This window comes from Ambystoma mexicanum, chromosome 10 (assembly GCF_040938575.1).
Source record: "Ambystoma mexicanum isolate Mex_15411 chromosome 10, UKY_AmexF1_1, whole genome shotgun sequence".
Classification (NCBI taxonomy): Eukaryota; Metazoa; Chordata; class Amphibia; order Caudata; family Ambystomatidae; genus Ambystoma; species Ambystoma mexicanum.
In genome coordinates this window covers 997,115,037-997,259,215 of record NC_090932.1, presented here as the reverse complement: position 1 = coordinate 997,259,215, position 144,179 = coordinate 997,115,037, and positions in this window count along the sequence as shown.

Here is a 144,179-nt window from a genome sequence, read left to right as displayed (position 1 = left end):
ATACAATCTGCCCTATTGAACAAAATCAAACTCCTACAAGCAAAATTCAAGGAGCACCACAAAAACCTATCACAGCTCATCAAATCAACCACCAGTACTGACCACCAGCCCACCTCCAGCCCAGTGCCCCTTCCGCCAAAGCCCGCATAACCCTTTTCAAATTCAGGGAAGTAACAGAACAGGAAGTCATTGAGATAATGAACAAGATTAAACCATCCAACTGCAAAGGAGACCCTTGTCCAGCCAGTCTGATTAAAGACTGCACTGAAACACTCGCCCCTTTCTCAAACCTTTCATTAACGCCTCCTTCAACGCCAACACAGTTCCAGACAGTCTAAAAGAAGCCTGGGTATGCCCCCTTCTAAAAAAACCTACTCTTGACCCAGAATTTGCTAATAACTATAGGCCCATCACCACCGTGCCTTTCCTGCTTAAGATCCTGGATAAAGTTGCCTACACGCAAATCCAGGAATATCTTGAAACCAACAATATCCTAGGTAAAAGACAGTCAGGCTTCTGACCAGGTCATGGGACAGAGTCAGCCCTACTCGACTTAAAAATACAACTTGGGGACATCATGGACAAAGGCAAACCGGCACTCCTTCTCCTACTGGATCTGTCCGCCGCCTTTGACCTTGTCAACCATGATATCTTAGGCATGCACCTAAAAAATGAAGCTATCGCTTGGGTGGCATGGTTTCTAAATGGAAGACTCATGAAGGTCTTTTCAGACACAGCCTCAGCATCCCCTACTATCATCCACTGCGGCGTCCCTCAGGGCTCCTGCACCGCCCCTGCACTCTACAATATATTTACCCTTCCACTCTTCAATGATCTCGACTGTCGCAACATGGCGTACACCAACTACGCGGACAACACGCAGGTACTACTCCCACTGACTGGGACCTATGAAGAAGATGTGACAGCCCTAACCAAAATTTACACAGCTATCCAAACCTGAATGGCTGCCAACGACCTTTGCTTAAACGGGGATAAAACTGAGAACCTCCTAGTAGGGACCAGCAAAACTCTCAACAAACTCCCCCCACAATATACATCCTTCAACATCGATAACTCCATCATCACAGTCTCCAAGACTGTCAAAACCCTGGGTGTTCACCTAGATGCCTCACTATCCATGTCCCGCTAGGTCAACGCCATAGCCTCCTCCTCAGCTCTCACCTCCAAGGTGATCAATGCAGTCAAGCCTTTTCTCTCTACAAAAAACTGTCTATCCATCACCAGAGCCACAATAGGTACCAAACTGGACTACTGTAATGCCTTCTTCCTAGGCACCTCTGTCAAGAATCTAAAAAAACTCTAAATTACGCAAAACAACACGCTCCGGGCAGCGCTGACCATTCCCAAAAGGGAACACATCTCTCAAGCAAGGAAAGATGCCCATTGACTACCGGTAAAGAAATGTATACTCTTTAAAGCCGTGGCCATCACACACAGATGCCTTAAATCAGATTCCCCACCCCATCTCTTGGAAAGAATCACCCTCAACTCCTCTAACAGACCCAGTAGAGCCCACCGTGCCAACCAGATCTATGTTCCTACGTTCAAAAGATCCAGAGCTGGAGGGTCTAGCTTCCAACATCTCGCACCCAAAAACTGGAATGCCCTGCCAACCTCACTAAGGAATGAAAAATCATACAGCACCTTTCGCAAAAACCTATAAACCTTTCTATTGCGCTAATGTTTAAACCAACATGCATAGTTATGCTTGCACTGTAACCATAGCAAAGCATAACATTTTGACCCACTCGGTCTCTTACCACCTGTCATTGTCATCACTGCACTCAAAGCATTTTATCTTGTTTTACTACTGCAACCGACTGTTACATCATCCATATGTTAAACTCAAGCCCGCTGTTACAACGCCACGATGCCTCAGGGCAGCTCTGTGTGCTTTATAAATGCAAATAAATAAATAAATAAATAAATAAATAAATAAATAAATAAATAAAATACAAGTTGTGACCGTACCGGCAAACTACGAGTTCTGCTCGCGGGTGCTTTTTCGCCTGCCAGGTCTGACCTGGCGAGAGGACCGGCACCCGCAAGCTGACCATGCCGGATGCACCAGCACCATTCTGAATGAAGCCCAATTGGGCTCAATGGGAATGGGGAGCATTTTTTACCGGTGCACGGGAATGGACAATTACCAGGTCCGGGAGGGCCGTAATGACCCGGTAATTGCCCATTCCTGGTTGCCAGTAAAAAAATGACTCTGGTGACAGCCGTGCCAGTTTTACCGGCGCGGCTACCGCCAAAGTCATAATGAGGTCCCATATCCTCAGGGACATGGATCAGGATGATTTCAGCACGTTAGTCATGCTAGATCTTTCTGTGGCATTTGACAAAGTTGATTTTGAGATTATTATATCCAGATTGTTCCAAGTGGCCCATTGTTGAGATGGTTTGCGTCCTTCCTATCTAACAGAACTCAACAAGTCAATCTAGGTACTTATTGCTCCGATTCACTACCTGTTCTTTGCAAGGTACCACAGGCATCCTCTCGTTTCCCTTTGCCATTTAATGGTTATATTTGGCTTTTTTGAATATCTGTTCTGAGTTTAATCTTAGAACCACTCATGTGCAGATGTTACGCATATTTATTTTAGACTCAAAAACCCTGTAGAAGCCATTCGCCGGGTTTTAGTTTGTGCACAAAAAATGCAAAATTGGATGGCCGAGAACAAACTTCATCTCAATCCTTCTAAAACCAAGGTTATTGTATTAGACCCTAAAAAACAACTAACTTGTTTTCTTCTGGATATCTCATGGCCAGCTCTTTTCAATGTTCCGACCATCTTTTCCATCAGGGTCAATAACCTTGGTTGTACTTGGCAGGCGACTCTACGTTGTGACTCCCATGTCAGCAAATTTGTGGAATCTATTTATTATCAACTTAAATTGCTAAAAGCAGTGTTGCCTTTCCTTGCAGGAACAGATTGCCCCATAGTCGTAGGGACTCTGATTTACTCCAGAATGGATTACTGTTGTGCCCTTCTTCTGGGCATTCCAACTGGACAGATTATCTGCCTTCAAATCGCCTAAAACACCACATTCAGACTCTTGTTCAGTCTGTCCAGGTCTTCTACGATCTCCACATTTCACAGCACCTTACACTGACTGCCTGTGTGCAAGAGTATTTTATTTAATCCCCTCCCTTTGATCTTTAAATACATTCATGGCAACGCACCGATTTGCCTTCCCTCTAAAGTTTTGCCTTACTGTCTGCAGCGTAAGCTTAGGTCTACCAGCCAAAATCTCCTCAGCATTCCTTTTTCCAGATTTGTTCATCGTGGAGATAGATGTTTCTCCATTTGCGGATCTCATATTTGGAATTTGCTGCCTTCTGATCTCTGCAATATTGACCCTTTCACCCTTATAAGTTTTCCGGTCTGGAAATAAGGTGCCGATAACAACGTGTACTGGCACCTTTCCGGAGTAGCAAACTACAAGTCTACCGGTAGGGGCTGTGATCTACCAGCAGGCCTGACCTGCCGTTAGATCAGGCCCCTACCGGCAGCTAATTGACACAATCGCCATTATCACAGGTGCCTGTGATTGCAGCAGCGCATTCTTGTAGCGTCCTATGTGACAGCACGAGAATGGGAATTAACTGACGTCTCTGCCAGCCCTAATGTCCCAGCGTAACACCAGGATATCAGGCAGCTGAGATGATAGTCCGTTGGTATCCCACTGGAATTAGTGACGTGATACCGGGGGGTTTATAATGAGACTATTTCAGAAGAAATTGAAAACCTATCTGTTTCAATGACTTATCTCTTGCACTTTTTCCTTTGTTCCTATTGTCATTAAAAATCAGATCAAATCAACTAGACTACTCTTGGGTAGCACCCGATCACCACATAGTTTGTGTCCTAGATCATCGATTTCAGGCAATCGAAATGTAATCTAAATGTACACTTGCTCTTCTGCAGAGTCAATCCTGCTCTGCGAAACACATCCAAAACCAGAAATAACTTTTTATCATGATCCTCAAGAGGTTTTCCCTAATTAAGATGTCATCTTGATAGAACACCACACCCCTTATTTTGCCTAACACCAAATGTTTGACACACTGGAAAAATTCCACTGCTGAAACTAACCCAAAAGGCATGCGCTTAAATCTGAAAGTACCTACATGAGTAATAAAGGTGGTGTAATCTCTCGCATTGGGGGGTAAAACAACTTGGTGATAGGCGGAGGCCAGATCCAAGGTGCAAAATACCTTTGCACCTGCTGTCAAACTGATGATTTCACCAATGTTGGGCAAGGGGAACCTATCTGCCACTATTCATTTGTTAAGTCCTCGTAAGTACACACACATCCTAGTGCTCCTATTGCTTTTATCTACAACAACAACAGGAGACAATAACTCTGGAACTTTCACCAGCTCTATGATTCCCTCTCTCTCCAATCTCCGTATTTCTTCTGCTACTTTCTCCCTGAGTGCCACGAGTACAAACCGGGCTTTATTCGCCACTGGCTCAACCCCATCTTTAAGCCTAATATTATGACAAAATCCTTTCAGACATCCCAATTACTCTTTGAATACATCATCAAACTTGCCCTTAGGGACAGCGACACATTTGTTCACAGTGGCAATCAGGCTAGGCACTTTGGTGTCAATGGCAATATCTAAATCACTTTGCCCGTACCAGCTGAGACGACAGCCTCCCTTCTCTGAATCATAAACTCTCGCACTGGTACTCTTGCCCAAGCACTCCAAAGTGGCAACAAAGTATCCCAGCATGCCAATGTTTACTATGCCATAAGCATTTGCTCTAACTTGGGGTTTTAGTAGTTGTATCTTGCGAAACATTTTATACCAGGCACCCTTGTCAATAATGGTATAAACTGACCAAGAGTCAACTAAAATAAAAAATAACTTGACCAGTCACCAACATCTCGGCATGAGGTTTGTCACCCCAAGGGGCCTGGGCTCCCACTTCACTCACCACCAACCAACTCCCTTAAATTCTTCATCAACAATCGCTTCAGAACTATCATACTCCTGCTCAATCTCTTTCACAACCTTGCAAGAGAGGTTGCATCAACAAAGAGTAAAGTGACCTGTCTTGCAGCATTTCAAACACAACGCATTGTGTCCAGGACATGAAGGAGCATTTGCAAAGTGAGAAAAGCCCCCACAACGGAAGCACCCCTTCACCTACTAACCAGGATCAAACCTGGCATCAGATCTCTTCTCTGGACCATCTTTGCTGTTCTTCTTTTTATTGAAGGGTTTGGATAGGCAGGAACTACTTTTGTGCTGAATAGTACCTTTGTAATATACTGGTCTTCTTTTCAAAGTGCTTACCAAGCTTTTTCAAAATGGTTTGGCAAGGGGGCCCACTCCCTTTCCTGAGCCATCTCTTACAGGAGTTAATTCCAGAAGACTTTTCAAAATCTTTCTTTCTTCCAAACCCAAACTGTGCATGAGCAACGCTCTGTGGTATTCCATGCTGAAGGACTGGCTATGTATGGCCAGGACACAATAGTCTTCCTTCCATGTTTCCCACTTGACAAGAGGTTCACTGGGGTCGAGTGAAACTGAATAGGAAGAGCTGCCATGATTTGAAAGTTGTGAGTTGTGGGTTGGCACATAGTATAGGTTAAAAATCCTCACCCAGAAATAACCATTAACTATTATTTCAGTATAATTTGCTGGACTCCTCTGCCAACATTTGTACACAGCTAGAACCTTCCATTTCAGTGCATGATAATGAGAGAGTTATTGTGGCCACACTTACAGAGTTAAAAGTCCAATTTAATTTGGAAATTTTGGGTCTTGCAGTTATTACGTTTCTCTTCTCAAGAAAATTAACACCACAAACATGAATAATAAAAAGCAATATAGGGAGCCAAACTCACTGAAGGGATATGCAGACAAAATTATCCCAAATGCACAGTGCAGGCCACTAAAACCAATGCAATAAGTAGCCCCAGCATGGGCCATCGTCGGTGCTGCAGCATGTTACAGTGAAACCTCACGTCAGAGTGAGGTAAAGCAGGGCAACATTCTAGGTTTTTTCTTTTATCTCCCATAGCTGCCTAAAAGCTCCTGCAGTTCTCTCGCACTGATTGTGGGAGCCATCGGAAAATGGGACCTCCACAATGTCAAGCAGTGGCGTTGGCTGCACTCCAGCAAGTAGAGATGAAATTCTTGACAGTGGGAGGAAACACGGTCTGATGGCAGCCGCCCCACACAGAGCACCACAAACGGCAAATAAGGCCACAACACAGGTATGGTCCAGTCTGCTCACGGGACTGCCTGAACAGCAAATAAGGCTCCAAATTTGGCCTGGCCGGGCAAGGTCACAGTAGCACCAACTCCAGGAGGAAACACAGGACCACTGGAGACTGGGACTGGAGGACCCTAAAAAGATAGGAACCCCTCAAGTTTGTCGCCAGAATTGTTAGGTAAACCACTAGTGACCACAAGTGACACCCAGGGTCCTTGGAAATTCATTTAATAAGCAAGTAAGTTGCATAGGTGAAAGGCCCTACTTCCAGCTACAATGAACAGCACAACTGGGAGAGAACTCACAAAGCACAGAACTATAAATAGAAGCCACAGGAATGTGGAACACAGAACATCAGAACAAGCATAAACATGCCAACAGCCTGGCAGGGCCCAGGCAAATGCATAACTAGAATGTAAATAACAACACATTTAAAAGGCAACACGGATCCAGCAATGATAAGTGACCGAAACCACATAATGCGTATCCTTCAAAACCTATTGAAACAGTACAGTTTTGGCACATGTAGTTTCCATAAAATTCTTGGTACCAACTCAGGATGGATTGTGAGCTCCACATCCCCCAGTAGTATCAAGTGTATAATTGTCAAAGGTTATTGCCAGAGCAGAAAGTACCTTCCGGAGAGGATTCACTTCACAAACAGACCATTGTCCATGTTTTGGACTTGACAATTTGCCATGCATTTTTACGCAAAATGTCTGGCCTTACAAGAGTACAAGCACCAATTTAACTTATCTTTTCCCCCTTTTTCCCTACTCAGTAGACATCAAAGTCCCCCTTATCTGCATTTACTCCTAGACATTGGGGGTCATTCCGAGGTTGGAGGTAAGTAATGGTCCTTACCGGCATGGCGCAAATAGCATGTCCATGTAGTCAATAGGCCACTAATAGAGGGCTATTACGACTTCGCGGACACAAGCTTTGCGCCATGCGGGTAAGGGCATTACCACCATGCCGTTAAAGGCACAAAAAATGCCCTTAGCGGCATCATGCATAGAGCAGATTGCACTACCGGCATGAACCAATGCGGTATTAGCGGTGACCGCTAATAGCGGTCACCGTAAATGAGCGGAACCGGAAGTAGCGTCACCGCACAGGAATGGGAAGGAACACGGTGGCCAGCTTTAAAAATAGAATCCATTGCCAACCTCAGCACACAGGACCTGTGGGACTTTGCTGTTTGTTTGAAAACCTTCATCTAACACACCACAATGCCCAAAGCCCTTGAGAAGGGAGCCGCCCGCCAGCACAAGGAGTGCTTCAATGAAGACGAGTTGGAGATGCTAGCCGGGACCCTGCAGGAACATGCTGAGATTGTGTTCACCAACACCATGAAGAGGGAGGCCATCATTAAAAAAAGAGATCTGGGCACTTGTGGCGCAGAAAGTGAGTGCAGTCGGGAACACCCCACGCACCATAAAAGACTGCAGGAAGAGCTGGGATGACTTCCGGATGCGGGTACGGAACATTCTCTCTGTCAACAGGAGCCAGGCAATGGCAACAGGCGGAGGTTCCAGCTCCCGCATCAAGCTGACCCCATGGGAGGACATCTGCGCCTGCATGATTGGCATTGAGGGGATAGAAGGTGTCGGTGACATGGAGTGTGGCGCCACAACATCGGCGGTTGGAGGTGAGTGTCCTAAGAAAACACTGCAATCCAGAGTCTGATGAAAGTCAACTAATATGTCCGTCCAAAGAGGCAAGCCATGGCCCAGCACACACACACTCCCAGCAAAGTTGCCGGACGCATCACAGACACACGCAGATGCCTGCAGCAAGGCAATGCCGTACCTGACACAAACCACACAAAATGCAATAGCCATAAGTCACACAGCATGCAGGCCCCAACTAATATGCATGTCACATAGCATAGGTCTTGGCCAACATGAGTGACCCCGACGTATGCCTGCATAACCCACCCATGTATCAAACAACGTGATCATCCAAACTCAAATGCCTATTACCATCGATTGTGTGGATGATCAATTGTCCAAATGTATGTATGTTGCCTATCAAAACATCACTCATGCCGTCCCTCTCTTCGACCCCCATAGGCTCTGACCATGACAGCGATGCCCAGGGCTCAACCACCATGAAAACCACACCCCGTAAGAGGTCCCTGGATGAGGCCAACCGGCCTTCCACCTCAAAGGGTCAACCGAAGGACCGCGGTGCACCACCAGTGAAGACACCCCAGGTTGCCAGTGCACCGGTGCTGCCGAGGGCCGTAGAGGCGGAAGCGGCAAAGCCTATTGCACAGCCAGAGGAAACAGCCAAGGCACCACACTCGGAGGAGGCGGCAGCCACAGCACCCCAGGCTGTGGAGGAGGCACAGAATGACGTATGAGTGCCCGTGGAGGATGATTCCTCAGAACTGCCCCGCACACCCAGTCCACAGGCATCCCCCAAATCTCATCCCTTGAGACAGACCACGCCACCACCCCGGAGCAGTTTAGCCGGGAGTTAATTGAAGGGCCCTTTATTCTGATAGTGGCGAGTAGTGAGGCTGAACAAGATACCCAGGAACCGCCCACCTCCACAGGTGCACCCGCAGGGCCGCAGTGTGCTGAGCAGCTGACTGCCCTTGTGAGGCAGTTCGTGGAGGATAACGCACAGGCAAGGCAGGAGTGGCGGGGAACAACCCCTCTCTAGGCAGGACCATCTCAGACAACACTGCCTCCATGGGCAAGATATTTGGGGAGAACACTAGCCACCTCTGCGAGGAGGAATCCAACCTGCGGCAGGTACTAAGCCGCATAGCCGATGCTATGGAGTCTGGGCGTCCGGCAACCCAATTTGAGCAGGCGGCTACACCATCCTCATCTAGCTCTACCCAGACGAGCCCGCTCCGCAGGTCATCACGCACCCTGCGCCGACCAGACATGCCGCCACCAGGTCCAGGGAGTGCTAATTAATAGTCTGGGCAGCCTGATGTAGGCATTAGAGACTTGATGGGACATGTGTGGGGGAGTTGTGTCGGGAGGGGGGTGTGGGTGTGTGGAGGGTTATTGCTCGTTTTCTTCGTTAAATTCAATATACCCGTTGTGTCAAAAGCAAGACCTGAGTGGACATTTCTCATTGTGCATGTGTCATTTATTCATATACAGTGCATAGTGTGCATGTACCCACACACCCAGTGGCCTCTGTCAAAATATCATGTCATCCTCTGCCGCCAAGTGTGTCAGTAATATTGTGAATTCACGGACTGATGCACAGCACGTCCCTCCTGTGCATCAGCACTGCAGTGATGTGCAGCCAATTCTTCTTCATCCCCTTCATTGTCACCAGGTGGTTGCAGTTATTGCCCCGAGTGTAGTGAGGGCCTTAATAAAGGCCTGGGCATTACCTAACTAGGTAATGCCCCCGCCGTGAGGGGCATACTGCTATTAGTACCCCAGCCCGCAAAATTAGTGTGACCGGGGCACTAAAAGCATATTTTCTTGTCCTGAAACCCTGCAGCATTTTCGGACAGAAAAAAAAATGACAAAGAAAATGGCTGCCGGGAAAGGGAAAACGAAGTCCGTTTTCCCTTTCAATGACGGCCTTCGGGAGCGGACGCGCCGGGAACAGAAGTGTTCAAGGCGCAACCGCACTGGAAAAAAAAAAAGAGAAGAAGGTAAGTGGTGTTGGGAGGGCTAAAATGTTTTTTAAGGACGAAGGAACCCTCCAGCCATGTGGAGGCTCAGAGTGGGGATGACCGCGCTCCAAGTCTCCACACGGCTGGATGCTGCCATCGCCCCCCACCGGGGACAAAGCAAGCTGAAGGTAATTGGGGTTGGGAGGGTGGGGAGGGGGAAGGGAGGACAAAAAAAAAAAACTAAATCCCAAGCAGGGGATGAAGGCGGCCTCGAGCCATGTGGAGGCTCAGAGCGGGGATGGCCCCGCTTCGATCCTCCTCATTGGCTGAGGGGCTGCCACGCCCCCGCCGGGGACAAAGGCGTGGAATCCGAGGGATTTCCGGCTGGGTAATGCCCCGGCGAGGGCCAAGCAGAATGGTTCTTTCATTCTGATTCTCCCTCGCTGGGTACTATGTAAAATAAGCTGCCAAATGTGCCTCAAGACCTGCTTTTAAAGGAATTGGAGGCATCCATTTTGATCTGTTTCTGTTTCTATGAATGCCAATCCTATTACAGCAAACACTTTTCAGCAAAATCAGAAAAGCGTTTGTTTTCTTTATTAGGGATTATTCCGGTTTAGAGAGGATATACAAAAACAACATTAATTGTTAAGTAGATATACCTGGAGTCATACAAATTAAATTAGAGGGACAATGCATATGTGCCTATTGCGTAATCACCATAATAGCTTAACGCTATCAATATGGCAGTTACAATATGGCCGCCAGCTTTTCATCATGTCGAGGACAAGATGGGTCTCCACTACGAGAAACGTGACACATTTGTTTTTAGAGCCAGCAATTATGTTGCAACTTTGATTTGCAGCTTACAATCCAGCATTCCAACTGAGCGAACAGAAATGAACACAGTGCATACATGAAAACGTTGATAGTAGTAAGCAATATATAAAGGCACGCCGTGTACCCTATGAAGAGCAACAGAAACTTAGCTATAAAGTCCTCCTCCCCCTTATAGATAGGCTTTCTATTTTTTGAAAAATCAAGATTGGCACTGACCAGCTTTTCTACTATCTCTGTTTCACTCCTTTCCATGTAACAGGGACAAGGAGTATTTTAAGACACCCGGTGCAGAAATTAAAAAACCAGAGTAAAAGAAATTAAAAAACGAGAGTAATAGGCTTTCACAAACCTCCTGCTACTCCACCTTAAAGACATAATAATATTTGTTTATTAGGAACTTTGTACAGATTTGCAATGAGACACTGGCTTTATATAATAATGTTACATCCCTATCCATTTTTCACCCCTTTCTACCCCCTTCTTATGTTTTTTTCTGTTTCATTCAATCTACAGAAACACAGCTGAAAAAAAAGAGCTTTTTATACATCACAACTTCATTTTTAACACAATTAGAGTCTGAAGAGCTGTGAGACCTGCTCTACATCTCAAGAAAGCAATATTTAACAAATTCACTTTACTTCCATTTTCCTTATTCCTCGCCCTTTGTTTTTAGTAACAAAGTTTTTTTTCTTTGAAACAAGCAACTTAGTAGTACCATATCAGTGACATTATGCACATTTTTTTAAGGTACATGTCCACTTATCAGACGCTTGACATATGACTATATGTACAATCAAGTTTTCTAATGGTAAGCATAACTTAAATTATATACTTTTTTGAGCTATGCTATAATAAATTAATAAAACAGCACTACTAATAGCTGTTTTTGCACTGCGTTTTAGGTGACGGCATAAACTTGATGTTGCGACTCCGTCTTCGTTGAGTATAATTAAGAAAAATTATGACTTCAAAGAAAGTGTTTTAATGAATGCTATCCTATGATAAAATATTTTATGTCACCTGAAGAAGTTCTACAATTGTTATACAAACATAAGGAAGAACGAAACATGTTGGTTTTTTAGTAGTGTTTTTGAAACAGACGCGACACTAATACACTGAATGTTTTAACAAGATATATATTAATAGCTTCTAATATTATGTATTATATCAACCTTTAACAACTAGATGCGATAAGTAAACTGAAACGTGTCTTGATTATTTATATCTTGTATGCTGGATAACAGAAATAAGTGAGCAATTTGCTCTCATTTTATTTAAATACATTGTTCCTATTACAATTTGTATTAAATAAAGACACAATTCACATGTCACTTTGGTGGTAGCACAAGTCAATTTAGATCAAATGTATTATAATTACTCTAAATATTGTTATAACTAGTAGATATATGCATATTTTCTATCTGGTGTTATTATAGTGTATACTAATAAAAATGGTTAAAAGATGTTAGCTCTCCTGAGTATGTCAACATAACTGTTCAATGATTACACATTAAGGGGTTATGGTAATCCCCAGAGAGCTTGAAATATAAATCCAATCTCCTAAAACAGTGCAGTTTTGCCTAGGGACTCTTTTTCCGAAAATAAGTTGTACTCATTCAGGCCGACTCTACATAACTTCAAAGTCCTCCTGTCTTTCGTATGCAGGAGTAGGGTAAGCTCTTCCAACCATGCAGCCTGGGCTTGATTCCCTGCTTTACCGTTTTTTCTGGATTCATTAAATGTCTTAAAAACAATATTTGAAGTACCAGAAAAAAAGGCAGTGACTCCAATCAAGGCTGTGTCATTGAGAGGGTTAGCCCTACATCACCAGACCACAGAGGTCCCTGCTAATCACAGTGCCCTTTGCTGTGTTGTTGTACAGCCTGGCAAAGAGTACTGCAATTGCCATTTAACCTCTAAGGATTTAGACTACACAAGTCCCCGTTGAGGTACAACTAACTAACCATCAGGGTACGTGCATGAAAACAACATACAGACCCAAAACAGGCACCATGTAATCTTGCCATAACAATCATAGACCCTGAAAAAGGGAACTGCTGTCAGTGAGCTGGGTGCATGGGGTAACACAATAATGTGAATACTGCCAGATTGCAAATGCCTACTGTAATAGCAAGACATATGGTGCGATGAGACTCATAATGCATGAACAGAATGTCCATCAACATGCTGTAGTAAATGCACTGTTACTGACACCTTTGACCTTTCAAGTCTGTTGCTCATGAAACCTGTGCGGGACGTGTAGATGACACAGGAGGTAGCCTATAATGATGCACACAGCAGGACCACGCTCTGATTGAGCGGACCTTCTGGCTTCTGAAAGCCTGCTTCTGCTGCCTGGACTGTACCATAGGGGCACTCATGTATAGGCCTGAAAAAGAGGGCAACATTGTGCTGATCTGTGCCATGCTGCACAATATGTGCCTCAGGTGAAATGTCCCTCTACCCCCTGAATTGGACATGCTATCCTCTGAGGAGCTGAGGAGGCGGTTACACTGCCTTTGCTGAAGCAGTTGTACACAGTGGCCGGGATAAGGTCAGAGCTGGACGAATGGTTCATCAGGAAGTCATGGACAATTTTGTCTGAGCACATTTCTTTCAACATGCCATGCACCACGGTACATATTGTCACGTTAAGGAGTAAACACATGTACATAAAAAAGGAATGTCCTGGCATTGCTTCAGTTGAACTAATGTTTAATTTGAAATTGTGCAGACACACAACACACCCTCCTCCCCTCCTCCCCACAACACCGTTCCCAACACACCCACCCCGCTCCCTACCCACAACACCATCCCAAACACACCCTTCAACCCTCCTGCCTCCTCTTCCCACAACACCATCCCCAAGACACCCTTGTGCCTGACAGCAAATGTTCAATCACTTCCATGGCCTCTTCCCCTTAATGGTGTCCCCGAGTACCTGTGGTGCTTACACACGAGTTGAGAGGCACCTAGGGGTGCTGGTCAATGAGTCATCTGTGGGAGTGATGGAGCTGGATTCCCCAGATGCTGGTCCCCGGATGTGCTGCAAGGTCAGCTGCATTTTGGCCTCCATGACCTAGTCGAAGGCTGAGATGCATTTGATGAGCTCTCGCACCCTTTCACTATGGACAGTCAGGGCGGCAGATGTCACAAGCGCCTGATGTCAGTCGTAGTCCATGGCTCTGACAATCCTGAACGTGGCATCCTAGACACAATCCTGGATGGCCTGGAGGTGGAGGACCTGTGCATCTGAAAGCGCCTCCAGGCGCACATTGCACTCCTCCATCGCGTCGTCTCCTCACAATTGCCTCATAATGTGTGGCTTGGGGAATGGGTTGATGGCTGTGGAGATGGCTGGAGCTGAAGCATAGTGACACATAGGACCTGCTGTCTGAGTCACCATGTAAATCCTGCCCATGATGCTGGCTGCCCCGCTAAAATGACAAATTCCTCTCATGGGACTGTTTGGCGGTGGGATGCACCGTGCCTCCTGCACACATGCCAGCAGCTAGTTCCCCCACCACATCCACATTGGACGGATGTTGGGGGGCATTCACAGGTGCCAGGAGTACAGTCCCAGTGGCCGTATACCCATCACCGCCAATGGGTGCAGTTCTTGCGCTGGCACTGGCAGGTGTGGTGCAGATGGACCCTGGTGTTGCTTGCCATCCCCTTCGCCTGCGCTTCCCTTTGCTGGCTGATGCTGGGGTGATGACCAATGGTGTGGACCTGGAGGCCCGGCCATGGGGGCTGATGATCCTTCCCCTCCCTCCTCCTCTTTCTGAGTTGCCTGCAACAATAACATGCTGTCAGTCAACATGCATACTGGTACGCTGGCTTGCTAGTCACGCATGCTATATGGTTGAGGGACATCCTACAAATGTGAATTGTAGTGCACAGTTATTTGCAGGTCTTTGCCTATAACCACAGCAAGCGGGGTGTAGTGGATTCTGAGAGTGTACACACCATTGACGGGTGCATATTTCCCCCTCATGAAACCAAGATGGCCTTCCATGAGGTGGGCTGGGGGGTCCAATATGGCACTATGGAACTTGGCCTTTCTCAGCACACATGGTTGCTGCACAGGCCTGGCCATAGCTGCAATGCTGGTCCGGACAATGTAACAGTGTGCACACCCTACCCCTCTGTCAAGGTGAGGGAGGAGGACTGTGTGCATGGCATCCATGCTCCATTTCAGTATTTGACTCCCAGTTCCTGTGCTGGAGCAGGGAGTACAATCATTCAATAGGGTGCTGTTGTTACACCAGCATGGGGCAGTTGCTCCATGCTGGTCTGGCATTAGCACCCTACTGTAACGACATGCACCCGGCTCCTGTGATGGAACGCCCAGTGCCAGCATGAGAACGAGGCACATTTCCTTTGAATAGGCCGCATTCACCCACCACACTTGCTTGCAGGAGCCTTTGAAAGATTCCCCGAGCTGCCTGGGCAGAGTGGCCTTTGGGTAGCTGTCACGCCCTGGCTTGGAAGCCAGTCCTCGTGGTGCACATGGTTGCAAGAGCACCCATGGACATTCATACTGCTGAGCATGATTACATGCCCAGTTGCCCACCTACCCCAGCATGCAGTGATGGCACTGGCGCTGGCCAAACACAGGGAATATTGATTTACTGCGCTCCCCCTCACCCAGTGTATTGTCAGGGGAAGGGGGTTGTTTATTCACACCAGATTAGTCCTGGCTGCTGGCAACGACTTCAGCTCCACCAACTCCCTTTATTGCCTCCATGTCCACCATGGAGATGGTCTTCTCCTCCCATGGGGTGAGTACAAGGCGTTCTGTAGTGCCGCCTCCAATGGCCAGTGACTCCTGCCAGTGTGCTCACAGGAGGCTGTGCACCCTGACCTTGAGGTTGTTTCACCTCTTTCGACAGTCCTCCTCATCTCAGGGGACTGTGCCCACAGCTGACAGTTTCTGTTAGGTGGATGCCCAGATGGCTGAGGTGCGCTGGACAGAGGTTTTCCTGTGTTGGCTGCCATACAGTTCATCTGCATGTGCCACCATTTCATCATCTCCTCCTCACTGAACTTGGGCTTTCTGAGAACTTGAAGGGCTTTTGATCCCCCTCTCTCATCAGGTTTTGCCTCACAATTGTCACTTCAGCAGCAGCGTTGTAGCCAAAACCTACTGTTATGAGTTGGTAATGACATTGACAGAGGATTACATCAATGCAAGCAAAGTTACTAGCAACGTCTCTGCTATCTACATTCTGTAATATTAAGGTGTCTTATAACAATTTCTACCAGCAAGCATAGCTTTAAAAGAAGTAATGTATTCATAATTTGTAGTAAAACTTCTTGTCCAAGGTTGCCTTTTGTGGTCACTTGTGGCCTCATTGAGAGGCTGGTGGTGCGTTAAATTGGTGCTGGTGAAAACATGTCCAGCACTGTTACCAGACCGCAATGTTCAGAGTTACAGTACTGAAACCATTAAAGCATGTGGTAATACTACCTGCAGTAACAGCGCATTTCCCCAACAGAGTTCTACAGGACTTCAAAATAGGGAAAAATCGAAAGGGTTCCGTGGCTATGAGGCTCAATTTGACAGAAACAACGTGTGCACGCCCATTTCCAGACTGGCAAACTCCAAGTCTGCCGGTAGGGGCTGTGCTCTACCAGCAGGCCTGACCTGCTGGTAGTACGGGCCCCTACCGGCAGTCAATGGTATCAGGTAATAATATCGCCACATATATGGTCGCCGTAAATAATATCGCTGGGAAAATGTCGTGGCGATATTATTTGGGTGACCATATATATGGCGACAGGGGCAAAAAAAAAAAACATTTAAAAAAAAAAAAAAAAAAAAATTAAAAAATTGGGGGTTGCGGGGGTGTCCCCTGCATGTTTCATGCAATAATGTTGCCACAAAAAACGACCATTTTTCGGCGATATTTTTGTATGGCGATATTTTTGTGGCGACATTATTACATGGAACACAGTCAATTGCCGCAATCACAGGCCCCGGTATAACCGGAGCCTGTGATTGCGGCATCCCCATCCCATGCAGTCCTATTTGACTCCATGGGAATGGGGAGTTACTGGAGTTACTGGAGACGGTACAGTAGTTTCCTGGTATCCCGCCAGAATTACCGTCAGGATACCAGGAAACTTATAATGAGCCCATGACTCAAGTGGACCCTTCAAGTTAAAGCACGCTTTCTGCATGTGGTAACACCAGATCTGTTTTGTGGCATTAACAGAAGCATCACATCACCGTGGCCTGCATTAAAATACTGAATCTGTACTCATTTTCATTTAAAATAATTGCAAAATCTGGTCAACGGTTACACATGTTTTATATGCAACTGTTAGAATGAAGTTAAGTTAGAAAAATACATTGGCTTGTTTTGCCTTGAGCTGCACTAGAGGCATGTTATCCCTATGTATTTCCTCAAGCTCAGAAGGTGTAGTGAAATACATTTCGTGAAATAATGAATCCTAAATAATCTGATTTACTCCAGTAGACTTCAAAGGAATCTGAAATAGTGTGAAGTATTATGGAATAATGTAAAGGTAATATTTAGCATACCAAAGGAATATGAAATAAAGCCAAATAATTCTAAAGTAATCTTAGCACTAACATAAACTGTCTGATCGTCCTGTAATAACCCACATGTCAGCAATTGGATTGCATAAAGAACAATTACAAATGGTTTAGTCTGGATGCAGCTTCTTGCACATAGGAATGCTGTGAAGAAATATTCAGTGGCAATTTCATAATGTACACTATATGCCAAGTTGTTTAGTAACAGGTCTAGCAGGGCCCTTTTGTAGATTATTATGCATGGTCAAGTGTGCTCTGTGGGAGGTAAGTTAGCATCTGATGATCACTGTCTGACTTGCAAAATACTAAAATATACATATTCAATGGACTTTCACAGAACACCCTCTGACCTTAAGGGTCATGGTTTTAAGTATCAGGTGAGACCTGTATGATTCTGCTCTGCCTATCATGGGATACAGACAACTACCTTTAGCAGATCCTTCCATTATAAATAGTAAGACCTGATCTGGCGACTAGTGCTCAGGTGATCAATGTTCAAGTTCTCAGGCAGTAAAACACGCCTTCATTGCTGACATTTCACTGGGTACACATGCACTCCCAGCAGAGGCTTTAGTCATGGACACACAGCCTTATGGGCTTCCATGTGTGTGCCAAACAATCAGAATTCTCATTGCACAACATTTCTAAACCTGACTGCAGTTGCCACAATACCTTTCCCAGTTAATGCTGTGGTTTTGATCAGCCCGGGGCTCATGTAGGTCCAGGGTGTTAAGGCTTCTTTAGCATGAGGACCCCCGGTATGCAGGCCTAGCCTACACGTCCCCTGAACAGAACACACAGACACAGGTCTTGCTTCTCGGGTTCCTCGCGTGCACTGCCTTCTGCGCGGGACCACCCGCTTTATTCAAACTGCATGCGACGGCTCAACGTTGCCGTCGCATGCCCACGTGACAACATCACATTCCTCTTCTTTCATTAGGGACAATTAAATCTCTTCATCATAAAACAGCTGAACATGAATAGTATAAAATATTTAAACTGATTTTAACACTAGTCCAGCCCAACTTGGGAAACATGTTCTGCCCTGGCCTCAACCATGGTGTCCGATCGCAGAGTTGTACTACATTGTTACTCTCTCATTAGGTAGTCCTTAAATCTTGCTGGGTGCCTCAAATATTCGAGGCTGAGATATCGGCTCTCTGCTCCCCTTCCTGTTGCATAGTGACTTACCCGGGTTGGGTCTGGCAACTCCCACTCCCAATTGTCCGGAGGCACCTCAACGCCTTCTGGGCCTCTGCTTGGGAATGTCCCATTGTCCACGTCTCATGTTTCCTCGTGCTGTCCCACTTTTTGGAAGAAGATGGAGTTTCAGTAACCGTCCCTCTTTGAACACGTGCAGTCACCAACAATCCCTTGACCTGGATGACATCCATGAGGCAGGGATCATAGGTAAGGTCAAACTTCCCGTCGGGATGTCTATTTTTGACTAGTACGGTATCACCTACCACCTCCGGAATCAGTACCCTGGGGAATCTCCGGAACAGTGCCTCTTTTGGTGCCACTCCCGTGGAGTGGTGGGGCGTGGATCGATAATAGCGCAGAAACTGATACAGTGTCCTCGTGAGTGTGTTACCCTGGCCTTGGGGGATACGGAACACCTTTTTCAATGTTCGCATAAAGCGTTCAGCTACTCCATTTGCATGTGGCCAGACTGGTGTGACCTTCCTGTGAGTGATTCCACATTCCTCCATGAATTATGCAAAGCATTCTCCCTTAAACAGGGGCCCATTGTCAGAGCATATGAGACTGGGGAAGCCGTGAGTGGCAAACATGTTTTCCATTGTTTGTGCAACTTTTTCAAAGGCCGTGGACTCCACTAGTTCGACCGCCGGGTCCCGTGACCATTGGTCTATCATCACCAGAAAATGCATCCCATGGCGAGTGGACCCAAAGTTGGCATGGAAAACATCCCAGGGTGGTTCATTCCGAGGCATTGGGCCACATTACGAGTTTGGCAGTAGCCGTGCCCTTAATAAGGGCACGGCTACCGCCAAACTCGCTACCGGCACCGCCTCCCGCGATTGGGCAATAACTGGCCCATTATGAGAAGAAGGGGCTGGTAATTGCCGATCCATGGGAGGCGGTAATGCCAGGCTCCCGATCCCCATTCTGCCCCATAGTGCACAATGGGGGAGGGAGCATGGACGCGAGCAGAAGGTGACTGCCGACACAGGAGTGGAGAGCCGCGGGCGGGAGAGCCACGGGTGTGGAGCCAGTCACAGAGTGCAGGTTAGTAAGCTATTTACCAGGGTCAGGAAACGATCGTAAACGGAATGTGAACTCTCACACTGTCTCTTTAATTCCAGGTCCTTGGAAGCAGCGGGCGGGGCAGAATTCAGATGAAATCTGGTGAAAGCAAAGCTGAGGCCAATGAGGAGCCAATGTCCAGGATGAGCAACAGTACTTGCTGGACTCCAGGTGAGGTTCATGGATGACAGAAGCAGCGACTATGAAGGCACACAGGTCCTTGCTTCAGTGAGTGCCCAATATGTTCCACTCGCATGAAAGTCCTTTGCACGTGCAAAGAGAACACGAGTGGTAAGCGAGACACTGCTCTTGCTGAGAGCAAAGAAACGCTAAGCACCAGGTGCAGTCCTGAACATGGTTTTATACCTTTGGGCCATGCCCTGTCAGCACTAGACTGCCAGGGGTGTGTACTTTTTTCCCGTGCTCGTTGCCTCTTTGCACGTACCCAGTGTTTTTCCTGGGTTCTATACTGGTCTCTCCCTTGGCGAGCACCTTGGTGCGGATTGAGGCCTTGCTCCCTCCTACACGCTTACGCCAGCCAGCTACCAAACCTGTCCACCACCTCCCTACTCTATCATGAGGGGAAACGCCCCTTGATATGGCCTGACTGCCCAGTGCCCATGGTGGAATCGTGACAGCGGGTTCACATTGTAGCTTGCCCATCACCTCGTTTATATCTTAATATATACCCCATAGGCAAAATGAATAATTCCTACAGATTCTGCCACTGCACAATTCAGTAACGCATGACTGCTAATGTCAGTGATAAAGATCTGAGCTTTGATTCCTCTATCTTCATGAGCTACCTTGGTGATGAAAACACCTTTGAGAGGTATGGGTTGGGTGCCCCAAACGTGAAGATCTTCACCAAAGCTTTGGACAGTGGCGGGGACTCTGGGAGACCTTCATAGTGATGCATTGCCATCACACATACTGAGGCCCCCATGTCCATCACCACTGGTGTCTCTGTCCCACACACTGTCACAGTGCACATGGTTTGTCTTCTTTTTTTTTGAGTGACTCTATGCTGGAAATGAAAAATATTTCCTCCTCATCTTCTTCTTCCTCTGCCAGCTCCTTGTCCACTTTTTTCTGTTCCACCAGTGCCACCTGTCGCTGTCGCATCAAGGTATCACTCGGCATCCTGCTCGGTCCTCGGGAAATGGTCCCTGGGTTGGAAGCCTTGCACATCCTCGCAAAGTGACCCACCACCCCACAGCGGCCACATATCCTCCCTTGTGCTGGGAACTCCGCCACGTGTGGGAGGTCATATCCACATTTTGGACATGGTATCAGGCATTCCCCTCTCCTGGCATTCCATTGAGGCTTGCCTGACAGAGGGGATTGTTGTCATCCCACCGCACAGACATCCTCTAGCATGAGCAATCAAACTGTATCATCCATTTCGGTGGTGTGAGTTTCTGCCAGTTCATATGACCTGCCCATCTCCAGTATGCAGGCCAGCGTGAGCTCTGGCTCCCGTAATACCTGGCGTTGCAGTTTCCCAGAGGTACTTCCTTGAATCAGCTAATTTCTAACCATGCACTCTTCATTTTCCCAGGCGCATGTGGCTGCGCTGCCAAATGCCTGAGCTGGCCATAGAAGTTGTCCAGAGATTCTTGCTCCTTATGTTTGGCAGCCCACATGAGAAATCTCTCATAGTCCTGGTTTGCCAGCGGCAGGAAATATTCTTTAAGGCAATTTTTGGCTGCCTGATATGAATTGGCCACTGGAGTTAGTTACTTGAAAATAGTGTGTACCTCGGATCCTGCAGAATAGATGAGTGTCACCACTTTGGCTTTGTCATCAGCTTCTCTGGTGGCTTTAAAGTACATGTCCAGTTTTTCTATCCATAGAATCCATTTAGGCCTCAAACTGGATGGGTTCCCTTATGTATCGAACTCTGGCATTGAGGCTAGGGAACCTTGTTGATACAGGGTTATCCTCCCCCTAGAGATTCTTGCCGCAGTATTCTGTCCTCCTACCTGATGATCTCCTCGTCACTCATGGTTGGGAATGCAGAACCTTTGTGTAGCTGAGCGCACAGGCCCTTTCCGTGGACCTGGAGGCTACTACTCACACTTGACTACATCCTCAGTGCCTTGCAAATCTTGACAGGCTACACACTTTCCCCAGCACCCCCACTGCACTGTGTGAGAGGAGCATCAGTGAATGTTGAAGAGAAGGAGAAAATAATCTTGTTCTTTATTACTGTTAGTCAATTATTTTTTAAATGAGCTTCTGGGGGCTTTAAAGAGGTGCCTTGCCTTGTAGCGTAAGGTATAGTGCGTCCATAAATTGTCCACACGGCGCAGAAGCACTTCATGTGTGAAACCGCTGCAGTTGAATCACTCAAAAGGGCGGTTTACCTCTTACCACAAGTGTGTGTTGCATCTGTCAGGCGTCGAAATGAATCACTGCTGCTGCCCGTTTGCACAGCATGCATTGAGATCCTTTCCACAGCCCAGATGCCTCCCTCATCACCAGTGTTAATGCTTATTTAGCATGAGGTTCACCGGAATGCAGGCCTAGCCTACATATGCCCTGAACAGAATACGCAGACTCAGGTCTTGCTCCATCAGGTTCCTCGCATTATCCATCCCAGAGCAACAAGCAGCAACGGAGCACCATGTCTGGAGACGACACACTCACAGTTCCTCTCACTCCAGCCCCAACACTACCATCCAGGATCCAAGATAGCCTCATTGCCCAATTGCCCACACACTTCGGCCTCACTGAACCAAGCAGCCTGGGACCACGCTGGAAAAGAAGGGTCAGAGATTTTGAGGTATGCATCAAGGCAATTGGCAGTGTGGACGAAGAAAAGAAACACAGCCTTCTCATACTGGCCATTGGCCCAAATGTCAGGGACATGGTAGATGGACTCCACACTGACTCAAATGATACCTACACAAACCTTAAAGCCGTGTTAACGGACTATTTCACCTCTCACACAAATGTGGATTATGAGAGACACATATTCCACACGACGAAGCAGATTAAAGGGGAATCCATGGACAATTTTGTTGTGCGACTAAGTTTGAAAATGAAACATTGCAATTTCAACAACTACTCCAATGAAGAAGCCCTACGATCTCAAATCATTGCAGGCTGTGAATGCGCAGAATTTAGAAAGAGACTACTGCAAAAATCACACTCACTAGAAGAAATACTGCACATTCAGATGCAGACTTAGCATCCCAAGTTGTGAAGCTAGGAGACACCAAAATTACTCATAGCAAATGTGACAGCATCAACAAACTGGAATCGACGACTAAAGGCAATGTTGACCCATTCTGTTACAGATGCGGCAACTAATTCCTGCACAAAGGCCCGTAACCCAAAATAGGCCAACAGTGCCCAGCCTGCGGAGGGAAAAATTACTTTAAAGCGGTGTGTCACATCTACAGGAGTCAAATGATAGGGGAAGAAGCAGGTGGGAGACCACCACCCATCAAAGAGTGACAAGCACAGAGCCTGGCTAGATCGGCGAACCACCAATATGAGCCACCTCAGTGAGGGGAAAGAGAAGAAAGGGGAGACACAAGACCTCCAGAGAGGAAGATCGGAGAATGGCGAGACAACAGGCCAGCATCATCAAGTTCATGGAGAAGAAACGGGAGGTATGTACGCTTCTCCTCACATTTCTGACGTTTCTACGAAGTCACACTACCAGCTGCACCTCCTCAGAGGTATCCTTCCTTTCCTCTCCTTCCCCCAGAAGCTCACTGTCTCCAGAGCCCTGGTTCTCTCGAAGCTGGACTACTGTAACAGCCTCTATCTAAATCTGCCTACCTCTACTCTCCACCCGCTGCAACTCATCCAGAACAGGACTGCGAGACTTGTCCTTGGCCTCAAGCCCAGGGACCGTATCTATCCAGGACTGAAATCGCTACACTGGCTCCCTGTGGCTGCGAGGATTAAGTTCAAAACCCTCTGCATTGTCCACAAGGCCTTCTGGGGCCTTGGGCCAAAATACCTTCAACTCTCTCTTCCTAAATATCTTCCTTCTCGAGCTCTTCGCTCATCCGCCTCCAACTCCCTCAGGGTCAGCCGCTTCTCCAAGCAACGAGTTGGGGGGAGATCTCTCTCCGCAGCAGGGGCCTCCCTCTGGAACAGCCTTCCTGCCTCCCTGAAACTTGAGGAGAACCATCTCCAGTTCCGGAAGCACCTCAAAACCTTCCTCTTTGCTTCTGCTTTCTCTCCCCCTCTCCCCTGCTAAATCACTGAAACTGTACTGAATCAGCAACTGGGCCACTCGCCAATCTCGGTCCGTGGACCAGCCACTCTCCCCTGCACTGCCTCCCTGGCAACCCCTGCACTACGGGACTGTCTCTGTTTCCCTACAGCCCCCCTCCCCAGCACTTGTCTGCACTTATCCTGCACTTGCCACCAGCTGGCCCTTATTATTTATCTTGTATTTTACTAATCACTTTGTACTGCACTTTCCCCTCTCCCTTTCCCCCTTGACTTTTCCCGTTCCCCCTACCCATGCACTTGCGCGATCTGAATGACACCTGGCCTAGTAGGATCGTTTGTCTGTCTCCCCTTGTTCCCCCCTCCCTGCCTCGTCGCGCCTTGAAACACTTGTGTATCGGCGCATTACAAATGCCATATCATATCATATATCTGGTTGAACACTCTGAGACAGACAGCAGGTCAAGCGCATCCTCTGAGGAGGACAGTCGGAGGAAGGAAAAACATTGCGATGAACCCAGAAAAAGGGCATACCTATATGCAGTTGGAAATTCAACAGCGAAAGAACACAGTTCAATTCTCTTAATTCAAGTGAACAACATGGCGGCAGAATTTCTAGTGGACACCGGAGCAACCGTCAATGTGATAAGCGAGGAAGTATATGACAGTCTACCGCAGACTCCCCGCCTTCGACCAGCAGAAGTCCACATATACCCATACGGGTCCAAAACACCCCTACCATGAAAAGGGTACTTTATGGCGTTGTGCTCCTACAAAGGACAAACAAAAAGGATCCCAATGCATGTACTGAAGGCAGCCACGAAAAGCAGGTGCATCCTGAGATCCAAAGCCGCCATCGACATGGATCTCATCCATGTGTTATACAGGCTCATGGCCCACAAGTACATTGACCGCGCTGCTAAAAGTGAACAACTATTCCCGGCGCCATTAAAGGGCCTCAGAAAACTGAGAGGGAGACAAATTGAACTTCACATTGATCCCCAAGTACCACCTGTTGTACAACATTACCGGGGAATCCCCATAAATATACAAAAACAAGTTGAAGAAGAACTCCACACATTTCTTGAAGCAGACATTATTGAGCCAGCCGAAGGACCCACACCCTGGGTATCCCCCATTGTACCATACCAAAAAGGGACTCTACCAACATACGCATATGTGTGGACATGAGGTGACTAAATGAGGCCATCCTACGGAACAAAACCAAGCACTACACATCAGCGACATGGTGCATCTATTAAATGGTGCCACTGTCTTCTCCAAGATGGACCTTAACAAGGGGTAGCACCAGCTAGAACTAAACAAAAAACTCTAGATACATCACCACATTTGTCAGACATTTAGGCCTATTTAGATACAAGCGCCTCAGTTTTGGAGTCTCATCCATGGCAGAAATATTTAAATCCAAAATCCACAATGTCATAAAACACATACTAAACTGCCTAAATTACTGTGATGATATCTTAGTGTTTGGACAAGATTAGGAACAGCATGATAACGCGCTAACTCGAGTCTGCATAGCCCTCGAAGAGGCCCATCTCACCTTGAACAAAGAAAAGTGTGAATTCAAAAAGCAAACACTCTGATTCTTTGCACACCTCTTTTCATCAAATGGCATGACACCAGACCCTGAAAAAGTAACGGCACAGAAACACCAAAAAATGCATTGGATGTTCGCTCTTTTCTGGGGCTAGCCAGTTATTGCACTCGCTACATACAAGACTTTGCCTCAGTTAGCGAGCCGCTAAGAGCACTAACGAAGCAACAAAGAAGGACAGGAATGGAATTAAAACACCAATAAAACAACAGATAAACTGTTGCTCAAAATATGTTGTATATGCAATTATATGCACTTGTCAATCAATATACATCGGAAGTACGATACGAGAACTAAGAGTGCATATAAGGGAACATATTTCAGCCTTCAGCATCCAGGACAATAACTTACATTATCACAACACTGGCAAACCCAGCATCAAATGGAAAATAAAAAAGACATCAAGTTTATTGGTTTGCAAAAAATCAAGATGAGTAGAATAGGTGGTAATCATGAACTACAATTGAGACAGGCAGAAGCCAGATTGATATGCCTTTCAGTACTGTAGAATTTGACCTTAACTCGGATAATGAAATTCTCCACTTTTTGTAACATGACGTGGATGTTTTTTCTTTTCCCATTGTAATCAGGTTATGATAATATGTTAATATGAATGTTTTCATTTCCAAGATGATAATGAAGACACAATTGTTTTCTATATAATCAAGTGCTATTCTGGTGTGCATCATGTAAGAAAATAGCCAATTTTGGAATATTAGAGTTGGGGGATTAAAGTAACAACCACAATAACCACAATGCACTAATAACATTGGGTTACACTATGGCATCCGATCTTTTCTATCTAAATTGGCTCCACCCATCTCTTAACTCGCTCATTCGCCCCCACAAAAACACCAGCCGGGGTCACATGGTATTGATGTAAAGCTAATGCTCACATGTCGTAAATCTCACCACGGCATATAACATACTGATTTTAAATTGAAATATGACGTTTTTCCCACTCATTTTCAAGCACAATATCTTTTCTTTTAATTTTTTTCATTGTAATTCAAAAAATGGGACAATACAGTATACTATTTAAGTTTTAGGATGAGGCAAGTGATGGGGTTTCTCTATAAACACTTGCGTTCCTATTGGTAACACAACATTAGTAGGGAAAGATCATTGCAGCAACAATGACAGATATGGCCTCTGACCCCAAAATATGGCCGCCACAGTAGAAACTGAGGTAGGACCTTTCTATTCAAACCAGGCTCTTTAAGACTCTGTGTGCGGATGCAAACACACATGACGCTTGAAGCGGGAGACAGATTATTATGAGGTAAGCCCCGATATGCAAGCCCACCCAGAAACGTGGGTGTAATGTTTTTCTGTCCCACTCTTATATCAAACATGCTGCAAAGCGTGCTTGTGGGGAATTTGGTGTCAGAACTTCAAAGGATTTTCTATAATGATACATTGTACACAATGTGGAGCGGCACTCAATCCAAGTTGGTGTCACGTGGGAAATGTATACCAAACATACATGTGTTTTGAAAATAAGATATATCTTTTGGAACAGCGATTACGTGACATTCTATAACACAAATAATTGTCTTGATACCGTTAAACCAGATTAACCGGCCAGTTTGATTAAAAGCAATAATCATTGCATTCACCAATCTGTTAAGCAAATTACATATTAGAATATGTTTACTCTGCATACAGGTGGCATTCAGCCCAATGAATGAAAGAATGAAAAACTGCATTATGCATTTATCCACGCATGTGGGATGCAATTACGTAATGGGTAAGAAAACACAGTCATGGTGTTTCAAAGTGATGTTTTTTTCTTTTTCTTTGACAATACCTGGATACATTTGAATCTGCATGACCAGTTGGTTTTGTTCTTCATGCACATCCCGTTTTAGATATTTTCCTCAGACTCACACCCTCAGACTCTGTACAGATATGATAAAGAATGTATGCACTGTTTAACACACACTTGGACACATCGCAACATTCTAATAATTTGATTTCTCGCATTCTTTTTATTGTTTTCATTTGCTTTTGAGATCACAATAATAGTCACCAATCACTTATGTGGTTTTTGAAGGGCTTATGTGTACCAACCAACCATGTTTCTTAACATATTGTTTTGGTGCTTCTCCCTCTCTCCTTTTTTGTTAAAAATTAGCCCGGATTTGAGAGAGGCAAAGCTTGGTTGCCGAAACACGTGTCATTCACTAAAGGGCTGCAAAAGCACAAAATAAAGAATCTTGCGCAACAAAGAAATACTGGAGTTTTTTCTTGAGGATTCCTTGAGCTCTTACCAATGACATTGATATAAACTGGCGCATTTGAAGGTGCAAACTCACCCAAAATTCTTTGTGATTTAACAACGGAGTGGGGGGTCTCTTAGTCGCCGTAGATGCTCACACCCATGCGACAAAAGCCAATACGCACTCACCTTAATCAAGGATAACAGAACTCTAAACTCAAAACTAATTAAGGTCGCGAGGTACAACAAAAGGGTATCAACCAAAAAGTCCCTCAACAGCAGTTCACTAACGAAGCAAGACACAGAGTTTGAGTGGAGCAGCGAGTGTCAACAAGCATACCAAACAATAACCCAACGCATATCATATGCAAAGAACATGGCATACTTCAACCCGAAGAGAGAGACAGAACTCATGATGCCAGCCCAGTAGGACCCCAGTAGGACTAGGTGCCATCCTAACCCAGCTAGACTCCAAGGGCAACCACACAAGACACATTGTGTCATATGCCAGCAGGAGCCGGTCAAAAACGGAACAGGACTATTCACAGGCAGAAAAGGAGGGTCTGGTGGTGGTCTAGGTCTGTGAACTCTTCCACCTTTTTCTTTACGGTAAACCCTTCACAGTAGTCACTGACCACCAGGCATTGTTATTCATGTATGGCAACCATCAAGCAAGAAATGCGGCAGAGAATTGCCCGATGGACCCTCAGATTATAGCACTACAGCTTTCAAATAACACATCGACTGGGGAAAGATCATAATCCGGCCAATTTCCCATCACATCATCCCCGCAAAAGGTTACTGTCCGCCGCTTCCATCGTGGATCAATATATACATTACATTGTGCTGGTCAGCACACCAAAAGGTTTCAATCTGCACCAAATAGCGCAGGAGACAGAAAATGATCAAGCCCTGCCGGTGATACTCAGGTGCCTTGAAAAGGGGCACTGGAAACAAGCTAAACAAGCAGGGGAGTGCACAGACGAAGAAACAAAACAAGACATCGGCTGCCTGGTAGCTGTCAAGGAGGAACTCACCAAATCAGAGGGAGGAGTACTACTCATAGCAACAAAAATAGTGATCCCACACACATTACATTGAAAAAGTACTCAAACTAGCAAATGAAGGTCATAGAGGAATCGTATCCATGAAGAGAATTCTCAGACAAAAGGTATAGTTTCCTCACTTGGTCTCCCAGGTCGGAAGTTTACTCAAACAATGCCCCCACACTGTACTAAAATCCCTACACTCAACCTGAACCCCTTCGCTTGAAAGATCTCCCAGAAAATGTCTGGGACAAAATCGCAGTAGATTTTGTTGGACCACTGGAAGGGGGTGAACACATTCTGGTAGCAGTGGACAAAAACTCACGATTCCCAGACTTATAGCATGTACCATCCACTTCTGCATTCCACACCATACCTGCCCTCGACAGGATGTTTGCCATTTATGGCATACCCAAAGTCCTAAAATCTGACAACGGACCTCTCTTCACAGGACAGGACTGCAAAGTATTGGCCGTATACATGGGCTTCACACATCGTTGTATCGCACCTTTATGACCACAGGCCAATGGTACAGTTTAACGTTTCTGAGCAACGTAAAAAGGTATGTGCAAGTGGCCCAGCTGACTGGAGAACCAGTAGAGAAGGCATTGCGCCAATTGCTGCGAGACTACCGTAATACCCCACACAGCACGAACGGAAAGACGCCATCTGAGATAATGTTTGGCCAAAACAGAAGAACGAGACTGCCACATGCAACCAGTCGAGACAAGAGGTATCAAGGAGATGCTGAAATGAGGAGGCAGGATAACAGACGAAAGGAGGACATGAAAGAACAAGCTGACGAAAGCAGGAGAGCTCGAGACCATGACCTGGAGCCAGGAGATGTCATCATAGTGAGACAACCTCAGAACAGAAAGAGCGTGGCTGCTTTTGATGAGGAGCCCCTAACAGTAACTCATGTGAAAGTCTCTCTCGTGTTAGCTGAAGCAGAACGGCGAAGTGTCACCCGAAACACCTCTCATTTCAGAAAAATGCCAGGTGTCATTGTGTCGCGATCACGCATAGCAGGCCCCATGCCCCAAGGCTGGGACCAATCATATGAAGGTGATGGAGAAGACGTTTGTGAAGAGAGAGTCGTGACAAGCCGTGAGGGTCCTGAGGACAGCTCCAATCAGTGAACAATTGTTCGACCTCAGAGAGCTCAAATTCGACCTCAAAGACTGATTGATGAGATGGACTAAGGTACATGATTGTGTTTAGTGCCGGGCGGTGTGAGGTTGTTGTTTTAAGACCAATCCCCTCATCACGTGGTGAGGGACCAGTAGCAATGGGAAGCGGAGGAGAGGGCGGTGGGAAGGGCAGTTCACTGTTTATGCGTTGAGAGTAAAGACGTGCTTTAAATCTCCTCCTGCCTCCGCCTCTTGTCTGTGCAGTATGCATGCCTGTGGCCGTGTGGATAAGAGTCCAGAGAGGTCCCCTGGACACGACAGAGAATACCATTTTTTGTTGTCATGTGATCAATGGCTTGGTTATCAGTACATGTGCACAAGTCCCTACTTTTCTAGCAGCCACAGCATAAGTGAAGAAATGGGTGACTATGAATGATGCATACAACATTTTATAAATGAATGATTAATGTATTTTTCCAGATATTAGTTTTTTCTCTGTTAATGCACAGATCAAACCACAATGCTTCCTCTGAATCTAAGTCTGGCAGTCAAATCACAATGAGCTGATCAGATGCCTGCTTCCTTTTCATTAACATTGTCCTGACTGTAGAAAACTGATTGGTTTTGGCGACTTCTAGTTGGGTGACTAATGGGGCTGGGTTGCTCCCCAACCAGACAATGCTCAGCCTGACCAAGGTATATGGGGAGTCCCCATGTCACTGTGTCCTCGCCCCCGCCATGAGGCAAAGGACAGTCACAGAAATTAACACCTGATGGACAAGAATGACAATGGCCACATAAAGAACACAGCTTATGGGTTGTGGGCTGTGGTATACACTTTAAGTGAAAATGCATTGTTCCCGCAGACCTCCCAACTAACATTCCACTCCATCAAGTAAATAGCACTGTTGGATGTAAAGTCTCTTTAAGCGAACAGGGCTCATTCGGATAGCCTGCACACAATCTCTCTGACATGGTTTGCTGAGGCGTCCTATGTATTGGCGATTTCCTCTTGTTTTCTGTGCAAGTGCTGCAAAAAACACCCATTTAGAGATACAACAGAAGTTGAGCCTTCCCATGTGACCATTCCAGAGAGCTTGCAAACATAACACAAAGTGACAAACTGAATACCTGTATATGACCTGCTTGAAAAGCATGTTTCGAATGAAAAACCAAGGTGGAATTTAGAGTGTAACCCACCTCAAAAGTCCATTCTCTGATACAAAGCAGTTTGGGAATTGGCTTAGTGAAAAGCAATACAAGAACACTGCAAAAACTTCTTTGCCAGGTACCTGACATGCATGCCAGCAGAAAAGCTAAAGCAATTATAAACCTTTCCCTTCACGCTTAACCCTCATATAAATGTTTCCCTTAAATACATGCCTGTTCAAATGCATAGATATTGTGAAATCAAATGGGGAGAGACCAAATACAGCTTGTGAAATCCAAGATGGCAGAAATAACTTTTTAAAGATGTACCCATCGTCCCAACCATTCTGCAATTTCAGGTAAACAAATTATAGACAACCAACGCCAAGGCAACTCTAATTCCAAGACACAATTGCAGACCCTCACAGGACGCACACAATCGGGGGAGGATCTACAGAACAATGAAAGCCCTTTGTCTCCCAGTGTGGGTGTTTGGAACAGGTTGTGGTTGGTGACTGGAGTCAATTGGAGAGTATTGAGGAAGGAGTTTGGAGGAGGTAGGCAGATAGTTTGAGAAAGAAGTTGGCGACTAGAAGGGCACAAGGAATTAGCAAAAGAGCATTGGCAGAGGAGGTACAAGTGGATTGACAAGAGAAGGTGGCAAGAGAACATCAGGGGAAGGAGGTAGAAATGAAGTTTCAGGAGGTGTTGGCAAGAGAATAGTAGGTGCAGGAGGTGAAGTGTTAGGAGGAGGTGGTCATAGAACATCATCTGGAAGAGGAAGGCATGAAGTATCAGGAGGAGGCATTAAGAGAACATTGTATGCAAGAGGGTGCTGCTGAAAAGAGTGAAGTAGATGCCCAGAAGGGTGAATAAGGAAAATGTTGAAAGACTTGGGGGTGATGACAAATGGGAGGGTGGTACTCAAAGCCTTTAAAGAGGAGCTCAGAGGGGGAAAGAAGGTGACCGGGATGGGGAGTATGTGTGTAAGGGAGGAGTTGGGTCTCAAAGTAGTGAAAAAGGCACCCAAAGGATTGAACAAGGTACAACTAGAGTGGGGAAACTGAAGGCGCATCGGTCTACACCATGATTGAGGTAAGGACAAGGCCATGTCTTACACTCTGGGAAATTCTAAAGAGGGACCCATTCCCTGGCAGAGTTTAAGCCTAACAGAGACCCTTGGTGGCCTTTGAAAAGGGCAACAGAAGAAGAGCTAAACACAACAAGAGACACAGAGGGCCTCATTACGACCCTGGCGGTAATCGCCCGTCATTACCGCCATGGCGTAATGAGCGTTTACGCCGTGGGACGATGGCATAAAGAGCGCCACATCACGACCCATCGCGCACGAGCATTACGCCATGGCGGTAATGCAATTAACGCCATGGCGGAAAAGGCCCCTACCGGCATCGCTAAGCGAGCAAGGTGCCCTTCCGCCAGCGTAAGTAGCGGCCACCGTAATTTACGGCCACCGTAATTAGCGGCGGCCGTAAAAGGCCAAACCGGAAATAGCGTCATCGCGCCGGAACGGGAAGCAGCCCGTCGGCCATCTTTAAAAACACAATCCATCGCCATCCTACCAAACAACACCAGACCCAACCCTGACACCTGTCCCAACCAAACACCCACCCATCCAAGTTCCCGAAAATGCCAAAATCCGTGAAAAAGGCATGTGACCGCCAGCGCCAGGAGCGATTCAGCCGGGAGGAACTCTGCATGCTAGCGGAGACCCTGCAGGACAACGCAGGTGTTGTTTTCTCCCCTGAAATGACCAGGACAGCAATCGGGAAGAAGAAGGCCATCTGGGCCCTGGTGGCTGAGCGCGTCAGCGCGGTGGGGACCGTACCCCGCACCCCACAGCAGTGCCGGAAGCGCTGGGATGACCTGCGCATACGGGTCAGAGCCGTCATCTCGGCAAACCGCAACCTTGCCCAGGGAACCGGTGGAGGGTCGGAATCCCCCCTGAAACTCCAACCGTGGGAGGAGATCTGTGCTACCACCATCGGCATGGAATCCATCGAAGGCGTTGGAGGGATGGAAAGGGGAGCCCCGACATCAGGCGATGAAGGTAGGTGCCTCATACAAGACATGCCATAGTCACAGCAGTCCAATCATGTGTAGCACAAGGTTGCCCTAGAGTGTAAATGCAACACAAATCAATACTGCCCATAGCCACATGCGAGCACCACCCTGCATACACTGCTGGCACCCGCATACCTGCATCCACATACCACACTAAAAGGAGACAACCTGCATGGCACTGCCTGAAATCTGCCTCATCCACTGGCCAAAATAATGTCAACCATTGTCATTCAAAAGTCCGTAGACCCATCAATAACGCCCTCCCACCTTTGCTCCACCACAGGCACAGAATCACACCCAGAGGACCAGGACACCCCTGCGCCGAAGAGAGCGAAGTCCAACAACAACCTCCCTGCACCCTCAACCTCAGCTGCAGTGAGGCAGACCCCACGACAAGCAGGTCCCACTGCAGGCATACCGGAGGTCCCACCGGCAAGCACCCCTGTTGGCAGCAGGCCAGCAGCAGCTGCTCCACCTCCACCGACATTGCCTGCCACAGAAGGCAGGGGGTCAGCGGCCAGCAGCAACATCGGGGAGACAGCTGCAACAGCTGCATGTTCTGACTCGGACATGGAGCAGGAGGTCAGAAGCCCCACTGACCAACTACATTCCCCCTGTTTCTCAGACGCCAGCCCCCATGAGGGCGACACACAGGGGCACACTGAGGCAGAGGAGTGGCCTTCCACCCCATGCCCTGTCCACACTCCACAGGAGGGGACCAGCCCCTCCATCACTCCACCTGCACTGGCCATGGGCCAGCACGGCCAGCCGTCCCTCGAGGACATCACTCAACGGCAGCATCAACTGTCCGCAATGCTGGATGAGCATGCCGCGGAATGTGTGGGGGCTAGGTTTAGCATTGAACAGGCCACGGAGACACTAAAGGCGGAAGTGGCGCAGAGCACTGCCACCCTGAGGGATGCCATGCAGGCCATGTCCAGGGACATCTGTGCCGAACTTGCGGGCTTGCGTCGTGCGGTCACTGACCTCACCCACACAGTACAGGAGCTGCATGCACAGGGGCAGCCAGGGACATCCTCCACTGCCAGTTCTGCGCAGAGCAGCCCCGTGCGCCGTTCCGGACGCAACCTGCGCTCCACAGCCAGGGGTGCCCCGGGGGCCGGGAGAGGGGGCTTGTGACGGCCTGTGGACACTGTCACAGGCATCTGTTGACAGCTACATGGGGTGTGTTGGGGTGTGCAGGGGGGAGGTGGGAGGTGGGAGGGGGTGTGTTGGGGTGTGCAGGGGGGAGGTGGGAGGTGGGAGGGGGTGTGTTGGGGTGTGCAGGGGGGAGGTGGGAGGGGGTGTGTTGGGGTGTGCAGGGGGGAGGTGGGAGGTGGGAGGGGGTGTGTTGGGGTGTGCAGGGGGGAGGTGGGAGGTGGGAGGGGGTGTGTTGGGGTGTGCAGGGGGGAGGTGGGAGGTGGGAGGGGGTGTGTTGGGGTGTGCAGGGGGGAGGTGGGAGGTGGGAGGGGGTGTGTTGGGGTGTGCAGGGGGGAGGTGGGAGGGGGTGTGTTGGGGTGTGCAGGGGGGAGGTGGGAGGTGGGAGGGGGTGTGTTGGGGTGTGCAGGGGGGAGGTGGGAGGTGGGAGGGGGTGTGTTGGGGTGTGCAGGGGGGAGGTGGGAGGTGGGAGGGGGTGTGTTGGGGTGTGCAGGGGGGAGGTGGGAGGTGGGAGGGGGTGTGTTGGGGTGTGCAGGGGGGAGGTGGGAGGTGGGAGGGGGTGTGTTGGGGTGTGCAGGGGGGAGGTGGGAGGGGGTGTGACACGACAGTTCATAGTTCCAATACACTTTTTTCTTTCAAAAAAAGAAATGTGTGGACATTTTCATTGCGTATGTGTGCTTTATTGGTGTACAGTCCACAGTGTGCATGTCCCAGAGACACACAGTGCCCCAAGTGCAGTCTCCATGCGATAAACACCAGCCGTGTGTGCTAGAAGCAGTGGTCGATGATACTTTGGCGCATGGCACGCCCCTCCTGTGCATCGCCTCCTCCATGTGGTGGCGCCCCATCTGCACCCTCCTCATCCTCATCGTCAGGTGGTTGCAGTTCTGCGTCAGGGGGCAGGGGCACATTCCGTCTGACGCACATATTGTGCAGCATGACACATGCCATGACGATCTTTGCCACCTTCTCATGGCCATACAGGAGTGCCCCACCAGACCTACTGAGGCTTCGGAACCGTGCCTTCAGGAGGCCGAATGTCTGCTCTATGACCACACGAGTACGTGTATGTGCACGGTTGAAGTCCTCCTCGTGCTGGTTCTGCGGGTTCCGGACTTGCGTGAGGAGCCACCTCTTCAGGGGATAGGCTGCATCACCTGTATGTAGGCGAGAATGTATGTGTCAGTCATGTTGTCTGATCAGGAACATGATGTTCCACCATGGCTGGCATGGAACTGTTACCTTGGCTCACTTCTACATGCACTAATTGATTCACACTATGCAACCAGTATATGCTCATTGCTGCCATGGCCTGTTTTGCATGCCATCACCCTATGTATGCAGAGGGGTTTTGTGCATTGTGAGTGCCCTTCCTCTGTATCCGTTCTCTGTGTTACTCACAGCCAGGTGGAGTATGCATCACCCCCCCCCATTTCTGCCAGGTGGAGTATGCATCATCCCCCCCCCCTTTCTGCCAGGTGGAGTATGCACTGGTACGTCATTCCCATGCCCACTTCCATGACATTGCACTCACCGAGTAGCCAGGATCTTGGGCCTGCATGTCGCTCCATGTAGCGTGGTATTGTGGAGTTCCTCAGGACCAGTGAATCATGGGTTGATCCGGGGAATCGGGCACAACAATGTGTGATGATCTTGTTGGAGTCACAGACCATTTGCACGTTGATAGAGTGGAACTGTTTCCGGTTGCGGTACGGTACCTCCATGGCACGTGGAACCACCAATTCCACATGGGTGCAGTCGATGGCACCAATGCAACCGGGTATGCTGGCTAGTGCATGGAAACCCACTTTGGTGTTTGCAATCTCCTGGGCAGTCCGTGGTAATGAGATGTGGTCGTCTGTGTGCTTGAGGAGGGCATCGAGCACTTGGATGAGTGTTCGTGAGAATAATGGTTGTGAAATGCCATGCAGGTGCCCCACTGTGTGCTGGTAGGTGCCTGTGGCCAGGAAGTGGAGTACAGCCACTACCTTCAGTAGGGGGGGGATGGCGGTTGGACTTTCTATCATGCTGACGATGTCGTCGTGTGTCATGTCTACGATGGCGGTGATGGTGTCCCGGTCCAAACGGTACAGGGTGTGGATCTGCTCAGCAGTGAGGTTGTTTGGATTGGCTCTGATGCGTGGGATTGGGGGCTGCCTGCGTGGTGGCACTGGCTGTGCTGGTGGGGCTTGCTGGGCCTGCCTTGCCCTCCTTCTCCTCCTGCGTCTCCTCTGTGCTGCCTGTTGTTGTTGTTGTTGCTGTTGTAGTAGCACATGCATTGCTATCAGGTCCTCCAGCCCCAACATTGCTAGTCGTATTGGCATCATTGTGGAGTGTGACTGGGTGTGGGTAGGGGTGGGGTGTGCTCTTTTTGTACTCCCCTGAGTCTGTATTGCCTTCACCTGTGCTGTTTCTGTGCACCTGTGGCAGCTGCATTCACTTGAATTGGCCCTTTACGGTTGGTTCGCGATGGCGTTATTTGCACCATGGCGGTAAGGTACTTAGCGGCCTCGGTGATGGCGTTAGGTGCATGTCCGCTTGGGTCGGCATTTGCGTACCTTTCCGCCATGGCGCTAAGTACGGTGTGGGCGGTCGCGTGCGCGCACCCTTAGCGCAGTTAGCGGCAGCGTTAACTACGATGCCGCTATTGGCATCGTAGTTTACGGTCAGGAGTCATGATCGGACCTGGCGGAAAACGATGGCGGTAACCATTTACCGCCATCGTTTTTCACTTACCGCCAGGGTCGTAATGAGGCCCAGAGAATCTGTGTATGGGAAATCCCCCAATACAAAACAGGTAGGGAAACATGATCTGGGAATGACTGTCATATATTATGGGTGAAAGTACTGGTTCCCAAGCAGAAACATCTGGTCTTGATCTCTGTTGGTAAAATGTATGCTTGTTAACCCCACTTTCTGTGTACAGTTTCTGTGTCCCATTCAGCTATATAGCAGTACTAGGTTTGTATTGTTCCTGGCTCATTAGAGTTGGCCTATTATTAGGCAATTACTATTGACCAGAAGTGATCTCCAGTGTTCTCGCAAGTTCCTTTCTTAAGCAAGTAAATTACATAGGAGAAAGGCCCAACAAAAAGCACAACTGGGGTAGAACTCACAGGGCCCATAACGACATATATACGCCACAGGAATGTGCAACACAAAAAATTAGATCAAGGATAAACATGGTCACAGCCTCATAGGGCCCAGACACATGAAATGCATAACTAGAATGTAAACAACAACACATGTTTAAGTCAACACAGATTCAGCAATGATAAGTGAACTAATCAACATGACAAACCTCTCCTCCTCACACAATCACACCCACATATTGCGATACTTCCCTTGTTCAAAACGTTTCCATCATCCGGAACCACAGCATTATTCATCACCTTTGTTACCCTCATGGGACCCGAAAATGTGCTTTGACCTTTCAGCCTCAATCCTGGTTTACGCACCCAAACAGTGTCACCCTTCTATACCCTGGTAAGTCTGTCTCTCTTTTTGGAGATTAAATCGTGCTTTCCCGTAATCATTAATTTACCAAATACGCTCTTTGAGAGCCCTCTCATCCCATTCCGCAACCCTCATTCTACCCAACCAAGCCAGTCAAATAAGATCAAACCAGTAGTGGCATGTGGTGCAAACCTGTAAGTACACACACTTCTTTCTACATCTGTTTTCCACTCTTGACATTTTTAATGGGCATCCAATTTCCTTCCATGAGAGTCCTATTGAACCACGACATGGCTCCATTGGTGGAGGGATGAAACAGGGATGTTCTTGGATGCACTACTCCTGTGCCAGCAAGAAATTCCTTTGTGACCCTGGAAGTAAATTACACCTCATTATCAGTAAGAATCTTGCTCGGGAAACCTTCCCCCAATTGGCCACACAAGCATTGCTATTGGAAAATGGGACCTCCACAATGTCAAGTCATGGGGTTGGCTGCACTCCAGCAAGTAGAGAAGAAATGCTGGACAGTGGCAGGAAACACGGTCTGGCAGGCTCCCCACACAGAGCACCACAAACGGCAAATAAGGCCACAACATGGTTATGGTCCAGGCTGTTCAAGTATCCTCACAGGACTGCCTCAACAGTAAATAAGGCTCCAAATTTGGCCAGGCCAGTTCACAGTAGCACCAACACCAGGAGGAAACACACGACCACTGGAGACTGGGTCTGAAGGGCCCTAAAAAGAAAGGAACCCCTCAAGTTTGTCACCAAAATTGTTAGGTAAGCCACTAGTTACGGAAAGTGACACCCAGAGTTCTTGGAAATTCATTTAATAAGCAAGTAAGTTGCATAGGTGAAAGGCCCTCCTTCCAGCTCCAACGAACAGTACAACTGGGACAGAACTCACAAAGTACAGAACTATACATAGAAGCCAGAGGAATGTGGAACACAGAACATCAGATCGAGCATAAACATGCCAACAGCCTGGCAGGGCCCAGGCAAATGCATAACTAGAATGTAAAGAACAACATATTTAAAAGGCAACACAGATCCAGCAATGATAAGTGAACTAAACCACATAACATGTATCCTTCAGAACCTATTGAAACAGTACATTTTTGGCATATTGTTAAATACTTGTGTATAGGTGCGTTATAAATGCCATATCATATAATATCATATCATATGAATTTTCCATAAAATTCTTGGTATCAACTCAGGATGCATTGTGAGCTCCACATCTGCCAGTAGTATCAAATCTGTAAATGGATTGTGAGCTCCACATCTCCCAGTAGTATCAAATGTGTAATTGTCAAATGAAGACTATTGCCAGTGCAAAAAGTACCTTCCAGAGAGGATTCACTTTATAAACAGACCACACCATTTACTGGCTGTTTTGGACTTGGCAATTTGCCATGCATTTTTTCACAAAATGCCTGACCTTACAGGAGTACAAGCGCCAACTTAAAGGCATGGTTCGCACAAAATGTTTTATTGCCCTAAAAGATGGGCAATAATAAAACAAATATATTCACACTTTTTTTTGTTAAGTTCCTATGTAAAATTTTGAGAAATTCAAGCTCAAAAATTGGAAAAGCAAGCACATGGGCGCATCCATTTTGTGAAATGGATGCCCGCCTGTGCTGGCTTTTGCGGCACTAATGAAGGAAAAGCCAGCCAGCTGTAGTAAACAAAAGCTACCACTGGGTGGCTTTTCCTTCATTGGTGCCGGGACTCGGAGGACGTGGACCGGAGACTACAGGCAGAAAAGCTGCAGCTGAATCTCGGTAAGTGCTATTTATTTAAAAAACAAAATAAGCACTAGCTGCATTTTCTTTTCTAAGTTTTCCGGGCCGGAGGAGCCCGGAAAACTTAGAAATAAAACCGCAGCTTTAAAAACGTTGTATTTATGTTTGCGGTAGCTTATGAAGCTACCGCAAACATAAATACAACATTATTGTGTTTGAAAACGCTGCGGTTTTTCTTTCTAAGTTTCTCAGGCTCCTCCGAGCCTGAGAAACTTAGAAAGAAAAACCGCAGCATTTTCAAACACAACCGCGTTGTGTTTCTGCCTAAATCTGCTTTCCCATTTGGGGCTCTCGGGCTCCCCACAGGGAGCCCGAGAGCCCGAAATGGGAAAGCAGATTTTGGCAGAAACACTGCAGCATTTAGCATTACAGAAAACAACCGCGTAGTGTTTCTGCCTAAATCTGCTTTCCCATTTGGGGCTCTCGGGCTCCCCACGGGGAGCCCTAGTGCCCCAAATGGGAAAGCAGATTTAGGCAGAAACACTGCAGCATTTAGCATTGCAGAAACCAACCGCGTAGTGTTTCTGCCTAAATCTGCTTTCCCATTTGGGGCTCTTGGGCTCCCCGAGAGCCCCAAATGGGAAAGCAGATTTAGGCAGAAACACTGCAGCATTTAGCATTTCCCATTTCGGCTCTCGGGCCCCCCGTGGGGAGCCCGAGAGCCCCAAATGGGAAATCAGCTGTAGGCAGAAACACCGCGGCATGTAAACACATCCGTGTTGTGTTTCTGCCTGCCTTGGCTTTCACTTTGGGTCTCCTCTGAGTCTGAGAAACTTAGAAAGAAAAACTGCAGCGTTTTCAAACACAACCACGTTGTGTTTCTGCCTTAATCTGCTTTCCCGTTTGGGGCTCTCAGACTCCCCACGGGGAGCCCTAGAGTCCCAAATGGAAAAGCAGATTTAGGCAGAAACACTGCAGCATTTAGCATTGCAGAAAACAACCGCGTAGTGTTTCTGCCTAAATCTGCTTTCCCATTTGGGGCTCTCGGGCTCCCCACGGGGAGCCCTAGTGCCCCAAATGGGAAAGCAGATTTAGGCAGAAACACTGCAGCATTTAGCATTTCCCATTTCGGCTCTCGGGCCCCCCGTGGGGAGCCCGACAGCCCCAAATGAGAAATCAGCTGTAGGCAGAAACACTGCGGCATGTAAACACATCCGTGTTGTGTTTCTGCCTGCCTTGGCTTTCACTTTGGGTCTCCTCTGAGTCTGAGAAACTTAGAAAGAAAAACCGCAGCGTTTTCAAACACAACCACGTTGTGTTTCTGCCTTCATCTGCTTTCCCATTTGGGGCTTTCATACTCCCCACGGGGAGCCCTAGAGCCCCAAATGGAAAAGCAGATTTAGGCAGAAACACTGCAGCATTTAGCATTGCAGAAAACAACCGCGTTGTGTTTCTGCCTAAATCTGCTTTCCCATTTGGGGCTCTCGGGCTACCGACGGGAGCCCGAGAGCCCCAAATGGGAAAGCAGATTTAGGCAGAAACACTGCAGCATTTAGCATTTCCCATTTGGGGCTCTCGGGCCCCCCGTGGGGAGCCTGAGAGCCCCAAATGGGAAATCAGCTGTAGGCAGAAACACTGCGGCATGCAAACATAACCACGTTGTGTTTCTGCCTGCCTTGGCTTTCACTTTGGGTCTCCGGGAGCACCGGAGACCCAAAGTGATAGCCACGGCAGGCAGAAACAGAACGTGGTTGTGTTTGAAACGCTGCGGTTTTTCTTTCTAAATTTCTCAGACTCCTCCGGCTCAGAGGAGCCTGAGAAACTTAGAAAGAAAAACTGCAGCGTTTTCAAACACATAAACGTTGTATTTATGTTTGCGGTCGCTTCAAAAGCTACTGCAAACATAAATACATTTTTAAAGCTGTGGTTTTATTTCTAAGTTTTCCGGGCTCCTCCAGCCCGGAAACCTTAGAAACAAAAAATGCAGCTAGTGCTTATTTAAAAAAATAAATAAATAGCACTTACTGAGACGCAGCTGCAGCTTTTCTGCCTGTAGTCTCCGGTCTGCGTCCTCCAAGTCCCTACACCAATAAAGGAAAAGCCACCCAGTGGTAGCTTTTGTTTACTACAGCTGGCTAGCTTTTCCTTCATTAGTGCCGCAAAAGCAAAAGCCAGAACAGGCGGGCGTCCATTTCACAAAATGGATGCGCCCATGTGCTTGCTTTTTCAATTTTTGAGCTTGAATTGCTCAAAATTTTACATAGGAACTTAAAAAAAAAAAGTGTGAGTGTATTTGTTTTATTATTGCCCATCTTTTTGGGCAATAACATTTTTTGGCCGAACCATTCCTTTAACTTATCTTCTCCCCCTTTTTCCCTATTCAGTAGACATCAAAGTCCCCCTTAGCTGCATTTACTCATGGACATTATCTTTGCCTGTCAGAGAAACAATTTATTGCCAAAGACTTTGTCAACCTTGTCTCTCCTCCAAACTACCAACCCTTTGTCCCCTTCCAGCCCATCTTTATAACCAAGTCTATGAGCTCTATACCAGTGGGTGGGAAGTCAGGACCATGAGCAAGCACGTTAATTAAATCATCTCAAAATCCTAAGTAGAAAAAAGAGACCCTCTTCTGTTCAGGTCATCCCACAACTACCACTAAGCGACTGAAGTTAGTTTGAAAGGCTACCAGATTGTGCTTAAGGGGGACGTTCTCTAAAAAATGTTATGGTTTAAAAATATTGGGCATAATTAAGCAATATGCCCCGAGTGGTGGGGGCATTACCTGACTCGGTAATGCCCCTGCCGATAGGGGCATAATGCTATTAGTAACCCGGCCCGCAAATTCTGCGTGACCGGGGCACTAAAAGCATTTTTACAACAACTCCCATCTTGTTATCTGCAGTCACTTTACATTTAAAGCTGCCTGCAATCCGGGAGCAAAGACGTATGCAAACAATTTTGCAGTCTTAGTGAACAATTTATGCTAATCTTGTATGCCAGTATAGTCCTCTCCTGACTTGGCCAAAAGATAACTTTCCCTTTTACTGCGTTTTAGGGTAAGGGGTCTTTTATTTTTTTAAACGTGCACCCATCTGGCGAAAATCAACAATCTCTACTTCACTCTGGGGTATTACCAGAGCTGGGGTACTTATTAGCACCAGAGAGCACAATCCTCCCCAACTTGGAGGGAGCTGCACATATTCTCTTGAACCACAGGCCCAATAGCGGTCCATTAATACAGCAGCTCCTACTCTCATGCCTGGCACGTCAAAAATACATTTACAACCTTTATTTTCTCCTACTTTAACTGGGCCTGCATTCTTGAAACATAGGATATCATTCTTTATGCGTTTTAAAGGAACGACGGGGCCTGATTCTTTCTCTACCCAAGTAATTCAGAATATTCATTCCATTGTTTGACACACTATTGGTGCTGACAGGAGTTCTTGTGCTTTGCACCCCATCATTCATTTGAGCCAATCTTATGAGGTAAACACCTGTCAATATATTAGTAACTGGGGTGTTTTCCCAGCATCCATGTCTCCCATAGAAATCTTTCCTTGTGCTATTGGTACAATGTAATAACTTATGATCCACTATTTTAACTTCTCTATTTGGGCCTCATAATGTATGCTACATCATCTTATCTTTCTTGCTTGGATCATCCATCATAGCTTTTGTTTTTATACAGCTATCTTCATATCGGAACATCCTTTTTGACATCCATCGCACAGTAGCAAATTTTCCTCCGAATTGCCCCCTGTTTGTACAAAGTGCTAAGTGCGTTAGGCAATGTGCTTCATGTGCGATACTTCTATGGCTACAAATGTTCTGGAAACACTCATGGTGTAGGGAATGAAGGAACACATGTAAAAGCTCCCATCAGATATTTCTCTCCTCACCATGCGCATGTGTTGATACCACAAATTATTAGTAACATGTGCTGAATCAGCCAGATATTTATTTAGGTACCTGGAGTCATCTATCACAATTCTCTATGGTCTCTCAATACGTGTGCTTTTCATGGAGAGCTATTTTGTTACCATTTCACTTGCCCTTGTAACAGTATTCATATTTTGGTATACTGGTTTAGCTATATTATAAAGCATCACTCTTGTAGGCTCATGAGAATAATAAAATAAAGGCTACAAAATGTAAACAATTTTGCAATAAGCATTATAGCCAGCGTGTCCACTTTCTGCAAATAACTACAGGTATTATTCCTGCTAGGAGCAAATATCTAACATGATTGAATAATCCCATTCTTTCCACCGTACAGAAGGGCCTTGTGTGTCTCTCAGGAGTAAATATGCAAAAAAAGAACCGTGTTAATATTGTAAGAATGCTCAAAAAAATAAGATATGCTTTGATATTCTACAGTGATACAGTGAGACTGATGTTTCAGACTCTTAGAAGGATAACTGCACTTAAGACAAGACATAACAATGAAAAATATAACTTTTATAGGCAACATTTGATATTCTTCTTTTACGTTCTGCAAGTCATGCTTCACTTCTGAGGCAAATGCTGTTGAAAGAATATTTAGCTAAATAGTCTACATGTTTGTGATGTGAAACAGTAGGCCTCATTATGACTATGCTGGTCTGGAAACACTGGTGCCGGTAAGGTCAGACCTGGCAGACGGAACGGCACCTGCCCACAGAGTTTCATGGAAGCACTGGCACCGTTGTTAACGATGCTGGTGCTTCCGTGGTCCCCATGGGGACTAAAAAAATTACCAGCACCTGACTACCCGGCCGCCGGGGTCAGAATGCTCTGGTGTTACCGGGAAGTCAGGTGCCAGTAATTCATTATGAGTCTGACGGCAACCTGTCAGTTTTACCAGCACGGTTAGCGCCAGACCCGTAATGAGGACCAGTATACCTTATTCCCTTTGCTGTTGATTGTTCCGCGCCATGGACCTCGTCTCGTTTGTAGAGTTTGACGTCACTGAGGTGAAACCACACCTTTCTCCCTTGCACCTTCACAGCTTTTGGTGTAACTGCTTCAACAATAAAGGGTCCTTTAAATCTGGGTTTGCGCCATTGGTGGGATTTATTTTTTACATAGCACTTTGTTCTCGGGGAACAGGGCCAAAGGCTTTAGTATTGATGCAGGATCAACTTGTTTGTTTTCTTCCATCCCCCTGCCACGCTCAGATCTGTCGAGACATACATTTAAAAAACTCCATCATAGCAGTCAAATAATCATGCATTTCGGCTCCCAACACAGGGGCAACATTATCTGCATTAGTGTGAGCTCAAGTGGGAGTAGAAATGGGTACTTTCATGCAGCATCTGGTCAGCAGCTCACGTGGAGGCAGGTGATTGTCTGATTGGTTGCATAATGCAAATAGGGCTAAAGGAAGGCAATGGAGCCAACCTTTAGTCCGGGTTACTTTTAGCTTGGCAATTCTCTATTTGTAGAGGCCGTTGAGGTGCTCACAAACGCTGTTTGCTTTTGGGTGGCAAGTGGACATAAATGTGGGCTAATACCCAACAAGAGAGATATGTGCTTCAAAACTTCATTTACAAAATGTGGTTCATTGTTGACCGGAGCACTTTGCACACTCCCACCTTGGAAATACCTTACGTACAAGCATCTTTGCTGCACATGTGGCATCTGGATGTCTATATGGACCTGCTTCAATCCATAGGGAAAAAAGGCAAACGACTCCTAGCAAATATCTATAGCCATTACAAATGTGGAGCATATCTACATCGTCAATATGCAAATGATGAGATGGTCCAGTAGGATAGGGTATTGATCTTCCCGCTGTTCACAAAATGTACCCAGCAGTGAACTGCTGGCACATCAGATAATTTACAATAAAATCTGCAACATTCTCTGCCAAGTCTGGGACAAACCAGTCTTCCGAAATCAACACTTCAAGGTACTCTTGTGATATGTGTGCTTTGTGATGTAATTTGTCTAATGCTACTTTGAGTAGCCCTAAAGGCAAACTGGTTACCTGGTGCTCTCTTGCCACCACATTGTATCTGTGGGGGACAATGAGCACCCCATTTGTTTCTATAATTCTTGTTAATCTGGTGCCACCCTTCTTTGTAATTCTGTAATTTGTGTTATGGGAAATGTGTTGATTCTTTCTTCATTATCATACTGCATGCATGTTTGTACTCATTCAGTGCAGTCATTCAGTGCAGTCTCAAATTCATACATTTTGAGAAAATATGATGCTCTTTTTGCCTCCAATTCAGTGGATTCATTGCCATGAGAAATTAAATCTGTACCTTAGGTGTGTGGTGTGTGCTGCACACGTCACCACGGCAATGGCCAATGGGAGTTGGAGTATGTCTATGAGCCTGTCCAATATTATTGCATGCTGCACCATTGTGTTGTCTGCACGCAAGAAGCCACGCCTCTTCCAACATGACAGTTCTGTGTGTACTGTTGACATCACATAGGCGGAGTCGGAATTTACCATTACCACCTTGTCTTCATACATTTCGAGTGCCAAAATCAGCACTACCAATTCTGCTGTTTGTGCTGAGAAATGCACTGAAAATCTTGCACTGATCACTGTTTCAAAGCTGCCATTTTCTTTTGGTTTTACTACTGCTGTCCAACTATTTCTCTCGCCCATCTCCTGGTCTATTGATGAAGAGCCATCAAAAAAGAAAATAATCTCCCCTCCAAGGGCATTTCCCATATTTTATGGTATCTCGTCATACTATTCAGTGTATTTAGAACAGTCAAGCACATTGTCTCCCTCTTTTACTGGTTTTCCTATACATTTTGCTGGGTTTACTATTCTGCATTTCACAATATTGATGGATGGGTTTGATATAATTACCTCATAACCAGAGGATCTCTGTGTGGTCAATGTGCTTTTATTTTGTTGTTGAGAATAGCAAACATGGCATGTTTAAAATATAATGTGGCTATGCAGCCCATCGTAATGAGGGACGATTTCTCGATTGTGAAGGCTGCTGCCACCAACACTTGTTCACATTGTTATGCAGAATCATATGCAGTACCCTTTGCGAATACCACACACAATTAAGACTACAAGTGCAAGTACAATTTCACCTTTGGTACAATCCCATTCTACACAGTAAGGTGGTAGCGATGACTGAGCAGCCAGACTTATCTCAAGAGTAAAACGAGCAGTATCAGAAGTTCCACAAAGGACAGCAATGACTATGGTTCAAGCAAACACTGATTCAAGGTTTCTGAGTAAAAGAATATACATTTATTTACACCATCAGTTATAAAACAGTTCACTAATATAAAGCAACAGAAAAAAAACACAAATCTTAATACACTACACCACCACCCCCAATCAATTCTGGACAAGTTAAGCTCACAATGAAGTGTGAGCAAAATGGCACTCCAGTAATTTAAAAAGGGAGGGAAAGAACAAGGTTGTCACAAATCAACAACAGCAACAAGTGATAGGCAGGGCAATCTAGAAAAGGCTTACTACAACTAGGATTCAAATCAATGGGCCTGGGCCAATGTTAATGGTTCAGAGTCTTTGCAGAGGATCACACAGTTCAGAGTAGTTTGCGGTTAAGTCTTTGCCAAGAGTTCAAAACAAAGTTGTTTGGAGGAAAAGTTATTCAAAAGAGTAGAGAAGGACAAGCCTTCGGATAGGCAAAAGATTTCAAACACTTTCACCGCGGTTGGACGGAACGAACAACCAGATTTGAACAGTACCTTAGATGAAAAAGAATGCTGTAGATGAGATGGTAGTTCCTGGCAGTTCCTGTAGGCTCACGGTTCCTGAAGCGACTGTCAGACTGTCTAGAAGGAGGAAAACTGGAGGGTCCTGCGCTGCACAGGGAGGAAGCCAGCAGCAGAGCAAAGCTTTGAATAAAAGGTGTGCTCCTTAAAAGCACAAATTGGCTCTCTCTCACTGGCTATCCAGTTTCCTGTAGCACAGGAAATTCGACCAGGCTGAAGAGGAGGTCTATGGGCTTTGTGAGCTGGTTGGTACCACCAGGCTCAAGTGGCGAAGACTCCTTGTGGATCTTCACTATCGTCAGAGTTTCAGGCAATTCGGACCTGCAGCAGGGCTTCACCGGGATGTCCAGTAGTTGCAGCAGTCATCTTCCTTCAGCTCCTCATAGGTTCTCTCATTCCAGTGGTGACTCTGCCTTCCAAGTCCAAGAGACCTGCTTTTAAGCAGTTTTCCCCCATTCGCGCAGCCTGGCTGTCAATTACACAGCAGGGTGTCTGTCCTGGCAGGACAGCCACCTAGCCAATCAAGCTAGAGCGCGACTGCGGTCTCCAAGGAGACCCTGTGCAGGGGGCCTCAAACCCCACAAGACACTCAGGCCGCTAAGGAGGACTTCTGTGCAGAAGCCCACCAAAGGACGGCGAGCAAAGGAAACAAACCTGGTTTGGTGCGCAGAGTAAAACACGAGAAAGACCTTTATAAAAAGAAATGGTGAATAAACCCAACCGGAACCAAATAAAATTAAAAGGGTTCCAGCGGATTAAAGTTTGAGGCTACCACCATAGCCTCTAACAGTACTGAGGCTATTTTCATAGCTTGCGGTAAAATTAAAATGGTAGATACCACTGCCACCAGCCAATTCTTGGAGAAAGGGGAACAAAATAATGTTCCATGAGAAACAGACAAAAAGGGATAACTATTAACCCTTCCAGTATTCTATGGAAGATAGTTTGCACTGGGTCTGTACATTTAAAAAGACTAGTAAAGTCAATGGCAACTTTACATGTTCTGGGAGATAGGAGTCAGTCCCAGAAAATGGAGTTTTAACAGTGGGAAGTCTAAAAGACAACCCTGTGTCACTGCACTAAAGATGCTGTGTGACACACAGTAAACAGATGATTCCTATGCAGTAGCTGAGACACCATAGTCCATGAGAACAAAATGTACAACAAATGTAAGAGTGGGAAAAAAGGATCACACTCTTACCAGGTGAAAAGTTTAAATCCTAGAAATCCAGCAAAGTTGCTGAGGGACTCAATAGGTAAGGACAATTAGCCATTCTGGAGAATTCTCCCTAACACACATGGATAATGTTCTCTCATTACTGGGTCTAGAATTCTGCTGTAAATTGCAGGTTGCTAGTCCCCACTGGTAGTCTTTTGTGCAAGGACAGCAGTCATTACTAATCCATTTGAAAGGGAGAATAAAAAGAATTCTTCATTGTGATCAGTGATTCCTGACTCGGGTGATTTGCTGATTGCTAGCTTCAGTTTGTCAAAGGCATCTCCTGTCCAAGCTATATCACTGTTTTCTTTTGTGCCTCTTTCAGTCCTTTTAAGAGTGGCCATACATATGTACTATAGTAGTAATCCATGCCCTGCAATAATTACAAAGTCCCACTAATTGCTGTAACCCTTTTAATGTTTCCGGTTTCAATGTCTACATGATTGCCTCTGCTCTTTCCTTTCTCACTTTCCTTCCTTCATGTATGTTAACTGACCTATGTATATGGCTTCTTCCTGACAGTATTTAATTTTCTCTTTGTCAACTTGTACCCTTTCTCTGCCAATACTGTCATCATCTTTACTGAGTCTCTCCTGCAGTCTCTCTCTGTCACGCTGCACACCAAAATTATGTCTGCATATTGTATCACTGTGCTGTAAAGTTGTATGTTTCCCAAGTCCATCTGCAACACTCAGTTGAAGACCGAGGGTGACTCACAATACCCCTGGGGTAAATGAGTATGTTTTAGTTTTGTCCCGCAGTAGGTAAACAAGGTAAAATCTTGAAACTCTTTGTGTAAAGGTATAGAAAATAAAGCATTTTCTAAACCAATCACTGTAAAATATTTAGCCCTGGATGGCATATTACACAATGTTATAGCTGGGTTCAGAACCAATGGGAACTCGGCCTCAACTATATTGTTCCGGGGGTGTAATTTCTGAATACGTCCCCCCTTCTCCCTATTTTCACTTGGTACACAGCCATGTTACATGGGAATTCTGATGGTACTACTATTCTTTGTTGCATTAAGGCAGTAATGGTGACATAAATGCTCTTGTAAGCTTCTTTTTACATGGGGTATTGTCTCATTCGAGACAAAATAGCTCCTTGCTTCAATTACATTTTGACTGCCCCTATTCCTTTCAATAGACCAACGTCATATAAAACTGCTGGTCCACAATGTGCTTAGTACATATGCCAACTCTTCCTGGAAAAAGGACTGTGCCTTTTTCACTATTGACATTCCCTGGGGTATTTCTCTGTTTTCAATTTTAGCAGATGTGTAAGACATATATTAAACATGACTTCTTCATCTGAGTCCTCGTCGGTAAATAAGTCTTTATCTGTTAAGTCAGTCAGTCTGCATCCTTCATCAAGGGCAATCACTGTTCTCCAGTTAATTCCTTCCTCATCAACTCCATGTAAAATGACTCTGTCTTCCCTCACTATTGCTGCTTCTCGCAATGTTGTAATTACCTAGCCTTCCTCCTCATCCATGACTACTTCTGGTCGAACTAAAATTCTGTGGGTAATCTCAATAGTCTGTCCTGCGTTCTTGGAAGCCATGCTAATAGTATGTGTTCCCCATAAAGGAATACTTCCAGGTCTATTGGCACACCCCTTTGCACTTTCTGACCATAGAATGCTGTTATAGATTCTTGTGCATTTACATAGTGAATCCCTGGTGTGGAACATATTATCCCCTGGTCAGTAAATGATATTGTCATTTTTAATTTGGTCATCAAGGGTCTCCTCACAAGTTCGGCGGTAAATCAGCGCAATTACTGCTGGGTGCAAATAACATTACCACCCGGTCATGCTCCAAAATAAGCGTCATATCACAATCTGGCGTATACGTTCCCCAATTTTGACGGTAATGCTAATAGTGCCCGGAGGAAATTGTGCCAAAATAAGGGCTAGCGCCTGAAAACCAGTGCTAATAGCGCTACCGCCCACAAACCCAGCCTATTAGCACCAGCGGAAATTGTGCCATTGCCGAACCAGGAAGCATCACAGCGGCCGGTCATTTTGAAAAACGCAATCCATTAAATATCAAATGTCTCAGTAGAGAACCCGAGGCAAGGTGGCCGAAATCATCTTGGTAAGCCTAAGTTAAGATGAGGGAGAATTGGTGGCCCTCACCAATGAGGTTGTGGCACACTGTGAGGAACTGTACGGCAGCAAGCAGAGGAAGACACCGGCCAAGCGCAGAGCAGCCGCCTGGAACACCATTAGCCAGAAGGTGACAGCGGTGTCAGCATTCCCTTTGATGGCGAGGATTGCAGGAAACGCTGGAATGATCAGAAGGGTCAGTGTGCGAGGACTCCTTTTACCAAAACTGGCAGTGTTTCACAGTCCATGGCAACTGGTGGTGGGACTGTGGTACGACTTGCCCTGGCTGCCTGGAAGGAGTAGTGCAGCACAGTCCTGGACATGGAGGCCATTGAAGGAGTCTGAGGTGTGAAAGTGGGTGCCAGAAGCCAGGAGGCAGGAGGTGAGTCAAACCACCCCAGCACACGTCCTTGCACAAATGTAAGCCTAGCACAAGATGCCCCAGTGGACAGGGACACATGTCATCTGACCCAGCAGCTGTGCAGGCCAATCAGGGCGAAGTGATGGGGTGCCACATAAGCCCACCTCCACAGTAGCCATGGGCAGTACAATAAAGGCACCCCTGAGGGGCACAGCAGTGTGAAAGTGTGGCAAGTGACCAATCCAACTGCCATGCACACCACACCCCAGCATGTGCACCGTCTGCCAGAGCAAATGTGATGGGTGAGTAACCACCATACTGTGCCTCAGTCACACCAACATGTTGCGGGCCCAGTTGCCTTGCCCCATGTTGGTATGGCAGATGACCCACATGGAAGTACATGTCCCCCTACACCAACATGGGTGCAGCTAGCCAATCACAGTAACCCACAGCACAACACTTGTGGCTGTACAGCAGCACCACGTAGAGTTGTGGCAGTGCCATGGACGAAGCCACCACACCCATTCCCTCAAGGGGTGTGCCACCCGGGGAGGGTATGAGGGGCCATGAATGCCCACTACATGCATGGGACACATCATCAGCCCCAGCATGGACACCCTGCCATCCCAAACACATGCAATAGGCCACCCGTCCATATGTCACACTCACATTGTTGCAACCATCCCCTCAATGCTGTGCACACATGAAATGTACCCAGACCAGCCATGCCCATCATTCACAATGTGTGAGGACCCACTCTGTTACATAACAAATGTGTCTTGCATGCCAAAACATGTCACTGAACTATACCTGATGTAATTTCCTATGTCCTCTACAGGCACTCACGCATCACCAGTGAAATCAGAGGAGGAGGAGGACAGGGCTTGCTCATCTAGAAGTGGTCCCTCCGGGTGCTCAAGGGCAACCACCACCACCACCCTACAGAGGTGCACACAGGCTATGCCTAGGTGTATGAACCTCTGAGAAACACAACTGTCCAGCAAGGCCAATCCTGCAGGTACCACTGCAGGTCCCACTGCAACATCACATGCCACCAAGAGCAGCTCCCTGCTCACTGCATCCACTCCCGCAGATTCAGTGTCCCGGACAGAGGCCACACCTGCCAGCAGCACCACAATGCAGTCATTGGGGGCATCAGCCCAGTGTCAAGCACAGAGAAGGGACTCAAACCCCCAAGAGGCTTCACAGCCATCAGCATGCTACCATCCTATGGCTCTCTGGACTTCCACCCAGAGCCACTGTACAGCCCCACTACCATCCAGCTCACACCACCCAGCAACACCATCCTCCAGAGGCTGGATGAGATGGAGAGGTGACAAAGGGAAATGGAGGCCATTCAGCACACCCATTCGGAGCCCCTCCAAAAAATCTGTGATTGTCTGCACGGGTCCACCCGTAGGATTGTGAGAGCCATTGTCAGAAGAAATGATCTATCAGTCCCTGGCGTACCAATCTCCCTTCCCTCACGTCATCACCGGCAATGCATGCATCTGCCTCAGCAAAAGGTACTACTTCCGTACCTCTGGGGGAAGCATGGACATATCTCCTCAGGCAGATATTGTGCAGCATGACATACAAAAGCAATATTTAACCCACTTCCTCTGGTGCATATATCAGGGCTCCACCAGAATGGTCAAGGCAGCGGAACCTTCAGGAGTCCAAAGGTCCACTCGATGCACACATGGGTCCTGCTGTGAGCGTGGTTGTAGGCAATATCCTGCAGTGTTTGTGGATCACGCACAGGGGTCATCAGCCAAGGCAGCTGTGAGTCTCCGGAGTCATCTGCATGGGGAGACACAGGCATTAGATATGGAGATGCATTCTAATTGTGGCGGTCTGGAAATAAAAATGCTAGTCGCACTGTCCCGGCACCCTTGCTGGATTGCCACACTTCAACATTGCCTGTCTGGGCTTTTGCATCTGGGAAGATCTGTCCTGCCCAGTGCAACAGTCCTGGATGGCAGAGTTTTCATGGAAGCACCAGCATTGTTAACAAAGGATGCGGCTGCTTCCGTGAATCCATTCCCATGGAGTCCTATGAGAATCCACGGGAATGGGAACTTCCGGGATCTGCCGCCTGATATCCCAGGCTGTCGGGACTTGGCAGCGGATTCGGTGTTACAAGGACAGTAGCAACCCAGGTTACTGCCGTCCTCGTAATGAGGCCCATGGTGTAAGATGTGGTGGTGGACTTACACAATATCTGTTTGAAAGTACTACTTGTGCATGCACATGGGCCTTCATTCCACGGCATGGGTCATTTCCGTATCTGTGCATGCAGTGTGGCTTGTGTCATGCATTCTTGGTGCTTCACATGCACCATGTCACCTTGAAGCATATGCTGCATTGTGGGTATATCAGTGACATATGATATTATATGATATGGCATTTATAATGCGCCTATTCGCAAGTGTTTCAAGGCGTGATGAGGCAAGGGAGAGGGAACAGAGTGAAGACAGAGACAACGATCTGATATTGAGATTGCGCAAGTGCAGGGGAGAGGGGAAGGGAAAGTGCGGGGGATGAGGAGGGGCAGTACAGTACATAGTATCAACAGTACAAAATAAATAGAATAAATAAAAACAATGGTAAAATCGTGTGGCAAGTGCAGGGGTGAGTACAGACATCAAGTGTCAGGAGCTGGTGGGGACTGTAGGGAAACAGAAACAGCCCCAAAGTGCATGGGTTGCCTGGGGGCAGTGCAGGTGTGCAGGTGCTGTGGGAGGGGACCTCGGCACGTGATCAGAGGGTAGCCAGGTGACCAGTGCAGTTTCAGTCAGGAGTTCAGCAGGGGAGAGGAGGAGAGAAAGCAGAAGTAAAGAGAAAGATCTTGAGGTGCTTCCGGAACCGGAGATGGTCATCCTCAAGTTTCAAGGACGCAGGGAGGTTGTTCCAGAGGGAGGCCCCAGCCAAAGAAAGAGATCTACCACCAACTCATTGTTTGGAGAAACGACTGACCCTGAGGGAGCGAGGCAGAAGAGCGAAGAGCTCGAGAAGGAAGATATTTAGTAAGAGAGAGTTGAAGATATTGAGGCCCCAGGCCCCAGAAGGCCATGTGGGCAATTAAGAGGGTTTTAAACTTAATCCTCACAGCCACTTGGAGCAAGTGCAAAGATTTTAGTCCTGGAGATACGATCCCTGGGCTTGAGGCCAAGGACAAGTCTTACAGTCCTGTTCTGGATGATTTGCAGAGGGCGGAGAGTAGAAGCAGGAAGATTTAGAAAGAGGCTTTTGCAGTAGTCCATCCTAGAGAGAAGCAGACCTCTGGAGACAGTGAGCTTCTGTGGGAAGGAGAGGAAAGGAAGAATACCTCTGAGGAGGTGCAGCTGGTAGTGCGACTTCTTAGAGACGTCAGAGATGTGAGGAGAGAAGGAGAAGGTGGAGTCAAAGATGACCGCAATGTTTTTAGCCTCTCAGGCGGGAGAAGGAAGAGGGCCAAGAGAGGCCGGTCAAAGAGCGATAGGAAAGGAGGGAGCAGGTGTGTTGATGAGGAGAATATCAGTCTTACTGGCATTAAGGCAGATTATTGGTGGCAAACCACTCTAGGATAGCAGACAGACAGTCATAAATGAGAGAAGGAGAAGAGGTGGTGGAAGGCAGCCTGAAAATAAGCTGAGTGTCATCCGCATAACACTGAAAGTTTGGGCAGAAAGCAGCAATGTGGTGGGCAAGAAGTGCCAGGTATTGGTTGAATAGCCAGGGGGAGAGGTTAAACCCCTGGGGAACACCACAGGTAGAGATAGAGGAGAGGAAGGACACAAGTTGCGCCTGGTAGTGTTGATCAGAGAGGAAAGAGGTCAGCCAAGCCAGGGCCTGATCGATGATACCCAGGTTATCACGGAGCAGGATGGCATAGTTGACGGTGTCAAAGGCAGAAGAGAGATCAAGTAAGAGGAGGACACAGGGGGTGTTGGAATCAAGCTTGGAGAGCAGGTGTTCACTGATGCTCAAAAGAACAGTTTCCATGCTTCTGGCAGCTCTGAAGCCAGACTGAAGGTTATGGAGTCAACCAACCGATTCAGTGTGAAAACTAAGCTGGAAGATGGCCAGCTTTTCCAGGAGTTTGCCTAGGAAAGAAGTGATGGAGATTGGGCGGTAGTTAGCAGAGCAGGAGGGGTCGGCTGAGGGTTTCTTGAGAAGAGAGTGCACAAGGGAGTGCTTCAGGGTGGAAGGAAGACAGCAGTGGCGAAGGAGTGGTTGCAGAAATCAGCCAACACAGGAGCCAGGGTGTCAATATGGCCCTTGATGGTGTTAGAAGAACAGGGGGAACCTGTTTTGACAAAACTTTTATAGTTCAGAAAACAGGAAAAAGGCAGAGAAGGAAGGGGGAGAGGTGGCCATAGACGGGCCACAGGAGGAGAGGGAGAAGAGGGAGGAGGAGAGAAGGAGTGGAGGAGAGGAACAGAGAGAGGACAGGATGTCCTGAGTTTTAAAGATGAAATGAGAAGGCAGGGCGCGCAGATGGCCTGGGAGGGGACAGGAGAGCTAGGCACTGCAGCAGGATTGGCCAGCTCCTTGCAGATTTTATAGAGTTTGGCTGAGTTGTTTGGTGCTGCAGGGTCACAGGCTTGGATTAGGGCTCTCTTCTTAGTGCAGACAGAGAGCCGGTATTGCCTTTGGAGCAGGTGGCAGGACAGTTTGTCAGAGGATGTAGAGAAAGCACGCCATTTCCTCTCAGCCACCCTGCACGCGTTTAAGGGTGACGCAGTCTGAGTCATACCAGGTATTGCACTTGGCTTTGGGCTTCAAGAGGATCCTCATGACAGGTACAAGAACATCAAGAACATCAAGAGTATCAGAATTGAAGAGTGAATCATAGAAATGGCTGTGTCAGTGTATGTGTCAGCTGAAGGGGGAGGGGAATGAGAAAGGGGCAGCAAAATCCTCAACTGACACATACTTCATGGGTCAGAAAACCAAGAAGGTAGGTGGCAGTGCTGGCGTTGGCTTGGCCTGAGGGGTGGAGAGAGTGAGCTGGGAATAAAGGAGAAAGTGATCGCTCCAGGAGAGAGGAGTGGTGCGAGGGATAGAAAGAGGAAGGTCTGAAGAGATCAGAACATCCAGAGTGTGCCCTGCAGTGTGAGTCGGGCCGGTGAGGACAATAGGAAGAGAGAGTCACAAAGGTCGCAAAAGAGTCCAGAGGAAGGACAGTAAGCATCCAGGTTGATGTTAAAGTCTCAAAGAAGTAGGAGTTGAGTGGTTGAGTTCAGTAGGGAGGAGGATTGATCCGCCCACTCAGAGAGGAAGGAGGAGATCTGACCAGGTGGCTGATAGATGGTAGCCACAGGAAGGGATTGTCTAGGATAGAGAGAGAGAGCCTGTAGACGAGGCATTCGAAAGAGGAGTAGGCCTGCGTAGGAATGACAGAGGCAGGAATCCACTCAGGGAAGATCAGGGCTACACCCCCTCTGGAATGATTGGAACTGGGCGCGGAGAGGATCTTGTAGCCATAAGGAAGGAGAGTGTCAAAGCTCGTGACAGATCTGGACATGAACCATGTCTCGGTGAGACCGGGGACATCGAGGTCAAGTTCTTCAAGGAGGCGGCAGATGTCAGAGGAGTGTTTGACAGCTGAGCGAGAGTTTAGGTGGCAATATGGAGAAGGTTGCCAACCTTGAAAGACTTCAAGGGAGGGGTAGAAATCAGATGTATGCCCTGCAGAGCTGTAGAAGGAGCCCGAGGGGAGCAAAAGAGGAAGGTGGAGAGGGCTAGGTAGCCAAGGAGGAGAAAGCAGTGGGAGGCAATGAAGCTGTGGTGGAGGGAAGAGAATGGACAGCAGGAGAAGAAAGGTAATTTATGAGGCACAGGGAGTGTCTATCAAAAAGGAGAAGGTTGGCCTGAGGGCCTTGGACCAAGATCGTACCATTGAGGTAAACATTAATGATGACCTTAGAGGAGTGGAAGGAGATCAGGAGGGCCTCCCACCGGGTGCCACCATTATTGGGAGAAGAAGTAAAAGTAGAAAGCACAGAGACCATATGAAGAGTCGATAGATCTGGTGAGGGAATGACAAGGAGGATGCCGGTCAGGGTTTGCCTGGAGGAAGCACTAATATAGGTGTCAGCGATTGGGAGGGCTGGGTTAGAGACCAGGATGTCCTATTTAAATTTCGTCTTACCAGATTTAGTGAGGAGAGCAGGATAGTCGATAGAGAAACAGTTACAAAAGATTGGTGAGACAGAGCACCATAGAGTAGGTAGGGAGAGGAGAGAAGAGAAAGGTGCGGAGGGAGGGAGTGAGGTAGGGTACAGGAGGACACTAGGAAAGGACACAGGGAGGGGGCAAGCAGGCGAGACAAGGAGAGACTAGACAGTAGTAAACAGTATAACAGAATGACAAGGGCTCAGACAATTGTAGAACAGTTTGCTACATGAACACTTTGCTAAGAAGGCAAAACCAAAGACAACACTGCTTTCACAATGCAGTTTAGGTACGGGGGAGAAAAACACACCCAGGTCCGAGAGTCCCGTATAGTGGGAGAAAGGCCCAGGCTCCACAATGCATTTTAAATACTTTCACAATGCAATTTAAATACTTTCACATGCAATTTAAATACAGGAGAAACACATATGTAGGTCTGAGCATCCTGTATAGTGGGAGACAGGCCTAGGTTTTACATTGCAGTTAAATCTCAGAATGCAACAAGCTAGTAATCACAGTATTATACAAGTGTAGGTAAAGGTTGCTATGTGGCATGGTTATCAGGGTAGAGTGATTAGTTTATTTCTGACCCACGCCACTCCTATCTTACTGGTTGCTGCTGGTTGATGGCTGGCCACTGGCTTCTCCTGCTGACACCTGCAGACATGATAAAGGGGCCGCCTCTGTGGGAGCTACCCTTTGCCTTGGGGCCCTTAGCCTTGGGGCTGCCGGGCAGAGGGCTTCCCTGAGAAGGTCCGTTAAGCGAAACAAGGGGCCAGTGGGTGATGAGGTCGGTGGGCTGGGAGGCGGAGGAGGAAGGGGAAGGGAGAAGGAAGCGTGGTGGGTCAGGGAAGGAGAGTGGACGCAGAGGGGCAGGGTCTCAAAGTATTTCTTTTCTCCGAGTTGGGAATCAAGGCCCAGGAGAAACTAGGGCAGCACACTCACCTTGGAATGCCTCAGCAAAGTTGCATGCACACAGTGGTGCCGGTGGCAAATCCCGCACAGATGAAACAAGTGGCCAATGGGTGGTGAGGTGGGCGGGCTGGGAGGCGGAAGGAGGGAGGGAAAGGGAGAAGGAAGAGAGGAGGGTCAGGGAAGGAGCATAGATGCCTGGGGGCTCAAAGTATTTATTTTCCCCGAGTTGGGCATCAAGGCCCAGGAGAAACTAGGGCAGCACACTCACCTTGGAACACCTCAGCGAAGTGTGCTGTGGACATGGTGGCTGACATGTGTCAGTGTATTTCCTCTGTGCCTGTGACATGCTGGGTTCCCCATGAGCCCTCCGTATGCATCAGATGCCAACGGGTGGGCATTTTGTGCTGGCCGCACATCGGTACATGGCTGTGGTACTGGCAGGGTTGTTGTTGTGCGTGGCAATATGGCCCTTTCCAGTATCGATTTGGTAAGTGCATGTTGCATTGTGGTACCTGTAGTCATGTCAGTGTAGATGGTGTAGATAGTTGCTACTTTATGTGTATTACTGATTCTGCATGCAGGTAAGTCTGACATGTTCATGCTCAATGGCCTGCAATGTGATGTTGATATGGGAGGAGGTGAAGTACAGATTTTTGCATGCAATCGTCATACCATTCTTTGTGGAGTTATTTGCATCCCCCCAATTTGGGCCTGTGCTTAGCAACTCACCCACTGTCCAGGTCCGTTGTCATCTGTACCTCTCCATGTATCCTAGCAGTGTGCTGTTCTGTAGAACCATGGCATTGTGTGTGGAACCACGGTAGCGGACAAAGCAGTGGGGATGTACATGTTGGGGTCGCAGGACACCTGCACATTCATGTAGTGATAGTGCTTGTGGTTTTGGTACACTTCTTTGTGTGTCTGCGGTGAAACCAGCTCAACATGGGTGCATTCCAGGGCAGAGATCACATTTGGCATTTGGGTAATGGCATAGAACTGTGCCTTCATGGCAGTTAGCTGGGCTGGGGTGGGAGGCAGAGAGATGTGGCATTGCAATTGACGCAGGAGGGCTTCAAGCACCTGGCCCAACACTGGGCAAAATGTGGGCTGTGCCATGAAGTGCATTATGTCCACAGAGTGCTGGAAGGTGCCAGTTCCAAGGAATTGTAGGATGGACACTAGCTTCATCAGTGGGGGCACAGCTGTCTGGATATTGACCCTGCTCCCTATGTCCTCCTGTATTGTGGTGGGCAGCTCTGTTATGGTCTCCCTGTTGGGGTGGTAGACAGTGACCAACTGGCTGTCGGTGAGGGTCCAGGGTGAGGACCTAACCCTGGAGATCAGTGCATGCCTTGCAGGGCACTCTTGCCCCCTCCTCTTTCTCCTCCCTCACCCCCCACCTGAACTTCCTCTGCCCTGGCCTGGTTGTCCTGCCTCTCGATTTCAGGTGGAGGATGAGCAGCTGCCTGTCCCAGCTCACAGTGGCTAGTGGCAGCATAGTGTTGGAAATAGTGTTTGGGGTAGGGGTATGCCTTATGTAGCCCTCTGGGGTGGATTGGGATCACCTGTGGCTTCATTTCAAGCACCTGTGTTCATTTACCCCCAGCTGGATGCTGGAGGTTTGCTGCGTTGTGTTTTCTGACAGTATTTGCACCGGTTTTTGGTGCTAATACCACAGACGATGGACTTGTGATGTGGCTGCGTTTGCACCTTGTGTGGGTGGCTGTATTAGCGCTGGTGGTAATAGCACCAGCTTTAATAGCTCCCGGCTGCTTTTACAGTCAGCAGTATCTGTGCTGGCTCATGATCCGGGCAGAGCGGTATTGACAATGCTATTACTGTTACCGCCACTTGTGATGAGGCCCCATGTCTCACCCTAATATATTAACTGGCGTCTTACGAGAACACAATCGAGGCATGGCAATATGTTTGTGTTCCATGGTGCCACTGCATTCTGTTGTGTCACTGCTTTTGTCTGCATCATTATCTACAGTGTCTGCTTTGGGGCTTGTTGTGCTTGCATTGGTGCTTGTTACATTTGGGTCAGCATTCCTTGCTGCAAGGGGTTGCATTTGTGGCACTTATTTTTGATACTGCATTTGATCGTTGGCATAATTTTAATGTGGCGCTGTACTATATGGTGGGGGATATTTTGTCCCCCCTCTTGGATAAGCTACTGTCCAGGTTTGTTGTACCACTCTCTTGCTTCTGCCTATGCGTGAAACGTGTCCCATCTTGCCACATGTCCAACATTGCTGTATCTGGCCTCCAAATCTAGGTTGTCCTCCATTAAACTCTCCTATTTGTGGGGCCTGAAATCTGACCCCTCTACCACTGGGCGTAAACCCTCGCTGTACATAATTAGACTTTCCCCTACCTGAAAAATTACCCATTAGGCATTGGTTGCACCTGCTGTGCTCCTTGCGTTGCAAACCCTTGCCCTCCACTTCTTAATACTGCCCCTTTCACTGAAAACTTTGATAGTTCTTTCTGGACTAATTTTGCTTTGTCCATCTTCTGGTCTTCAATTTATTTCTGTCTTTCTCTTGTTTTAACCGACAAAAGAGAGCAATTGTCAATTGAATCTCTGCCTAAGACTTTGCTTCCATTCCCACAATCTTTTTCGATTTTCTTTGCACTGCCACAGGCAGCCCCATGAATAATATTTGATACAAAATAGTTATGGTTTGTCCCACGCTGCTCTCGTCTCTAACCACAACTTCTCCTGAATATTTTGAATCTAAGCAGTCACTCATAGTCACTTATTTTACGAGTCATAATTGCACTCATGTCCGGGTACTGGACCCTACATGCTCTCCATACATTAGCTCAACAAGTATTAAAGGGCCTGTTGCCATGATTGGTGTTCTGTGCTGTCACTCTAAGATAGCCTGCAGCTTCCAAATGTCATCTGTCCCCTCCCCTAATAAGGAAGCAACCATGCTTTTTACATCACCCACCGCTAACGTAATTCGCCAACAAGCACATATCTCAGTTAAATTATCTTTGACACACCCAGAAGTAAAGATCCCCAGCTCAATTAAAATTACCCAAAGTACTTTTCACCAGTGGCACCACATTAGCGCTGGACCACACAGGGTACTGTATCTTAATTTCAAGGGGATAGTCATGATTGTGCAAGGGTCGAAGTTCAATCGTGCAGTTTTGTGATCAGCAATGTCTCATATCAATGTCCAATATACCATTGACCAATATCTGATCCCTGAATTAAATCCATAGAAAATCAAAGGCACTCTCCCCATGAGATTACGGTCTGGTGCAGTTTAGAATGTCTTCACAGATTACAGACAGGCAGCCACGTACTGCAAGGAATCAATGGGTGCATTTATTTGTTAGTGCTTCCCTGATTTCTAGGTAACTAGGGTCTAGTTTAGGAAACTTGTGTAAGAATACTGTCTCCCTGTACATCCCCCTCTCACCCCTCTGCTTTTCATACCCTGCCCTAGCTTTGGTCTACGGCTCCTGTTAGGGGCAGGGTTTGGTGATCTGCCCACTGAGCTGTGATCAGGTGGAATGGTTGTGCTGCATAGTTTGATAGTCTTGGTGTGAGCGCAGAGGGGCGTAGATGATGTGGAGCCTAATGCCCCATGTCGGCCAAAGCAATATTAGTGTCAGTGCTCTCTCTTGTTGCTAAAATGGGCTTCCGCCCAGCCATGCTGGAGCTAGTCGTGAATGTAGGGACATCATGGTTCTGGTGATCTGTCTCTGATGGTTTAAGAGCATCCAGGGCATTCTTCCATCTGGTTAATGGCCCTCCCATGGCTCCCCATCTTCCGTGGGCATCGGGGAGGGCCAAGAGCAGCCTCTTTCAGTCTACTAACTCAGAAAGAACAAGGCTACATTTACAACCACTATCCACAGATGCCCCCTTGGCAGCTGGGTCAAGGTGTTCTGGAATGGGTGAGCCGGGTGAACGAGGTGAGCAGTGGGGTCTGGTGCACAAGTGGGGGCCACACTCAGCACTCATGATGGCCCCTTCTTGTTTAGGTCTAAACGTGTAGGAGATGAGCGAACATCTTTGACAGCACACAGTTTATCTTCTGCGCCCTCGTTATCCATGTTTTACGTAGATGTGGTGAGTCTAGTGGGGGCTGAGGGTGATGTCAATATTGTAGGAAATACAATTATGTTTGTCCATTTGTGGGCACCAGATATATTGTGGCAATCCTCACCCTTTCTCCAGTAAGGGGAACTGTGTGACCCCCGCTCCTTGCCCGAGAGTTTCTGCACCCTTTGTCTTTGGGACCGCATCGATCCTACTCATTTTCTTTCATGCTGGTAAATTTCTCAACCTATTCACGCACAAGGATCTTTCCTATAAACTACTTGATCACATTTTTGGGCATCTGGGATATTCAATGGGCTCTGGCCTTCTCCTTTCTAGTTCATCCAAATCTAACCACACAGTCTTTTTACCTAAACCTCATGCTAGTGGGAGGTGCTTGTGTGGCCTCCTCCTCTCCATCTTCCTCCCTCTCTTCATCTTCAAACATCGTATCGTCACTTTCATCACTTTCATTGTCTTTCCTGTCCTCAAAGTCTAGTATCCTAAGTGGAATTGCCCTATATTGTCCACTCATCACCTCCTCCAATATGTTCCTTTCCCCATCTTGCTCCATCCCTCCAGCTTCTGCGTAAATTGTCAATTCTCCTTCTTATGGCCCCTTCCTCTCCTTCATCTGGAATAGTATGCTCTTTAAGTATCTCATACACTTCCTTGTGGTGTTTTTCTAAACTTCTTTCTCGTTCTCTCAATTCTTGTCTCCTGCCTCTCTCTGTCTGCGAGCATATTCTCAAGTTCCTCATCTGATGAGTTTTCTTCATTCTGTGAGGTCTTGCCCTTCTCCTTCTTCATGGTCTTTGCCTTATCACGCCGGCGCGTCTTCAAGAGGTAGGGCCTGTCCTCTCCAGCTGCCAACATGACTTCCTGTGAGGAAAAACAGGCAGAGGGCTGTGGCGGTCTGGAAGAATAGGTCCTGTTGTTTGAGGGAAAAGCCCAAAGGCACAAAAACCCTCTCGGAATTATAGTCTTGACTGGTGTGGTGTTGTTTCCCACCGGAGTCCGGTATGCTCAAGGAAGCCTTTGCTGGTAGTAGTGGTATGTGAGTGAGCGGAATGACCAAGCCAGAAAGGACAGAATGCAGAGCAGAGGAGTATAGCAGCATGGTAAGTGGGATTGTGTCTGCAAGAGCTGTGGAACTGCAGGAAGCCACTAGGAAGCGGAAATGGTGCATAAAGACGACTTCCGAAGCTGCAGGGTAATGTGAGCACTGGAGAAGGGGCAGACTACTGAACAGAGCACGCTCCGGAGGATGCTGCGCCAAATCAGTTCTTCCTGCTGGAAAGAGAAGCAGAGAACCGCAGAGTTGGGAAGCAGTCTGGGGGCGACAGGTAGTGAGAAGAATCATGCTAGCGGAGGAGCCGGCGAGTACGGGGTACCTGCAGCAGGGAGGCAATGAACGAGAATTAAGTCCCAGAAAACGCCAAGAGCTAGCAGAGAAAGTAGCAATCAGGGGATGCCTGAGAAACAGCAAGATAAGGCTTAAGCGTCTTACCCGTGGCGAGTAGCTGTGTGGGTTGCAATGCACACATCTCCGGGTACCAGCCATCTATGTGCCTTCCTCTGCTGCAGGCGGCAGCCATCTTGGGCAACACTAGACCGCTACCTAGAGATGCATAGCGGCACAGTCTTGCGTCTACAGATGTAAGCAGTCCCGAACACCCTTGGACTACGACGCCAGTGCTGCCACAGGGACTATCTCTGGGTTGTGACACGTACATCCCCCACATAATCTCATCTATTTCTTTTTGTTGCCTTTCTTTTCTTCTTTCCATTTTGAGTTGTGTCTCTCTGTACCTCTCTTCTTTTCAATTCTCTTTCCCTTCTTGCATCCCTCTGTCTTTCCTTTTCTTTTTCTTCTTCTCATTTTCTCTGCCTCTCATTTCTTTTCTCTTTCCTTTTCTGCTTCCTTCCTTCATTCCCTCTCTCTTGCTTCTCTTTCCCGTTCTCTTTATGTCTTTTCCTGTGCCCTTTTGTATTCTTCTTTTTCTTGACTTTCTCTGACACCCCGTTCCTTTTCTCTAATATTGTCCATGCCCTTTCCATCTAATTTGAGCATTATCTGTCTTCCTACCAATTCATTCAGGGCAATCGCTCTTTCCTCCCTATTGCCCTGCCTCTCTCTCTGACTCCGGATCGCATCCTCTGCCTCTGTAAATTGTGCCTGTAACTCACACCGTTCCACATATTCTTCATGTGTGGGGTGTTCTACGGGAACCGGACAGGAATTTTCTCCAAGGGGGCTTTTGTTGACCTCTCTCTGTTCATTCATGACACCACTATCCACAGGTCACCTCGTATCTTTCATGCTAGGCAGGGAGTCCTCGCAATCTGACTATCCCCAGTCAACCATCCTCTGCTACCATCTGTTACGATAGCCTGGAAACCCCCAACATTACGCAGATGACGAGGAGCCAGGCAAATCCCAGACTCAGTAACAGAACTAGACAAAGTCAAAGGCAAAACACAGCTTTAATAACATCTAAATAAAGCAGAGGCAGTGTACAAGCATAGAAGCTCACGGCACTCAGAGCTTACATACAAAACAATGCTTTTTATATCAAAAACATGTCATAATTGACATCATACTGTACCAAAGACTATGGAGTGAGGGGATTGGTTAATAGGGATAACTACACATATATTCCATAAGGGTTAATTTTATGATTGGGCTATGCTTATCTAATAGTTCCTTCTAGGACAACCTCTAAATTGATAACAGTAAAAATACATCATCAGTACAACCAACTATTGGTTACTTAATACGTAATGGGCAGCCTGTCATCATGAGTTCTGATTGGTTGGCTTCGCACTGACCAACCTTAGTCAACTAAGATGTAGTCAAGACACAAGCTAGATGTGAGTAGGAGGAGAGAGGTCTATGTACTGATTTCCTTCAGTTCAAGAAAATACCATCCCCTATTTCCTAGGCCATGTGCCAGAGTGATCATCTTTGTAGTTGGCCTTGTGTAGTGTATTGTGTTTGGGAATATGTGTGGGGGTGAAGCAGGTATCCTATCAGTGTTTGTTGCTAATTAATAGAAAGTGTTCTTGAATTATGGGTCATGTGTGAGAGGACCATGTTTGGAAATATTTCACACTGCATTGAAGAGTATGTAAGCTAATATTAATGTGAGTGGTATGGTCTCTTCTACCACTAGGGAAACTATTGAGCTTATTCTTTCAGGAGTCTTCTGTCTTATAAGTATACTGCATTGGCTCAAAAAGGTCAGTTTTGTTCTTCCAGACTTAATTAATTTGGGAGTATGTTTTTTGAATCTTGGGAATCCTTATCTTGTGCCTTTTCAGTAAAGTTCAGACCCTCCATAGGTTATCAGTAACCTTGGCTTGGATTTTGGGTTTACTGTCTGGGCTCTGCACAAGTCTGTATTTTATTAATTCAGCAATTTGAGTTCTTATGGAGCCTTGAGCCCTTTCATTAATTCAGAAGCGTGTTATGGCTTCCATTTTGGAGAAGATGGCTGCCTATTACTGTCACTTTTCTATGTTAGTGAGCTCTACTTGCGTATCGTTCATGTTGTATTCAGCTTATACATTGATTTATGTTAGTATTCTTCATGTCTTGTAGTTGCTATTTTAGTATTTTTCATGCAAAGATATATATTGGACCTAGTGTGTTTTCTTCATGTTAAGTGCATGTGATTCATGTCTAATGGATGCATATGTATGGTTCCATTGTCAGTTTGGTTATTCTCACCATCTTCAGTTTACATCGTGATCATCCCTTGCTCTAGCTGCCAGGGATGGGGTAGTATGGGTGTCATAGCGAGTAACGTTTCTCACCTGTACGGTATTGGGCCGGGGCAGGGGCAGTAACTATGGGTGACATAGTCACCTGTCCACACCAGGTGGAATTCAACTGCTTTTTTTCAATATGTCTACAGTGTGATATTTTGAGTATAACCTCTGTATTGAATTTAACTGTGCTTTGAACTTTGCCTCTGAGTTGATCCTAGCTGCACTCTTAGTATAGACACTGAGTTGAATTTAACTGCACTTTGAGTATAGGCATCGTGTGGAACAGAGCCGTGCTTTGAATTCACCACTCTGCAATCTATTTCCATTGTGCATAGCCACTGTGTTAATTTTAACTACATTTGAGCATTGCCACGGTATAGAATTTAGCTGCCCTTTGAATGTTGTGACCCTGCTAAATTTTGCTGCATTTTGAATATAGACACTATGTTCAATTATGCAGCCCTTTGAATTTGCCACTGTGTTCATTTTAGCACTCCCTACCCCCATACCTCCTCTTTCTTCTCATCTACCCTAGTCAACACCCCCTCTTTGGCCACCCCACCAACCCTCACACACATGCTCCAGGTACCCAAGAAAGCCCTTAAACACAGAATCTGAAACACCTGGTCCTTCTAATCCCCACAACCTCATCCTATCCCCCCCAGACATCTGCCTGCACTGTTAGGGAGATTTCTCACACAAGTGCAAAATTCCCTTTACCATAGAGCCCTCCAGCTCTTTTGCTATATTTTGGGGCTTTGAACTTTTCATTTTCAATGTGTTTTACTTTTGTGTTTTTTGGTTAAGGAGTTTTAAGACAACTCCATAAGCATCATCTTTGTCTGTGTGTCACACAGCACCATCAGTGCAGTGGCACAGGGATGTCTATCAGACTTCCCAAGGTTTAAATACCTTCTCTGGGACTGACTACTGTCTCCCAGAGCATGTAAAGTTAAATTGAGTTTACTAGTCTCTTTAAATCTACAGACCCAGCACACACTGTCTTCCTATAGAGTGCTGGAGTGGTTGCCTAGCTTCCCCTGAGTCAAAACACTCATGTACCAGTCAAATGTTACCCTTTCCTACTTCAAATAGCTGGTGGCAGTGGTTTAGATCAAACTACCATGATTTTTCCCGACTGCGAACAACGGTAGCTAAAAATCAGGTCGGCCACGTTTTTCAATATGGCACCCAAGACCTATCTGTAAAAACAGACTCTGGTCATTTTTTTTTTCGCCATTTCTTTTAGGAAAGGTCCTTCTTGTCTTTGTCTCTGCACTCCAAACCAGGTTTGGTCCCTATGTTCATTGGCCTTTGGCTGGCTTCAGTGCTGAAGCCCTCCTCTGGCGCCTGAGTGTCTGCGGTGGACAGGATGTGAGGGAGGTGCCCAAAGCTCCCTGTGCTTAGTCTCCTAGGAGACCTGAATGCACTCTGGCATGATTGGCCAGCTGGCTGTCCAGCAAGGACAGCCACCCTGCTGTGTTAGTGGCAGCCAGGCTGGAATGAATAGGGGAAAACTGTTTAAAAGCAGGTCTCTTGGACTTGGAAAGCAGAGTCGGCAACTGGAACGGAAGAACCGAAGACGAGCTGAAGGAAGAGGACTGCTGCAACTCCTGGACGCCCAGTGAAGCCCTGCTGCAGGTCTGAATTGCCTGAAACTCCATCAACAGAGAAGCCTTCCCTTGAGTTTGGTGGGAACAACCAACTCGTAAGCCGCCTGGACACCGTCCCCTCCTGGTCGAATTTTCTGTAGAGTGCTGTGGAAAACTGGATAGCCAGTCGGAAGGATAACCGTTTGTGAACTTTAAGGCACTCACACCTTAAATCGACGTTTTGCTAAGCTTGTGGCCTCATCCCTAGGCAGTGCAGGAGCCTCCTGACGTCCTCCTTCTTGTCCCCAAGACTTACGCTCAGGAACAGCGAAATCTGCCCGAACTGCCAGCAACAACTGCCTCAGCTACAGGTCTTCTTCAATACAAAGGTACTGTACAAACGCGGTCTGGAAATCTTTTCGGCCACGGCGAAAGTTCGTGGAACTTTCCCAACTTCGAAGGCTTGTCCTTCCCTAAACATTCATCAAACTTTTCGCCTAGCCTAATTCTTCTAAACTCTGTGGCAAAGACTTAACCGTTTACTACCAGAACTGTGCTATCCTATACAAAGACTCTGAACCATTGACTTTGGCCCAGGCCTATGAACTGAATTGCTGGTTGTAGTTTACTGGAACCCTTTGCCCTGCCTATGAAAGTAATTGGGCTCTCTATTCTTATAACCTTGTCTTTTTACCCCTTTTTAAAGTGTCTGAAGTGCCACTTTGTTCCCACTTCAGGGTAACTGAACTTGTCCAGTAACTTATTGGTTGTGTATTTGTAGTATATTAGTGTCTGATATTGAGCTGCTCTTGCTAGTGTAAAGTTTTCAAACTGACTGTGTAAATAAATGTATATTCTTTTACCAAGGAACCTTGAGTAAGTGTATGTTTGAATAACTGTATTTGTTGGTCCTATGTGTAATTTGTTCTACTGCTCACTCAACTCTTGAGATACGTCTGGCTGCTCAGCCACTGCTACCACATAACTGTGTAGTACGGGCTTGTAGCAAAGGTGAAATTGTACTGACACTTGTAGTCTTAATTGCTTGTAGTGTTCCCAAAGGGTACTGCATGTGATTCTGCCTAACATGCACCCCTCACTTGCACCATCATGACATCCCCTAATTCACCCAACCCAGTGAAATCTCTCTTCAACACTGCCTTCAACACCTCTGACACTAAACCCCTTCAGCCCTCTGGACACTCCCCTGTAAATGAGCATCTCGGCTTCATCTCTGAACTTACCCCCTCTCATTCTCTCCACCTTCTTTCATCAACTACCCCTCATGGTGACCTCAGTCACTGCTGTGCACCTTCCCCAGCCCCTTCCCATCCCTGACTCCACACCTGCAATTCCCTCTCACACTCTCCCTCCATACCCCCCTTCATCCCCCTCCACCACACCAGACGACCCCCTAGGATCCGTACATCACAAACGCTCTTTTCATACCCTCAAAGAATTCTCAGAGCCTCCCCCTCCGCATCAACAGAAACACCATGACTTCCCCTAATATCCTGACCTCTACTATCTCCCCCTTCGCAGAACTCCTCCCCACCCTCCCTAGCCTCCCCCTTATTCACACTACAACCCCTCGCTGGGCACTCCACTAGGGAAACCCCTCTTCTGCCCTCCAACACTACGCCTAGCGGCACCGCACCACTCATCTCCCTGGGTGGCCAACAAACCCCCCTTCCATCCAACTCTCATGCATTGTCGTTAACGCCAGATCTGTTGCCAAAAACCTACACAACCTATACAACCTTATTTCCTAAGAAAGCCCAGACACCCTTTTCAGAACAGAAAGCTGGTTCTCTGATGATTTTCGACCCATCACAGACGAGGCATTCCCCCAGGCTACACATTTATCACACACAACAGAACTAGCAGAGCAGGAAGTATCGCCATCCTCCGCAAATCGCACATCACCATCTCATATTCCGAGGAACAAGGCTACAACGCAGACTGCAAATCCCTCCTAGTGAAAATGTGCATCAGCCCCCCTCTTACCAACAGCTTCCTAACTATATACAGACCCCCTGGATACAACAAAAGATTTGTTAATTCTCTAAGTGACTCCCTAGCAGCCATCCTGGTCACCCTCCTCTCCCTCACCATGCTAGGAGAACTCAACATATGGTTTGATGCCCCTCACAACCCCAAGATATAACCATTCCTAGACGATCTGGACGCTTCAACATGACTCAACTGGTATCAGGTACCACACACTGCAGGACATACACTAGATGCAACATTCTGCTTATCCAAGCTTCTCTCCACGCTCCCACCCCGGACCACTCATATGGACTAACCATATAGCCATCTTCTTCTGGCTTTTGTTTCCCATCTCTCCTCCCCACTTCACTCACAGCGGACCATTCACCCACTTCCTGCTGTGGAACAAGGTCATACTAACTCCGTACTTGGTTGACTCCCTGCTTTCCTCGCTTCCAAATGTGCCAGTACAGGAAGTTCTGCCCTCTATCAGGCCATTTCAACCTATGGCTCTCCAACACCTTCAAGCCTCTCACTCCCTCCAGATTGGCTTCCCACAGACAAGGACCTTCTCCTAGATTGTTCACCGGTTCCCTCAAAACACTCAACCACACGCTGGAACACATATGGTGGGCCGACCCTTCTCCACATAATAGAGCTGCACATGCCATCCATATCCATGTCTACAAGACAGAAATCCGCGATGCCATGTAATCCTACTGCAGCAGAATATCTTACACACGTAACAGCAGCAAGGATCTCCAGAAGATCAGCTCAGAAATCAAAGCTCCTCTGTGATGTCAACTCAGACCATTTCTACAACATTTCTGTAGAAAGAAACCACTCCATCAGTCCAAAACTAGCAGTACACCCGCCCCAATCTCCTGTACCCTTGTCAGACCTCTCTAACCCTCATAACTTCCTCCCTATCTTCTCCTCTTTCTCTTCCATCCCTCAATCGGATCTCCTGAAGTTACTTGCTAGCAGCCACCTGTCCAGATCCCCAGGAGCTCCATGCCGTCCCCCACTCCTCAAAGAAATCTTTTCTTCAACCTATACAGTTGGCATTACCAGATCTATCATTAACTCCTCCCTCACCTCCAGCATATTTTCAGCAGCCTTCAAGATATCACACATCAAACCCATCCTAAAAAAACACCTTTGAACCCCTGCTTCCAGTCATGTACAGACCTATTTTGGACAACTGCTTCCTTGCCAAACTTATTGACCAAACAGCCTTATCCCAGCTGTGCCTCTTCATCGAATCCAACCTCCTCCTCGACCCTGCCCAATCTGGCTTCAGACCCCTCTGAAACTAAATCACCTCTAGTCTCCATTTGGGAAGATCTCAAAAGCACTGCAGGCTCAGAAGGCTGTGCTGCACTTATCCTCACTGCACTTATCCTTACAAATGCCATATCATATCATATCCTCCTCAACCTCTCTTCAGCCTTTAACACCATCAACCACAGCATCCTCACTGACAGACTCCACTCGCTCAGCATAAGGGATACAGCACAAAGGTGGAGTTCCTCTTTCCTTGCTAATAAGACACAAGTCACCCTCCTTCCTCCTTTTACCTCGGCCCCCTGCCCTGTCACCAATGGTGTCCCACAGGTCACCTCCTCTCCTAATCTTGCCTACTCTTCACCATTTATATGAGCCCCCTCCCAGAACGTATTCGCTCATCCAACCTTACCTGCTACAACTATACAAAAGACTCCCAGATCATCTTCAAGATCCCTAAAACCTCTTCCTTCCCCCATCCCAACCTTGCATCGTGCCTCTCAGACATCGAGCAGTGGATGACAGCAAGCCACCTCCACCTCAACCCCCCAAAATAATAATCATGATCTGTGGGACGATTGACCTCTTCCCCAACCCACTCTATGGCCATCCTCCCTAGGCCCTCCCCAAGCCGCATCCAACGCATTAAAGAACTTGGGATGCACCAAGGACAATGGTCTGACACTTGCACACCAAATTAACTCTCTGTCTAAATCTTGCTATCTATACCTCTGCATTCTGAAACTCATCTTCCCTTACCTCTCAAACCCTGAAAGAGTCATTGCAGTCATGGCCAGTATCCTCTCCTGCCTAGAATACGCCAATTCCCTCTACCTTGGCACACCTGCATATCAACTCAGAAAGCTTGAACGGGTCCAAAAGACCTCAGCTAGGCTCCAGAGAGTACACAACACCTGCGCTCTGCATCCTCCTTTGGCTCCCTGTCAAACGGCGAGCCACTTTCAAAGCCATGCGCATCACCCACTGTGCCCTCGACAAATCAGGCCCACAATAACTTCAACAGAAACTCATCCATTACCAACCCAACAGAAACCTGCGATCAGGCACCACACTCCTCCTTCTGATTCTTCCTAAATTGACAAGAATAATGGGATCCTACTTCTCCATCCATGGGATCCTAAGAGGAATCACCATTCCTCTTAGCGTCTGACGCATAGAGGATCACCTGGCATTCCAAGGGGCACTCAAAACCTGGCTTTTCCCCCCTGCATTCTGACGATCCCATGCCACACCTCGGGTGATTTTAACCACATTGCAGGTAGGCCGGGACAGCAATTAACGCAACATGAAATTTACCGAGCAACAGAGAGAATAAACTGCAGCAGACCACTTATGTAAGATAGCCAATGGCAAGGCCATAACACAGTATTTTGAAGACACATCACACAACACCCCTGCCAATAAAATGCAGCTATCCCCCATGCCAAAATATGTGGTCTAGCTGGACACATAATGAGTCTCCTGCACTTGCATAATATCCAGACTACCTTGCAGCATCCATCCACATGCCAGCTCTACATTGGTAGCTTGCAGGCACTTGGCCACCTCTAGCCTGCTTCATATTGGCTAAAATGCACACATGCATTCTAAAAGTCTGCTGACGTATTTCCCATACCTTGGACTTCAGTCCCCTGAGGGTGTTCACCTTTGAGCGCTTTGAGACCATACTAATGGGAAGAGGCGCCATACAAATGATGAATGACATTACATTACGAAGCCTGAGATGGGATCTAATCGGGCAAGAAGGTAGTAAACCAATCCAAAAATAACTTAAAAACATACACAAAAATCTTTAAAGGGGTTATAATAAGAACTTTCAAACTCATGTTGGAGCCTCTGCCTTATACTGTCCTGGGATGGGAACAGGAGGTGACATTTTCTAATTTGATAGAGCTACGGGTTCACCTGTACCAGCCGCATCAACCGTTAACAAGGAAGGTGTGGGTGTTTCTTTTCTTACTGGTCCAGCAGGGAGGGCTGCTGAAATTCCAAGCAACAAGAGAACCACCCTAATGTCACAAAGAGCGTCCGAGGACATGAGCAAGTTATAAAACTAGGACACAGCTACACCCACATGGGTGGATAGGTGGAAGGCAGGAGGTATGCGTGCAACATCATCATCATCATCATCGCCAAACCCAGCCACAATTACAGTCTTAATGTGCACCTGCAGGACTATGAAACTATAATAAATGGGTTTGGAGAGGCCTGTCTATCCTTTCGAAACGAAGGGAAACAATCTACGGTGCCCATTTTCTATTTCTATTTATGGAATGTATTTAGTATTCACAGCCATCAAGAATTTCAGTGCACCACCTGTGTTACTCTTTCTGAGTGATGTGTCTTTGATCTTTGTGAGAAATATGGTGCAATGTCTTAGCCAGGCAACTGCTTAAAATAAACATACACAATTGCTACATATACGCCAACACAGAAACAACCACTGACGCACACAATTCTGTGCAGAAGCTTTAATGTTGGAAGAAATCTGCTCAATAGATTCTCTGGAGTAGGTCTAAGCACTTCTTAATCTCTTTACTCAATCGTGCACCAGAGTGGAAATACAACAGATACGATAGTTTATTTTTATAGCGCTTATGCACAATGTGTTTCAAAGCCTTCAAGGCAAGAAACTAACTATCGTACTCGGCCTGTACTCGGCCTGACAACATTTCAGATAGTGCAAGTGCTAAGACATAGATAAGGAAGGGAGGGGGAGAGTGGGAAGGAAATGGAAATAGACAGGCGACTACCGTACTAGGCCTGACGACATTTCTGGTAGAGCCGGAGGAAAACAAAAGGTGAGGGAGAGGGGTGCAGAAAGGGAGGGGAGGAACAAAACAAGTGACTATCGTACTAGGCCTGACAACGTTTCAGATAGAGCTGGAGGGAGGGGGGGCAAAAGTAAGGGGATAGGGGAGCGACAGACAAGGTTGCTATCATAGTAGGTCAAGGGATAATTCTGATAGAGTAAGTTCATAGAAAAAAGTAAGGGGATGAGGGGAGGAGATGGGAAAAGGGAAAGGGGAGGGGAGGAGAGAACAGAGAGTAAGCAGTCAAAAAGAGTGTAGAAGCAAGAGAGGAGTGTGAATACAATTGCAGAAGTCAGTAGCAACACATAATGTTGCCAGGATACAAGATGAAGATGGAACAGCATGATTCATGGCCACCATGAGTACAAGATGCGAAGGAAGTCCAGCATGAGAGTTGAGAAAGGGTGACGCACTGTGAATCAATGAAGTCCATAAAAGTACAATCCAGCATTGGCCACAAGATGGTGATGGTGAAACCAGAATGTATCAGGACAGACTCTTGTGTGCAGGAAAGGGGGGTGCACAAGAGAACAACACGGGGGGAGCAGAGAGGGTGGGGATGTTCTGTTGGGACAGAGGGCTGAGGGACAGAGAGACTGTGAATGTCACTCTCTAAATTTAGTCAAAAAGTGCATCTCCAAGAAGCCAAAGGAACACATGGAAAAAGTCATTCGACACATTCAAATCGCCCAAACCACTACCATTGTGCGGAAAAGATGAAACACGTGGCTAGATGGGTGCTTAATTAGCCAGTGACCCAAACCGCTCCAATTCGCCAAATCTTACATCACTAACATCAACAACTCAAACAAGAACTGATATGAAGAGGAAGCCATATATTGCTTAAATGTACCCACAACTACTAAAAGATAGGAAAGCAGCAACAGAGGGAAAAGGGGATTAAAAGCTTGAATGAGAAATCTTTACCATGTTAAACAAATGCTGTAACTAGCACTCAATAGGAATTGTATCAACATATTTCAAATTAAAGTTCATAAATGTGTCTCTCGATGTTGGTGGTGAAAATAAAAAGAATACTACTTGGGAAAGATGGGTACAAGTTTCAAGAGATGTTCTTGATAAGTGTTTTTAAAAGTATTTTAAACATTTTTGCCATCAAACAAAATATGACCTGCACATGTCAAGTGGCTATTTTGAAACCAGAAGGTTGGTGATAGGTGCACTTTTGTTTCCGATGATTTCCAACTGGTCTATTGGTGAGGAGGGATCCTGTGGGCATCGGGTGGAGAGCTTCAGGATCAACACCAGTTTCACCTTCAGAAAAGAAGCAAGGAGACCGTTAAACAGATGTCAGCCAGAAGGGACACCTAAACTACTGAAAAGCAATGATATTGTGATTCTATTCAATGAGGTGATCACCGACCCTACCAGTAATGCCTTGCTGTTCAAGTCAAGGGCTCGAGTGAAGTAAAGGACCTTTAAAACAGGCGGGGGTGCCATTACCAGCAGGGCCAGCTCATCACCTCGTAAATATTGCCATTACTGCCGCAAATTTTTAAAACAGGTATAAAAGGATTTTTTACACCAAAAGAAATACGAAAACATAAACTTACCTGAGATATCAGCATCAGACATTACACGTCCAGTCTCTTTTGTGTTGGTTAACAAAACAGAAAGCAGACTAGGTCCAAGAACGGCAGCATTGCTAAATTAAGTTGAAATAAGATTATTTTTCCATATGTCACGTAGTAAAAAGACATCGGGCCACATTCCGAGTTCGGAGGTAACCACGCCGCTATTTGCGGCATGGCTGCCTCGGAACTCATCCAAACTCCGGCCTGGTGAATGGAGTAATTACCGGTCCATTCTAAGGTGTGCGGGGGCGGTAATTCCCCATTCACCATGGCACTTCCCCATTCCCATTTGAGCCCCCATAGGGCTCAATGGGAAGGGGGAAGGCGGCAATAACGGTACCGTAAATTACGGTACCGTTATTGACCCCGCAGTCCCTTTGCGGGTCCCGTCCTTAACGCCTAAGGAAGGACCCGCAAAGGGAACTCGTAGTAGGGTGGTAAGGGTTTAACAGCACTGGTCTCGTTACCGGTGACCGTTAACCCTTACTGCCCTACTCGGAATGAGGCCCATAAAAACATGTTTTAAAATCTTTGTTTCTGAGAGAGGTGGAGGGATACAGGATGTTGTGTGTATCTCACAACCAGCCACAAACACGGGCCTGCACTTGTGAATAGCGTCCATGTTCGGACCAGACTGATTGATTGAGCACCCCATCCAGGGTGCCAATAGGTATCAGTGAATGTCAAACTGGTCAGGTCTAAACCAGTAGTTTAAAACCTAAGTAAGCCTAAACCTTGTGTCTTTTGATGATTTTATCTCCCATAACCTAGCTTGACACTTGCTAACCAAAACATCTGTTTAATAGGAAAGTGCTCATAGTGCTGGGATTCTTTTAATTTCCAAACATTTCGGAGGGCTCGAGAACAAAGGCCATGTCTGCCTAAACCTGTGACCAAAAATGCTGCATGAAGAGGTCAACCTTCAAAGTCAAATTCAGTCTAAGGAATTTGCAATCGCCAGGAAGGAGGTATGCCTGAGGACTTTAGTGCACTTTCCCAAAACAGAGAATCAAAGTCTCTGGTTCAGTTATCATGCATGGAAAGCATTGTATAATTAACATAGTTTGCATGTATGGTTTGTATTCTTCAATGATACATGAATTTCCATCTCGTTCTTCGCATATAAATGCAACCATATGCAAATCTTCAAGGTGCACTTGAGAAATGTGGGGGATAAGAAGAAGGAAGCGGACACTCTGAGGTCATTTTTATGTTTTCTTCATTAAAGAAAAAAGATTAAGGCCAATCTTTCCCTATCTCTATGGGCTGTTCCCTACCTACTTTACTAATTAAGGTGCTCGTCAGTCATGATTCAATGTTCAAAGGAATAAATCCACTGTCCAAAACTAACCTATCTGTCCCTACCACTAGTTGAATAAACGAAGGCCAGAAGAATGACTCCCTTCTCCTGGTGGTTTTGTTTTTACACCTTCACTTCTTTTAGAGTCCTGGTTATCATACCATTTTCAAATAGCATTGTATCATTCTTTATATCACCTCCTGTAGTTGCCTCATGGGACTAATAGACTTTCTCTCCTCTTTGATAGGGTTTTTCTTTCCCTTGTTTGTATTCTTCGTATAGGGTTCAGAATATTCTGTTCTAATGCCTTCTCTGTTGGGGCTTTTGTTTTTCAGATAATTATCATTCAGCTTTTCCTCATATAGACTTTCTTGTACAACAGTTATCCTAGGAACTTCTCTGGTCTTTAGTACATAGTTGTCTCTCTCTGTGCTTCTACATCTACACTCTTTGGGTTTTGGAAAAGGGTTTACTTTCCCCCTTTCTCAAGGTAATAATATCCTTTTTCTATTTCACTCACTCTTTGAGATTTTTAGGTTTCTCTTATCACATGGACATAGTTCAACTTCATCACCTTGGTTTTCCCAATTTCTCCATAGACACAGGGACATGTTTCTCTTATGCTATAATGAGTCCCCTTCAGCTTCCTAGTGTCCCTCTTCTCCCTGTTACCTTCAGCTTTGTGGAGGAATGTCTCTGGTGCTGGTAGGTACTTGTGGGCCTTCCCTTATTTGTTGTTGCTTCTTGGTTTTCTTTCCACTTCCTCCATTTCTTGCAAGTTTCTCCCTCTGTTTTGGCTTCTCAATGCCGGTACTGTTAATTGCTTCCTTTGTCGGGTGTTGTCGGTGAAGTTGAGCTGGCAGCATGCCCACCATGATTGCTTCGTGGTCACACCACCACCAAGCTTACCGCTCCAACTGTCTCGGATTCATACATGCTGAGATTCAAGCATCTCGCTATCTGACTCAAAGCAGTTCTGAATTTAGCGGGCTTCTGGCTCTGTTTCCGCTCCACCTCCTCCAGATGTTCTATGTACAGGGGGATCCCTGTGTGTGTCTGCCTTTCTCTCTCTCTCATTCTCTCTCCCTCACGCTTTGCTTGTCCTCCCTCTTAATGTACTCATCCCAGTTAATTGGAGACTGGGATTCCAAGAGAAAACTTCTCTTTCTTTCTGGTAATGACTAAACTTCACTTTCACTAAATCCTGCTCTTGGAGCTTGCAGTGATTTTGTATTCTAGCTGGCAACATACATGCCATCATGTTTATGGCATCATGGAGTTGCTCACGGTAATGGGAGTCCTTGCCCCCATACGGGGGAGTCTCTCCTGGTGCGGTCCCACTTGCCTCAACCCCTAGGGAGGATCTTGCTGAGTGGGCTCTAATCCCTAGGCTCACAGGGAGGGGCTCCCCTTTGAGGAGAAGGGACGTCACAGAACCCAGAAGGTTGAGATATTCCTCATTAAACATTCCACTGCCTTCTCGGACCTAAACATGTATTGAATCTGTCAGAAGCTAGGTCTGGTGGGAGGAGATGGTTGGTGGATTGTGTTACCTCTTTACAAATAAGATCATAAGAGTATTTCCATGATTGGTTGCTCAGCACTATGCATCACTCTTTGGTAGGGAACTCAATAGGGCATCCCACCCACTACCATTATTATTGTCATCATAAAACCCATTTTCAATTAAGGTTATCGACTCTCCCATCTTCATAGTGGAGATATGTATTTTACCCAGTCCGATTACATGGAAGAGATCTTGGTGCATCTTATGAATCCTAAGTGATAATTATTAGGCAGAAAGCCCTGTGATACCCCTGTGCATATTGTTCTGGTGTTTTGGGTGCAGGGCTTTGTTTTTTCCCAGATAAGCTTTATCCAGAGCCTAACAGAGAGTGTCTCTCCCTTAGTTGTAAGCATCCTGCCTTAAAATACCTTATGTTTTATAAGGGATGGTACCCCAAAGATACCCCGTAGTCTCCCAGTGAGAGTACCATCTCTCTGTTAGCCATGTGGCTAGGCTGATGCTAGGCTTTTTCATGGGTAAAATAGGTCCAGTGAATGGGTCATTTTCTGAGTCCTCCACCATTCATCAAAATAGAAAGTATCTTTTGACTAAAAAACCTGAATGGTGACATGCCTATGCCATGTTCCCCTTCGTGTCTGTGAGAGAAGAGGGCCGTCTTTGGACTTGGATGTGTGTGCCACAGTACTAAGAGCTGTAGTAAGTCTGAAACCAGTTCTGACTGATGAATGAAGATGCCTGTCTGGGATAGTGTGTATTCAGAGTGCAAATCCTTTCAGTATACATGGGTATGCTCGGAGGGATGGTCTGCCATTGTATGAGCACGCCACTGTTTGAATGATTCTTAGGGTGTGAATGGTGTAGTAATCACTCTCTGATACTCAAAGGGGATAAAATCAGATCCCCTTGCCCACTCACGTTGTCTACTGCTGACACTCTGTACCTGCATTATGCAAGGCGTGTGTCGCAAAGAAGGTATTGATGGTCTCCACCCGCATCATTCCACATTCTGAAAAATCCAACAGTGAAGCTCTGCCTCTCCAGGATGCCAAGAAGGAACACACATTGGCATCCCTATATCGTGATCCAGTGGTGGCATCTGCTGATTGTAGACCTTGTCTCCCTGAAGCTCTTGGCTGTGTTTGCATTGACGTACATAGAAGCAGGTGCACCTTCTCTGCCAGGACTCTGAAGATTCTCCAAGTCAAACTTACCTGACGCTCTTCATCCTCAGGTAAGTGCTCTTGCTCCATCTCTCGCAACTAGGAAGGTCAGTGCTGCCCAGAATCCTGTGATTGAACCCCTGAACTTGCCTCTCAACTCCTTTTCCATGGCTTGCTCCTCTGTGGTGTTACTTCAACATTTCTTAAATATCCACCCTGCTGTGGGGTGCCACAAAGTCTTACCCATTCTCATTAGAAGAAACATGTGCCCTTGTGTGACATTGCACCCCTGCATTGATGACTACCACTTGCCACATCCTGCTCACACTTAAGCCCCTCTCGCTTCGACCCCTAGCCTGGGAATCAGTGGGAGGAGAAAGATTACTCTTGATAACTGTCTTGAGGTCCCAAGGGAAAATACCATACTCTCCTGCAGAACTGCTTTTCCATCCCAGGATATTGCTCTCCACATCTTTCAGTGATTCAGGATATTCTTTTCTTCACATTTTGTTCATCCCTATACCCCCTCTTCATTTTCAAGTGACCCTTGAGGTCTTAATTTCAATACACCCCAATACACTGCTCCTTGGGGAATTTCCTCACAATGGTAGCTCTGTCATGCCAAAGACTGCCCCTACTCACACAACTGGGCCTTTTGGACTCTCTTTAATTTGCAGTACTGTGAACTACAATGTGTAATTTCCCATTACTGCCATTCCCTTTTCAGTAAGAACACTTCATTAAATCTAAAAAAACCCTCTGATCTAAAACTGTTACTTTCCGGGTACGCTGTGGAATCTTCTGTTTTACAAAGTCTATTTTTATCATTGCCTTTTCTTCATATAAGGAATACATTGGTATAATAATGTGTGTGACCTTCCCATCCTTAGTATTACTGAAAGGTGTATAATCTAACTGTGAACCAATGCCTGAGAGTTAGGCCTGAGCTGCTCTGTAATGACTACTACCTGGAGAACCTGGTGAGCTCGAGGGAATCACTGGCAGTATCTAAGTCAGTAAGATATACTGATGGACCCTGACCTAAACGCCTTAAGGAACATCTCTGTAAAAGGGACTCACACTATTAATGATTCATTATTTCCCAAAAGTTCAGGGTACAAAAGCTACTCAGAAAAGACAGAAGTCATGCCTCCGACATACTCCTGACAGCCTACAGAATTCCAGACTTACAATGTGACATTGGAGCAAGAGACTCTTAAATATATTATATATATGCTTTCATTTTACTTCAACCATAATGAATACTGGTCAAATCAATTTGCATCACATTTTAAGCACTATCACTACTAGGAATGCCAGATGCTCTAGACTTGATTTGTCTGAGGTCACCATAAAGCCATTTATCTTAAAGGTCTTGCATACACTATCCATCCCCACTGTTCCTATACCAAAAAAAGGCTCTCCCTGGGTTCTGATGAATAGGAAAAGGTTTAGATTTCCCATGAGCACCAACTTTGTTGTTGTTCCTTTCGTAAATCTTTTGTATACACACCTGTGTTATCTTATCGGCAATAATAGTGTATTACAATACTCAACAAAGAAATGTTTATTTTCTCTGGTGGTACCCATGTCATTCATTGTGGGATTGAGCTCATGCATCACTGTAGAGACTAATGATCACTCTCGAGATGATAACAGTGTTTAAAGCCATCTATCTGCTCAGCTGAGCCATGATATCTCTACATTCATAACTATGCACATTTAACAATGTATTCATCTCCACTTCTAGAATAACAGCTGTTCATCTACAGGAAAACAAAAACATATATAAAAAAGAGCGGTGTTTGGTCTGTATATCAACTAATTCCTTGGTTTTAGGCCTCCGTTTACTTGATGGACAGGCATGCGTGGACTGAACTTGCCTGAGTGGGGAACCTGTAAGCACTACCCGCCTTGGCACCTGAGGCTAGGGGTATCAGGTGCTCTGGTGTCATGGTATTTCTCCCCATTCTGCCCTGCGGGGTAGAAGCAACAGGGGAGACACCATTTCATTTCAGAATTCCCCTCATGATAGTAAAACTAGCATTGGCTAGGCTGAGTAGAATGTAGTGTCTTGCATGGAAAGAGCAAGTGTTGTGATACATGCTTAAAGGGCAGTCTAAACTGCAATACTTAGAATAGCAACATACTTGCCAACCCTACCGATTTAGGCGGAAGGATACCGCTTTTTAAGCAGTCCTACCGCCTACCGATTTTTTGACATCAAATACCGATTTTTGTTTGTAAAAAAGAAAAAAAAAAATGTGTACATTTTTTTTTTTACATTTTTTTTTTTTGCCCACGCCAGCTCGGGGGAGTCTTTCAAGGGCTCCCCCGAGCTGGCGTAGCGGGAGAATGCGCGGCATGCAGGCTTTTAATGTCAAAGGCACCCACGGCGGTGGGCTAAAGCGCCCCTCCGCCGCGGGTGCCTTTGGCAAAAGGCGCCATTAGCCCCCCACCACGCCAGCTCGGGGGAGTCTTTCAAGGACTTCCCCGAGCTGGCGTAGCGGGAGAAGGCATGGCATGCAGGCTGTTAATGTCAAAGGCACCCACGGCGGTGGGCTAAAAGCGCCCCTCCGCCGCGGGTGCCTTGGGCCAAAGGCGCCATTAGCCCCCCACCACACCAACTCGGGGGAGTCTTTCAAGGACTTCCCCGAGCTGGCATAGCGGGAGAAGGCGCATCATGCAGGCTTTTAATATCAAAGGCACCCACGGCGGTGGGCTAAAAGCGCCCCTCCACCGCAGGTGCCTTTGGCCAAAGGCGCCATTAGCCCCCCACCACGCCAACTCGGGGGAGTCTTTCAAGGACTTCCCCGAGCTGGCGTAGCGGGAGAAGGCGCGGCATGCAGGCTGTTAATGTCAAAGGCACCCACGGCGGTGGGCTAAAAGCACCCCTCCGCCGCGGGTGCCTTTGGCAAAAGGCGCCATTAGCCCCCCACCACACCAACTCGGGGGAGTCTTTCAAGGACTTCCCCGAGCTGGCATAGCGGGAGAAGGCGCATCATGCAGGCTTTTAATATCAAAGGCACCCACGGCGGTGGGCTAAAAGCGCCCCTCCACCGCAGGTGCCTTTGGCCAAAGGCGCCATTAGCCCCCCACCACGCCAACTCGGGGGAGTCTTTCAAGGACTTCCCCGAGCTGGCGTAGCGGGAGAAGGCGCGGCATGCAGGCTGTTAATGTCAAAGGCACCCACGGCGGTGGGCTAAAAGCACCCCTCCGCTGCGGGTGCCTTTGGCAAAAGGCACCATTAGCCCCCCACCACACCAACTCGGGGGAGTCTTTCAAGGACTTCCCCGAGCTGGCATAGCGGGAGAAGGCGCAGCATGCAGGCTTTTAATATCAAAGGCACCCACGGCGGTGGGCTAAAAGCGCCCCTCCACCGTGGGTGCCTTTGGCAAAAGGCGCCATTAGCCCCCCACCACGCCAGCTCGGGGGAGTCTTTCAAGGACTTCCCCGAGCTGGCATAGCGGGAGAAGGCGAAGCATGCAGGCCTTTGATGTAAAAGGCGCCCACGGAGGTGGGCGAAGGGCGCCCCTCCCCCGCGAGTGCCTTTCACAAAAGGCCCCATTAGCCCCCCACCACGTCAACTCGGCGAGTCTTTCAAGGGCTCCCATGAGCTGGCGTGATGGCAGAAGGCGTGGCAGGTGCCTCATTGTCATTGAATGCACCCGCGGCGGCGGGCTCATTCAATGACAATGGGCTGCTGACGCGCCCTATTCCTATCATTACCTCCTCGCCTGACTATTTTTGAAACTTTAAGATTCCTACAGATTTTTGGTCACAGAATGTTGGCATGTATGTAGCAACAGCAGTGCTACAAGCAGCAGAGGTATACTCTAAAGTGTTTTAATGCTCAAAGGGGCGCTTAGAGGTCTATATTACTATTGTATTGAAGATTAGTGACATAGCAAACACATATTGAGAAGCATGATTTAGTGTTAACAAACCTACAAAATTTATCAAGACCTATGGGAGGACAGATCTGGCCATATAATATACTCAAAATATATATACCCAGTTACTCAAAATATATTCTTTTATTATGAATTTTCATCACATATTAAAAACATATAAGAACCGTTTAACATATTGGAGACCTTCCAGTCCCAATATAAACAGGAGGATTGGATTGTAATCATGCTGCTACCGTGCTCACCTTCCAGGGTCTGGAACGGATCATGAAGGCCTTCCTCTGTGATTATATTTATACATCTGAATCGGGGGTTGTCTCTGAATGAGGTCCTGAAATAAGATGTGGACCTTTGGGTCAACTTTCATACATTGCTGGACAGTGAGACTGTGTGTACAAAAGACACATATGAGCAAAGGATTCTACTGGAGTGGCTACCAGTAAGCACCTCTAATATGCTGATGAAGGCTGTGTTTAGCTGGAGCACCGAAAATTGCTTGCCAATCTGCCGAAACACTAAGGGGCCGATTCATGGAACAAACGTGTGCTGAAAATCCCAGCGGAAGCAGGTGCAAGGTGGCGCAAGCGTGAGAAAGCAAGCGCACGCGAACGCGTGCAAATCAAGGAAGGCGCTGCGTTTCTTTCCCACTGGTTGTGTGCCAAATCGGTGCATGTCACACGCGGGCACACACGTCATCAAACGGCATGAGCTACGCGCACAGCAAAAGCGCACATAGCGCAGCGCACACAACAAAAGTAGACGGAACAGTGGGCGTAACACGCGGAATGGGGAATAACGCATGAAAAAGAAGGCGTAACTGGGGAAGTACTGCAGGGAACTACACGGAATGCCCACACGCACGTGAACAACCCATATTCATAGATTCGAATACGGGAAACCTGCGCACGGCAAAAGACGCACACAGGCGTGAACGCGTCCGCCACACGAAGGCAAGGGGAAGTGTCAAGCGCACTGTATAAAAGTGCACGCAAACAACAAACAAGTATATACAGCTACGATGAATGCCCCATTTGTCGCAGTACTGATCGTGGGACACCGCAGGAGGAGGAGAATAGCCAGGGCACGCATTTTTTCACAACGGACAAGCCTTTTTGGGCTGCCTGACGACCAGGTCTACGGCAGGTATAGGTTTCCACCCCGTATCATCCTAGACCTGGAAGGGAGTGGGAAGATGACCTTACATCCCCCACCTTTTGCTCCCAAGCATTGAGCCCCTTGGAGAAGGTGCTCAATGCCCTGCATTTTTTGGCCACTGGGTCATTTCAGCGGACTACTGCCATAGTGGGGGGGGGGGGTCTCACAGGCCATGCATTCACGCTGCCTACACCAGGTCTTGGCAATCATGACAGCGTGCCCCTCAGTCCGCAGGCACATATACATGCCCAGAACACCCGCAGAAAGGCAGGCCATTGTCTTGGACTTTTACAGGGTGGCACACTTCCCCAAAGTGCTCAGTGCCATAGATTGCACCCATGTGGCCATACGTCCACCTAGGGCCACTGAGCACATCTACCGAAACCGCAAGCACTGGCATTCCATCAATGTACAGGTGGTATGCGATGCAAAGGGAATCATCACCTCTGTCTATGCAAACTACCCTGGCTCCACCCATGACAGTTTCATATACAGAATGTCCGCCCTGGGCCCGGCCCTGGAAGCTGGGCAGCATGGAGACACATGGCTCCTAGGTGAGTACAAATGCCCTTGCACATGCATGCATGTCACACACACACACACACAAATACACAAACCCCAATAATCACAACCATTATCACCTCTCCAGGGGACAGTGCCTACCCTCTGAGCAACCACATGATGACGCCAATCCGGAACTCCACCACACCACCCCAGGTAAGATACAACGCGGCCCATATTGCAACCAGGGCCATAGTGGAGCGCACATTCGGAGTGCTCAAGTCACGCTTCCGCTCCCTTGACCGCTCTGGCAGGCAGCTACTCTATGCACCCCCAGTAGTGTGCAGGATCATTGTGGCAGCATGTGTCCTGCACAATGTTGCAACACAGCAGGGCGTACCGGTGGACATGGTGGTGCCCCCACATCCCCAACCACAGGCACAGGCGCTGCCCATGGGTGGGGATAGGGCACGTGCTGAGGAAGCCTGGACCCAGCTTGTGGACACATTTTTCACCTAATCTCCCACCCCTGCGGAGTGCACACAGGCCTGGCACATACCAGGTGACAATCGATGATGACAAAGTGACAGTCAACTGTCACAACCTTACCACCCTGAGATTGTTGCCATGGAAGTGCCACATTGTGTGCATCCCTAGCTACTTAAACACAAGCAATCCTGTGTGACCAAAAGGCACACATGCAAGGTGTGAATCACACACACCTGCAAAACAGGCCATGACTATCACTGGTATGTTACTCAAACCCTCCCAAACCACAACATGACATGGCAAGCAATAGCCATACACCAATACAGTACCAATAAGGTACACATTGCCATGTGAAAAATGTAAATTGGCATCAGACAATGATGCCTGACATGGAATCAGATGAAATGACTGACCAACATCCTCCCACCCAAAATAAGTCATACCCAAATGCATTCCAAAAGTCGTATTTGTAACATAACAATGAATGCCTGTCTACATGCACATTGTGCATTGCAAAATCAACACTGCAGCTTCTGTGTTCCGTGTCCACCTCCTGAAACATACTGCTCAGTGCACAGCACAGTTAACAGCCATTGCATGTGATGCACACCCTGAGCACCACATCTAAGCGACAAACCACATCAAAAAGCAAATTAGGCATGTACAGGATCCATAATTGGTCATAGGACATGTGCTGCAGGGACACAGTGGGCACCAGAAGGAAAACAGAGTGTACACATGGACATTGAAGGGTGGTTGAACATGTAGTGCATTATAGTGTGAGTGTGTGGGTCAGTAGGGACATGCACTCAACATATGCATTTGCAATCAAGTGACCATCAGTGTCCTCTATACATCACATGCGAACATTCACCATGTGTACACCCCAGCATGTCAAACCACAACTATCCCCTCACACCTGAAAGGTAAACACAACACATGAACAGGCATTGATCAGCAGAACACATCATGTACATAGGATACCACAATTACAATGTCAGGGTGCCCATCACACTGCAGGGCAAGGCAACTATCACCAATAAAGCACCCCCCCTCCCTCACAAATCACCATGACCCACTGAACAACTGCACCGGGGTTATGGAGCCTTCATCCTTGAATTTCACCTGGCCACAGGATCACCCTTCCCCTTTGTCACCATCTCCCACTTTGTTTGTAAAAGGTTGCCTGCACCCTCAGAGTCCAGCATGATTTGCAAAAACCCTACATCCAAGAGAACTCAAAGCAGGCCAACACAGAAGCCAAGCAAAAAGCCTGCAGGCAGAAAAACTAACCAGAACAGCCTCCAGTAGATGACTTGAAGTAGCAGTACCTCACAAAGGCCAAGTACTACCACAATGACGTAACAACCAAGGTAGCACAGTAAAACAATGTCACAACAGGATGTGTACCATGTGTGGTACATAACATAGAATGATGCACCACAAACGGATGTGTACTGTCACTGCTCCCGTGTATAGGCGCAGGAGTGGCACGAACCAACCACCCCCACCGTGGTCTGGGTGGCTGCAAGGTCAAACTCACACATGCCTCTGAGACCCTGGTGGGGAAGGAGGCTCAGGCATATGCAGTCGGGACAGGTGTTGGCATACTGGATAACCGGAATGAGGGGCAGGAGCGGGGAGTAGGATTGACAGGGGAAAGTAGGGAATGCCCAAAAATGTAGTACTCACATTAACACATACACAATCATACCAAACTTGTTCATCATGCACATAGCTGCAATTCACTGAAATGGAAGTCAAAGAGAAACTTATCTCTGGGGTGAGTGCTGGCCTCCTGCCTGCGCACTCTCAGGTCCGGTAACAGGAGCACATCAATGCTACAAAGAGAGCCACAGTTAAAAATCTGTGCATGCCCATAACACACAAACACACCACCAAATATGCCCAAAGTAACAAACTACTCTACAAACAGACAATCTGGTGTGGATGCTTCGTGCCCATACGTAACATTACGGTTCATACACAGTCATGATGGTTCATACACAGTCAATGCAGTAAGTCAGGCGCTGGTGGGTGCGTTGCAAATGGAACACCAATGTGTCACGATTCACACAACATGCAATGTTCCCTGGGTAAGCAGACAGATGCATATAGGAAGGTATGATTTCCGAACAAGTCGTGTTCCACCATGACCGAAATAAAGTAGGCAGTGCATGTTTCAAATTCTACATGGAAATGAAATGCACTGCACCCGAGTCTGTCCCTTGCTGTCTGTCCCTGTGAGCTGCTTCTTTCCATGTCTTGGAATGCTACATGGGTGATACAAGTGCCTCAATGGACCATGGTGGACCGGAGGGTATGTGCCACTGCCCCTGCAGGTGCCCCAGCCAACCTTACAATCAACTGGCCATGTGTCCACCAACACATCTGAGCTGTATTGTGCGCTTCAACACCAATATTCGTCCAAGCTCACCCTCAGTGCTGCTACTAAGCATGCATATGCAACTGGCCTGGTGGAAGGTTTGCTGTGTTGTGGCCCCCCTGTGCTGCTCACCTTGCCTGGAGTCCCTTGAAACACATCAGCAGTTTTAGGATGTATGATTGCAATCCCTGTGCCTCTGCTTGCGCACACATGTGGGCACCACCAAACATGTCCAGATTCCAGACGTCCAATGGCCCATGTCTGCTGGCAAAGGTGGTCTGGAGGCTCATCCCCCTGCAGAAATGGCATGAAACACATGATTAATGCATTAGATTCATCTGTGTGTGTCTCTTCAGGCATCACATCACTGGACCATGTCAGAGACGTACATCAGAAATCACTCCATCAGTCCGTCTTTCACAGCCAAAGTGTGGAACACACTATCTACGGCATGAATTGCAACAAGCACATGTACAGTAAAGATAAGAAACATACTACACAATGCATAGCAATGAATGTACACATGAATCATGAAACACCCCATCTAGCAAAAGCAGAACAGTGGTCAATAACACCCCAATCATCCCCACTAGGGGTGTTAACACAAGTTCCACAGCAGCAGACATGCCAGAGATATGACAGTCCAAAGCCCTTGTGTAATAGGCTGTGACACCGAACCATCCTTGCGAGCCCATGGATAAGGGAAGCAGGAGTGGCATATGTGAGTCAAGGACCCCAAGCAGCAAACACATACACAAGACAAGCATGAAGGGCCCAGCTGGAACAGACAGTGGATGCTTTCAAAAGCCACAAAGCACCACACTGTGACATGAAAGCACAATAGACAAGCAATTTTAAACTATATTAACGAATTACACTAGCTATGAAAAACCTACATTACCTAATTAAACTAACTACCAAACAGAAACTTAACTAACTAAACTAAAAGAAAAATCAAAAATGGCCACATACGACCCGGGGGGGGGGGGCACCTAGGAGGGGGAAGGTACAGGGTGCTGCTCAACACCCACATGCGATGATGCTGAGCCAAAAAAAAACTTCCATGGGCTCAACGCCTGCACAGCCCGACCTATGTGGGAGATAGATGGTCGTCCGAGTCTGGCTCATCCTGGAAAGGAGGATGTGGCACAGTAGCCTGGCCACGCCTAGCCGCAGCTTGCCCCTCGTCGGCAGTAAGTCTGCCGGATGGGTGAGCCTGGTTCTGTGTGGCGATGACTTGTAGGTCTGCATGCAGAACCGCCCGTGATACACGTGCTTCCTCTTGCAAGGTAGCACGTGTAACACGGAGTTCCTCCTGCAAGGCCTGGCTGGACAACCGCTGCACCTCCTGGCAAGCCTGTAGCTCAGCCGAGATGGTACGCTCAAGCTGTGCAAACCTCTCCTCTGACTGCTCCCTCTGGGACATCAGAAGGACACCCAGAGTGGATTTGAGGGAAGCATACTCCTCCCTCAGTGCCTCCATGTGTGCCTCTGCGTGAGCAGCAATTGCTTGACGCAGAGACGACATTTCATCCTGGCGTGCCCTGTCTGAGTCTGCCATGCCCAGCCTGAGCAAGCGGGCCGTGGACCGTGCCGCCTGCTGCTGGAGAAGCACCTGCCTTGCAGGGGGGAGCACGGATCGGGCCACACGCTCCATGCTCTCAGCGATGTTCTCCATTGCTGCCCCCTGCCGTTCTGAATTGGCAGTCATGTCTTGCTCCCACTCAGTATACAGCGGTTTCGCGCAGCGACCGTGTTGCTGGGCTTGACCACTGCGGGACCCAAGGACCGGGTGTTCTCGTCGTGTTGGCACCGCCCGCGGCTGAACGACTACATTCCCCCGTCAACGTGATGTCGCAGGCACATCAGTGACTGGGTGGAGGGTGACCCTGCGTCCCGACCAACACGGGCAGACGTTCCAAGACTGTCTGACCCCTCAGTGCAGGTGTCGCAGACAGAGGAGTGTCCACATCAGAATCACTCACCCCTGACACATGGACCTGATGCTCATCCAACTCGACATGGACGTCAGAGTCGTCATCAGGGCTGGACTCATAGGCAGCCAGAGACAAAATGGCCTGTAGCACTTGGGGGTTTTCGTGGCCTGCCACCCCACGACCCCCACTTGTGCCGGGTTGATGTAGTGATACCAACCCTGTGCCTGGCATGACAACACCATCCTCCGGCTCCATTGCGTCATCATCTGAAAAATAGAGAGAAAAAAGGTCACTACACATGCCAGAAGCACACAACACACACACACACACCAACAAAATCAGGCAGACATGTGACACACAAAATAGAACCTGGCATGCATGCTGGGTCAACTTGGAAATGCTTCTGTGATCAGACCTGTTGAAAGGTGGCAGTTTGCATTGAAGTGGGTCTATGCAGTGCAGCCAATGTGTATATTACTCACTACCTACATGTACAAGTTCTTCATGGTGTGTGTCAGAAAATGTGAAGGCAGTGCAAGGTCAACTTCAGGCATCACGTGCAATGTGCATTCAATGGGTAGCATATCTACAAGCAAAGCACCCCTCCACCCAAGTGCAAAAGCATGGATGCCTAGCATGTTATCAAAAGGCTGACCATAGACCTGTGCATTGACAGGCAGTGTTGACTAGCATCAACAGCTCCATATGAGTCAAGTGACAACACTGCAAATGATGATGGGACAGTAAGCAGGACACATGATGAAACGTCTGGAGGCCACCCACGTGTGAAGAAGACACTGCACCAGTTGGACAGAGTCATTGGCCATTAAACAGGCTGAGGCCTGTGACCCACCCAGATTGTCAGACCCTAAACATTTGTGCAACGCAGTACTGAGCCACAGTAGACATGGGAAGGCTGATGAACTGCCATGCAATGTATGTCACCCAGGACTTGTATTACAGTGATCATCCAGTCAAGGACACATAGGGGCATGCGTGCAATGCACATGGAGCATGAATGGGCACTCATGTCCCTGCGGGGTATCTGACCTCTGCACAGTACAAGTGAGATACCCTGCATCAAGTACTAAGGTTGTACCACACAGCATATGTCTGGCAGATTGGTTGCGGGAAGTTAGCATGTACACAGGACGCATTAACAGAGAAGTACCCAATGGCAATATTGAAGCAGACCAGTGCAAAGGTGGAATTGGGGTGCAGAGCGGGGGGTGGAGGGGCAAGGGAGCATGCCTACATGGAGTACTCACATGCAGGAAGAGGACACATGCACGTCAGTCATGCTATGACATTGTGCCTGGGCTAAGAGGAAGGTCACCTCACGCTACATGCAGAAGGGCCAGTGAGCTGGGACATGGACCGGAGGGGCATACTGGTAACCAGCATGTGAGTAGGGTGCAATAGTGTTGATGCGGACAGTCCCTGTCTGCTCCACATGTCCACCATCCAGCATAGCAGACATGCATCACGGAAGCATTGCATTACTTGCACATCCGAAACATGTACACGTCACATGTAGTGGCAATCATGCACAACACATCCCACAAGTAAAACACACACATCCTCAACAAACACGCATCAACCCTCACTGGACTGGGTATCAAAGTCCGGCATCTCTCCCACTCCTTCGACCGATTCAGATGGTATGAACTCCGCAACGAGTGACTCATGCGGAGTGAGGACTTCCTCCTCTGGTGCAGGTCCACCGCCAGTCACCAGAGTCAAGTTGTAATTTGAGGCACGCTTAGCCTTAGCGCTGTGTTTGATGTCATTCCAACGCTTTTTGCACTCTTGCACTGTGCGCACCTCATGGCCGAATGCACTGACATGTTCTGCAACATGCTTCCAGTGGGTATCACGTTGGGCAGCCGTAGTCTGACTATTGGCACCCACTAGCATGTCACGGCTGTGGCCCCGCACGCAGCCCATGAGGAAGTCCAGTTCCTGGTTGCAGAAAGGATTCTTCCTCGACGTGCAGGAGGTTGTGGCTGTGTGTGAGGTCTCAGCCTGTGCTGCAGGTGCAACCTTCCTCCTCTTGGATTGTGGCTCAGACCCTGGCTGGCTAATGCCGCCCTGACCAGTATGGCCAGTGGGTTTGGTGGATTGAGCCAAGGGAGTGGCAGGTGGAGGGACGACCAAAGGCCTGACTTCTGTCAGTGGCAGCTGGGTGCCCTCTAATGGACCCTGCGCAGCAACATCCGCTGTGGCAGGGTCATTGACCGCAACTGTTCTGGTTGGCAGACTCACAACCGGGGTGTTGTTGGGTGCATCTGCCCCTGCACTTGCCAACACCCGGCTGTTTGGGGCAGCAGATGACATAACTGCCCCAGGGACACGTGTCTTGGTCAGGGCAGCCCTGCGTGCCCCTACGGTTTCCCTCCTGGCCTGTTGGAAATCTTCCAAGGGCTCCTCAAGTGCCAACGCAGCCTGCACTGGCAGACCCTGAGCCTGGGTGGCGGTGTCCACAGCTGCACCTGCAGCTACCACTACCCTTGGGCCCGTGGCAGTCGATGGAACGGACTTCCGGGTCACACGGGCGCCAGTGCCAGATGCAGAAGCTGCATCTCCCGGAACCACAGGGGGTGGTGGCATGACTGCACCGACACATGGCACGACATCGTGCTCAAGTGGCGCACCCCTGCCTCTTCCCCCTCTGCGGCTGCCCTGGACACCCTGGTGCCCCCCTACTCCCTGGTCACCCAGGCCACATCCCTGACCATGCCCGCCACGAGGAGGATGCCCATCCACCCCTGCTGGAACAGAAGACTCCCGACTGGGATACCATTGCTCCACAGCCCAGCCCCAGGACCCAGTTGCCCACCCACGCCTGCCTCGGGGGTCGCCATGTCGGAGCAAACACCATCTGAGACCACTGGTGACCCCCAGCCAGAGGGGCAGAGGGCCACCAGCTTCAGTCAGAAGGAAGTTGATGTCCTGGTGGAGCATGTCCTGGGGCATTATGATGCCCTCTTTGGAACATCACTCGCCAACAAGGAAGGATGGGATAGGATCTGGGACGACTTTGTGGTTGCCATCAATGCGGAGGGGGTGGCAACCCGCAACATCAAGCAAGTCAAGAAGCACTGGGAGGACTTGAGGTCCAGGACCCTCGTAAAGGCCCGGCGCCTCGTGGAGGGGGGCTGGGGCAGCATGAGTACCATCCAGATGAGGGTCCTGGCCCCAGCGCTCCACGCCCAGATCCTTCAGAGGCAGATCCGTCCGGAGTTGAGCAGTAAGTGGCCAAGCATTGCTGTGTGAGACAGGGCATGTTGCAGGGTGCTGGTTGTCTGATACTTGCCTGTATGTCTGACATAGGCCATGTACGTATGTGTGTGTGCAGGGACATCATGGTCATGCATGTGAGACCAGTAATGTGTGAACCACATGGTAGGTGCATGTGTTACAATGCAACATGCGGAATGCACACATTAATGCATGCCTGTCTCTGTTATTGGACATGGATGGGGTGTGAGAGATGGGTGCTGCGGTCATGGACATGTATGGTGTTCATGTCTGTGTGTCTGAGTTGCGTGTCTGTGACTTGTAAATGCCATGGATGCATGACACATGTCTGTGACAATGTTCAGATTCACTGATGCAGCCTACTCATCCTTGTATCCACTGTGTCTGGGGTGTACGAGGCCAGATGGATGAAACTACGGTGCAGTGTGTGCATGTGATAGGCATGACCCATGATGCATGTGAGTTTCAAACCAGCATTGTATGTTTCAAGAGTCCCTTGGACATGTATGCTAATGTTCATAGCATGCGCCATGCCTGTTACTGCATGTGTTTTGCCTGCACTAACGCATGTGTTGTGGAGGGACATGATGGAAGTGATGTTTGACAGTGCCACTCATCTGCAATTGCTTCCTGTCTAGGGGACCATTGTACAGTACCCTGATGCTTGTGTTCTATGTCTCCCTCTACACAGCGGCAAGTGATGAAGAGGGCGTATACGGCGCTGTGGAGCAAAGTGGCGGGGATGCCCCCACCGGCCGGCGATGCAAGGCCCAGTCACCCTCCCAGAATTTACCATCGTCCGGGAGTGAGGGGACTGGAGCTGCATCTGCCACTACGGCTGCAGCGGAAGGGGTGGGTGAGCCCCCACAGCGGTTTGCAACGGCAGAAGACGGTGTGGAGCCATCCAGGTTGGTGGTTTCCACAGAGGAGGAGGAGGCCGCTACTGAGCCGCACATGGGGCCTGGTGGGGGTGGTACTACTAGTGCAAGTGGTGCAGTCCAGGGTCAGGGGCAGGAGTCAGCACAGGTCGCCGTGGAGGGGCCTGTGCATGTCACTGTCCCTGACACTGTGACTGCACCACCATGCACCAGCAGGGATGCCCCATCCCAGGCCTGTCCGCAGGTAGGGAGGATGTCCATGTCATCTGACACTCCTCTACCTGCGGACGAGGGGACCCCTGGCCGTATGGAGAAGGTCCTGATTGGTGTCGCGTTGCGCACATGTGACATTTGTGATGACGCGCGTGCTTCCCGGGGGGAGCACGCACGTCATCACGAAGAGCAGCGTGCCAACGTGGCCCAGTTGGGAGTGTCCATGGTCGGGGGTTTTGTACATGTGTCGGCCACTCTGGCGGCCCTCTCCTCCTCTGTGGAGACTATGCGCCAGTCGTTCTCCATGCAGTCTTCCGGCCCAGATGCCACCAGGGCCCTCTGTGGGTAGGGGTGCAGGGGGTCATGAGTGGGACATGAGTGGGGGCCTGCTGGCAGGTGCCCTGCACTGCTGGGGGGTGGGGGTGCAGGGGGTCATGATTGGGGGCCTGCTGGCAGGTGCCCTGCACTGCTGGGGGGTGGGGGTGCAGGGGGTCATGAGTGGGGGCCTGCTGGCAGGTGTCCCTGACTGCTGGGGGGTGAAGGTGCAGGGGTCATGAGTGGGGGCCTCCTGGCAGGTGCCCCTGACTGCTGGGTCGTGGGGGTGCAGGGGGTCATGCGCTGCTGATCAGTAGTGCAAGGTGACATGTGGCTTGGCTGGGGGCATGCCCATGGTGGATGGGCTGCTGGCGGGACATGACCAGGGGTGCAGGGTAGTCCCCTGTGGTGTGGGCTGCCTGCAGGGTCCGTGGCGGGTGTACAGGGAACACCTAGGAGGACCCACACTGCCAAATCACGTGTAGGACTCCCCTGCACCCCCAAAATACACGTACCCTGCTGAAATCGCGTGTAAAACTTCCCGCGCACCCCTGAAATACACGTACCCTGCTGAAATCGTGTGTAAAACTTCCCGCGCACCCCTGAAATACACGTACCCTGCTGAAATCGCATGTAAAACTTCCCGCGCACCCCTGAAATACACGTACCCCGCTCGCACAGAGCCAATATTCCTGGGGTGCGTGGGAAGTCTCACACGCCATTTCAGCAGGGTACGTGTTTAACTGGGGTTTGCGGGAAGTGTTACACGTGAAAGGGCCCTGTGCGAGCGGGGTATGTGTATTACGGGGTGCGCGGGAAGTTTTACACGTGATTTCAGCAGGGTACGTGTATTTCAGGGGTGCTCAGGAAGTTTTACACGCGATTGGGCCTGGGCGAGCAGTCTACCACTCACCGTCTGCCTTGCGTGTAGAAGAACGCGTAGCCAACACCCACCCGCTGTGAAGTAATAGTGTATGAACCCCAACGCCTGGAAAACACATGCACCGCACCCCACGAAAAGCACGTACAGAGCAATGGAAATCCACGTGGGATCTTCAAGCCCTGCCTGGGCAACGCCCATACGGGATACGTCACAGATGCGCTTACGCGCTAAGGGCCTTTGGTCCAATGGAATCGCGTGCGTGCAATGACGCGCTGACGCGCTAAGGGCCTTTCCTCGAATTACACGCTGACGTGCAATTTTTTCACGTGCCAAATCACACCATATCAAGCTGGCCATGCGAAAACACACGGAAGACCACGCTCCTGCCCTGAAGGCCATTTCCTGCCCCCAAGAGCCCCGAGCAGGCTCCCACCTGCCATCTGCTGCTGCCTGCCTGCCTGCTGCCCACGTGCCCTGCTATTTGCTGCCTGCACATCAGCCAGGGGTGCAGTTGCTGTGACCACCCCTGCTGGAACTGAAGACTCCCGACTGGGATACCATCGCTCCACAGCCCAGCCCCAGGACCCAGTTGCCCACTCACACCTGCCTCTGGGGTTGCCATGTCGGGCACACCACCATCTGAGACCACTGGCAACCCCCAGCCAGAGAAGCATAGGGCCACCAGCTTCACCGCCACCGAAGTTGGTGTCCTGGTGGAGCAAGTCCTGGGCAGTATGATGCTCTCTTCGGAAGTTTGCGCGCCGACAAGGAAGGACGGACAAGGATCTGGACGGACATCGTGACTGCCATCCATGCAGAGGGGGTGGCAGTCCGCAAATTCAAACATGTCAAGAAGCGCTGGGAGGACTTCAGGTCCAGGACCCTCAACAAGGCCCGGCACCTCTTGAAGGCAGCAGATGCTAAGGGGCGCCGGGGCCACCTGTCGGAACATCAAATGAGGGTCCTGGAACGCATATCCCAGCGCTCCACGTCCAGGTCCTTGAGAGGCAGACCCGTCTGGAGTTGAGGGGTAAGTGTACATGCATACTGATTGTAAGCTGTGCGTGTGGTGGTGTGCCAGTAGTGTGCAGGTTGCACATGTGGTTTTGTAGGGCCATGTATGGATGTGTATGTACAAGGCCGTGAGGCTAACACATGCGAGTCCTCTCATGTGTGAGACACATGGATAGTGCATGTGTGTGTAAGCTTGAATGCCATATGCAGATGTGTGAGCACACATGTTTGAATGACTGTGTATGTAAGTTGGCATAGTTGTGGTGTCACACATGGATGTCGGTTCCAGCTACATGTATCTGAACCGTGTACATGTGCATGTGTGTGTATTTCACAAGGGTGCAACAGTGATGCAACATGGATGCTTGGGACACTGATATGTAGAAGACTGATTGCCAGATGTGACATGGATGCCAATGTCATCACTGTGACAGTTCGTAGAGGTGTACACATGCATGTAAGTGTGGTGGCGTGCGTGCATGTCTAGTGCACTCCCTGTGTTTCATGTGATGTCTGGCTCACCTTTGGTTGCTCATGCTGTTGTATGTGTATGGATGGTGCTGGCTGTTGCCAAATGGCTGTGGAATTGCTCATGTGTGTGAGTTGACATGCCATGTGTGTTGGGGATTGTGATGCCATGTCTGAAGTTTGACACTGCCACTCATGTGCAACTGGTATGTGTGTATCAGTCCATTGTACAGTGTCCTGATGCCTGTCTCCTATCTCTCCCTGTCTGCAGCGTCAACTGATGAAGAGGGCGGAGAGGGTGCTGTGGAGCACAGCGGCGGGGATCACACCACCAGCCGGAGACGCAAGGCCCGGCTCCCCTCCCAGGTTGTGATCTCGTCAGGGAGTGAGGAGTCCGGTGCCGCGTCCCAGGCTGCAGCTGCCGAGGGTAGGTCCCAGAGGCGGAGGTCAGAGTTGGACTCCTCGGCAGCAGAAGGGGCAGCTGAGACCCCACAGTGTCCGACGAAGGAAGATGGCACGGAGTCATCCAGGTTGGTGGGGGGTTTGGTGTAGGAGGAGGCCGCGCAAGGGACAGAGACGGGGTCTGGAGGTGGGGATTCCACAGGTGCCAGTGGTGCAGTGCAGTGGAAGGGACAGGAGGCAGCACAGGCCGCCGCAGAGGTGCCTGTGTGTAATCCTGTTCCTGATCCTGTGACTGCATCATCCCGCACCAGCAGGGATGCCTACGTCCAGACCCGTTTTCAGGGAGGGGATCCGCTTACAACAACTGGCCTTCCTCTCCCTGCGGACGTGGCTATCCGGGACCGGGTTGAGCCTGTCCTGGGTGGGGTGGCGTTTTGTCAACGGGACATGCAAGGTGACCTGCAGTCTTTTCATGGGGAGACTGCACGTCATTCTGAATGGCTCATTGACCACGTCAGCCTACTGGGATAGGTCACCCAGGCCGGATTCCTCCGTTTGCTGAACCTTGCTTCGACCCCCTCCTCACCTGAAACCCCTATGCGCCAGTCGTCCTCCGTGCCATCTTCCCACCCATGTATCACCTGGGCACCCTGTGGAGCTGCCTCTTACCGTGCGGCCAGGCTGGTGGAGGACACATCCCTGCCACAGTCGGGAGTTGGAAGTCCAGCAGTGGTGGCCACCTCAACAACTGCACCCCAGCCAGAGGAGGATGTGCAGGCAGCAGGAGCCAGGGCACGGGCACAGGCACAGCAGCAACAAGGTGGGAGCCATGATGGCTCGGGGCCTTCGACATAGGAGGGGCAGGCATCGAACCCTCGGGGCCATGGAAGAGGACCGCCTCCGGGACATTGAGCAGGAGTTCGATGATGCCCTGGCCCGGGAAATCAGGAAGTGAGCCGTCGGACTAGCCCGCTGCCATTGTATATAGTTAATTAGTGTTAGGTTTCCTTTTGGTTTTCATTTCATTTGGGGCGCTTGGACAATGTCCCACCTTTTTGTATATAGTTGTTCATTAGGTAGGGTTTTTATAGGTTTCCTTTCAATGGTTGGGCTCATGGACCCTGGATTTGTACTTTGTATATAGTTCAAAACTGGATTTCACTTCATTTAAGTTTCATTTTTACCATGGATCAATGGATGTGTCTTATTTTTACACTTTGGATTTGGTTGGACGGACAGACTCTTTGGACCCATTTGCTTTTGGATTGATTTGGATTCTGCTTTCACACATTTTTTTTGAATATTTTGGATATGCAGCTTTTTCTTCATTATTTCCTTTATTGTGTGATTTTGTTTTATTCGTTTGGTTAATTATTGAATACACATTTATTATATACTTTACTGATGTGGTCTTATACCATTTGTTTTGTGCATGTCACAATGTTGATCTTTTCAGTCATGTGTCACCATTGCGTGGGTCTGAGGGACATTGATTCATGGCCATGCTGGTTATGTATTTTCTATCATGACTTTGGGAATTCAATGTGGGGTGTTTGGACTGGGGTGGGATTTGGGTGGCCATGAGGGGCATGGGTCTGGAGTGTGAGGACCTGTCGGGGGGGACATGTGTGGGGGCCTGCTGGCAGGTGCCCCTGACTGCTGGGGGGTGGGGGTGAAGGGGGACATGTGTGGGACATGAGTGGGGGCCTGCTGGCAGGTGCCCCTGACTGCTGGGGGGTGGGGGTGCAGGAGGACATGTGTGGGGCATGAATGGGGGCCTGCTGGCAGGTGCCCCTGACTGCTGGGGGGTGGGGGTGCAGGGGGACATGTATGGGGGCCTGCTGGCAGGTGCCCCTCACTTCTGGGGGTGGGGGTGCAGGAGGACATGTGTGGGGGCCTGCTGGCAGGTGCCCCTGACTGCTGGGGGGTGGGGGTGCAGGGGTACATGTGTGGGGGCCTGCTGGCATGTGCCCCTGACTGCTGTGGGGTGGGGGTACAGGGGGACATGTGCGGGGCCTGCTGGCAGGTGCCCCTCACTTCTGGGGGGTGGGGGTACAGGAGGACATGTGTGGGGGCCTGCTGGCAGGTGCCCCTGACTGCTGGGGGGTGGGGATGCAGGGGGACATGTGTGGAACATGAGTGGGGGCCTGCTGGCAGGTTCCCCTGACTGCTGGGGGGTGGGGGTGCAGGGGGACATGTGTAGGGGCCTGCTGGCAGGTGCCCCTGACTGCTGTGGGGTGGGGGTGCAGGGGGACATGTGTGGGGGCCTGCTGGCAGGTACCCCTGACTGCTGTGGAGTGCAGGGGGACATTTGTGGGGGCCTGCTGGCAGGTGCTCTGCACTGCTGGGGGGTGGGGGTGCAGGGGGATATGTGTGGGACATGAGTGGGGGCCTGTTGGCAGGTGCCCCTGACTACTAGGGGGTGGGGGTGCAGGGGGACATGTGTGGGACATGAGTGGGGGCCTGCTGGCAGGTGCCCCTGACTGCTGTGGGGTGGGGGTGCAGGGGGACATGTGTGGGGGACTGCTGGAAGGTGCCCCTCACTTCTGGAGGGTAGGGGTACAGGAGGACATGTGTGGGGGCCTGCTGGCAGGTGGCCCTGACTGCTGGGGGGTGGGGGTGCAGGGGTACATGTGTGGGGCCTGCTGGCAGGTGCCCCTCAATTCTGGGGGTTTGGGGTGCAGGGGGACATGTGTGGGGGGGCTGCTGGCAGGTGCCCCTGACTGCTGTGGGGTGGGGGTGCAGGGGGACATGTGTGGGGGCCTGCTGGCAGGTGCCCCTGACTGCTTTGGGGTGGGGGTGCAGGAGGACATGTGTGGGGGCCTGCTGGCAGGTGCCCCTGACTGCTGTGGGGTGGGGGTGCAGGGGGACATGTGTGGGGGCCTGCTGGCAGGTGCCCTGTACTGCAGGGGGGTGTGGGTGCAGGGGGACATGTGTGGGACATGAGTGGGGGGCTGCTGGCAGGTGCCCCTGACTGCTGGGGGGTGGGGGTGCAGGGGGACATGTATGGGACATGAGTGGGGGCCTGCTGGCAGGTGCCCCTGACTGCTGGGGGGTGGGGGTGCAGGGGGACATGTGTGGAAAATGAGTGGGGGCCTGCTGGCAGGTGCCCTTGACTGCTGGGGGGTGGGGGTGCAGGGGGACATGTGTGGGGGCCTGCTGGCAGGAGCCCCTGACTGCTTTGGGGTGGGGGTGCAGGGGGACATGTGTGGGGGCCTGCTGGCAGGTGCCCTGTACTGCAGGGGGGTGTGGGTGCAGGGGGACATGTGTGGGACATGAGTGGGGGGCTGCTGGCAGGTGCCCCTGACTGCTGGGGGGTGGGGGTGCAGGGGGACATGTATGGGACATGAGTGGGGGCCTGCTGGCAGGTGCCCCTGACTGTTGGGGGGTGGGGGTGCATGGGGACATGTGTGGGGGCCTGCTGGCGTGCCCCTGACTGCTGGGGGGTGGGGGTGCAAGCTGACATGTGGCTTGGCTGCGGGGCATGCCCATGGTCGATGGGCTGCCTGCGGGACATGACCAGGGGTGTGGGGTAGTCCCCTGTGGTGTGGGCTGCCTGCAGGTGCCGTGGGGGGTGTAGAGGGAACACCTGGGAGGACCCACACTGCCAGTTCATGTGCAGGGCTCACCGCGCACCCCTGAAATTCACGTACCCCGCTCTGACAGCAAAATCGCGTGTGAAACTTCCCGCAAACCCCAGAAATACACGTACCCTGCTGAAACCGCGTGTGAAACTTCCCGTGAACCCCAGTTATACACGTACCCCACTCACTCAGGCACTTTCGCGTGTGAACCTTCCCGCAAACCCCTGTAATACACGTACCCTGCTGAAATCGCGTGTGAAACTTCCCGGGAACCCCAGTTATACACGTACCCCACTCGCACAGGCCCTTTCCCGTGTGAAATTTCCCGCGAACCCCCGTAATACACGTACCCTGCTGAAATCACGTGTGAAACTTCCTGCAAACCCCAGTTATACACGTACCCCACTCGCACAGGCCCTTTTGCGTGTGAAAATTCCCGCAAACCCCCGTAATACACGTATCCTGCTGAAATTGCGTGTGAAACTTCCCGCGAACCCCAGTTATACACGTACCCTACTCGCACAGGCCCTTTCGCGTGTGAAACTTCACGCGAACCCCCGAAATACACGTACCCTGCTGAAATCGCGTGTGAAACTTCCCGCAAACCCCAGTTATACACGTACCCCACTCGCACAGGCCCTTTCGCGTGTGAAACTTCACGCGAACCGCAGTAGTACACGTTCCCCGCTTGGCGTTTGCTGTTTGGCAGCCCTGTAAACTGGTCCAGGGTTAGCGCAGCCCTTTGTGCTGGATTGGGGATTTTGATGGCTTTTCCTTGCACCAGGGGCGTTCTTGGGGGCGTAACTGGCGCTGCTGCAGGGTCGCCGCGCCACTCTGCGCCACGGCTGTTTTTGGAGGTGACAATCCATGAATACGCTGTGCGCGGAAATGGATTTTAGCGCACGCGGCTGGTGCAGACATTCGCACGCTCACACTGTGCGCCAGCCGCGTGCGCCACTTATGCGCTAAATTCTATGAATTACCCCCTAAGTGTCAACCATAAAGAAAGTTCGAAAGAAATACATACATTGTTAAATAGGAGCAGGTGTTGTGTTGTGTTATGTTATGTTATCAGGATTTATAGAGCACACTATCGTCCAGATGCATCATGGTGCTAGGACATAACATTGGGAAGACAAGGAGCAGGGATTCGTTTTCGGGAGACATCACAACTCAAGATGATTAGAGTTTTTGGCGGCAGAGCATTTTAAATTTTGGCTGCTGCCACAGAGAAAGCATGGTCACCCACCATGGCTAACTGGGAGGAGGGGACAGATAGTAAGCAGGCAGATAAAGACTGAAGAGAGTGACTAGGCAGATAGTGCACAAATTTGTACTGAAAATAACTGGCACCCAGGTCTGATGCATGAGGCAAAGAGATTTTAATTAAATTTGCTTTGCCACCGGAAGCCAGTGGAGGGCACAAAGTACCGGCATGATATGATTTCCATAGGGAACATTCCTAGCCACACGAGCAACGAGATTCTGCAGCAGTTGTAGTTGATGGATCAGGCCCTTGGGCTGCGCGAGATATAGAGCATTGCAATAGTCAATGCAATTCAGCACAAGGGCCGTGACAACTGGAGGGCGGATGTGAAAAGGAAGCATAGGAAGAACATTCCTAAGAATCTTAAGATGGTAATGTCCAGCTCTGCAGACAGTAGCCACCTGTGCATCCATGCAGATTGTTGATAAAATAATAACACCTAGATTTCTAGCAGCAGTGACCGGTGAAGGAAGAACACGCAGTGACGGAGGGTAGAAAGCAGAGGTCCACAGTGGAGGAGAAGGGGGGGGGGACGCACCAACCACCATGAATTCTGTCTTGTCGCCATTACGTTTCAGCCAATTCTGGCTCATCCAACTTCCAATGGCCGCCAAGCATTGGCTAAGGCGCAATGACACCTCAGCCTGGTCAAGAAAAATGCAAACAAGGATCTGGGTGTCATCGTCATAGGCGTAGCAGCGGAGGCCGAAGGAGTGGATGAGTGTCACCAGAGGCTGCATATAGATGTTAAACAGCAATGGCGACAAGGTGGAACGCTGAGGGACACCACAGAAAATAGAACAAAGTGCTGCCAAAAAAGGAGGAAGAGAAAGAGTTTGGCTACAATCTACAAGTAATGAGGTAAACCAGGTGAGAACGGTCCCTGTCATGCCAATTGTGGGCATATGGGAGATCAGAGTAGGGTGGTTGACAGTATCGAAAGCTGTTGACAGGTCTGATAAGATCAGATCACCCACCCCACTTTTCATGAAAAAAGGGAGAAAAGAAATGGGATGGTAGCTGGCCGGAAGTGAGGGGTCGAAGGAAGGGTTTTTCAATAAGGGGATAACATTAGCATGCTTCAACCTAGCAGGTATGTGCCCAGACTGAGATGACACAGTGATGGCTTGAGTGATCAAAGAGATAAGACCAGGAGAGAATTCTTTAATAATAGCCAGAGGAATGGGGTCAGAGGGAACCACAGATTTCAGCTGGCCAATGGCCTTACTGACCGCCTCAATTGAAGACAGAAAAGAGGACCATTCCTGGTAAGGATCATCATTGACAGGGATGGTGGATGGACACAAAGGACAAGCTGAACCAGCTGAGCTAATGGTGTCACAAATAGTCTCAATCTTGGTAACAAAGAAACGAGAAATAGAGTCACACAGTTCATGGGTGGGTTTAACCAATGCTGTGCGCTCAGAAGCAGATGACAGATATCTAACCACCGAGAAAAGTTCCTTTGATTGGTTAAGAGCCTGATTAATCATTAGAGTAAGGACAGTTGAAGAGAATTTTTATTTGTTTGTTTAGCCCCAGAAATAATAAGAGGGCTGTGTTTTAATTGTGAGATTTATGTGCCTTTAATGCACACATTGATATAAATTGTGTCCTATGTTTTTCAGTTAGTTTAATAGGCTTTTCATGTGGGTGATGTTATGTTTTAATTCATGATTTCACTGGTAGGTGTTTGTGTGTATTAGTTCACGTCTGTATTAGTTCACGTCTCAACATTTTATGTTTGTTTGGTGTCTATTTTTTACTTGCGTACAGTGATTGTATCAAATTAAATTAGGGATTTATATGTTTTTAATATCTATCTATATATGAAAGTTCATTAAAGTTGTGTGTGGGTTTGTGAAGCATTGCTCGCTAAACAATTCCACATGGTTTCACCAATCGGCACCAAATGAAGCATAGTTACCTGTTAGGACCCTATGGACATTACTGGCTACTTGATAATTGGACACCCCACTCTTTTTCCTGGATTTCAGCAAAAGGCAGAGTTTGTGAGTTTTTGGCTTAGCGAAACATTGTTCCTTATACAATCCCACACTGTTTCAACAATCTGCACCACATTCTGCGTAGATATCTGTTAGGAACCTTTGGACATTACTGGCTACATGCCATTTGGACACCCCACCCCTTTCCCTGGACTTTAGCAACAATATACATTTGTTTGTATGTTTGTGGCCTGCCGACAAAGCCATAAACCATGTTCTCTGGGAAGAGAAACGAAAAATGAATGAGACAATAATGTACCTGAAAGACTGAGGTGAATGCAGGTAGAATTCCACAAGTTTCCAAGTTTTTTCCGCATCAGACGAAATTACTTTTCCAAAGGATTTTCGCGAGATGGTGCATGCCAACGAAGATGTTAAATATGCTCACTGGGAAGGGAAACAAAAAATGTTGTTTCCATATCAAAATTTACAATGGCCGTAAACCACATTCCCTGAGAAGGGAAACAACATTTTTTTGCCACATCAGGTGAAATTACTTTTCCAGTGGATTTTTGTAAGATGATCTCTGCCAATGTAGCCGTAAACCATGTTCACCAGTGAGGGAAAGAAAACATGTTGTTTCTCAAATGGTCCTGACAAACTGATCCAAAATAACCACATGTCAAGGCCCTAGAATGCACGATTTCTGAGATATTTCGACCACAATGCAACACAACAAACTGCACCACTCCAGGGTGAGGCGGAACAGCAACCTACGGGATCATTCATTTTCAACAATTAATGTTTATCGTGTCTGTCTAAAAAACCCATTTGGAGAACATGTACTTTTGCAAGTGTGATATAAATGAATAATAAAAGAATACATTTTGAGAATATATTTTGATTAACTGGGCGGTGTATATTACATCGCCGGATCTGTCCTACCTATAGGCCTTGATACATGTTGTAGGTTTTGTATATGTGTGAGCCTGGACGATCAAGGCCTTACCAGGCACCCTTTATAATTTGATATTTTAGCGTTAACATACATTTATTCATTCATCCATTTATGTTACCATTTATCATAGCAAAGCGCTAAGCGGATTGACAGTTTGATAATATCGTACATAAATGCATGCAAACACGCTTACATAAGTAGTTATGAGCAGGCCAATCCATTAACGCCATAAGCATACATATAGCCCATAGCTATAATGAGTAGGCGGTGAAATCAAATCCACTTCATTTTCTATGTTAGAGGAATGAGGAATAAGTGGCATCTTGCTTAAGAGCTAAGACAAAACAACTTGTTGACAATGAGTTAGGTCCTTGAACTAGGGACATTTAGATCATACAGATAATTTAGCTTGAAGCTTCAAAGATAATTTGGCAAGAAGCTGAATCTTGATAATTCGGCAGCAAGCTAAGGGGATGTAGCCACCATATTGTATACCTACATCTTATAAATGAGGGGTGGCACCTATAAGTCCAAATTAGAGTCAGAAGTAGGGGATTTGCCCACCAGGGGACAGTATTATATGGAAAGGGATTTCCGGGCAATAGACCCCATAAATATGCTGCAAGCCCACACATTAGGGCTGCAGCTGGTGCTTATGCAATGTCAGAGGTTGCACGGGTGCTAGCTCTGAGCTGCACCTTAGAGCCATGTTATAGATTGGGTTGGAATGGGTTTTGGCTTGATTGAATAATGTGCAACAATGGTCCTGCTTGAATGAATAATGTGCATCAATGATACTGGTACTTTAGCATTTTGATACCACGTTTTTTTGCTTTGCATTGCATATTGCCATATATATTGTGAGTCATGTGATGCATATGATTGCATTATTGATTTGGTTTGATGTAGAATAGGTTTGAATGCTTATGCACTGTGATTTGACCTACTGAAAGAAAGGAAAACGTATGAATAGGGCTTTTTGTATTTGATATGTGAATTAGGCCCCACCTTGTGATGGACAGGGCTTTATGTGTTGGAATTGCAAATTAAGCCACACTTTGGGATAGAAAGGGCTTGTTGTGTTGGAAATGTGAATTAAGCCCCAAGAGCAGAGCATTGATGTCAATTTATTTCAATAAAGAAAAGTGATATGTAACCTACCAAAAAAGGTGTTTGAATCATATGTTAAAATAGTGAGATGTATTGAGGGACAACTGTGCTTGAACAATGTGTTGATTTAAAGAGATGAAAAGAGGGAGCATTAATGTAAATAAAATGCTTCATTTTTATAACGTTGGTTGTTCTTTACTGTGCTATATATTTATACAGTGAAAACCAGCAGAGGGCTGGTGCCGCTGCTTGGAGCAGGGTTGTTTGGAACAGCTAATGTAAAGATCTCTTGCTATCTAGCGTCCTTCAAGGATTTGATTGTCCTCCTGCATATGAACTGTTGCTGGCACCTGAAACTCTGGTCCCTCGACTCCTGATTCTCACCCATTGTTGCCTTGTAATCTGAAAGATTGGTCTCTTGTTGGTATTCCGCTTCTAAACACTGATGTTTGTTACCCACCTATTTTGCTATATACACAGGTGTGGGTGCCTGGCACTGTTTGTTCCCTGGGGCTCGCCATTGTGTGGGAGGAGAGGGTCTTGGAACCCCCCCTCCATTTTCACACTTCCTGGGTAGGCCCAGCGGCAGCTGCTGTGGGTCCGGAGCACCCATACGGGAATACCCCCGAATTGTGACCCCCCCATATGACAACGTAATACCAGAATTGAATGTGACTCCATTTTGTGAGCTACAGACTCCATTTTGTAATGGCAGGACAGTTGCAAACTCAAATCGCAGGCCTGCAGCTCTCCCAGACAGGCGCACACAGCGAGTAAGCTACTCCCCCCACCTCCTCCCCTCTGTCATCTCTGCAATTGTCTGGTTCTCATGAGAGACTAGCTGAGAGAATGCAACAACTGTCTTCCATCTTACTTCATTGACCCTGACATGGCCCAGTACAGGGGCCAGCACAGAAGTCATTCATCTCTATAAGCCCGCCCCACACCCAACAGACTCTGGCCATAAAGAATACCATCCCCATATTCCTTAAAACAGGGTAAACCAGCTAGAAGTGGCCTCCAAGTATGTTTGATTGTTTGCACCTCAAGGAAAGGAGTGTCGGAATCGAAATAATATTATACCTCCTATTGCATTGTTTGAATGTGTGTTGGCCTACGCCAAGTTGTCTAAAACATTGTGTAAATAGATACCGCGGCAAGGTCTTGACCTTAATGTACAGTGTAAATCGCCATCTTGGATTTAGCCGCAATTTTAGGTTCTCTTGTAGTGTGGAAGTCACCCTGAACATCAAAATGGAGGCCGAATGACATTTCGAGTGGGATTCTGGCCGTTGTGACCTCCGCACACATGAATAAGTAATATGCCTGCAGGCCACTTGTTGGGGTCGCGAACTGAGACCTTGTCCTATCCCTGACCTATGTGTAAATGAACAACTGTATCAGCGGAACTGATCAAAATGCATACATTATGGGATCGACCTGGCAACAAACTCTAGGTCTGGTTCTAAGAATGATTAACCCACGAGGGGGTTGGCCAGAGCTGGATAAAAAGTATAAAAACCTGAGTATCCCAATGTACGGTCTCTCACACTAATGCAGCGAACTACCGTTGAAAGTTCGTTCTGTTATTCTGAGAGCCGAATAGCTATCCGTTTGTCAATTGACTTTTTGGTAATTGTTGTAGCTTTTGAATAAAGCACTTTGTATGTTCTTTGTAACCTGTGTTGGTGTGTTTCCTTTGGGCTTCCCGGCCTCATATCAATTTCTCTGTTTCCACAGTTGGCGCCCGAATAGGGACCCTCAAGATTAATGCCGGATCATTGAAGATTGACGCAGACTATCGAACCGGGATCGGATGGTGTGATTCTGTGGGCCCGACCGATCGAGACGCAATACCTCGGCAGCGCTGCACGATCCGATCCTTGGACGATAGTCGTGTGGTCTGACACGGCATCTTGACGAGGGTCCAATTTTGAGGCGGGCAGATTTGCCAAAACCACCAAACACAGAGTAAAATTCGTTAGGTAAGTTCTTTGGTAAACCGTACGGTCCTCCTTAGGTTTGGTCAGGTGCAGTCGTGACCCGGCTCTTAATTTAACCCTGACAATTTGAATTTGGCGTATTGTATCTGCAGACACAATTATTGACCAGTTAACACCAATTTTTTGTGAAATGCCTGGGAAATTGTCTAGCTGCTTTAGGGCTCTGTTCCGCAGCCATCGACAATCCTTGGAATTTAGCCGCCCGGCACCACAGGAGGGGTCGCCGTCGTGTACTATGTACTGTAAGTATGGCATTGGAAGCATAGTATTTAATGATATTTGGCACAGACAGACCAGACATGCCTCCGAATTTCAGTGGCCAATCAACGGTAGTTTTGAGATCCCGCGTATTGAAAACTTAGAATCGATCTTGTTAAAGAAAAAGGCTAGACCAGCAGCCTTTGATGTGTTACAGAATTGGAAGAAAGAAGCATTACAGCAGCTTAAAAGTAGGGATAAACATGCACGTCGTCATAAAACGAACGCTGAAAAAGCATTATTATATGATAAAGAAAAGCGGTTAGAATCAGTTAAAAATATGGATAGAGCCTTTTCACTCGGGATCCAGAAAATGTACCCCTCTAAAGATTTCCATGTTTCTGAAGAATTTATCGAGAAGTTATTAAATGAACGCAGGCCTGATGCCTCAGCGCCACCTCCGTATGCTCCTATTTTGGGCGCTCTGCCCATTCCTGCTGTTGCTCCTGTTGTTATTCCTGTTCCCCCTATACAACCTATTGTTCCTAGTCCTTTGGTTGTTGTTCCTCCGCCTATCGCACCGCCCCTTCCTTCTGCACCGATAGTTGCACCTTTATTAAATTTACCTATACCTCCGCTCCCGAGTGGCCCCGTATTGACTGAAGTCGATCCAGGTGCAGGATCAAAGATTGTGACTCGTAGTACTGTTTCTGCAGATAAGAAACAGGAATTGTTTGCATGGGCTAAGCATTGCATGGAGAAAGGTGATCAAGCTAATGTTTTTTCCACATTATCTAATTTGAATAGTTTTCCCGAGAAAAATGTTTTTATCGAAGGTTTGGGGACTCATTTGTGTGTGATGTGGGGTAGATTACAAAATTCGGATCTTCCACAAGGGGTGAGAGATCTGAATGCTTTGGCACTTTCGAGGGACACAGAGCAGAAAGTAGATGGGCATGTTGAAAGATTGTTTGAGTTTAGGAAAGACTTCGAAAAATCACGAGATGAGGATGATGAAGACGATAGAATATATGTACAGAAACGGTTCCTTCCGTGCCGTAGATCGGCACCTGAGGAAGTACGAATTTGTACCAAAGATGCGGTTCGATGGATCTCGGATTCATCGATTCCACCAGATGAAGTATATGACACGTATAGTCAGTATACAGTAGAAATGCAAAGAAAGGTAATTCAGGTGATGGTACAGCACCTGCAAGAAGAATGTGTAAGAAAAAGGGTTAGCTGCCCTATAGAATTATTGGGGATTTGTAAAAGGGCTTTTTCGCCCGATACTTCTACAGCTGCCTTAGTGCTCGACCTGGCCCTGTTGCTTAGTAAGCAGCCGGAGATACCTACATCTCAGTTGCCTATGAGAGAGGTTCCTCCGACCTTTGTCCCAAAAGTTGAGATCCCCGCCAACCCTGGGACTGGTGCCCCCGCTGTGGATATCCCTGCACATTATGTATCGCAATTTGTTCACGTCCCGTTTTCACGACAGGAAGTGAATACAATTAGACAATCAGTCCCCGATATCAGGAAAAACCTGACGGGGTTTTATAAAGAAATAGAGTCCGTTTTACAGTCCTCTGTGTTCACCTTGAGTGACATTGACTTGTTATTCCCTGTACTCTTACCCGTAGATGTATGGAAACAGGTTCGGACAATAAACGATGTGCCGGGGTTGGGAGATACGTGAGCTAATATGATTAGAATTGATGGAGAAAGGCCAGCTGGTGAGAAACCACCACAGGTAATACCTACTTTGCCTGATAGAATTGTTTCAAAACTAAAAACTATAATTCCAGAGAAAAGGATTATTTGGGACAAGCTTACGGCCTGTGTCCAAGGGAAAACTGAAGGTGCCACTGAATTTTTTAATAGATTCGAGCAGGTATTTTCTGACTTCAGTGGACAGGATTTAGGTACAGAGTCGGGGAAGAGGTTGTTCGTGGACAAATTTGTACGTGGATTGTTACCTGACATCCAGTCACAGATTATGTCCTCTGAGAGCTCTTGGCAGGCAAAATCTCAATCTGAGGTTTTGCACATGGCTCAGTATTATGAGAACCGTGTTAATAATGAGAAGGAAAAAATTGAAAAGAGAAAGGGAGATTTGAAAACCAAAGTATTATTACAGCAAATTGTTAGAAACCCCAGAGGAGGCACGACACAGACTAGAGGTCAGTACGTCCCAAAAGGAAATGCTCCTTTGAGTCCTGTGAATATTAACCAATGTGCTTATTGCCGCCAGGAAGGTCATTGGCGAGCACAGTGCCCTGTCCTTCGCCAGAGGTCAAACAGTGCGTTTGGGGTTATGGGTAGACGACCTAGGGGCCGCCCTGGAGCAGGAGGCCCTGACAGAGGTCAGCTTTTACAAGATTCTCCGCAACCTTTTTCATGGGAAAATCAGACCTCGAGTATGGACTCAAGCACCATATTTGATCACCCTTCTGCTGCCTACCTTTCTGAAGAGCTTTCTTCTGACGAGGCTCTATTTCATTAGGATTGCCCGAAGCAGGGTTTGGAACCTTCACCTATTCCCGTTAATCAGAAAGGCCCCTACGTTGAATTATTAGTAGGGAATAGGAAACACCAGTTTTTGATTGACACTGGAGCACAGAAGTGCTCCATTGTTCATTCTTGGGTTCCAAACATCCCACTGTCAGGGCAAACAAATGTTTCCGTAGGGTTTTCTGGTGTACCAATTGTCTGTCCGGTTTCTGCACCGGTATCCATTTCTTTGGGTCCCTTCACGGACAATCGTCCTTTTCTTCTCACTTCGAACTGTGGAGAGAATTTGCTGGGGTTGAATTTGTTAAAGAAATTGAACTCAGTAATTCATTGTTCTTCGGATGGAGTACGGTTAACGGTTTCACCACAGCAACTTCCTAATTCTCAGTTCTTGATTCGACCTTTACTTCCCGAGTTCAGCATTGTCCCGGAATGTTTGTGGGCGGTGGACGACAATGATGTTGGAGTGTTACAGATTGAGCCCGTTAAAATAGTTCTGAAACAGGGGGTGAAACTGCCACGCATCCCGCAGTATAAAATATCAGTCAAAGGCGAACGTGCTTTGAAATGCATTGTCTCTGATTTTGTACATCGTGGGGTGATCGAGGAGATTACAGGTAGTTTGTGTAACAGTCCGATCTTGCCCGTATATAAGAAAGGCGACAATGCAATTCCCTACCGGTTCATAATTGATCTTCGTGCTATTAACCGAGTGGTCGCCCCACAATTTCCAATTGTGCCTGATGTGACGATATTGACAATGATCCCTGCTACGGCTACGCACTTCAGCGTTGTGGATTTAAAAAACGCTTTCTTTAGTATCCCTATACATAAAGAAAGCAGATATCTGTTTGCGTTCACCTTGGGGGGATGCTCATTTACATTTACAAGGGCACCTCAAGGGTATACTGAAAGTCCCAGTATTTATAGTAGAGCTCTGAAAGAGCAGCTCGACACCCTTGAATTGCCACCTACTTGTACGCTGCTTCAATATGTTGACGATTTGCTTTTGGGTGCAGACTCTGAGAGTGCCTGTAAAGAAGGCATTGTACTGTTGCTCGTTCATCTAGCTTAAAATGGTCACAAAGCTTTGCTTAAAAAATTTCAATATTGTTGTCAGGAGGTTGCCTATTTAGGCTACCTCCTGTCAAAGGAGGGGAGAAGATTGACACCTGAAAGAATAAAACACATTTCTGGCATGTCTGTTCCAAATACACAGAAGGAAGTCAGAGCCTTGATAGGTATGGCTTCTTAATGTAGGTTGTGGATCCCGAACTCCTCACTAGTGATAAAACCGGTTTTGGCTCTCACGAAGAAGGGCATTTCTCTGCCACTGCCATGGGAATCGGAACATCAATGATCATTTGAGCTTCTCAAAACCGCGCTATGTTCGGCACCGGTTCTGGGTACTCCAAATTATGACAAGGCCTTTGTGTTGTTTGTGCATGAACGTGATGGATGTGCTTTGGCTGTGTTAACACAGGAACACGGAGGGAAGAATAGGCCGTGCAGCTACTACTCCTCCGCCCTTGATCCTGTCGCATGCGCTTTGCCAAGATGTTTGCGCGCTGTCGCTGCTGCTGCCGCGTCTGTAAAACAGAGTGAGGGAATGGTCCTAGGCCATGATTTGATTTTGATGGTACCTCACTCTGTTGATATCCTATTGAACAAAACCCAAAAGCAAGACCTCACCTCTGCGCGGTTAACAAGGTATGAACTAATTCTGTTTGCCCCTCACATCCAAATTAAGAGGTGTTGTGTTCTTAATCCGGCTGAACTCTTACCTTTCCCGCAAAACACTGTTTGCGGTGACGAAGAATTACATGACTGCCTGTTTACCACTGAACAAGAATCGAAGGGCAGGATAGATCTCATAGATACTCCTTTGGATAATGCAGAAGGGGAGCTGTTTTGCGATGGCTCCTGCTTCAAACTTTCGGATGGTACATCTACAGCTGCTTATGCAGTTACTACATTGAGTAAAGTTGTCGAAACTAAGAGAATTTCGCATAACTCTGCGCAGGCCGCAGAGATTATAGCGTTGACCCGAGCTTGTGAACTTTCCCAAGGGCGTATATATACTGATAGTCAGTACGCATTTGGGGTGGCTCACAACTTTGGAAAGCTTTGGTCGGAAAGAGGGTTCCTGACCTCACATGGGACCAAGATCCAGCATGGCCCCTTGATAGGGCAATTACTTTCGGCACTCTCACTCCCTAAACAGTTAGCGATCATGAAATGTGCAGCACATCGCAAGGTCATAGATGATGTGGGCAAAGGGAACGCTTTTGCAGACTTGATAGCCAGACAAACGGCCACAGACCTTAGCACGGACATGTATGCCTCGAGAGAAATGAGAGATGCTTGCATAATGGATGAAGGTATTGGGTCTGTGCGAGATATTCAAACTGATGCCACAATGGAAGAATCTAAAAAGTGGGCTGAAGGAATGGAGAAACTGGATGATGAAGGGTGTTGGGTGGATACATCCGAAGGGAAATGGTTGCTTCCTGATTCTTATGTATTGGCAATGGTTACGATGGCACACGGTCCTACGCATGTGTGTGCCCAGCAGATCACGAAAATGTTAGAACAGGTTTGGGTAAATGACAAGATTCTGGAAACTGCAAAGAGGCACGTCCAGAACTGTATGATCTGCCTACAGCACAATGTGGGTAAGGGGACAGTGACTCCAAGGGGAAGCTTTGGGCCCCCTTCTGTTCCCTTCGAGGCTATTCACTTTGATTTTATTGAGATGGAACGATGTAATAATCTAAAATATGTTCTTGTAATTATTTGTGCCTTCAGTAAATGGGTCGAGGCTTTCCCCGTCAAAGATGCTACCGCCATGACCACTGCAACGATTATGGTAAAATAATTCTTTCCTCGATTTGGGCTCCCGAGGATAATCTGGTCGGATAATGGCCCTCACTTTATCGCAGCAGTAATTTTGCAAATATGCACAGCCCTGTGTATTGAGAAACGATTTCATACAGATAGACATCCTCAAAGCACTGGGTTGGTGGAAAGACACAATGGTATTTTAAAGAATAAACTTGCAAAAACATGTGCTGATACCAAACTAAAATGGCCAGATGCCTTGCCTATTGTGTTATTAGCTATGCGTACCACACCTCAGACTAGAACTGGGCTTTCTCCATTTGAAGTAGTAATGGGGAGACCTGCTAACATTTGGGGTCTCCCGAAACCTAAAGCCCTGAGAGAGGTGGAAAATGTATTGCTTGTAGACTACTGTAACCAGTTAACTAAAAACCTGTATTTCATTTATCACCAGGTTTACTCAGCTTTACCTGTACGGTTCACGGGCCCAGGACACGATATACAGTCTGGAAGTTGGGTCCTAGTGAAGGCCTACGAGAGGTCTTCCTGTCTCGCGCCTCGCTGGCGGGGACCCCATCAGGTGTTGTTGGTCACCAGGACAGCAGTGCGGATGGCTGGAAAGAAGAACTGGATTCACGCGACGCACGTCAAGAAACTTCCTCACCCGACGCCACACGTTACAGAAGAAGCAGAGCCCCTCGCTGATGCTACAGTCTCTGATCTTGGAGTATCAAACAGCGCTGTGAGTGCGTCGGAGAAGTTCTCTGAGCCTGAGGAGCTTGGGGAACAGTCCATTTCATCTCCGCACTCTCTTGAAAAATCACTTCCGGAAAACACTGTTTCGAGCTCTGCGACTTCCGTCGCCACCGACACGCCACTTCCCTCAGGAAGTGACGATACTTTGCTTCCGGACCAGACAATTTTGTGTACCATCAGGTACAACCTTCGACCAAGGAAATAGAACTACGGCACGAGTTTCGTGCATCTGGAAAAAGGAAGTGATTGGAAAATTGTCGTGTTATGAGAAAGTTTTGTTGAACAAAAAGGGATTCTGCTGGCTAGGGTTGGGAAGGACTAAGAAATCACGCGACCGTAGTGTCGCCAGCAACGAACATTGGGGCCATCGCTTGAGAAACCACGATGCATGCCACCTTCACCGCTGCTCCCCGCACTGGACTTGTAAATAAGGGGGTGACCAAATCGAACAATGAACAATGTGCCTGGGCCCCGAAAACGTACTGTTGTGTTTTGATAATGATTATTTTTATTTTTGCAACTGCTGCTGTAGGACTTTGGTATTTCGAAGAAATCTATCCCCTGAAACCTTACAGACCGAGATTGTACCAACTGTTTTGACTCCTTCTGTACACCTTCACACTCTGTCCCCTAGAGACTCCCAACATAGACAAAAGTATCATAATAACACTCTGATGATAGTAATGAATGCTACTCATGCCATTTTTAATAAGAGTAATTGTTGGATTTGTACTCATTTACCGCAACATGGGAACAAGGGACTAGGATGGTATATACATCCTCTACCTTTAACGACTGCTTGCTATGCCTCTCTTAGAGCATTATTCTTTGGCCGATGGAATGATAGCATCTCAGGGAACTTTGATGGAACTAATCTGAATGATTTCGAGAAACGTGAATTGACTCCCCTGGGATGCTCGCTTTTCGCAAATAGAAGTAAACCTAACGTCGCTTCTATTAGGCCGTCTGACAAACTATCTCTTCCTTTTCAAACTCTGATTTCCTTTAAAATGGCTCTGATAGGCAATAAGGACGCTGTACCTCCTTCTTATTCTATAAATCACAGTCCTGACTCGGTTCCCTTCTGTGTACAGAGAAATGGCACTAGGCCAATGGGAGATTTTGAAGCTTGTAAAAATGTTGTAAATTTGACTGGGGAAAACAGGCCTCTGTATGTAGGGGGGCCTGTTTATTTTGTTTGTGGTAGTTTAGCATTTCCCTGGTTGCCTGAGGATTGGCAGGGAACCTGTTATTTAGGAATACTGTTACCCGGGGTATTTGCAGCTAGTGCATTGGAGGTTTCAAAGGCTCGCCCACGGCGAGACGAGAACGGAGATACCCCTGGGCAAGTATTGGGAGACATAGCGAAATCAGTTGTGCCCTTTTGGGGACAAATAACAAACTCAGAGAACATTAGGGGATTAGCAAGGGTACTGGAGAGAACGATCAACCGGACCACGGACATACTCTACAATATGACCTTAGAGCAAAAAGCAATAAGATTGGTAGCACTTCAAAATCGGATGGCATTAGATGTCATTTTGGCAGAATGAGGTGGAGTATGCAAATTAGTGGGGTCCGCTTGTTGTGTTTTCGTTCCAGACTCCTCACCAACAATTTTTAAAGCAATTCAGAACTTACATACTCTCAGTTCTGAAGTACATATCCCTGTAGGAGAATGGAATCTTAGCACTTGGTTCTGGGATTCCTTACGATCTTGGGGTTGGAAGGTGCTTTCCGTTATTCTGGTTATTTTAGGGACCTGGCTATTCCTTTGTTGCTGTTTTCAATGCCTTCCAAGTATATGTGGAATGTTAGGGGGATGTTGTGCCCAAGCAGTGAGCACAATAGGGCATAAAATATATGCCCCAGATACAGCATCTAAAGAATTCATGTTACAAGAGGTTTTTATGAACGACATTATGGCTATAGACATAACAGACAATGATGCGGAATCTATGGATGATAGCACATGGATTTATTTTCAAAAGTATTAGGAATAATGTTTAGCACTTGGCATAGGCCAAAAGGAGGGTCTGTCGGAATCGAAATAATATTATACCTCCTATCGCATTGTTTGAATGTGTGTTGGCCTACGCCAAGTTGTCTAAAACATTGTGTAAATAGATTCCGCGGCAAGGTCTTGACCTTAATGTACTGTGTAAATCGCCATCTTGGATTTAGCCGCCATTTTAGGTTCTCTTGTAGTGTGGAAGTCACCCTGAACATCAAAATGGAGGCAGAATGACATTTCGAGTGGGATTCTGGCCGTTGTGACCTCCGCACACATGAATAAGTAATATGCCTGCAGGCCACTTGTTGGGGTCGCGAACTGAGACCTTGTCCTATCCCTGACCTATGTGTAAATGAACAACTGTACCAGCGGAACTGATCAAAATGCATACATTATGGGATCGACCTGGCAACAAACTCTGGGCCTGGTTCTAAGAATGGTTAGCCGGCGAGGTGGTTGTCCAGAGCTGGATAAAAAGTATAAAAACCTGAGTATCCCAATGTACGGTCTCTCACACTAATGCAGCAAACTACCGTTGAAAGTTCGTTCTGTCATTCTGAGAGCCGAATAGCTATCCGTTTGTCAATTGACTTTTGGTAATTGTTGTAGCTTTTGAATAAAGCACTTTGTATGTTCTTTGTAACCTGTGTTGGTGTGTTTCCTTTGGGCTTCCCGGCCTCATATCAATTTCTCTGTTTCCACAGGAGAACCAAAGTGCCTTTCTACATGCAATCAGAAAATGCTGCTCATGGGTAGTTTTTATCTCATGTGAAATGATGCAAGGATTGCAGTAGAGCAGTATGCATGTTAACACACCGTAGAATGTACGTGTAACTAAAAGTATTAACGTTAGAATTCAATTATAAAAGTGTGATGTATATTAACGTATGATATGATAGTGCTAATAGAAATGGATTGCCACAACGAAATGCATAACCAACATAACACTGTGCATAAAGCTACCTATTTTTTTAGTTTAAATGTAAATACATGAATTATATTGTGTAAAATTATTACTGCAACCAATCGCTCTGACCAGAATGTTCGAACTACAACAATATGTGTTAAGGCGGAATGCGCAGAACTTGAACCATGAACTGTTTAACATAGTATGGACAATAACCTCAGCATACAACAATGTTATCATAATGTGTCATGTAACCAAGAGAATATTTAGCTGAATAGAAAGTATAGCACACTTTAAAACAAATGTAACCAGAATGTAATGCAATAGGCCACGTGTAAAAAGCTTGTATGTAAAACCGGTTTTGGAAGGCCCTGCCTCTTCGTGCAGAGCGGAACTATACCGTAAAGGTGTTTCGATTCTCCTCTATCCTTCATGGTGTCAAAGTCGATTAGCAAAGATTTAATGATGTTTAAACAACCGACCATTAACCCAGCCACAATGAGATTTACCATGATGGTATGTGCCTTTTGGCACCTATTTGTAAAGTGTAATCCCACTCTTAGATTTAGAGCCCTCTTTTGTTGTTAATCAGATGGACTTCCTAGATCACACAGTGACCTCAAAATCCTTACCTCTTTAGCTAGTATATTTTGAATTGTCTCAATAGATCAAGCACTGCATTTAATAGTTGTATTTTGACATATGCCCAAAGATAAATTAACCTGTACTTGAAAAACGTTCCTCCTAAGTGTCTAAGATTACAGGTCTTTGAGTCGCTGGACAAGCAGATTATGGTAGTGAATGAATGGGAATGTGTGGCCACAAGGGCAAATGTCAAATGGTTATTTAACAAAGAAACAGAACCACAGTTGCCGATCCCACTTACCAGTTCGATGAGCCCAGCTGACCGATTGACCCAAGAAGCATCATCACTACACCACGTGCTCCTGAGCCAACCACAACCCTTCGACCCTATGGCACCTATTGATGTTCGTCCCTAGTGACCAATCCCAATTGTTCATGTGCCCCTTAAGCCTTACCCCTGTTTGATGATGAGAAAGCTGTATAACAGTAATATGTAACATGTTTTCTGCAGAGCGCTAGCGGCATGAGCAGAGTAGATTCTGCTTGCCCTACTTTAGATACAGCCTTTTCTTACACCCAGCACTTGGTCTTGGTCTCATTCCCTCCTGGGATGTGTCTTGATTGACTCCATTTGGAAGAATTAACTGTATTTTGGGGGGCCTCTCACCTTCATTGGTGACCCCGACGCGATAGCGTTCTTTTCCATCCTTCTGGCACGAGATGTCCCCCTGTTTAAGACCCGGATCATGCTCCCTGAAGAGCTACCCGCCAACGGCAACCGGTACACCCAGACGTGCACACGCAATAGGGGGAAAGGGTACTGGATCCCCCTTTACAAAACCCACCGTACCACTCGACAGAGCCAGGCGTGGTCTTTGAGCGAGGAGCGGCGCATTGACCGGTTGGATCCAGAGGGTCTCGGATCAAGATTGACACGTGAGTATCAAATGCGGGTGATACTAAAAGGAGGGTGGGAGTCAGATTAGGAGGTTTTGGGACAAATGGCATAATTTGGGTTGAACAGGTGCAGAGACTTGTAGCATAGGGGGGAGTGTAGGGGGTCTGGGTCTTTTCTATAATCCATTCTACTCTCATCTATCGCATATGGCCATTAGGACGGTAACAGAGAACTAGGTGAAAGGAAGTTAAAGGGATCCTATCTCCGTTGGGAGGTGGAAGGCGGCGCCGCATAGTGCTATCTCGACTAGTACAGGATATATGGATATGGGAATACTGAGGTAAAAGAAAAAATAATGTAAGGGTCTCGAAGAAAGACCCGGGATAGTATTTAGACATGCTTTTTTCCAACTTCTTCTTACCTATCTCTCTCTCCCTCTCAGGTAAATCTAAGTGGAGTAAGGGGAGAGAATTATTCAGAGGGAGTGTATAATAAGGGGGGAAAAACAGGGATAAAAGGGGTACTAGGAAAGAGAGGTAGAATTTATGTTTTTTTCGTTGTATGTGAAATTCTTTAAATGTTGGTCTTTCGCGTAAGCATTGTTCTTTGTTGATGAACAGTAATGAAATTGGTTTGGCATTGTGTTAAAGAAAGGTGTGTTCAAATCAATGTGGTTTAGAATTAATGAAAAGTGTGAAGAGAGTTTATTTCACTGAAGAAGACTGCATAACATACTGAGTTCATCACGCAAGACGTGTAAAAGTGTACACAAGGGTTGTTAGTCTAGTGACGCTTGTAGTCAGGTACAAGGAGAAGGATTGCCCCAAGTTTGGCCACAAGGGGGGTCTTTCGATAAAGCAGTGCTAGATATGGTTGCCACTTGCCTGTTCATTAAATATAAAGGTAAACAGTTGCAAAGCAGAAAGGAAATATTGGACCTGTGGCGTCTGTTGGAGGAAGTGCCCCCAGAGAAAAGTGGTGAGTGTAATACATCTCCCCTGACAACAACTGGCAGTGAAGGGCCAATTACACAGAATGAGAATAAGGTAGAGATTACATGTGTATACCCTTTATTGACAAAACCAGGGCCCGCAGAGGGATTTAGTGACCCTGTATATGTAACACAACCCGCTGCGTCCACCATAATTAAGCCTTCTGACACAGCACCACCCCCGTATGAGAGTCAAGGAATAGCAGGACAGGTGAGTACCCCTATGATTGATATTGAAAAACGCATGCAGGATTTGGACTCACGACTAACAATGGCTCAAACTGAGCTGTCCCGCCTTAGGGCAATGGGGGAGCAGGGAGGGTCATTCACCCCCGACTAGAACAAGACACAATGTCTCATCTGGGTGAAGGGGTGGCGGAAGATAGATGGAAAAAGGGAGAGATACTATTTTGAATAAATTAAACCCCCACGCGAATCATAGAAATAAACACAGTGAACATGAATTGGAAGAGGGAGGGCTAGCATCAGACAGGGAGGAAGAAGAAAGGAGATTAGGAGCTGCCACAGGAGGGGCTTTGTTAGGGGAAGGATTGTCCCCCATGGAAGAATGGAGATGGAGGTTGAGGAACAGAACAGGACACATGGCAGTAATAGGAAAGAAAGGGAAGAATGTGAGTACTAACAAGGGGGGAAAGAATCTGCAGCTGCCATTGATACACAGAGGGTCGGGAAGGCCCAACTATATACCATGGGCCCAAATGGACAAGGCCAACTTGCTCAAACAGTTACCCCCACTATCCGGAGGTGCCAGTAAGTGGATATACGCTTTTGAGAAACATACAGCAGGAGTGTCCTTGGCAGTGGGGGATGTCACAAGTCAGCTGGTATCTGCAGTGGGAGACGAGGCGAATAGGGTTTGGGCGAAGGTGGGGTTCCCCAGAATAACACTAGATTGTGACCGCCACAATGGGGCCTCCTTCAACACAGTATGAGCACAAGTGTGGGATGCCCTGAGAGAAACATTTCCAGATACTCCAGATTTACAGTCAGTTATGCAGTGCACAAGGGAGATGAGGAAGATGCAATGTCCTTCATTCTCCGGGTGCAGGACATGTGGAAAGTGGAAACGTGTACGGCCTGGGACCAATCAATTTCCCTGTTTTATTTTATTATAAAGAGAGGGCTCACAAAAGAAGTACAGAAGGCCCTTGATAAAATAGCTGGGATAGAAGACAAGGGATGGCATGAAATTCAAAGCATAATAGTGCACCGCTGTAAAAGGATCAAAGTAAAAGAAAAGGAGATAGCTCAGTGGCGGTTGGCAGACGAGGCTAAATTAGTACAAAGCAAACTATTGAAGGTCAGTGCAGCAGCAGCAACCAGCATGACAGGAATGGAGCGGGAGGAGGACGACGGGCAGATGGGAATACCAGTGCAAATGGCAGCAAACTGGACAGGTAATAGCCAGGACTCATGGCGAGGGGAAAATCAATATGAGGGACCACAATGGCCATTGAGAGGTGGGCGGGGCAACAGAGGAGGATTCAGGGGGCCAAGAGGGGGGGTGCCGAGTATAGAGGCCCACGAGGAAGAGGGCAAGGACAGTGCTGGAAGTGCGCGAGGTGGGGGCATTTCATGAGAAATTGCCGGAGCAGGCCCACAAATGGACACCCCCACCCCGGGAGCCCTTATGGGTTACCAATGGGCGGGAATAGGAGAGAGAGCGAGCCCGACCATAGGTACATGAATGAGCGCCAGATGCCCCCACAAAACACATCTCAGCACCCCCAGTTTCATGAACGTACTGCCCCCACTCGTAGTAACGCCTACGCTACCACTGAAAATGGAGCACCTACACCATGTAGAGGGACGGCAATGATAACAGGAAATGTTTTTGATACTGATGAACACCCATGGCATTCAGCATAGGACATCCCACAAGTAACACTTGCGTGTCCAGTACTGTCGACGACCCTTGACGCAGCACAGGAATCACTGGTAGGGGCGGCGATAAGAAATAAACAATTCATTTTTATGGTGGATTCGGGAGCTGAAAAATCATGCCTGAAGGAGGGAAGGTTTCCGCTTTCTAATCAGACTTTGGAAATGCAAGGATTCTCTGGGGCGGTGGTCGAGGTTCCATACACTGAAGAGCTGGACATAACGGTGGGGGGGGGACTGTACTGGCACGCCTGCTGTACTAGGAAGAATCACCCATTAATTTGCTTGGGAAGGGCCTTCTCAGCAAGCTTAATATGACTATATCCTTCACAGACAGGGGAATAGTGTGCTCCACACCAGGCATATGTGCAATTTGCGCCATGGTAGCCATATACACTCAAGCAAACTTTCCGTAAACACGTGGCATACCTGTAAATCCAGATATGTTCATACAAGTGTTGAAAATACTAGCGAGAGTGGTGCCAGAACTGAAAAATGCCTTCAGAATGTATTTTCCACCCCATCGCAGACCAAGAAATAGTGCCAGGCTCAATAGTATCCTTAGATATACATGCTGTACAGGTGTGGTCACAAAGGATAGCAGTAATTTAAATGGACATGCAGGGATGCCAGTGGAGAACAGTGCTGTGCATTGACACCAATATGGCCTTTGGGATTTAACAGACGAGGAACTTTTTAGTGACACAGAAGATGATGGGGAAATAGTGATGGAGATTGCAATCCCCTGTGATGTAATGATTCAAAGGAGAGAGGTGCCACTGCCTCTCATAGCAGTCGTTAAAGACTACCAGCATATTTTGAGGAAGATCTGTCCCGAGTACTGCAGCAGTTGTGGACCACTGGCCCACATGATGTAGGGTTCCTGCATGAAGTGACACCTGTAAAGATAAAGCTCAAGCCCGGAGCTATTCTACCCCGGGTAAAACAATACCCCATATCTAGGGAATCTGAAGAGGGCATAAAAGACAAAATATGTGCATTGATGATACAGGGAATAATAGTATCACCCAATTCGCCCTGCAACACTTACATTTACTCGATCGAGAAAGCAAAGGGAGGAGTGTGGAGAATGATCCAGGACCTACGCCCCCTCAATGACGTAGTACAGAAGGAGTTCCCGCTTGTTCCAAATCCTGCCTCAATATTATGCAGCATCCCAACTGAAGCCACCTATTCTTGGTACCTAACAGCATTCACGCTAGGGGAAAAAGATATGAGCACTGCAGATTGTCCCAAGAATACTGCGAAAGTCCCAGTATTTTTAACAGAATATTGCACGAAGATCTTGGAAACATACACACAATGAGTCTAAAAATTCAGTATGTGGACGATTTGTTGGTCTGCGGTAAAGATGAGAAGGAGTGCAGAGAGGATTCCATTACCCTGCTAACACACCTAGCACAGAAAGGGTACAAGGAGGACAGAAAAAAGCTGCAATACTGTTTGACAGAAGTGTTATATTTAGGTCAGTTGATATCCAAAGATGGCAAGAGAATAATACCCGATAGAGCAGCAGCCATAAAAGCAGTAAAAGAGCCTAACACAGTGAAAGAGATGCAGAAATTCCTCGCCATGTGTAAATCCTGCCGAGCCTGGATACTAGACTATGCAGCATACACAAAACCTCTATTACAAGCACTCAAGGAAGCGCAGCGAGAAAACACCAAATTACAGTGGACACAAGAAATACACACAGCTTTCGACACACTCAAAGAACTGATATCCACTGCTCCAGTTCTAGCAAGCCCCAATTATAGCACAAATTTTATTTATTCTCACATTGCAATGGCTCACTTATGACAGCTGTGCTAAGACAAAAACTAGATGCAGTAATGCAAGGACATTTCGCTTGCGAACAGGCTCTCGCAGCTGCAGCGTTCGCTATCGAAAAGAGTTCTACAATCGTGATGGGATGTTCTGTCACATTATATGTGGAACACTCACTTTTTGCCATCCTGGAAAGATCGAAGAGCACACTAACTACCCAAAGGGCCACAGCGTATGAGTTGATCATATCTAGCGCAAACATTCATATTGTCCGGTACAAAAGTGTAAACCCTGACACATTTATCACAGAAGAATGCACAGTAGAAGACATGCAGCAACATGACTGTGCCACATACAGAGGTGATAATAGTGACACACCCACGGCACATGAAAATGCACTGCCAGATGGAGAAATTGATTTCGTTGATGCATCAGCCTCCATGGATTGTGACACAGGAGAGAAACTTGTGGGGGCAGCAGTAGTTCGGGTAGAGGATGGAGAATTTGAAGTGATTGTAAAGAAAAGGCTGCCACTGCACTTTTTAGCCCAAGCAGCAGAACAAGTGGCACTCATAGAAGCATTGCACACAGCAAAAGCGTGCGTAGTCACCATCTACACCGACTCTGCCTATATGGCAACAACAGTACATGGAGGATTAGCAAAATGGGGAAGGAGAGGATTTCGAAGGGCAGACGGGTCCCCAGTCCATCATGCAACACTATTAGGGGAATTAAGTGATGCACTAAAAGAGCCTACACTTGTAGCAGTTGTGAAATGTCAGGCGCACACACAAGGTGATGATGTCATCTCATTGGGGAACGCAGCAGTGGACGCTGTCGCCAAGGAAGACTCCTTTTTACCAAAAATCCCAACAGGTGAGTACATACTACAGAAAATAGTGGAGCAAGAACAGCCTGAAGGGTTCAACTCTTTGCCAATCCCTCAAATTATTGAACTTCAGCAAGATGCACCCACTGAGGAGAAGGAGAGATGGGTGAAAAGAGGGTGTAGCCAGTCATCCACTGATCTATTACGGAGACAAAATAACACTGGTAAGGTAGTGATGCTTGCAAAATTACTAGAAATAGCATTCCAGCAACTGCATTTCCCAGCCACAATGCAAAGCAGAATATTATCACAGACATACAGGAAGATTGGTTCGCTCCAGGACTACAGGAACACATGACAAAAGCTAATAATAGAATGTATTACATGCATGCAACTCTGGCATGACGTTGCAAACACTTAGAGGAACATTGCCAAAGCCTGAAGGCCCATTCAGAGAACTGCATATAGATTATGCAGACATGGGAGAGTGGTGTAATGGGGCCTGATACTTGATTGTTGTAGTATGTCCATTTTCCCGGTGGGTGGAGGCAGGCCCCTGCGCTCATCCAGATGCGCAGTGTGACGCCAAGTTCCTGGTCAGGGAAGTGCTTCCCCGCTGGGGCATTTGTGATGTCATATGTTCCGACAACGGGACGCACTTTGTAAATGGCATGTTCAAGCACATTACTGCTATGCTAGGTATAACTCATAAGCTCTGTATGATTCATCATCTGCAATCGAACGGACTTGTTGAAAAAATGAACGGATTGCTCAAGAGTAGATTGTCAAAATTATGCCATACACTCAAGAAGAACTGGGTATATTGTTTACCCTTGGCGCTTTTTGAGATGAGGAATCATCCCAGTAAGGACCACCACCTGTCACCCCATGAGATTGTGACAGGTAGGAGGATGCACAAAGCCCACTCACCCCTGCACAGACAATCAGATGCACACCAGATTGCCACAGTCCTAGGAGAAGAATTCCATCAGTATCTTAGAAACCTGACAAGAGTAGCATGAGCCATAGCCAAACAAATAGCGCCACCATTTACACAGGGGAACGCCACTGATACAACCACCCCAGCCACAGATAGCCCAGACTGCCAGTTGGTGACAGGTGACATGGTATATGTGAGGAGTTTGTGCCAGGATGGAACAGACCAAGGTTCCATGGTCCATACAAGGTAATATACTGCACGCTGACAGCACTAAAGGTGCAGGGCCTAAGGAATTGGGTGCACTTGACAGATGTTCGCAAGGCTCATGGGAGTACAGATTGCGCAGATTATGAAGACAACAGAAATGATCGAAGTGCTCAAACATATAAAGTGAAACAGCAGGAATATAGGGTTAAATTGCAGGCATAAAACAGGGGTAAAACAAAGAATTGAACGAGAGTATCTAGAAGGATGCATAATAGTTATGAATAATGGTAATCAGTGCAACAGGATAACATGACAACAACTGTCAAAATGCAAAATAGTTGATGTTCCTCCATGCTCTCTCTCTCTCCCTCTCTCTCTCTCTCTCGCTCTCTATCCTTTCTGTTTTTGTTTACATATATATATGTATGACTCATGTTTTTTCGTTGCTGATTTGAACTGACAGTGAAATTGCCTCCCTTGGTTCCTCTTCCCCAGACTCAAGGTGTGGGGAGGGGGAAGGAAGAGATGCAAAAATATTTATTCATGCCGAGAAACAAAAAGCAAGTAGAAAAACTGAAATGACTTACGAGTAAACAGTGTAAATAATGAAAGATTAGAATTCATGATTAACAAATGCTTGTATCTCGTTTATTAGGAGCTACAATGGGCATGGAAGAAGCCTCAACGGTAACAAATAATAGTGTAGATAGGGATAGACGAAGAAGACATGTGTATCCTAGTTATTCATATGAGTGTGTGCTGTTTGTGTGTGCAGTAGTATTCTTATCAACATTATTTGGCCTGTTCTTGTATTGGACAATTGGCTATATTTCAATTGACATGAGCCAGGGGGGTGTGGGCATAAAAACAATAAAGAAAGGAACACATTTAATTTGGGATGGTGTTAAGCTAATATGGGCCCATGGGAGCAATGGGAATGAATACAATATTACAAACGTTACCATGAGGCAGGCCACTTAAAAGCCCCCATACATGAATGAATCTGACTAGTGTGTACAGAATGAATGACAGAACACCTTCAGAACTTACGTGGGTACAAAATCAGCCATACCCAACCACAATGCCAGTTTCAGACACTATATAATCGGACAACATGACCACTAAAGAAGAGAACAGTGATAATAAACACGTGGCTATCAGCTACTATAACTTATATATAGAGTGGGAGGGAAAAGAGGTTGGCAGACAGGGCCATGAGAATGGGGGGTTGGCAGACAGGGCCAGGCGAATGGGGGAGATGGACCTAGGAGGAAAAAGAGGGAAACACAAGAGGAACATTGGGAAGAGCATTATAAATTTGGCTTAGATACGGTTGATGATCCTCAGCACCCACACCAGACAAACAAATGGTATGCTGACATGAGCAACACGGAAAAATAGACAACAAATGAAAGTTGTTATGTTTGCTTGCTCATACCTCATACTTCAGGCACCCCCAAGGCATTGCTGCCACAAGAAATCCCATTTGCAGAGGCTCAATGTCTCCTTCATCTCGCGCTGTGTCGAATCAAAAATACTTTTGAAGCACACACGGTTTCATTTGAACTATTGTAGAACCAGCAAACATGTTACTCCCGGCCGCAAGGAGTAATTTGTGTAAAGGAGCCTTTTTTGGTGATAAAAGGGACCTTGCACTCAGACAATGAGTGGCAGAATGAAGACATATTGTGCAAAGCAGAAGCACTGCGGGGGCTGTCCGAAGAAAAAAACTTTCATGGGTGCAGAGAACATGCGTTCCTATATGGAGTGAACATATACAGAAGCTCACTTGGGTTACTGCCATCGAAAAACCCTTCAAACTACAAAAAGACATTTCTTATGAACTCTGCTTCCGTGGGGAGGGTAAAAAGAACATGGGGGAAAACAAAAACTGCAACAAAACTCTCATAATATCTGACATGAAGAAAGGTACGGCAGCAATGATGGACACATATCGGGTTTGCGGCAACATGGCATACGTGCAAATCCCGCAATCATGGAGGGGCACATGCTCTCTGGCAACAATGCATTCTGCGCTAATGGTGATTCCAGAAAGCCACATCCAAGGTGGAAGCACACAAGTGGCGGCGCCAAACAAACTTTCCCCAACACCGCCTGAAGAGGTTCCCGTGTATACAATGGATGAAGAAGCTTTGCAGAGCACAATGCATAGGAAAAAGCGATCATCAAAATATATCTCAGCCAAATCATCAGAATTCCTGGCACAGATTCCCAATCGATTTGGGTTGTTCACCTCCGTGAGATATGTTTTGCGTCCCTCGTTCCCAGTATCCAGACGAGAGCTAATGCAAAATGGCTCCAATTAACGAGATGGGAACTCATCCAGCTGGCCAACGACACTGAAGAAGGGTTCAATGCCATCAAAGTAGAACTGACAGCATTGCGACTAATGACCATGCAGAACAGTTATGTGCTAGACCTGTTAACAGCAATGGATGGAGGTGTTTGCTGAAAAATCGGGAGCACATGTTGCACTTTCGTATCTTCTGCGGTCATGGAGAAGGGCTCACTCTCACACGTGATAGCAGCGATACACGATCTCGGGGAATGTATGAAGGACGAAGGAGGAGCCCAGTCTAGCACATGGTTCGACAATCTTTTTTTCTTGGGCACCATCATGACTTGGAATGACAGTGAAATTCCTCATACCACTCATCGTTTTTTTGCTCCTCATTTTTTGTGTGTGCCAATTAGGACTCCGATGTTGCACCAATGCAGTTCCTAACAGTGCGTTGATGATGGTAACAATGGGCCGTGCAAATGGGGTGGCGCGAATCAAACACGAGGCAGAAGTGCAAACAGGAGATAGTTTGGAGCCCAAATACAGGATGTCTGCTTTATACAATACGGGGCATAGAGTGGATAATCTATATCACACAACCATTAAGGAGCCCAGAGAGTTACAATGGTACAAGGAGGTATGGGTGGATCTGGAGGGAGATGGAGGGTGTATTTATATGACCTGCACCCCGGATGAGTTTGCTAGGAGGGGGGAAGCCTTAGAGCGGTATGCAGAGCATGGATGCCAATAAAGGGAACACCAGCATGGGATGAAGCAGTAGCTGAGGAAGAGGAGCGTAAGAGGTTGGGACAGTTAAAATATGAGTAACTTAAGTAATGAAAGGGGGGAATGTGTGGGAGGAGAGGGTCTTGGAATCCCCCCTCCATTTTCACACTTCCTGGGTAGGCCCAGCGGTGGCTGCTGTGCGTCCAATACACCGAATTGTGACCCCCCTTATGACAACGTAATACCAGAATTGAATGAGACTCCATTTTGTGAGCTACAGACTCCATTTTGTAATGGCAGGACAGTTGCGAACTCAAATCGCAGACCTGCAGCACTCCCAGCCAGGTGCACACAGTGAGTAAGCTACTCCCCCCACCTCCTTTCATCTGTCATCCCCGCAGTTGTCCGGTTCTCATGAGAGACTAGCTGTGAGAATGCAACAAACTTTACACTGTATCTTCTGTCTTCCATCTTACTTCATCGAACCTGACACGGCCCAGAACCAGCACAGGGGCCAGCACAGAAGTCATTCATCTCTATAAACCTGCCCCACACCCAACAGACCCTAGCCATAAAGAATACCATCCCCATATTCCTTAAAACAGGGTCAACCAGCTAGAAGCGGACCCCAAGTATGTTTGATTGTTCGCGCCTCAAGGAAAGGAGAACCAAAGTGCCTTAGAATTCAATTATAAAAGTATGATGAATATTAACGTATGATATGATAGTGCTAATACCGCAACCAAACGCTCTGACCGGAATGTTCTGACTGCAACAATATGTGTTACGGCTGCATGTGCAGAACCGAAACCATGAACTGTTTAACATAGTATGGACAATTACCTCAGCATACACCTATTTTTTCATAATGTGTCATGTAACCAAGAGAATATTTAGCTAGATAGAAAGTATAGCACACTTTAAAATTAATGTAACCAGAATGTAATGCAATAGGCCACGTGTAAAAAGCTTGTATGTAAAACCTGTTTCGGAAGGCCCTGTCTCTTCGTGCAGCACGGAACTACACCGCAAAGTTTTTTTCCGATTCTCCTCCACCAACCATTGTGTCAAAGAGGGTTAGAAAACATTTAATGATGTTTAAACAACCGACCATTAACCCCCCACAATGGGATTAATGCCCATGATGGTATGTGCCTTTTGTGACCTATTTTTAAAGTGTAATCCCACTCTTAGATTTAGAGCCCTCTTTTGTTGTTTATCAGATGGACATCTCAGATCACAAAGTGAACTCAAAAGCCTCACCTGTTTAGCCAGTATATTTTGAATTGTCTGAATAGATCAAGCGCTGCATTTAATGGTTGTATTTTGACCTATGCCCAAAGATAAATTAACCTGTACTTGAAAAACGTTCTTCCTAAGTGTCTAAGGTTACAGGTCTTTGAGTCGCTGGACAAGCTGATTATGGTAGTGAATGAATGAGAATGTGTGGCCACAAGGGCAAATGTCAAATGGTTATTTAACAAAGAAACAGAACCACAGTTGCCGATCCCACATCCCACATGCCTAATGTCCTGCATGTGGACCTGCCCAGGGGGTTGCCCTCCATACCAGATGGATCCAACACATGCCTAGTTGTTGGGGGGAGACAATGACACTGGTGTTACCACTACACCCTCCACAGCTTTGACCCATGACAAGCAGGCAGTGGACACCCCTGATACTTCTGACATTCCTCTAACCACAAACAGTGTGGGCAAAATGTGCCCAGTGTCTGTGACGGCCAGCACAGATCAGACTCTTCTGAACACCAGGCTATTTAGTGTTCTACAGGGAGTTCCACAAGGTAGGGTGTCGCTGGCTAACAAAAGCTCCAACAGATTCAATACAGATGATGTAACAACATCAACACAGGGTTCACAACTAGAGCCCATAACACTGGATCTAATCCCAGCTTCAAATAGATCTGTTTTACAGATGGAAAATTTGGAAAATGGGTGAGTCGGATATAGGGACTGTGCTGATACTGACGCTACTCCTCTTATCACGTGTCCAGCTCTAGATTAGAAAAGGCAGTTTCTGTGGGCCAAGAACGGCCCTCTGTTCTGTAGTTATCCCCAATCCACTTCCCCCTATAGTCCATCTGTGATACTTTCCACCGATCCAGCTGGCGTGGGGGCATCTGCAGTTGGCGACTGCAAATGCAATTGCAGCATTGTCTTGTCTGAGTTGGCCGCATTAAAGGAATAGTACTATCCCTCATGAAAGCTTCCAGAATGGGGGGCTGGGAGGAGTAGGGATCTAGCATGGAGGGCATTATGGGTGTTCTGGGGATCAAAAACCATCAGAGGTAGTAGTTCATAAACCTGATGCCTGTATAAATACAAATATAACCTACATTTCAGGGAGAGCTCTGGTGCCAAAAATATCCTGTTGGACAAGGGCTTCCAGGCCTCAAACTCTCAAGGTACCCCTGCTCTTATCCCAATTTAATAAAGTCCACAGCACTTCCACTTTTGCTGGCCCCTACCGGGCGGGCACACTGCATACTAACCGTTAACCATACGACTGGTAAATTAGCCAGTAGGGCTGGCTACATGGCACTCAATTCCATCGTCTACGGTCCCTTTCCTAGAGCTCACAGATGATGGTCAGGGAAATCTGAAAGGGGGTTTTATGGGGTATTATTCCTGCATAAGGTCCCCAAAGTGGTCCCTAACTCGTGAATGCAGGGAACTGCTCACAAATAAATGCACCCACTTTTTTGTGCAGTTTGTGGCTGTCTCTCTGTAATTCATGAGAACATTCTAAACTGTACCAGAATGCACCACCAGGGGGAAAGCACTTTTGACTCTCTATGGGTTGAATTTAGGGAGCAGAGAGTGGCCAATGTTATATCGGACATTGATATGAGATGCCATTCTTCATCAAAGAGCATGATAGAAATTAGATCCCACCCCATGTAAAACGATGATCACCCCTTTGAAACTAGGCCACAATGTCCTGTGCTCTCTGCTGCCAATGTAGTACCGTTGGGGAAAAGGCCTTTGACAATCCCACTAGAACTGAAAAGTCTATTGGATAATGTGTGGGCCCTAGGGCTATAGTAACTTGCACAATTGTAACTTGGTCAAATGTACTTCTACTTGTTTTACTGTTATTTTGTATGTGGCAGGATACACTTTTATGGCTCCAACCCGAAATGAAGCTACTGAACTGAACAGCTTCACAACAGTACTCTGCTATGTTGCATTTTGCCTCTTGCAACACCTTTCTGTTTTGTCGATCTCTCTATCCTATGTGTGCATAAGGGGTGAAAGAAGAATTGTCATGGAAGTGCTGTAGAACCCTTGAGTAAACTGTCTGGTTAGAAGGGTTGTTAATTGTTGTGACTGTGAGGAGGGACGACAAACAGACTTTGAGACACAGAAATATAAATCTAATCATTGTAGCAAGAGCACACAATCTGCTCTGAACGTGTCAAGGGGAGATGTCCTCTGTGATCTGTCCAGTGGCTGATAGCTTCCTCGTTGCATTAGAAGAACGCTAGACCTTTCTCTGAGCTGAGCGCAGGTGCATGGGCAGAGTTCTTACTAGCCAGGAGTCATTGCTAGCTGGCACGTGACAATTGGTACCCTTCCAGGGGCCTTTTGAGGTGCCCTACCCTCTCATCAATTCATAGCAGATAGACGTACCTTGCATGCCAAGACTGGGCACGGTTTGGTTTAGTTTAGTATTAAGCTATTCTGTCTTGGGAGGATAGCTCAGCGGCAACGTGCTCGCCTTGGAAGCAAGACGACACAAAGCACCACAGGTTGATCCCCCCGTCCACGCTTAGAAACCTCTGGGTATTAAGTGCGTTATAATAAACCTATCATATCATATCATACTCGTCATTCACACATGAGAAGAACACTCCTTTGCAATGCATAGACCAGGTGAACTCCTGGCTATGCACATACAATGTGCACAAAATCAATCAAGATTTTATAATACGGGTGCAGCAACTAAATACACATATTCTATTACCTACAGAGGTACTTTACACATATGTAAAACATTTTCAGTGAGAATTAGGGATAGATTCAGATGCCTTTTATATAGATCACATCTGGAATAACCTACGTTCCTTCTGAGCCGTAATTCTGGCTCTCTATAGAGAGGTAAATGAGCTGTTTTCTGAATAGGTTAAGGTTCCCTCCTGGAAATACGAAACTTTTTAGTTTTATGAGAAGACACCGAGATTTCAACCCATACGAGAACTCACTGTGCCAATTTATGCTAGGGAATGCCTTCTCCTAAAATATCAATATGCTAAACTGCACAGGTGGCTGCTGAAAGAGTGAGCTGAAGAATCGCGTGGTTCTATGCAACAATCTCAGGATCAAGAAATGGCATAGCAGTCTATACAATCCGAAGGAGGGACACAGACCTCGTTGTCTGGTGAAGAAATTCCTTCAAGATGGTTTTGTGATTTTAACCGATTTTTTGGTTGCAATTTAGGATTTTGCCTTATGGGAAGGCTTCTGGATGTATGTGACGTGGTCCTATGAATTGGGTAACATGGATGGACAATAATGACATGGTCAGTTGTAAGCTCTGGCAATTAATGTGTACAACTGAAGCAAGGGTGGGGAGGAAATCTTGCTCACATGAGAGAGAATAAAGATTCTCTATATATTCATTTTCAGGGATGAGAAGTGTCTGCGCATCTATGTGTAGACATTTGCACGAAGAGGGGAGCAGAAAAGTCGAGTGAGGTTTCATGGACTGGTGTCATAGGCAACCTGCATATTGGATGTAGGCCCTGGTGTCGGGTTAGAAATGCTTGAAAGAATAATTTCTGTTAAAACCCCATGGGCCTCATTCCGAGATTGGAGGTAGCCATGACGCTAATAGCGCCATGGCTACCTCCAATAACGGTACCAAGTCCGCCCTCATTCAATGGGGACTTACCGGTCTAGTCGGACCTTTGCGGGACCGGTAAGTCCCCATTGAAAATATCATTCCCCATTCCCATTTGAGCCCCCATATGGCTCAATGGGAATGGGGAAGGTGCAAATAACGGTACCGCAATTTGCGGTACCCTTATTTGCTCCCTGGACCCTTTGCGGCTCCCGCTAAGGCCATCTGGTAAAACCAGGCGGCCTTAGCGGTACCGCAAAGGGTCCTCAGAATAGGGCACAAAGGGATTACCGACACGTGTGTCCTTACCGGTGCCGGTAATCCCTTTGCGCCAGCCTCGGAATGATGCCCCATGTTTTTGTATCATTTGTATAAGTCTGTGATTCAGCATGTGTTTATCAGATGGTGGTTGAGGGATTTCTGTTCAGAGGATTGCAGTAGTATCACTTTTAGTATCTGATGCACTTTAAGAGTAGGGGTTGGGGACTATGTTTCCAACGAATGTTTACATTGCACTTTTACCCAGGAATAGAGGTGAACAGGTGGAGTTGTGGCTCTATGACTAAAGGACACCTGGGTCGGAATGAAATGATAATATTCATTGCGCTGCTAAATTGAATGTGCATGTTTTATGTGATGTATTTATGCCAATGTGTATATTTGTATGTTGTGCACTGATGGTTTTAGATTACGTTTTTCATAATATAATAAGATAATGTTTTTATCACTACCTTGCTTCCTTTGTATGAATTTGCCTTTGGCAATTAGAATAAATGTTTTGAATACAGCAATTGATTACATACATTTCAGGAGCCCTTTGTTATGTCATATTTCAAATTAAGAATGCACAATATGAAATCATTGAGGATGCATTCCTGAGTACATTAGTGCATGTACCCAAAACAGAGAATACAATCTCTGGTTCAGTTATTATTTTACTAAGATGTTGCATTTTTGATTTAAGTCTTGATTTATATTGCATGCATTTGTGGTTTGGTTAAGTGATTAAAGTACTTCATGAATAGTCCTATGGTAGATGTGCAAACAAATGCAGATCCAATAGAGGTACTACTTTCCACAGAATTCATGTGACAATTCACATTTACCTTTCTTATGTGACATCAGGGCTATGCATGCTTTAAACCTCTTAGAGGATGGGTCCGGGAATGATCTGGGATTTCCTGATTGTTCTCCTACCTCGAAGCAATGGCATGGCAGTATTTCATCCACTCCCTGCTTTTCTCCTTATTTTCCTATGAGAAGGGAACTCAATGGGGTTGACTTGTCGAGCCATTCTTTGTATGCTCGTCTTGACACCCCTATTAATAAAGATTAGATCATCTTCCTCTATTCAAGGCATAAAATGTGAAGACATGTATCTGAAGCACCCCAATTTAACTGAAGATTTCTCTGTATATCTTAATAATCGGGAGGATCCTTCTCAAAATTATGAACCCATCAGTTCTACAGGCCCTAAGTGTACAAGGATAACAAAGAATACCAAAAAGGTCAGAATGTTGCCACTTTATTTATCTTAGTGAAGCCACCTCCAATCTATTGGCTCTAAAAATCTTGTACAGCCTATGAATTCCCACAGTTCCTATTTCTGACTCCAAGCATTGTTCAGGAGATTAACAAAATAATTCTGAGACATTGAGCAGGGTCAGAAGCACTGTATTTGGCTGTCATTATTGCAAAGATATTACTATAGAGAGAGAGAAAGAGAGAGAGAGAGAGAGAGAGAGAGAGAGAGAGAGAGAGAGAGAGAGAGAGAGAGAGAGAGAGAGTGTGTGTGTGTGTGTGTGTGTTATATCTACCTTCTGGACTTCATCGCTTAACATGTCACTCCTTTGCATTGAAAAAAATAAATCAATGGCATTCCATAGATTCTCATGTAAGGGAATATCCCTGCGTTTCCATTGACTGACATCTTTATATTATGTTTCTATAGAAAATCTTTCATATGCATACCTATTTTATCCTATTTAAAAATATAGGCTATTGCAATTTTAAATGTAGCACTTAAATCTTCTCAGTGGACAGCAAAGTTTTTACCCGAGGACATGACTCATGCATACCTTTAGAACCCTCAACACTCCCTCTAGAGCTGGAGACCGGTGTCTAAAGACATCAAACTGCTCAATGGGCCTACATAATGTTCAGTATATGCAACTGTTTGCAATTAAAAATATTTTAATATCCACCCCCTACATAACAGTATAGCTACAGAGGAAAAATAATAACTGAAAAAAGAGTGGTATTCAGTCTGTACCATGATTCAATGCTTGGCCTTTCAAGAGCAATTTAGTTTATTAATGATAGTGTCTAGTCTACATCATGTCTCCCATTAGTTGTTTGGCCTCTGTGGAAGGATTGAAAGTGGTAGTGAATTTATCATGAGTGCCCATGTTGCTGCTGTCCTCTTGGAAGAATAAAAAAGGATAACCGTCTCAATGTTAATGATCCAGTAATCCTTGGCCTCTGTCAATGAGCAGGAGTATCTGTCTCTAAGTATAATCAGCAAATGTATTTCAGGCGGGATCGCCTCTAGGAATGCTCTCAGTCTCAAGGTCTCAGTCTTAAGATCCAGGGCAGCAGATTAGGTCCTCTTGGACAGATCACCTGCACAATAGGTTCAGTCTTGGACATCAGCACATTTTTATAGCAACATTGAACCATCTAAACTTGATGAAAGTGTGAGCCTTCCAGGCTAATGACATGCACACATGGTGGCAGACTGCCTCTTATAAATGGCAAAATTAAGTCTTTTTTTTCAGATTCAAAACATAATATAAAAAACGGTGACTACAGACATATGTGTTTAACCGATGCTTCCCACAGTGCAAGCTTTAATTTCCCTGTAGAAGGTAAGCTTGGACTGCAGTGCCATTGCATCCTGTTTCCACATACCGACATTCACACAATGGGCCTAATTTATAAACCGTTTTTCAATCAGTCCACATCTCGTGACATCACTGCTCCCTGAATTAGCTGTCTGTGAGGGACAGAATCGACTTCAAGTTCCTCTGCCTTGTATATAAATGCCTTACAACCTGGCTTCGGCCTACTAGGCAGACTAAATTAAAACACAGCCCCACCCATTCCCTGCGGTCTGAGGACACAGGTTAAGGATCCCACCACATGCCCATGTGTCCAGAGATGACCAGAGTTTTGTGGTCTACAGACTGAGAGTCTAGAACAGACCACCACTAGAGATTCTTTTTCGAAACGCCGTAAAAACATCTACTTAAGTGAATACCTATGCTGCTAGGGATGTGCCGACCTTCACCTGGCGCCACCTATCACTCACCAATGGAAGGCTAGAATATGTCTCCTTCTGTTTTTTTATGAGGGATATTTCCTCTGAGCCCTAATGCGAGTAAGTTCATCAGGTCTGCTCATAACAAATAAATCAATTCAATCAAAATCAAATCAGAAATCAATCGGATTGCACCACTGTAAAACACTTTTATAAAGCAGGCCCAATGTCTCTATAGGTGGCAGTTTTTGCAGGGAAATGAATGCCGACTATTGATGCTATTTACATAATTTCCGTCCTTAAGAAATGCTTCTCCGTAAGCCATTTTTATAGCCAGAAAATTGATTAGATATACCAGGATTTGGTTTCTGTAATTTCACCCCATGCAGCTAAACAAGCAGCAAACGTGAAAAGTACTAAACATCTTTATGTGTCACAGTATGGTGACAAGACGAGCCAGGCTGCTAAGTCCAATTTATTAAATGGCATTAAAAAAAAATTGTATTTGCTCTCCCTTCTTGCTTCTCCGCTCTATTTGACTGCTTACTCTCTGTTCTTTCCTCTCCCTTTCTCCCTTTTCCTATCTCCTCCCCTCCTTCCCTTACTTTCTTCAATGCACTTACTCTATCAGAATTGTCCCTGTACCTTAGCAACCTCGTCTGTCTCCTCCCCCCTCCCCTTACTTGTTTTTCCTTCCCCCTCACCCCTCCAGCACTATCTGAAATGTCGTCAGGCCTAGTTCGATAGTCGCTTGTTTTGTTCCTCCCCTCCCTTTCTGCAGCCCTCTTCCTCACCTTTTGTTTTCTTTGGCTCTACCAGAAATGTTGTCAGGTCTAGTATGGTAGTCACCTGTCTGTTTCCATTTCCTTCCCAGTCTCCTCCACCCTTCCTTATCTATGTCTTAGCTCTTGCACTATCTGAAATGTCATCAGGCCGAGTACGATAGTTAATTTCACAACTTTTGCTGTTCATGGCCTGTAAGAATGTTCATTGTATTTTCCCTTGTTCCCTCCCTTGCCTTGAAGCGCTTTGAAACACATTGACCCTCATTCCGAGTTTGGAGGTAAGGGAAAAACGATGCTGGTAAAGGATTACCAGCATCACTTACCACTATGGGCTATTCTGACCAACCAGACCGCTATTAATGGCACCGTAAAGTATGATGCCGTTAATAGCGGGCTGGGCGCGTGCACGTGACTTGCCATGCCGGCAGTAGCGGCATGCCGTAAACCAGAGTAGATCTCAAGTGAGGTGGACATGCAAATAACGGCTCATGAAGGCGGAAAAGGTGCCTACCGGCATGCCGTAAATACCGGCATCGCCGACCTGCCGTAAAGAGCCCTGAGCAGTGTTTCCAACAGCCACAGGTGCACACAATCAGCACAGGTGGAGGCAATGGAGTTAGGCCCAGTACAAAAGGAGCACACCCATACACCACACCCACTCCCACATCAAGATGATTCCAATAGTAGTAGCATAACTGGAGCTGGAGGACCTGCTTGCATTGCCACAACATCAACAACAACAACAGCCGCCGCCACAGAGGAGACGCAGGAGGAGAAGGAGGGTGAGACAGGCCCAGCATGCCCCACCAGTGCAGCCACCGTTACCACGCCGGCAGCCCACTATCCCTCGCATCAGAGTTAGTCCATTCAACCTAACCCCTGAGCAGATCCACACCCTGTACCGTCTGGACCTGGACACCATCACCACCATAGTGGACCTGATACACAACAACGTCAGCCTCATTGAAATATGCACCGCCATCCCCCCTCTACTGAAGGTAGTGTCTGTGCTCCACTTCCTTGCAAAAGGCACCTACCAGCACACAGTGGGGCACATGCATGGCATATCACAACTCTTATTTTCCCAGATTCTGAACCAAGTCCTGTGTGCCCACCTCAAGCACACAAGGGACTACATACCTCTACCACGGACTCCCCAGGAGATATTTGATACAAAAGTTGCCTTCCACGCACTGGCAGGCATGCCAAATTGTGTAGGTGCCCTCTACTGCACCGACGTGGAGTTGGTGGTCCCGCATGCCATGGAGATGGTGTACCGCAACCGCAAGCAATACCACTCCATCAATGTGCAGATGGTATGCGACGCCAGGAAGATCACACATTGTTGTGCCCGATATCCCGGATCAACTCATGACTCTATGGTCCTGCGGAACTCCACGCTACCACGCTTCATGGAGCGACATGCTGGACGACATGCCTGGCTGCTTGGTAAGTAGCAGGACTGGCACATGGCATTGAAAAGGGGGGAGAGATGCACACACCACCATGCTGCCAATGTAGATGTAACTGCACGATGTGCACATCACCAAACATTGTGCCCCAAACCAACACATACCGTACAAGACACACAAATCCCATATGAATGAAGGAAGGTCTACTCCTATCACGACATGACTAACAGGAAACCACCCCCACATCCCACGACATGTGCACCACCCATCAGTGACCCTCACCCTCCGTAACGCCATCATGCAGCATGCAGTGCATATGCACCATGTTGATGTCTACAGCATATCACCACACAGGACAAGCATCCCTGGGAGTGCATCATACTGAACCTACTAGGGAATCCACTGTCCGGAACAGGGCCGGCACAATCACAGGAGTGCTGCATGTTACCATGGGAATGCCAATGCTGATTGCCCAATATTGCACGGACTACTGCCAAATATCACAGGACACAACACCTCACTATTTTGACACCAACACAGCTGTATGCATACACCATGCATGTGCAACTAGACATCAGTGCACACCATCACCTTGAATAAGAAACCCACACCATTAGACCATGGCACAGGACACATGGAGGGACAGAAAATGGCGGCAATGCATCCAGGGACATGTGCATGTGGGCAACCACAACCTGCAGGAATGTGTGACTAGTACAGCTGTCCTTCATGATTCCCCTGGCATTTACCTTCATTTTTCTCTCATACAGGTGATAGTGGCTATCACTTGAAGCCGTGGCTCCTCACCCCTGTCCGATACCTACAGAACAGGCACGAGGAGGACTACAATCATTCCCATAACCGTACACGTGTGGTCATCGAGCAGACCTTTGGCCTGTTGAAGGCACGATTTCGCTGCCTCAGCCGGTCAGGTGGGGCACTTCTCTACAGGCATGTGAAGGTGTCCAAGATCACCATGGCATGTGTAATGCTGCACAATATGTGCATCCGCCGGAACGTGCCCCTTCCCCCTGACATGAAACTGCTACCACCTGATGATGATGAAGGGGAGGAGGAAGATGTGGCAGGACATCATCACGGTGCCGATGCACAGGAGGGACGTGCTGTGCGGCAGTCAGTGATCGCACAATATTTTTGATACACATGTCAGCAGAGGGTGAGATAATGTTTGGACATAGGGCACTGGGTGTGGGGGTACATGTACACTATGCACTGTGAATGATTAAATGACACATGTACAATGATGAATGACCACTCAGGTGTTCTTTTTCACACAACTGGTGTATTGAATGTAACAATATTAACGTAAGTGACAAAAACCTTCACCACCCTCCCCCCAAAACTCCCCCACACACCATCACCCCCTCGCCATCCCCCCACAACTCCCTTACACACCCTCACCCTCACCCCCCTCCCTCACAACTCCCCCACACACCCTCAACCCCTCCCCCACAACTCCCCCAAACAAGTCCCACTGAGTCCACAAACCCTACATGAGGCTGCTATAACATTCACTCGGCACTCCCAGAGCCAGGGGTTGGCATGTCCCATCGGTGCAGTGCACGGACCGACCGTAGGAGCGGGCTGGTTTGGGTTGAACTGCAGGAGGTTGGTGTGTCCTTCTGCTCAGTGCGGGACAATCTGCCTCCAAGGAATCAGCGATGAACCCTAGCACCTGCCGGAGGGCCGAGACCGCAGAGGCGGTTGGTGTTGTCTGCACAGGACCGGCCCAGTGCTGACATCTCTGTACGCCACTCAACTCTGGCCTGACGGTTGTCCTCTACAAATTCTCGGATGAGTGCATTGAGCACATCAGCCCGCTGTGGTCCTGCGGCTGCACGTGTGGGTGTGCTGGGAATCTGGCTGGCATGCCCAGCCTGCTCATCCTCCCCAACACTGAATACTGGACTGATATGTCCCTGGGTGTGGTCATGGACAAAGTGCTCTGGGGTGTTGGTGTTCACGGTATCGTTCGTAGATACCTGGGGGGATGCAATTTGCGTTGCGGTATGGGCCATATCCATTGCATCACCCTCCATGGTGCCCAAGGCCTCCTGGCTGTCTTCCACTGTGAGGGATGCCGTGGCTGCCACCTCCCCAGCCACACTGGACTCCTCTGACTGGGGTGTTTCACAGGTGTCTCCAGGCAGAGGGTGGGGGTGGTGGTGCTTGCCCTCCACGGGCCTTGGTGGTACAGGTGCAATGTGTACCTGCGGTGGCCTGGTTGCTGGGACACGGCACCCCCTGGTTTGTCCCCTGGAGGTTGACAGACGGTTGCTGTCCTCCTGGGACCTCTTACTGGGTGTGGCCTGTGCAGAGGTGGTGTCCTGCTCTTCGCTGTCATGTTCACTGCCTGTGGGGGTGGAAGAGAGGGACGGCATGAGTGATGTTTGGATAGGCATCATACATACATTGGGACAATTGCTCATCCGCACAATTGTGGGTAATAGGCATTTGTGTTGGGAAGGGCACGTCATTTCATACATGGGTGGTAAATGCAGCCATATGCGATATGGCCTTGCAGCAGGCATCAGCATGTGTCTCAGTTGCTTCGCCCTATTTTACAGGGAGTGTGTGTGTGGCCGACCATGGCGTGACTCTTTGGACAGACATTTGGACAGACATTGGTATTGACTTTCATCAGATTTGGCTTAGCAGTGTTTTCTTTGGACACTCACCTCCATCAGCAGATGTTGTGGTGCCACACTCCATCTCACCTACACCTTCAATCGATTCTGACCCAATCATGCTTGCACATGTGTCCTCCCACAGGGTGAGCTTTTTGGGTGAACTAGGTCCTCCTCCAGTTTCCATGGCCTGGGTGCGACTGACCGATAATATGTTGCGCACCCTTAGGCACAGATCATCCCACCGCTTACGACAGTCTTTCACCGTGCGGGGTGTGTTGCCCACTGCACTAGCCTTCTGGGCAACAAGTGCCCAGATCTCTTTTTTACGCAGCACTGCCTCTCTCCTCATGTTGCTGCTGAAGACTATGCCTGCATGCTCATGGAAAGTGTCCACGAGCATCTGGAGTTCGTCCTGATTAAATCTTTCCTTTCTGAGGCGGGCAGATCCCTTCTTCAGAGCTTTAGGCATTCTTGTGCTGTAGGAGGTACTTTTTGGATTGTGTTTTTAAAGATGGCCACCGTGCTCCTTCCCGTTCTTGCGCGATGATTCTATTTCCGGTTCCGCTATTTAGCGGCGACCATAGATAGCGGTGTCCGCTAATTACAGTCACCGCTATTTACGGTCACTGCTAATGACGCATTGGACTATGTCGATAGTGTAATCTGCCCCTATCTTGATGCCGGTAAGGCCTTTTTGGGTGCCTTTTGCGGTATGGTGCTAGGTACCTTACCGGCATGGCGCAAAGCTCGTTCCCGCAAAGTTGTAATAGTCCTTTATTAGCGGACTGGTGCCAGCATGGACACGCTATTTGCGCTATGCTGGTAAGGGACGTTGCTTACATCCAAACACGGAATGAGGGCTATTGTGTATAGGTGCTATATAAATAAACTATCATATCAGATCTTATCAAAGGGCCAGAGACAGATACAATTCTAGCCCTCCAGGTCACCTAAAAAAGACACCTCCTTGAAAGAAAAAGTGCAGATGAGGGGAGAAAGTGGGAGTCACTGATGCAATCCTTGACTTTTAGAGTCCAAAAAAGTATTTGCCAATTAATCATCTTATTCATATCTAATGATCCAAGTAGAGAGTTGGAATTACAAGCATCAATCAACAAAAATACCTGGAATAATCCATTTAGTGAGGTGCATAGGTATGAATGATAAAGTAGAAATGGAAACTGAAATGTTCTAATTGTGGCCCTTCCTTCATTATATCAGAATTGTAGGAGAGCTTTAATCTAAAATGAAACAAAAATGCCATGGCAGCTGGATTGGAAAAACTCCCAATAGATTTAATCGAAGCAGATGTAACATTTCGGGACCCTTTTCTAAGAATATGTTACAATATGATTAAGATAATGGGATGCATTCCTAAGAGTTGGAAACAAACCACAACCAGGAACAATTTGGAAAAGGTGGAAGAAGTCAAACAATCAATGTTTGACCCATTTCATTAATAGAATTGTCTATCAAATGTTTATGACAAGATACTTTTCAGACATCTTAATGAGTGGGTTTATAACAGCAATCCCATATCAGATGCCAAAGGTGGGCTTTAGAAGCATGTGCACTATCAACCAGCCCTACATCTAGTACTTTAAAAAAGTGCATGTCTTCAGAAAGAAGCTATTTATGTCACTTTTGTTCACTTTAAAACAACTTTTTATAGAATCAATAGGTCTTTCCGATTGAACATTCTACTGGGAATAGGATTGATGTTTAACTTTCAATAGCAATTAAGACACTTTATAGTATAATTACTGCAGTGATTAGGTAGCTCCAAGAAGGTGAAACTGCAAATCCTTTTTCGAGTTGGCGTCAGCGTGCACCAGGTTTGCATACTGGCCTCCATACTGTTCCTCCTGTGTATTAATGCTTTAGCCCTGAAAATTATAAACCCCAATGATGATGCAGCTAAAATTGTAATTTGAGTGTACACCTAGGTAAAACTATCATAACAGCCTGCAACGCAAACTGGTGTGTAAGGACCACCATTAGCTACAATGGAGAGACTATTCACCAAGTTGAATGTGTTGACTGTTTGGATAATAGATTTCATAGTAGCAGTACCTGGAAAATGAGCCAGTTGACAGCTCATGATGCCTATTAAGCTCAAACTCTTCCAGAAACTTTATATAGTGTGAGATGTGGGTTGTGTGCCAAAACCTATGGCCGAGACAAATAGAACGACAATTCTTTATGCAGATTGTAGCGTTAACTCTATTAGCTCCTTGCACACATGTGATGAGCTAAGACTCTTAAAAGATGGTATGTTCGATGACATTGGAACCCTTGATGGTCGCCAGTAGAAATTGATAAAACATATAAAGTGTATTCCGGAAATCCTAGGGTTTCCAGATGTTCCAAATAAAACAGCAACTGTATCCGACAAAACCGTTGGTGTTGTAAACACAGCATTAAGAACATGGTGCCTTGAGGATTAGATTATTAGAGTAAGGTGCTACCTTTTTTTCTGAATACTTATAATTTGGGAAAACCTTTATTGCTAAGTTATATTAAAATTATCTTTCTCCACCGATTAAAAGAGAACTGTTTTTGAAATTTCGTATTAACACCCTCCCACTTATTGAATTTACTGCGGAATGGGTGGCTGTTTTAACAAATAGTTCCAGTATGATCTGTTGAAATTGAACCCTTTGTACATTTTTTTGTTTTGTTCCCTTGGTACTTTGCCATAAGACGGAAATGACTGGCACTGATTATTAGTAAGTATAACATGTGTACTGCATTGAGTCAAAGGCCTTAAAGTCAAATCGTTGTATACAGATTATGAAATGTATTTGTAGCCCTGGAGATCCATATGTTTGGATTTGATAAGCTGAATTACTATTCCAAATTTATGGTGACTGTAAAGAGCAAATTATGATATTGCAAACAATTTCGATGATATATGCTGCAAGAGTTATGATATGTTATTTAATTTAAAATTGTCATGTGTTTTAAGGTGCTTGTAATTATTTTGTTATACTTGTCTTTGTGCACTTTTATGGGGCTAAATTCCCAAAATAAAGTGATTGATTGAATGCTGACATGATATTAATATGATATGTATTATTATTAAATGAATGTTATTGTATAAATTCAGAGCAAACCTAGCTTCAGGAAGCAACAGAGCACTTTACAAGTCGTAGAGGGAATTACACTTAGGGGATCAATGCAAGAG